This window comes from Pteronotus mesoamericanus, unplaced genomic scaffold (genome assembly GCF_021234165.1).
Source record: "Pteronotus mesoamericanus isolate MK-2021 breed Mesoamerican mustached bat unplaced genomic scaffold, CSHL_Meso_final contig_123, whole genome shotgun sequence".
Classification (NCBI taxonomy): Eukaryota; Metazoa; Chordata; class Mammalia; order Chiroptera; family Mormoopidae; genus Pteronotus; species Pteronotus mesoamericanus.
Window position 1 is genome coordinate 747198 of NW_026555049.1, and position 144179 is coordinate 891376.

The 144179-nt window shown below is 43.5% G+C and overlaps 1 protein-coding gene across 1 annotated transcript; it reads left to right on the forward strand.

The window, feature by feature from the left end:
* The first annotated feature begins 4196 nt into the window (after positions 1-4196).
* Positions 4197-105954, forward strand: TECTA (tectorin alpha). The gene is made up of 23 exons (XM_054587588.1): positions 4197-4260; positions 7376-7509; positions 10029-10316; positions 13881-14018; positions 14345-14510; positions 18008-18420; positions 32049-32619; positions 34596-35188; positions 36482-37055; positions 41573-42174; positions 52714-53275; positions 69768-69967; positions 80695-81078; positions 82986-83272; positions 84783-85078; positions 87427-87537; positions 97190-97392; positions 98562-98725; positions 99163-99411; positions 103344-103506; positions 104567-104654; positions 105178-105294; positions 105854-105954. Exons 1-23 carry the CDS (start codon positions 4197-4199, stop codon positions 105952-105954), a joined length of 6468 nt encoding a protein of 2155 aa, XP_054443563.1.
* Positions 105955-144179: the final 38225 nt, after the last annotated feature.

The following is a 144179-nucleotide window of genomic DNA, read 5'->3' on the forward strand; positions in this document are numbered from 1 at the left end:
TGTCCCTGGCCTGGTTATTGCACCTTAACCCTGACTGTAAGCTTAGCAGTTAGGGGAGGAGATGAGAGCAGCTTCTGAAGGGGGTGGGACTCTTGCCTTATGAGAGAAAAGTCCTCTTGTCTTCCTGATCTGGGATAAATTTCAGCTTTTAATGAGATAAGACATGTCTGAGGGCTCAGAAATCTTGAGAAATTTACAGAGTCAAGATCTTTGGAGACAACTATCCAGATGATGCCATCTCAGACACACACACACACACACACACACACACACACACACACACACGTATGTATGTACATGTGTGTATATGATAAATCTTATACATATAAAATTTTATGTGTATGTATAGACAATGTTTTCCCAATTTGGCCCTGATTTTGGCAGCATAGAGCTGCCTCAGTTGAGCACTTGACACAGTTTTTGTGAGTTCGGCGCACGTCCCCAGAACACTAGCTGCCCGCTGGAGGAGCCCTGCGGTGAGCGTGGGGCCTGGGCTGGGGCCACCCCACAGAGCGTGCCCTCGGCTCCAGGGCTGGGGCCGAGCCAGAGGCACCCACAGCTGCGTGCTGTTGGCTGGCCATGCTGCGCACTGCACTGGTCCAGCTGAGCTCGGAATCTCTTTCACAGAAAAGGTGTAGAAACTTAGGAAAACAAAACAAAACCAATCAGCATATAAGACCCACTCTAGGTTTTTTTTCGGGAATTATATATTTTTGTTTGGTTGGTTGCAGGTATCCTTCCTCCTGCCTAAAGAACAGCCTCAGTTGAGGCCACCTCTACAAAGCAGAGCTTCACGGGTGGCAGCCTTCAGCCACCCTCACGCCACATTTCACCTACACCTCGTCAGAAATCTTGGTTCACTTCACATCTTCAGCAAAATGAGCCCTTCTGCCAACATGTCATACGAAGACATTTTTGTCCAAACTCACAGATACAGAGAACTAGCTGATGGTCACCAGTTGGATGAGGGATTGGGGAATGGGTGAAAGGGATGAAGAAGCACAAATTGCCAGTTATAAATATAGTCACAGGGATGTAACGTATAGCACAGGGAACAGAGTCAGAAATATCATAATAGTATGTGTAGTGTCAGACGGGTACTGGACTTACCAGGTTATCACCTGTAAGATGTATTTATGTCTAATTACTATGTTGTACACCTGAAACTAATATAATATTACATGTCAACTATAACTGAGAATAAATGTTAAAAATAATCTAAAAAATAAAACATAAAAAATGACAAATATAAAGATTTTTGTCACTTCTGTGACCACTGAGCGACCACTGAGTGAACATCTGTAACATGCTGTCGCTGACTGGCTTCCCGGCCTGATCAGCCCAGTCCGCCCCGCGCACCCGGCACGCCTCACGCCTTTGTGCTCGAGGGGATTCGGACCCATTTATGCCACGACCCTATGTGTCTGGTTAGGCCCAGATGGCATTTATCTCAGTAGGAGTCCTGCCTCAAGGAAGATGGAGCGCTTAGTATGGGTCAAACGGCCGAGATACAAATATCCTGGAGAGCATGAAGAAAGGAGACCAAAGCAATTGTTATGCCACTAGCAGTTCTAGAAACAGAACTAACTGCTGCATTGCTTCAAGAGAGCTAGGCTGACTACGGGAATAAAACCTTAACAAAGACTGGCAAGGAAAATGCTTTTTTAGGTGAGACTGGGTTTAATTTTATTTTGATTAGGTACTCAAAAATTAGATTTTCTGTTACATAAATGTGTGCTTTTGGAGGAAAATAACCATTGATATCTGTAAGTAAATATATGTGGAGGATTCATAATACTAGTGGGCAAAACCTAGTGCACTACCATGGGTCTTTAGAAACATATTGAATGATTTATACCCCAAAATTAGTTCCTCAAATACTCTTTTCCATTTTGGGACAACTTGCTCAAAACTGGAATTATGTTATTTTGTACAGTTGACATTTAAGTGTGTGCTCAGACACAAATTCGGAGTAGTTTTGAATTTCCCATTGACTTACATAGGATTTTTTCCTACTACATTGAAATGACTTCTTTTTAAACAACTTTCACTCTATTTTTCTCATTCTTCACAATACCTTTTAACTTATTTGCTTACTGCAAAATGTCATCAGAAGGAGTCTGTCCCTCAGAGGACCCTCCTGGGCACTGGCCGAGGCATCCAGAGCACAGGCTGGTCTTTCCTGGGGAGAGATCATGCCCTGCCCTGCCTACCTCCCCGGCTTTGCTAGAAAGTGCCTGGGACCGCCGCACTACACAGCAGCGGATCCGGGAGGAAAGGGAAGAAATGCAACCTGGACAGGTTTGAGCAAGTTTCTTTAAATACTTCATGCACACCTGTGAAAAAACAGAGTAGAGCCTATCTGTGGCAACAGTTCAAAACCATAGAAACTAAGAAAAGACTTTAGTAGAAAACTAACATTATGTAAATGTTGGAGGCAGCACCTTTGTGTGGAGCTTTAATCCCATGCTGGTGGATGCTAATTCTGTAACATTATACAGTTGCCTTTTTTTTTTGGGTACAAAGGTAGAAGGGGGGTTTTCTTTTGTGTTTTTCAGTGCAAAGTGATTCCGATCAGAAAGGCTCAAGGTTTCAGCTCCAAGTACCTGACATTTCCATCTGAATCTACTGTTTTTAAGGGGTAGGGGGGGAAGGTCTAGTTTTTCAGGAAAAGAACCTCTCTACACAATCCTGAAACTGATCTTTAGATTTACTTTTTCTTAATCAATAGAAAAAAACTTGATTGCAACTCAACACTTATCTCATTCTAGCACAGGACTAACTGAATTTTTGGTTTTAAGAGTAGGGGATTCAGACATCATTTCAGGAATCAGAAATAATTGGCAGCAAGAGGGGGAGAACTGACATGAATTCTTGTTTTGCCTAATTTTTTCCTGGTTTACCAAGATTTGGCTTAATATTTCTGACTCAATTCCTCCAGCCTCTACAGAACAGGTTAGTGACATTTTTCATAACTACAGATATTTAAATGGATTCTCTTACGCGCTCTGAGTCGGTTCCCTAAGGGCTCCAGTCTTCCCGAGCTCGGCGCTCCCTCCCTCCGCGAAAGCCGTGGGATCTCTGCGGATGTCTTAGCACCACTGTCAGCAAAACTAATATTTATTGTGTGCTTGACGCTTCCGTGTGCTCGCTTGACAACGGAAGGTTTATAGACAAACTCTCACAGGGTAGATTCACTGGTTTTTCCACGAAGCTTTGGCTGGAGAACTGCGATAGCTTCGAATCCGGAGAGGACGGTTCTGTGTTTCAGAAGACTGTCGGGAGCCAGCCTCGCGGTCGGCCGGCCTCGCCCTTGGCTCTTGCGCGGGGGATGTGCAGCCGGGAGCCTGCACAGGTGTCTGCCTCTCAGCTGCACGGAGCGGCGCAGACTCGTAACTCTTCTAGCAGAGAGTGAAGCGGCCGGTCCAACTGGTTGTAACTGAAGTGAAAATAAGTTTACTCTGGGGATGTTCCTTAATTAATTTACTGGGACTAATTGCTTGCGTGCTGGGTTCTATTTTTATTGTAATTCGAAGGAGCAACCCTGGCATGTTTAGGTTGTTTTTTTCTTTATTACCAAGGTACCTATCATTCATTTCACTAGGGAAAGTCAGTGGCCAGCTTTATGCTGCCCGTGAATCTGGTAGCACTTCAGGATGGTGGATTTGCTCCACACTATAGAGAAGGTGATGGCAAACTCTAAATTTTCCTACCTGTAAAAATCCATTGTGTTTCAACTGATTTTTATTTGAACCTTTTTGAAAGCTGCTGTGAAATTGGAAGAGCTGGTCTCACAGAGGATGAAGGTCTGTCCTAGAGACACGACTGAGACCTGCATCTTTAGAGCCGAGTCCTCTCTTTCAGTGCTGGAGGAGCTGCAGGTTAGATGGCTTTCTTTGGCTCCTTCCTGTTCTCGTTGAGTCTACATAATTTACTGATCATTTGGATACTCTCATTACACTTCCAAACTGGCTTCTCACAGGAGAGTCTAATTTGTTCATTGGAGTGTTGAGCTTGGGAGGACCTGTCAGCATTCGGGGAATTTCAACCTGACTCAGAACTCTGTTGATGTTTTATGTGAATTTGTTCTGTGATGGTTGTTATATGTCATGGGATTTGCAACTAAACACACCTGGTATTCTATTTACTCTGGCAAGCTGGGGATTTTTTTTTCTTTTTCTTTTTAAAATTCTAGGATGAATTATTCATCATTACTTAGAATTTGGGTCTCTTTCATCTTCGCACTTGTACAGCACCAAGGTGAGTACTACAAAATTTTGTAAAACCCTTGATTAGCATGCTCTTGAATTTATAAAGAGACACTCGTGTTGGAGCCATAATTGTCAGGGCAGGGGTGTGTCTGTCTACAGATACGACAAAAAAAATGTAAATTAAGTTTTGTTGTCAATGGCAAAATACATTAACTTCGAATAATGTTTATTTACATTCCTACTTTTTCTCTTATTAAACTGCGAACACAATTTGTATGTACCAGTTTTGCCCTGTGTTAATGGACTGGGTCTTTAAGAAAATGCAAATTATTTCCATTGAAAGTATACAAGGAAGGCATGTGTGCAGCTCCTGCCTGATGACTGATTCCCATTAAGGCGTTTAACTTGGGGCACAGAGTTGAAAGAATACACTTGTTTTTGCCTGAATCAGGAAATTCCAATGGCATTGATGTTGGTGACGTGTGTGTCAGAGGCCTTTTACAATGGCCAAAAATCTGAAACTGTAAGTGAAATTAAAAAAAAAAAATTGTTCCCCTCAGGGAACAAGCCTTCTTTTTATCTGTGTAGCATTGCCCACAATAGGTGAGAAGCCACATACATTTCTTTCTACTGCTTTTGGATTTTAGAAAAGAAAGGTGGGAAAGTCTACATGGATTTGAAACCTCTATGGCTAAAGTTCTAAAGCATCTTTCTTTGTTTTGTTTATTTGTTTTGTTCACCTGGCACATGACTACAAGTCTGAGAACAGATCTATAAGGCATGCGTACCCCTAATGTTTTTCTGGGATTGGGTACATTTAAGTAGTTGTAGCATGCAAACTACGGTGTGAAACTCCACAGTAATGAAAGAGTCCCGCTGGCTCTAATCTCCCACCCCTGCTCTAAGGTGTTACTTTTTGGTGAAAGAAAACCAAAGTCCAGGGAGCTAGTTATGATTATTATAAAACCCCAGCCTAAAGCTGGCATGGGCAGGGGTATTCTTTCTCTTATATAACTCTGATGGTGTGAAATAGGCCATGCTGTTAATCTTATATTGTTTATAATACTAATGGCTTCCAAGGTAGAAATTACTGTAGTCTAAACCTACTCCTTTTTATTAAGAACCTATATTTTATTGAACAGGTATTTGTTAAGTATTTACAATATTAGATATCTTTATTATTTGTATTCTTCTTAAAATTGAGGAAATTTTAACTGTCCCTTCTTTTCTGTTTCAAATCGTGCACTAGTCAGGCTCACTCGCAAAGAGAAAAGCCTTGCAAGCTCCACTCCCCGGCGGTCGGCACAGGGAGCGCGGCCAGGGGCCCCCTTGCTGACAGGGGCCTGCGGCCTCCTCCAGGCAGACTGGCCCACAGGCCAAGGGTGCCAGTCAACTTTCCCATTGCAATGACTATCATTCAGTGTGTAGAGGAGCCCTCGTTCACACTTGGGCATCCCTTCTAAATAGTTTCTCATGATGGATAAGTCCATGACATGGTTTGGTTTATTATTATTAATTTGAGGAAGTTCATCACCTTTCAAGTTTAATAAGTATAATGCTACAATAGGAATTATAAAGAGACTTTTTGAAAATTCCTACCTTCTAGGCATTTTGAATTTGTAACTTCTGAGTAAATACGAATGTTCAAGAACCCCTTTGGCCTGCAATTGCGACATTAAATGGAGCCAGTCAGCTGCGTGCTCCTGTCGTTAAATTAGCCGCAGCACCTCCTAGAGGTGAGGATTCGGTTGGCATCCCCGAGACTTCCCGGGCCCGGGGAGCAATGCTTGTAGCTAATGGCCAGGCTGGCTCTCCCTGCTTTCCTTTGATGTTAGCCCTTGGAAACAGGTCAGGGCTGCATCCAGGCACGCTACCTCTTGTTTCTTGCTGCAGAAAGAAAGAGCTTGTGCTTGGCCTGGCGTTTCTGGTCACTCCGCGTTCTCTCTCACATGTCTACTCATGAAAAGAATTCTGTCCTGGGCTGGGGCTGGCCAGCCTGTCACCTTATCGCTCAGAGCAGGGGCTCTCCCAGGGAGGGGCCCCCACCTCAGAATGGGGTGTTAGCATCTGGATTGCAGCAACGAGCACCTCAAGAACTGAGGCCAAAAGCCCCCAATGAATTTGCCTCTGCCCCTGAAAAGTAACAATTTAAAAAAAAAAAAGGAAGAAAAGATGACATTCTATTTTCATGCAAGAGAAGCGAAGACAGAGGCAAAGAAAATTTACACCAAAACGTAGATTATTTCATGGAGACCAGTCATCATCAAGGGAAATGTCTAATTTCTGTCGCTCAACTGGGCCACCCACCCCCTGCAGGAGTTTGGAGGAGAAACAAGCCAGGTTTCCACGGGCGCTGGCATAGTCACGTGCTATGAGGGGCGCTGACTGGGTTGGGGGAGCCCCCTGAGCTTCCTCTCCAGAGACTCCTCTGGGTCCTGACCCCCCTGGCCCAGGGCCCCCACTGTCCTTAGTAAACAGGAGCTGGGCAAAGAGCCTTCCTTCTTGCAGGGCTGGGGCCCAGGCGAGGTCACGCGCAGGGCTGGGACTCTGTCAAGGTCACTCGCAGGGCTAGGGCCCAGGCGAGGTCACGCACAGGGCTGGGACTCTGTCAAGGTCACTCACAGGACAGGTACTACAAACTTTCTCCTCCCGTTTTGTCCAGCTGTAGTTTCTTTCCTTCTGGGATCTGGTATCTTCAATTATGCAGCGGAAGGGAAGAGACACCTTTGGGAAAAGACATGATAGTACAATTTTTACGATAGAAAGGAGCTTCCTAGCCACAAACCACCTCGTCTGCACCTTGTCTTCAGATCAGGATCAAGCGCACTGAGCCCTGTGAGACCCAGAGGCTCCGCTTGGTGCTCCGGGAGCTCAGGCACAGGTGATTTCACAGGGTCCCGCCTTACCTGTCTCTCGCCAAAGTGCGTGGAAAAGCAGAAATGAGGCATGAACTGACTTCTCCTAAGAAGTGGCATCAATCGCATTCTCCCTTCCCAGAGGCAGAAGGAAATGCACCTTAGGCTTAGGATAAATGAAAAGGGAGGCTGGCTTGCATTCGGTTTGTAAGACTTACAAAAGAGGCTGGCTTCAGGGGGAGGGAAGGAAGTGGCTTGTCCTGTAGAAGAGGGATCTGCCATCTCTCTAACCACCGTCTCTCTTGACAGTTCAGCCCAGGGAGCTCATGTACCCATTTTGGCAGAATGACACCAAAACCCCTAAAGTAGACGATGGGAGCTCGTCTGAGATCAAGCTGGCCATCCCCATCTTCTTCTTCGGCGTCCCTTACCGCACCGTCTATGTAAGTGGGGGAGCGGTCCCGCTGCCACCCTGCGGCTTTTCCCTTTGTTTGTCATTAAGGAAAAGAGTAAAAAAAAATATATATACCTTCTTCCAAGGCTCCAGGAGTGAAGGAGGATTTATTCGTGGCCCAAATGACAGACTCTGAAATATCATGAACTGCTAGATCTTATGATAAAGGAAGTCAAAGCATATTTAATAGCTAATGCTCATAGCATACAGGACAATAAATTTCTTTTGTGGGTGATTAAACACAGACAGGAAGCAGAGGCCCAGCACCATGAACATTATTTCTGCTACTAGATAAGATAAAAAGATACAGTGAACCACAATAGAGGTAGTATCATTTTTCTTTCCCCTCTAGGAGTGTGAAAAGTTTAAGTATCTGTTATTCTTAGGCTTCCTATCAATTTGAAGCAGAGTCAGCGCATACTAGAAGGATAATCAACTATTACATAAAAGTTGTTTGCTGAATTGGCTGCCCTCGCTGGGTCTGAGATACGCTGCAGGCTCCCACTGTCAAACGTGCATGAAGAAAGGTGCCATTTGCTGTCAATACTCTCCAGGGAACCTGTGTTCTCGTGTTATTTTTTTGGTTCATTGGGTTTGCTGCTAGTTAGACCGTTGCATTTTGAGAAGAAGTTTAACAGCACCTGAACCTGTTTTGCCACAAAGACAAAAAAAATAAATCTGGGACCTCTGTTTTCCCCAACATTTGATTTACAGCTCAGGGCTGAGTCCCATTAGAAAACAGTTTCCTGTTCTGTCATGTAACCACTAGTGCTTGAATCTGCAACATCAGAGTCACCAGGGCACTTAGAAATGTCACTGTTCAGGCCCCACCCTGGACCAGCCGAATCGGACGCTCCGGGAGGGGAAGCCAGGACTCCGTGTTTTATCAAGCCCCCAGGGGATTCTGATGGGCACCCACGCTGGAGAATGGCTGATCTTAACTACAGAATATAAGTGAAACACAACTGAGCCGCCACCAGCTTCCTCCGCGGGTCTCTGTGGTTTAATTGCACCCAGGACTCCGCAGCAGACACATTTATCTGGAACCCTGAGGTGGTTTTTATGCTCTCCTCTCAGGAGAGCTTTCTTTGTCTATAATAGCTGATTGTATATTTCAGAATGAGTTGACCTGATTCTGGAGAGGGGAGGCGTAGAGGATCTCCATTCGGGAAGCCTTAGTCGTACAGATGGCTGGGACGGGTGTATTTAGTTAAGCTCCTTTCTCTTCCATGTGCTATGTGACATGGAGTCTGAGAGTCGGTCCTGTCCTTACAAAAAGAGTGTCTTTAATTTGGGGCAGATTCCTTTGAGGGCAAATTGGTCCCAAGAGTTTCTAGCACTTTGAATGAGTAGTGCAGTCTTTTTCAAGCCACTGTTATTTGCTATTACTTGCAGACTATAGACTCTTAGCATCCTTGTAGCTGGGTCTCCAGCTTCCTTGCCAGGCTCCGCACCCTTTCTTCCAAACCAGGCTGAGAGACCCTTGGCTCAGGTACTGATAGCTGACCTCTGGTTCCACGTTCTTGTCAATATCCATAATATGAATAGTCAATATGAACATAAAAGTTAGAATACATAGAAAAATGACCTCCAAGTTTTCTGTATCAACAAATTGCAAGCATTTCCACAGGTATTTTTGCTGTTGAAGCCACAGGCTGATGCCAGCCATTCCCACCGACACAGAGAGCTGCAGGCTCAGGCAGAGGCAGGTTGCCTACCGGTCCTCTGTCCATGGCGTGTACGTGCTGGCTTCTGTTGCAGTAAGGTTTTATAACTTAACAAGTTTACTAAGCCACTTGCAAACCATGCAAAAATCACCAAGAGATCCAGTAGAGCAGTTGGGATGTCAGCAGCAGCCCTTTAAATGTCTCATCCAGAGCAGGACCTATTTCACCCTCAGATCTCAGTTTGATATGAAGTATTTGATTTTCTGACACTCACCTCTTGTCATGTAATAGAAATCAAGGTCTAATATATAGAGCTCCTCAATTTTTTAATTTAACTTTTCGCTTCCTTGTTTCATTCTCCTGCCTATTTTCTATCTCTGGATCTTCTTTATTAACCCCATTGCCCGGTCAGACACACACACACTCACTCTCAGTCACACAAAAACTCACGAGCTCACACACTTGTGCACACTCTCACACACTCACACACACGCACTCACACAAAAACTCACAAACTGATGCACTTGTGCACAGTCTCACATTCACATACACACATGTAGACACACACAGCTAAGTAGCATTAGGTAAATGTAAACAGAGTTACAATAAAAAACGCGAAACTGAGACTGATTTTAAGAAGTGCAATGGACTAAAAATTGAAAGTAAAGAAAACCAAAGAGTTTGGAAGTAAACAAACCTCCTGGCTGAGCACTGTCTGGGAGTCCTCATTCAGTGCGAGTTGTTTTTATTCACAGGTCTAGGCAAATGCCTGTCTTGGTTTCAGACTCTGAAGTGGCCGCGGCCTCACACGCACCGCGCCCAACCTCTCCTGTTCCTGCAGGTCAACAACAATGGGGTCGTGTCCTTCAACGTGCTGGTGAGCCAGTTCACGCCCGAGTCCTTCCCCCTGACAGACGGCAGGGCCTTCATCGCTCCCTTCTGGGCAGATGTGCACAATGGGATTCGAGGCGAGATCTATTACAGAGAGACCATGGACCCTGTCATCTTGAAAAGAGCCACCAAGGACATCAGGAAGTACTTCAAAGACATGGCAACCTTCTCTGCTACCTGGGTTTTCATTGTGACATGGGAGGAAGTCACGTTTTATGGAGGGAGCAGCACCACACCTGTAATAATTCAAATTTTCTGTTTCCATTTTATATCCTAACATTTAATTATCATCTGTCTTTGCTATTGCAAAGGAGTCTAATTGTTAGAGCTGAGGATCATCCATTTCCTTGAGTTAAACTAATGAGTCTTGCCACCCATTTTTCAGGAAACAGGTGAGATGTGATACTTAAGCAGTGCAGTCAGCCGTAGTATTTCCGAAGATGAGCAACCCCTGTCACTGATCATTGCAAATGGGAAAACAGAACCCTGCTGCAATTTTCTCTCCGTAGGTAGCACCTCTGTTTTGCAGGAGAGGGGTCCAGGCCCTGGGGCCTGATCCAGGCCACGTGGTTAGGGACCCCTCAGGGACCCAAGGTCCGTTTATCTTGCCAGAGGCACAAATGCCTCTCTTCATCAGCTCATTTCCTGTTTTTGCCTTTTTTCACAAAACCTGGTAGGACAAGGAAAATAGGGTGCTGGCTTTGGGCACCGATGACCTGACTCATTTCATTATGTTACAACCTTTTTTATTGTGACCAGGGCTGGCATTCCTATTTGATGCTAATTGGAAAGGGCAGTTAAAACGTTTCATGAATAAAGTTTTAACATCTGCTCCGAAATCCCAAATGAGCAGTCAAATAAAAGTCAAATAAGAAAGATTATCACTGGCATTATATAGCAGACACAATCAACTTTCCACATAAAGGAACAGAACATACTTTTCACAAAAGCCTGCGGCTTGTTCGGGTGACTTTGGCAGTGGAGATTTTTGAAGTAGCAGATGCGTCTTCATCTGTATAATTTCCAATAAGCAAAGACACTCAAGAGCTTGCCCTCTGCTTTCCTAGGGTTATTTCCAATCCCATCTGTTTCCCAATTTCCTTGGCAATGTGTTGGCTGCTTGGGGTGGAACAGAAACTCTGGAGTAGAGACCGAGGTGGGGAGTGCTGGGCTGGAGCTCCCCAGCTGCCACACAGAGAGCACCTGCGTTCAGCACCTCCTGGCCAGAGCGATAGGGTGCACCTGATCGCTGGGAGGTCCCGGAGAGCAGAGACACAGTTTAAGCAGGGGATGCACTGGCTACAAGTAACTTCTCAAGAAGCATCCATCTTCTCTGTCATGTGATAGGTTGCTTACAACTCCCCGGGTGACTTTTTTGTCCTGTAAGCTTCATACTTAACAGCATTAGAATGTAAGATGACAGCAATTGATACATTTTAGGGTCCATGGAGGAAAAAAGAAGAAATGCCCATCAAAAGCTGACCACCAAATTTTAAAAAAAACTCCCATTGACAATAAAAATGGCAAGATAATTTAGACACTTTCTGGTTTGTACTTTGAAGTAAATTTCTGGCCTAGGTGAGAACTCTTTCCCCAGGGATGAATGAGGTAACACCTGGATGCTCAGAGCTCCTTGGAGAACAGCGTAGCACAGTCCTCACAACTGCAGGGGTGTCTATCCGTCCTATCGTGCCGTTGACCCCTCTTCCATCTCTCCAGTATCCCAGGTTCCCCTTCCTCTATAGGAATCCATGTATCATCAGGCCAACTGAACACTGGATGCGAGGGGTCTTTAAGGAGCAAAGGTCTCATGGATGCCCAATAGAAGGGGCAGGGGAAGGGGACAGACTTACTTCAGGGAAGGAAAACTAATATTTATTAAAGGCTCACTATGAGCCCAGCTCTATGATAGGCTATGTTTGCATATCATTTAACCCTCACAGCAATGTTCCACAATAACCACTCTCTCCACTTAATGTGAAGAAACAGGCCCAGAGAGGTTAAATAACTTGCCCAAGAGTCAAGAAAAGAGAGCTGAACCTCAGGGAAGGCAAAGCAGGTTTCAAACAGGTCTCCTAACTCTGAATCCTGACATTTTTCCTCCAGCTATGTTAGAAGTCCTCTGGAGTATAAGAGGGTTCTCTAAGAATTTGAAAACATAGTTTCACAAAAATAGATCTTGGATGAGTCTTAAAACTAATGTCAAAGAGTCAAAGAGAGATCGTGTGTGAGAGAGGGAGTGAGGCTGTGCACGAGGGTCAGGGAGCCTCTGGCGTGCGTGAGGGCAACGGGCTGGTTTTGAGGCAACTTCTGGGGTCAGAAATGGTTGCTCTCAAGACCTGCTTGAACCAAAGATATTTCCAACTTCATTTCAGGGGGGAGTATTCACCTTCTGAAGGAGAGTCCTGGTCTAAAGGAAGATTTAGCTTTAGTCCTCATTTGACCTTGACTTTGTGACTGTCTCTTGACCCTGACCCTGAAGTGACCTTACAACAGTCTTGAGCCGACTGCTCATTCATCTTTGTCCCACTTTCCTTTTCGGTTGAGCAGAGCCACAGCACGGAGGCACACACCCGGGGACTCTATCACAAACACCATCAGCTGTGGCAACCACGGAGCCCAAGGAAGAAGTTCCCATTTACAAAAAGGGCTTTTCTCTCTTTGCACCTTGTCTCCCTCCCTGGGAACCCTAGCATGGGCGATTTGGGGCTTCCAAGATCCTCTACCCAAGTTTGATTACACAGGATAAGGATTTGGGTCTTTCTCTGCGTCTGACAGAATGTTAACCAGGACAGCATCCGGCAGCTGGGGAAATGCAAGGTTTGAGTGGAAAAGGTCAATGCAGCCTCTCCTTTTAACTCTATTTTTATGTTAATTTCCCGGATACATGTGTCCAGGGGTAGGGACCGGCAAAGGAGGATAGTAAGGACAGTGTTTGCTACAGCTCGTTTCCAGGATGGTTTGCAAGGCTTGTTTGAATTTGTGTAACATCTCTGTCCTAAAAGGATGAACGCGGAGGCAGTAGTAAGGACAGCGTGCTCAGAGACTAAGAGCCGCGCTGGGGCTCTGGCTCGACCCCCGCTTTCTGTGGCTGGGTCACTGTGAGAGACAGCGATTTATTCCCCTCGGCTTTCACTGTTTCAAGCTTCATGGGGTTGGCCCCCCAAATTGTCCATCCCTGTGTTGGTCTAAGGTACAGATGAGTGTTGAGAATTTTGCAGATATGAGGTGATGCAATTAGAGGAGCAATTTTTCCCCATAAAGTGCTCTACAAAATTCACTTTCCGACTGCCATTTTAAAAAGGGGAGACATCGCAGTCAGATTATCAGTGTTTTCTGGGAAGTGAGAGACACATCCCGGACCCGCGCGGCAGCCGTCCCTCCGCCTCCCGCTCGCCACCCAGCCTGCTGTGGGGACAGGCGCTCGCAGCCCGGTCCCCGCCTGACGATTTCCCGTACTTTATTACAATGCCGCCACCTATAGGTGCTTGCGCACATCGCAAGCTGAGCCGACCTCTGAAGGTTGTCTGGGGCAAGTCGGAAAGGTGGGAGGGGCGCTACGGGGTCAGCCCCGGGTGACCCTCAGGCCATTCTCCTCTTAGGTGCACCGTCGCACACACCGTGCTTCTCCCACTGGAGGAGAGAGCGCATTCCGGGGGGAGGCCGAGTGTGCGGGCTGGGCGCCAGCAGCTTGCAGGCAAGGCATTGGTGGCGGGGGAGGCAGGTGCAGAGTAGCAGGAGCTGAGGGGGGAGAGGGGCTCCCGGGAGTGCAAGTCTGAGCCCAGCCCTTCCCATCCTGCAGGTGAACACCTTCCAGACCGTCCTGGTGTCTGATGGCTCCTATACATTCACACTCTTCAATTATTATGAAATCAACTGGACCACCGGGACGGCCAGCGGCGGCGATCCCCTGACGGGCCTCGGGGGAGTGATGGCGCAGGTGGGTGCCTCTCGGTCTTACCCTTCTGCACGCAGGCGCGCGGTCGGAAGCAGGGCCCTCTCTGCTTCGGCCTCCCAGTCTACGAGAGGGTGTCCCACCCACAGCCTTTAACCAGGTAGACTGGGAGGCTCGTCCTGTCCGTCTGGGATACCGTGACCTGGGTGTGGCGCGAACCAGGCAGGCCTTCCTCACCTGAAAGCGGGGCCCAGAGCTTCAGGGTCTCTTGCTTTCAGGGGTGCTATATTGTGAAAATGAGGTATTTGGGCAAGTTAACCAATGGGGGTTGTGTTCGTGCTCAAAAGTCCTGTCTTCCTTTTGTGCTCCAGGCAGGATTTAATGGTGGAAACCTCACCAATTTCTTCAGCCTCCCAGGGTCAAGAACCCCAGATATTGTGAATATCCAGGAAACCACAAACGTCAATGTTCCAGGGCGCTGGGCGTTTAAAGTGGACGGGAAAGAAATTGACCCAGCCAATGGCTGCACATCCAGAGGTAAAGTTCCTCTCCTCAATAGCGAAGCAGAGTTGTTCAGTTGGGATCCGCAGGCAGGCTTTTAAGCCCCCAGAGTGGACACATTCTGAGGCCGTATGCTTCTGACGTCTCTCTGCTGCGCTGTGGAAGTCAAGACAGTTTTAGTACGCACATTTATCAGGCCAAGAACTAAAATCCTGCATTCGCCACACTGCGACTTACGAAGTCCTTGCCTGGGGCATGAACACAGTTCCCCGTGTGCAGCAACTAAAAAGGACACGAGGGTCTTGGATGACTTCTCAGCCCAAGGGAGAGAAGGGGGCCCTTCTGCTTAGCATCATCAATGTTGTTGCCATTGCCCTCCTTTGATTTTTTCTTCTCATCTTCACTCCTGCTCTGCCATCTACACTTTGTAGGTAGAGGAGCGGGCGAACTTGGAGTGTCACTTGGTCTATCAGAGTAAGTCGGTATTAGACCATACAAACAGAAAGAAAGAAAATAAAGTGTCAGTCTTTAGGGTAGCTCTGCCTGAAGCCCTCCCAGCAGCAGCAAAGCCTGCAGAAGTCTGGGGGGGATTAGAGACGGCCTCAGGGCTGTGTGTGCAAGACGCAGTTGGACCTCAGCGGCATCCAAAGTTTGGGGTCCTTTCTGACCAATCGAACCTCTTGGATGTGCAAAGCAGCCCAGAGGTTTCACAGGAACAGCCAGGTTTATAGATTCATGGTTCTTATATGTATAAAAGTATTCTGAAAACAGGATTTCTGTTAATATTTCTGCTCCTAGGAGTGGAGGCTAGAATTAGTAAAGCACCCACCCACCCATCCACGTAGCCATCCAGCCATCGCACGTTTCCGAGGACAGCTTGACCCCATGAGGTGCTAGCCATGCTGTTCGGTTTGAAGAAGAAGGCACCCTCGCCCCGCTAGCGCCGCAGTGACAGAGAAGAGTGCCCCAGAAGGTGGGGGGAAGGGGAAGGTTTAGTGCACATTGTGGCAGACATCAGCGCAGGGCGCTGTGGCGGGGCAGAGGACAGCTCAGGGGGAAATGCTTTCAGATCTGTGAAAAAGTTTTGGATTGAGATGAAGATTCCAGAAAGTTCCTTGCCCTCCTTAAATAGAAAGTCCGGCTTGGTGACCTGCAAGTCGCAGCCGCCCCAGGGGTCTCAGGCTTCTCTTTTGGCTCAGCTTCAAGTTGTGTAGAATGCAGAAAAGCCATGTTATACTGGTCCCGAGGCCCCACACTCTGGGCCCCCAGCCCCTGCATTGTGGTCAAGCTCGTGGCACCTCTGCCTTTGCAGTAAGGGAAGGTCATTGTGAAGGGGTCTGCCTGAACATCTTGGCCCTGGAGACTGCAGCCCTCCCCGTTCAGAATAGCAGATGGCTTGGAGCGAGACGTGTTAAACCAGACAGAGGAGCGTCTATCTTCCACGCTCACCAGGATTTCAGATTGAGCCCTCCTCCCTTACACAGTGTGACTACAGCTTCACGCAGGTCTTTGAAAAGTACCAAACCAACACCCCACTTTCTCCCTCCCCTTCACGGCCTGGCCTGGAGATCCGCCCAGCACCTCCCCTCCCCGTTGTCCAAGTGTCGCCGTGCTGACTGGCTGTGGCTGTGCAGCCCACGTGGCCAGAGACAGCCTCTCAGCTGGGTCCTGGGCGGGCATCAGACGCCGTGCTTACGGAAACATTGGTTCGCAGAGCCCTGTGTTGATTAGATGCCATCTGTGTACAGAGTCCCTGCTTTGACTTCATTCTTTTCCTCCTGAGTTATGGGTGTGGGTTGCACACACAGGACCAATTCAATATCCTTGTACAGACTACTGTGCATTTTTATGTGCCCCGGGACATGCGTCAATCTAATGAGACTGGGGCTTGGCCTGGGTGATAGCAGGGGCAGTGCATATGGAGCTGGTTTATTATGTCATCCTTTTGCAAAGAAAATTATCTGAGAGGGTCCACCTTTGGTCCAAACCTCGTCTATTCAGAGGCATTTGCCTCTCATTTATTGGAGCCCGGAAGAGCAGAGACTGGAAATTACACTGAGGAGAGGCCGTTTCACATACGCGGTTGGGACCAGGGCCGAGGTCAAGGGGCCTTTCTCAGTGTTGATGCTTACGCCCTAGTGGGGACGTGAATAAATCTATTACCCCATTTTGGGGCCTTGCGCTCACCAAGTATGAAACCCAGCTGCCTACTGACATACAATTATTCCTGCTGGACAGAGAGAGAAAGGATATGTGGGGCACCCATGCTTTCTGCTGGGGTTCACCTTGCAGCTTTGCACTATTCACTGAGTAGTCAGTTGGATAAAAACATGAGAATCTTTGCAAACTACAGTTTCAAACTATAGCTACTCCTGGTCTATGACATTATTTACATATCTTAATGTTGTGTGTTTGACACTTTCCTTTTCAGAGATTCTCACTTTACGAAGGCCCCTGCCTCTGTTGGTGGGCGCCAGCTTTGTAGAGCACCACGGTGCCCCCCTGAGGCAGGGCTGAGAAAGGAGCGCTGTCCTCATTTACGGGCTTGAGAACCGAGACCACTGGAAACCGAGTCAGTAGTCCCAGCAGTCGGCTGCAGAGCTGTGACCGTTGCCCAGTCCCTCGACGCCGACCCCCAGCCAGGGGCCGTGACCCTGAGGGGCTCCTAGTGCCACGGAGGGTCAATATTAACAACGGGCAGATTTCAAAAATTTGGATGGGGAGGATCATTTATTTAGGGAAATGTCATTAAAGACTGCTTGTCTACCAAATAAATAGTAGTTGAATACTTTAAAAATGAGCACATCACTTAAAACCATGTCCCTGTCTCCACCTCGTGCTCCTTCTGCCAAGAATTTCTGTGCAGCAGATACAGGGAGAAAAGTACAGGGCTTTGCCAGGCCCTAGAGCGAGAGGAAAGACAAGTTGTACAGATGTAAGTTTTGCCTAAGCAGTGTCTTCAGGGTTTGTGACACCTGGAAGGTGCCAAGCCCTTCCTGGAGTCTTCCCAGGAAGACTGGGATTTAAATCTGTACGTCTGATTCCTGGTTCACACTATTGACCTTTTCTACCATACACTGGTCCCCCAACAAATGTTTGTTGAATGAGTAGATGGATGAATGAGTGAACAGTGTTGCTGAGTTCCCTGAGTAGGCCAAGCCTTCTACGGGAACACCCTTCCTCTTATTGCTGAAAGGAAGGCTATTACTCCTGTGTGTCATAGCCTTTCCCATGGATTAAGACAATGTGCCTTTCCTTGAATGAGAGTGTGCTCACCAGCATGGAAAAGATTGTGCCAAGAGCTTAAGCTGGATTCAGACAGACCCGCTTGGAACCCTGACTTCACCACTGAGCTGCTGAGTGATCTTGGATGAATTATTCAAATTCTCCTAAGCCTCAGTTCCTCACTTGCCAAGTGAGGGCAATAATGCTTTGTGAATTAAATAGTGCCGTGCAGGTCAAATGTTTAGCCCAATGCCTGGCATAGAGGTAAGTGCTCAGTAAATGTTGGCTCTAATGTCATTGTTCCCCAGGACAGTTCCTTCGGCGAGGGGAGGTGTTTTGGGAAGACCTGAACTGTACCATCAAGTGCCGCTGTCTGGATTTCAACAATGAGATCTATTGCCAGGAGGCCTCTTGTAGCCCCTACGAAATATGTGACCCCAAAGGGAAGTTCTTCTACTGCACCCCTGTGGAGACCAGCACGTGTGTAGTGTTCGGGGAGCCACACTATCACACTTTCGATGGCTTCCTCTTCCACTTCCAAGGCTCTTGTGCCTACTTGTTGGCCCGGCAGTGTTTGCAGACTTCCAGCCTCCCCTTCTTCAGTGTGGAGGCCAAGAATGAACACCGGGGGGGCTCAGCTGTCTCCTGGGTGAAGGAGCTCTCTGTGGAGGTGAATGGCTACAAGATTCTCATTCCCAAAGGAAGCTACGGAAAAGTCAAGGTGAGACACCCTCTGTTCTTCACAGGGAGACGGAGAAGATATTTGCTCTTTGTACCAAAGAGACACATGGCTCTTCCTACCCTACAAACACCCTGTGAAATTCTCTACTAAGCTAAATTTTATTTAATTATAAGAGCTAACCTAAGCTCCCTCTTTAACATAGCTATCTGCTGTTTATCTTAAAGCACATTTACTTCCTAGTTCCCTCAGAAACACTGGTACACGTGCACACACAGACACACCCAAGTTCAAGCTCAGCAGTAACTGGGAAGAGAGGTAAATGCCGTTTCTCAGGACAGGCTTTGACGAACGATTCGCAGCTCCTGACCGGGTCTGCCCAAGAGCTGCTGCCTTGCTCTCAGGGAAGCCTCCCGGTTGACCGGTGTCTTCTGAGGCACTGCCTGTGCAGGCCCCTGCAGAGAGCTTGGTGATGCTGTGCAGAAGCCTGGGTAGGAAGATCCCCTGAAAGCTCTGCCCAAACTTCCCTTTCACAGATCCCTCACTCCTGTCTGCAACAAGAGAGGAGGGCGTGGCTCTCTGCCTGTTTGTTCAGCACATGCAAATAATCCCTGTCACTGTCCTCCTGGATTTCAAGCAGGAGCATTGGCAAGAGAGAGAGAGCGAAAAACCACTAGTTACTATGTGGAGGCTCCAGTTTTCATAATGAAGACCTATTGCAACCATGTATTTATTCAAGCACTAATTACCAAGACCCCAAAGGGCTGTTTGCTGCAAGCCGTGCAATGCGATGGAGGTCATCACAGAGATTACAGAGCAGAACTGAATCCGATGCAGGGAGTTCTTTTTTAATGTGTTGAAGTTTTAATTGATACAGCATGTTCAACAAAAGGCAGGATCAAGAAGCTAATCCCACTTTTTCTGGTCCTGCCCTTCCTAGGCTTTTGGAGCTAGCCTGTGTCATAGTTAGAAAAGTGAGCTATCACTGCAGTTGCTGTTTGGTTGTTCTCCTTAGGGACAGTTCTATATTTCAAATTGAAGGTAAGAGTTTAGGGACAGAAGTCTGGAGACTTTCCTCTTTAAATTTATATTGTGCTGTCAGGCGTTATCTTTGTAGATAGATGCTAATATTTTCAAGCTAGGAAGATTTTCAGCTTTCCCTTACTTCCTGTATTGTGGGGCGATGTGTATAATATCTGCAGTTGAAAATGAAAGCTTCGTGCTTTATTTCTACTTTCCATTTTGATGAAAATTCATTTTCACTCACAGTCAGACCTTTATTTTTTGAAGGAAAGGGGCACTGAAATTCCTTTTAGGCCTTGCAGTTCTGCTAATTTTGTGTAGCTCTTTTCCATCTTCCAAGTTTAGGGCATCAATTCCTCAATTTTCTATAGCAACAGGGAGAAGTGGATGTGAATATAAATGTATCAGAAAGAAAAGGTTCTGTGACCCCAGCTGCAAGCTAACAATGGTTTCCTTTTCCTTTTGCCAAATGGCTTCCAAGTTTCTCTGAATAAACCTGCTCTTCTTGGGAGGGGGTGGGTGGAGGATGGCAGAGCTCCCACCCAGGGTGAAGTGGGGACAGGGCGAGGGATGGGAAGCAAGAGTCTGATACGCCTGCGAGGCAACTCACTTCTTCAGAAGTGCTGGACCAGGCCTGCACTGGCCTGGAAGGTCCTTGCAAACTAGAAGTTTCCCGTCTCCACACTCCACACGCTGGGCAGAGGAAGTGGGTTCTGCATGGATATTGCCCCCTTTGAGCTGTTATCAAGTAACAAAATAAACAAAACAAGCCAGCTAAAATCCATGTATAATAAACATCACCTTGGAGCCAATACCTGCCAGCTCTCCTCCCTCCCTCCCATAACCCTGGGGGATGGTCTGCTCCCGCGAAAAGTGCGGCAGCCGGCGGGCAGCGATGGGGGAGCAGATTCGCGTCAGAGCTTCTCCGTCCCGCTCCCCATTGCCAGCTGAGAGGTTTATGTTCTCCATTCGAGAAATGGGTGACAGCATCACGGAGGCAGGACTCTGGGGCTGTAGTTTGGCCTCGGCTCCCTCTGCTCCTGGTAGAGAGGGAGCAGGGCCAGCCGAGGGCATAGTGCGGGAGCCGTCCGGCTGGCCCTGCCACCTCCGCCCTGAGCCCTAGTCCTCCCCCTGCGGGCGAGGGCGTTGGCTGGCACACAGAGAGAAGGGGAGCGCAGGGGTGAGATGCATCGACCACAGTTAAGCAAGAGCGGAGGGCTGAGCCTGGGGAATGAAATAAGATTCATGCGTTGGGGTAAGTGCTCTTTGGGAGCTCCGGCCCTGAGCACTGCGCGCGGCAAACACAAGGACCCTGTGATTCGTGACTTAGACAGAGACGTGTGTGAGCGTGAAAGGAGGAGCCACAAATAGTTGCTATACTATTGGGGAAAAAGCTATACATTGGCAAGCCCAGTGCCTATGGTTGGCCTCGGGGTAAGGTCGGGGGAGTGGCACAAGGCCCAGCGCAGGGAAACGAGGGGGACTGTTCCAATATCCAGAGACAGTCTCCCCTGGGTGCCGCTCCAAGGCACAAGGCACGAGCTCAGTAAGAGAAAGGCACTCAGTGATGAATGTGCAGCTGGCCCTCGAGCAGTGTGGGATTAGGGGTGCCGACCCCTGCACAATCAAAAATCCGCGTGTAACTCTTGATTCCCCAAAATGTAACTACCAATAGCCTGCTGTTGACTGGAAGGCTTACCAATAACATTCACACACATTTTATATGTCATATGTATTATATACTGTATTTTTACACTAAAGCAAGCTAGAGAAAAGATTAAGGAAATTATAAGGAAGGAATGGTAAACCTACAGCACTTACTGAAAAAAAATTTAAATATAGGTGGATCCACACAGATCAAACCCGTGCTGTTCAAGGGTCAGCTGTATTTGGAATTAACAATTATACCAACATTGGAGGAGCTTGAACTGTTTACATCTCAGTGCAGGACAGTATGTAGTTATCACCCAGAATTCTGGCTAGTTCACCTTCAACTCCTAGGTAGTTCTTTCTACTTCTAGCTCCCTGTTGTTGGATGGTTCCTTCTTTTTTTTAAATTGAATTTATTGGGGTGATATTGATTAATAAAATTATATAGGTTTTTAGAGTACAGTCCTATAACACATCATCTGAGCATTGCACTGTGTGTTCTCCACACCAAGTCAAGTCTCCTTCCACCGCGATTGATCCCCGGGCCCTTCCTTCTCTGCCTCCCACCACCCACCCCTCCCCTCGGGTCCTCATCCTACTGTTGTCTGCGGCTACGAGGGTTTTTTCTCTTAACCCCTTCACCTTTTCCATGCGGTGCCCCCAACACCCCTCCTCTCAACAGCCGTCAGTCTGTTCTCTGTATCCATGAGTCTGTTTTTATTTTTTTGTTGGTTTATTTTGTTTATGAGGTTTCACATGTAAGTGAAATCATGTGGCATTTGTCTTTTTCTGACTGCTTTATTTCATTTAGTATAATGCTCTCCAGGTCCATCTTTTTTGTTCTTCATGAGTCTTATTAAAGGTTTGTCAATCTTGTTTATCTTTTCTAAGAACCAGCTCTTGGTTTCATTGATCTTTTGTATAGTTTTTTAGTCTCTATGCCATTTATTTCCACTCTGATCTTTATTATTTTCTTCCTTCTACTTATTCTGAATTTTGTTTGTTGTTGTTTTTGTAGTTCTTTTAGATGTAGGGTTAGATTGTTTATTTGAGATTTGTCTTGCTTTCTAAAGTAAGCCTGTAACGCCATGAACCTGCCTCTCAAGGCTGCTTTTGCTGTGTCCCATAAATATTTGGGTTGTTGTATGTTCATTTTCATTTTTTCCAGGTAGTTTTTTATTACTTCTTTGATTTCACTGATAACCCATTCATTATTTAATAACATGCTATTTAGCCTCCATATATTTGAATGTTGTTGAGTGTTTTTACTGAAGTTGGTTTCTAGGTTCATGCCATTGTGATTTGAGAAAATGCTTGATATGATTTAAATCTTCTTGAATTTGTTAAGATTTATTTTGTGTCCTAACATATGGTCTATCTTTGAGAATATTCCACATGTACTTGAAAAAAATGTATATTCTGCTGCTTTGGGTGGAAAGGTTCTATAAATATCAGTTCAATCCAGCTGATACAGTGTGTCATTTAAAGGTGCTGTTTCCTTATTGATTTTTTGTGTGGAAGATCTACCCCCTGATGACAGTGGGTGCTGAAGTCCCTCTCCATGACTGTTTGCTGTCAATCTCTTCCTTAAAGTCCACCAAGAGGGGTTTTTTTGTTTTTGTTTTTTAAATATATGTTTAGTTGCTCCTATATTTGGTGCATAAATGTTTACCAGGGTTACATGCTATTGATGGATTGATACCTTCAGTATTACGTAGTGAACCTCTTGTCTCTTGTTATAGCCTTTGTTTTGAAGTCTGTTGTGTCAAAATCAAGCATTGTTACTCCAGTTTTTTTTTTCTTTCCATTTGTGTGGAGTGTTTTCTCCCATGCCTTTACACTCAGCCTGTTTGAATCTTTCGTTCTGAGGTGGGTCTCTTGTTGAAAGTATGTATATGTCATGTTTTCTTATCCATACAGCTACCCTATGTCTTTTGATTGGAATACTAATCTGTTTACATTTAAGGTTATTATAGACAAGTACTTATTTATTGCCATTATTTTCTTTATACCTATGTTCCTCTCTTTATATATTTATTCTTCTCCTAAAGCAGACCCTTTAACATTTCTTCATTTTTAATTTTTTGGGGGAAACTACTTTTTTTCCACTGTGGCTGCACCAATCTGCCTTCATACCTACAAAGCACAAGGGTTCCCTTTTCTGTACTTTCTCACCAATTTTTGTTGATTTGTTGATTTATTGATGATAGCCATTCTGACAGATGAGATGATATCTTGTTGTGATATTAATTTGCATTTCTCTGATGATTAGTGACAGTGAACATCTTTGCATATATCTACTGGCCATCGGTATATACTCTTTGAAGTAGTGTCTATTCAGGTCCTCTGCCAATTTTTTAATTGTATTGTTTGTTTTTGGTGTTAAAGTTCACACGTTCTTTATAAATTTTGGATATTTACCCCTTATCACATGTGTCATTGATGAATATGTTCTCCCATTCCGTGGGTTGTCTTTTCGTTTTGTTGATGGTTTCCTTTGCTGAGCAAAAGATTTTTAGTTTGATGTAGCTCCATTTGTTTATTTTTTTTGTTTGTTTCCCTCACTTGAGGAGACATATCAGAAAAAATATTGCTATGAGAAATGTCTGAGATTTTACTGCTCATATTTTCTTCTTGGATTTTTATGGTTTTGAGTCTTACATTTAAGTATTTAATACACTTTGAGTTTATACTTGTGTATGGTGTAAGGTGGTCTGGTTTTATTTTTTTGCACAAATATGTCCGTTTCTCCAGCACCACTTATTGAATAGACTGTCTTTACCCCATTGTATATTCTTGCCTCTTTTGTCAAATATTAATTTAACATGAATACATAGGTTTATTTCTAAGCTCTCTATTTTGTTTCATTGAGCTATACATCTATTTTTATGCCAGAACCAAGCTGTTGTGATTACTATGTTCTTGTAGTGTCATTCGATATCAGGTTTTCTCCTACTTTGTTCTTATTTCCCAGAATTATTGTGGCTATTTGGGGTATATTGTGTTTCCAAATAAGTTTTTGGAATATTTGTTCTGGTTCTAGGGAATATGCTGTTGGTATTTTGATAGTAATTGCATTGAATTTATAGATTACTGTGGGTAGTATGACAATTTAATAATGTTAATTCTTCCTATCCATGAACATGGTATATACTTATTTGTATCTTCTTTGGTTTTTTCCTTCTGTTTCTAGGTATTTGTAGTTTCTAGGTATTTTCTTTCTTTTACCCTCACTCAAGGACATTTTTTTTCCCATTACTTTGAGAGAGGAAAGCAGAGAGAGAAACATCAATGCAAGAGAGAAGCATCGATTGGTTGCCTCCTGTACCTGCCCCAACCAGGGTGCCTGGACTGGGGGTCAAAACTGCAACCTACGTATGTGCCCTGACCAGGTATGGAGCCTGCAACCTTTTGGTTACAGGATGATGCTCCAACCAACAAGGGCACACCAGCAAGGGCAATTCTTAAGTATTTCATTTTTTTGATGCAATTTTAAAATGGGATTGTTTTCTTAGCTTCCTTTTCTGATCATTATTGGTGTATAAAAATGAAACTGATTTCTAGGATATTTATTTGTATCTTGCTACTTTACTGAATTCATTGACCAGTTCTCATAGCTTTTTGGTGGACTTTTAGGGTTCTCTATATACGGCATCAGGTCGTCTGCAAATAATGACAGTTTTACTTCTTTCTTTCTGATTTAGATGCCTTTTATTTCTTCCTCTTGTCTGGTTGTTGTGGCTAGGACTTCCAATACTATGTTGAATAAGAGTGGTGAAACCAGACACCCTTGTTTTGTTCAAGATATGAGTTTTTCTCTGTTGAGTATGTTGTTGGTTATGGTTTGTTATATATGGCCTTTGGTGTCGAGGTATGTTCTCTCTATTCCCACTTTGCTGAGAGTTTTTATATTAAATGAAATGCTGGGTTTATCAAATACTTTTTCTGAATCTATTGATGTGATCATATGATTCTTATTTTCATTTTGTTTATGTCGTGTATCACATTAATTGATTTGTGGATATTGGACCAACATTGCACCTCCCCAAAATAAATTCCACTTGGTCATGTTGTATAATCTTTTGAATGTATTGCTGGATCTGGTTTGCTAATATTTTGTTGAGGATTTTGGAATCTATGTTCATCAAGGATATTGGCCTATAATTTTTTTCTTTGTATTGTTATCTGGTTTTGGAATTAGGATAATGCTAACCTTGCAAAATGAGCTTGGGAGCCTACCTTCTTTCACTTTTTTTGGAATAATTTGAGAAGAATAGGTGTCTGTTCTTTGAATGTTTGAAAAAATTTACCTGTAAATCCATCTAGTCCAGAACTTTTGTTTGTTGAGAGTTTTTTGATTAATTATTTATTTAATTTCATTTGTTGCATTCTTTCTATTCAGATTTTCTGATTCTTTTTGATTCAGTTTTAGAAGATTGTGTGTTTGTAGTAATTTGTCTATTTCATTCAGGTTGTTCAGTTTGTTGGCATGTTGTTGTTTGTAATATTTTCTTAAAATTCTTTTAGTGTAGTGTCAGTAATTACTTCCTTTTTTCATTTGTGATTTTATTAATTTGGATCCTTTCTCCTGTTCTCTTGATGAGTCTGCTTATAAGTTTCTCAATCTTGTTTATCTTTTCAAGGAACCAGCTCTTGGTTTCATTGATTTTTTAATTTTTTTAGATTCTATTTTGTTCATTTCTGTTCTAATCTTTATTATTTCCTTTCTTCCACTCATTTTGGGCTTTGTTCTTTTTTATATCCCTTTAAGTGTAAAGTTAGATGTTTATTTGAACTTTTTCTTGCTGCTTGAGATAGGCCTGTATTGCCATGAATTTCCTTCTTACGACTACTTTCCCTGTGTTCCATAGATATTGGGTTGTTGTGTTCTCATTTTCACTTTTTTTCAAAGTATATTTTGGTTTCTTCCTTGACCTCATTTTTAACACATTCATTGTTTAGTAGCATGTTATTTAGCATCCATGTGTTTGTGTTTTTCAGGGTTTTTTTGTTTTGCAACTGATCCTTAGTTTTATACCATTATGGTCAGAGAAGATACTTGATACAATTTCAACCTTCTTAAATTTGTGTCCTAATGTGCACTCTATTCTGGGAAATATTTCTTTTGTACTTGAAAATAATGCATATTCAGCTGCTTTAGGGCAAAGGGATTTGAAGATATCAATTAAATCTATTGATCTAGTTTGTCATTTGAAGCCACTCTTCCCAAGTTGGTTTTTTGTCTGGGTGACCTACCCACTGACGTCAATGGGGTGTTAACATCTCCTGCTGCCACTGCATCGCTGTCAGTCTCTCTCTTCATGACCATTTAGATTTGCTTTATATAATAAATGCTCCTGTGTTGGGTGCATAAGGGTTTACAAAAGACATATTCTCTTATTGGAATGCTCCCTTTATTAATATGCAGTGTCATTTTGTCTCTATTAAAGCATTTGTTTGAAAGTCTACTTTGTCTGATATAAGTATTGTTATCCTTGCTTTTTTAAAATTTCCATTTGCATCAAATGTCTTTTTCCATCCCTCAGCTTTTAGCTTGTGTGTATCTCTTGCTCTGTGGTGAGTTTCCTGTAGACAGCATATACATGGGCCTTGTTTTCTTATCCCTTTGGCTACCCTAAGTATTTAGTTTGGAGCATATATGACCTTTACATTCAATGTGATTATTGATAGATTTGTATTTTTTGCCATTTTAGTGTTTATAACTCTGTTCCTGTGTGTTTGTCTTTTCTTAAAGAAGACCTTTTAACATTTTTTGTAATACTAGCTTGGTAGTGATGAATGTTTTTTAGTTGTTTTTATTTTTTAATCTGGGAAGCCCTTTATTTCTCCTTGAATTTTAAATGATAGCCTTGCTCTGTAGAGTAGTCTTGGCTGTAGGTCCTTGTTTTTGGTCACTTTGGGTATTTCATACCAGTTCCTTCAAGTCTGAAATATTTCTGTTGAGAAATCAGCTGACAGCCTTATGGGACCTCTCTTATAGGTAACTAACTGTGTGTTTGTTCTGCTTTTAAGATTCTCTCTTTGTCATTTTAATTATGATTTAATTAATACTTTTGCAGTTTTAATCGTACTGTGTCTTGGTGTGGGCCTTTTAGAGTCTCTCTTACTTGGAACTCTGCATTTCCCAAGCTTACGTATCTTTTTCATCCACCAGGTTAGGGAAGTTTTTAGTCATTATTTCATTGAATAGGTTCTCTTGCTCTCTCTCTTCTTCTTTGGGTACCTTATGATGCGTATGTTGTTACACTCTCTATTGTCCCAAATACCCTTAACCTACCCTCATTAAAGAATTTTTTTTCTGCTCTAATCAGGTGTTTCCTGCTACCTTGTCTTCCAAATCATTGATTCAATCCTCTGCTTCATCTGACCAACTGTTTATTCCTTCTAGTGCCTTCTTCATTTTAGATATTGTATTCTTTTCTGACTGTTTTTTATTTCTATGCTCTTTCTCATTCTTTAGAAGTTTTCACTAAGTTTATTGAAGTTATCATTAAGTTGCTTGAGAATTCTTATAACCATTGTTTTGAACTCTATATCTGGTAGTTTGCTTGCCTCCATTTTGTTTAGTTCTTTTTCTGGAGATTTCTCCTGTCCTTTCATTTGGGCCATGTTTCTTTGCCTCCCTCTTTTTGTTTGTTCTGTGTATTAGGTAGAGCTGCTATGTCTCCCAGTCTTGGTAAAATGGGCTTATATAGTAGGTGTGTTTGGGACCCAGTTGTACAGCCTTCTTGATCATCTGAGTTTGGTACTTCAGGGATGTAACCTGGATGGGCTATATGAGCCCTCCTTCTGTAATTAAGTCTTGATTGCTATTAGCCTGTTTGTGTGTGGGGTCAACTCTCAGGCTGGCTGACTGTGAAGATTACTCCTGACCACCACGGAGGAGTTGCTTTGTGGTGCTGACTACCCGACATGGAATTTGCCTCAGCAGAGTCTGGTGCCTGTCAAATTCCCTCTTTGGATGTTCTGCCTATGAATCGAATTGGATCCTGCTCTGATGTGATCTGAAGCTGGCCACTGGGTGTGACTGTTCTGGTGCCTTTGGGAAGCACTCTGATGCAGTCAATGTCAGTCACCACCCGTGATTGGCCCTAGGCAATTTGTTTGGAGCTACAAAGTGATCCACAGTTTGTGGCTGTCTTTCTAGGCCTTGGTGTGTGGGGGAACAACCAAGCTGCACATTTAGGTTGGCTTCCACCAGCATCAAGCATGGGGGCAGGCCTGCAAAATCTCAAGGCCCTCTGAGATCCAGCACCACCTGCCTCCACCTGCCTCCACCTGCCTCCACCTGCTGGCTGTCTGTTAGGCTCAGTCACTGAAAGAGCCTCTGGCAGTACTTGAATTGCATGAGGGAGTTTCTCAGTCCTCACCAGGTAGGGGCAAGTGGAGTTCAAATTCAGTTCCAGTGCTGGGTCTGAGGCCTCTCAGCAAAAGTCCCAGGACACACCAAGTCTTGATGTGCACCTGTAGGGTACCCACAGACCATTATGGTGGGGCAAGGTCTCAAGGAGTCATCAAGGGGAGGCCAGCTGAGTTTATCAGGTCCAGACAGTCCAAGATTTGGCACTTTGTAGGGAAAACTCTGCACCAATCACGTGTGCTAGGGAAAAATGATGATCCCCCTCATTGTAGAGCCACAGGACTCAGTCTGCCCCAGGTTCTCCCAGGAGCCCTAGCTCAGCAGGGCGGGGCTGCCAGGAGTGATGAGGGTGGGGCCTCTGGATCTCTAATGAGGGGGAGGCACAGGTCAGGCCTCAGGGCTGGTGGGGGGAGTGGTTTCCACCCCAGAGCCACACAAATCAGTCCATCTTAGATTCTGTGCAGACCTCCTAGGCTGCCCGTGCTCAGCAGGGTGGGGCCATTGGGAGCCTGGAAGGTGGGGCTAGTGGATCTCCCATGAGCGGGAAAGTGGGGGAAATATCCCCCTCCCCAAAACCACAAAACTCAATCACTGACACCCCCTGCATCTGCCCTGACCTCTACACCTTGGCCCAGGCAGCTGACTCCTCAGAAGGGCACAAGCTCTGCAGGGTAGATGTCGGTGGGTCCCGAGGATGGGCTGCTGCCTTCCCCCAGGCTGTCGCTATAAGGAGGAAAGTGCTTCACCCAAGAAAGGTGGCATCTGCAGTGTGGGAGAGGGACTCAGCACAGGGGTCCTGGCAGCTGCCTCTTCAGCTCTCTCTCCAGAGCCACCACCCCCTGTCTCTCCTCACAAGGCTCTAGTCTGCTCTACCAGCCCAGGTTGAGTGGCTGCAAATAATATTTTGTGCTCTGGTGCTCTAAGAAGGTACCTATGTCTCTGTCAGACTCCTGTCTTTCAGTCGTGGACAGGATCCTGATTTTCACAGCCAGATGTTGTGCAGGCACCTCTTCCCGCTCTGGCGCTCTTGCCTTGAGACCCCTCACTCGTCAGTGGGGACCTCTGTAGCGGAGATAGCCCTGCAGAATCTCAGTCACTGCCATGGGAGTGGGGCCAGCCCTTTTCCCATTTCCGCCCTTCCCACCAGTCTCTATGTGGCATCTTTTGTAAATTCTTTGTTATAAGACTTCTGTTCAGCTAGTTTTCAGTTGGTTATTGAGAATGATTGCCCTATATTTTAGTTGTAATTCTAGTTTAGAAGAGGTGAATGTAGCTTTACCTACTTCACGCCATCTTGGATCTCTGGACACTGTATTTTTTTAGCATGTTTTTCTTGTCCACTTTCCTCCTTAAGTCTTAGTAATCTCTAGAGACAGAGAAGCGGCATGTTATCTGCCATGGAAAATCTTGGGACCAATGCTTGGTTAATTGTCTCACTTTCTAGACAATTCAGAAAGTGGGGACATTGACGGCACTAGAGACTCTTGTCCTTCTTGGGTGCCAAAAGTCAGTATGTGTCCAGGGCAGCTTGGAAAGCACATGTGCACTTACGGTCAGTTCCTCTAAGGACTCACCATCCTATCCTAGCCCACAATGGAACATCTACATGTGCTGGGCATGATGAAACTGAAAAAGAAGAAAATTAACACTCTGTTAGAGCCTTATCAAGCCACCTACTCACGTGAGCCAGACTTTTGGGCCTCACTCTTGATTCTTCCCCCACTCTTCACTCTCCACTGCAAAAACTCACCCGGTCCTGAGAATGCCCCAGGAGCATGCCTCTTGCTCTCCGTGTCATTCTGTGTTCAGGCCCTCACCCTCCATCACTCCTGGATTCCAGCAGTAGCTGCCTGGCTTGTCCCTCTGCTTCTAATTTTGACATACTTCAATGAGCCTTTCATGCTGGCCAGAATGGACTTTCTAAAATGGAAACTCGACCGTGTCATTTCCTTTTTAAAAACCTTTCGGGGCCTGCCCTACCAAAGAAAAATCCAAGGTTTTTTTGTTGGTTTGTTTTTGTGGAGTTTTGTTTTGTTTTAAAACACAGCTTTAAGGGCCTTTCTGTGTTCCCAACACAGAAGCACAAACAATTTTCTAAAAAAGGAAGTCAGATCATGATGATCTTTCACTTTAGACACCCTCTTGACTCTTTGTCTTGCTCAGTCAAAGCCAAAGTCTGCACAGTGGCTGAAAGGCTCAGCCTGTTCTGGCTGCCCTTATCACTCTGACATCATCTGCCACTCTCGCTCTCTCTGTCACAGCCACACTGGCTTCCTGAGGTCCCGGCAGTTCCCTGGCGTGCTCCTCCGAGGGCCTGGCTGTCCGCTCTTCCTGAGTCGCTCTCGCCAGATCACAGAATGGTTTGCTTCCTCATCTCAAATGTCCACTTCCCAGTGAAGTCTTCCCTGACTATCCTGTTTGAAATTAGAAACCTCTTTCCTAGTACTTTTTGATCCACATTCTCTGCTTTATTTTTCTGCATAATATTTTCTGACATACTTATATATTTTACCTATTTATTATGTTTGCTGTTGATCTCCTCAACTAAAATAGAAGTTCCATGATGCAGGGATCTCCTCTTGTTGCTAATTCCCAGCTCTTAGAATAATGCTTAATACACAGAAAAGGCTAAATCCATGTTTGTTGAACAAGCAGACCTCATCCCTGTCTCCAGCTTCATCTCTGTCCACCCTTCTCTCTGCAGCCTGGTAACACCCTGATGATTCTCCCACCCTGCTTTTATCTTTTGTCCTGGGATTTCCTGCCCCCTACTTTTCCTTTGGTCACTTCTGTTTACCTTTAGATACACAGATCAGATGTAATTCCCTCTAAGAAGCTTTCTTTGACTTCCTCCGGCTGGATTAAATGCTCATTTACTGTCTTCCCATTACATCGCCTATTAACACACACTTCAGATAAATATAATTTGTGGCCCTCTTCCTCAGCAGATTGAGAGCTCGTGAGAGACTGGCAATTATTATTTTTTGTTCTTTATTTCTCAGCACCTAACATAGTGCTTGGTACCCAGTAGGCGGTCATATTTGTTGTTACTGCATTCAAATGATTCCATGACGTCATTCTGGTATCAGCAAATGAAACACTCAAAAAATAATACCAGGGCAACCTCAATGCTAAATTGTAGGGAACAATTTATAGTATACACTTCAGCTGGGAGGAGGAGTCGGGGAGTGCTAAAGAAAGGCATTAAGAATAGAATGGAATATGTATAACTTAAGCTGGAATTTAAAGAAAAGATTTAGAGGAATAAAGAGGAAAAGCAAGGTAACTTGTCTTTCCAGAGGAGACTTGAAGCTAGCTAGCCCTGGCGCCTCAGGAAGAACTCATAGCCGCCTGCTCCCCAGGGAGCCAGAGTGGTACTAACAACGCACGCCTCTCACAGCTTAAGTAGCACCCAGTACTCAGGCGGCTCACACTGGCCTGATCTTGGGGCTTCCCCAGGCCTCTGCCGTAATAGGAGGGATGCCCACTGAAGCTCAGGCAGTTCGGGGGACCGCTCTCTCTGGAACGCTGCGTTTCTCTGCCTCCTTTTTCTGACATTAGCTGGAACCATTGCCCTGGCACCTGCTCACCTGCCTTTTACTATTGTTGTTGGCAGGTTAATGATCTGGTGGCTTCTTTGCCTGTCACCTTAGACTTGGGGGCAGTGAAAATCTACCAGAGCGGCATGTCTACAGCCGTGGAAACGGATTTTGGGCTCTTAGTGACGTTCGATGGCCAGCACTACGCCTCCATTTCCATCCCAGGCTCCTATATAAACTCCACGTGTGGGCTCTGTGGGAACTACAATAAAAACCCGCTGGACGACTTCCTCCGCCCAGACGGCAGGCCGGCCATGTCTGTCCTGGACCTAGGAGAGAGCTGGCGGGTTTACCACGCTGAGTGGAGGTGTGACTCAGGCTGCGTGGACAACTGCACCCAGTGCGATGTGGCCACTGAGACCCTCTACTTTGGCTCCGACTACTGTGGCTTCCTCAATAAGACCGACGGCCCCCTGTGGGAGTGTGGCACTGTCGTGGACCCCACAGCCTTTGTGCACAGCTGTGTGTACGACCTTTGCAGCGTGAGGGACAATGGGACACTCCTCTGTCAAGCCATCCAGGCCTATGCTCTTGTGTGCCAAGCCCTTGGCATTCCGATTGGAGACTGGCGAGTGCAGACTGGGTGTGGTAAGCTGACATCCCATCCAAACGGACGGCCGCGCCTTTGCAGGGGGGCAGGGAGAGGGTTTCCGAGCTCCTCAGAAATCTCGCTGAGACAAGTTGTCTGACCAAGGTGGTGAGGTTGAAGTATCACAAACTATAAGGAATGAACTATAAAAGGATCTTTACTTGTATCCCCCACCTGCTTTATAGTCAGAAAATAAGAAACCACCGATGAGCAGAAATGGTCTGGAAACAGGAAATGCTTGGCCAGAGGAAGGCCCGGCAGCAGGGTTGCGATCTCAGAGTTGAGCCAGGAGGTGAGGCTTTCAGAGGTGCAGGTGGCTACTTTTGTGGCTGTTGAGTAAAAGCAGACATTGGCCCAGGTAGTCAAGACCAGCCTCTGGCAGAACACTGCACCTCCCGGTGAAACCGGCGACCCCGGCCCCGGCTCGCTCTCCTTCCCTTTCAGCCCCGTTAGGCGCCCGTCTCTTGCTCCGTAGCCCTGACGCGGGCCTGCTGCTGCTGGTGCAGGAAGGGGCTGCAGAGAGGAAGGAGAGCATAGCAGGGAAGAAGCCCGTTTACCTGAAATGCTGAGTGGCTAGGAAAAGCCCAATTGTGTGGGGAAATCCAATTTCTTCTGAAATTGGATTAAGCTTTTTGTATCATTTAGTTATCTCATTATTTTTTCCTTCTGGCCCCCTTAAATCTGCCTTTCTTTTCCTGTTACACAAATTTTTAAAACAAGCAAACACAAAACAGCTACTTGGAATATTATTTCTTTCCTGGTCCTTGGTTTTCTCCATATAAGTAAACAGAAAATTATAACCCATGCATTTGAGGGTGCTATGGAGGTGAGAAGATTTAGAAATTAAAGTCCAAGGCCAGAGGGAGATTTTATTCTGGATGTGTAGGTTGGATTCACATAAATCATCATGCGTCAGATTCAATTCTTTGAGTACTGGTCATGCTACTAAGAGACAGTGTATTTTTTTCTTCTTGCAACTGACCAGCCTCTATTATGTCTGCAGCATCCAAATTCTAATTCAAGGTTAAACAATATGGTTTTTCCTTGATCCTTTTATAACCCAAGAACATCCAAATTGCCTAACTAAATTCTTGCCTATAATGCCTACTTTTTTGCAGTGGTACTGCTTTCCTATCTTCCACATTCTTCTCTCTCTTTCCCTCCTTCCTCCCTTCTTCCTCTCTCTAAAGGTCAGTGGGATGAATCATATTTCATTAAGAGAGCTAGTTTACCAGGCCCTCGAGCCCCTGCCTGTTGTATTCAACCAGATCCAAACATTTAATAGACTCAGATGCTCTTAAAATAAGAATGAACGGTTTCTAAGGCAAGAAGGGATGTCAGAAGGCCTCCAGTTTTAGGTCCAGTCCAGCCTCCTGGAGGAACAGGTGCGCAGTTCTTCTCAGGTAGCCCAGGTTTGTTACTATTTTAACATTTCAGAGAATTCAGTTTTGCAATCTCCTTTGGTCACTCTCAGGTATTTTAAGTACCTGTCTGTTAGAAACTCTATATTTTCACATTATTCTTCTAACATTTACATTTTTCATTTCTGTTACAAGTTGAATTTATTTCCTCCTAAGAATGGGCCATGCCCTTTAAAATCAGAATAATTTATATGTCCATCAGCTGAAGATCTTAAAATACCTTAATGATTGCAGATCACCAAACGATAAATCTATATTGAGTAATCTGTAGTTTAGCTACGTAGCAACCTGAAATTTAATTTTAGTCAAGATGGTCAACTGAGAGTCAAAGTTCACAAGTTACTCGTGCTACTCGGTAGTTACTGGGAAAGCAGCTGAGCTTGCTTCTACAGACACAGCCTCAAGTGTTTGTTCTTCAAAGGAGTGGCTGCTTGGCCCTCCCTCTGGGAGCTAAATGGAAGGCCCTTTTCCTCCCAGCTCCTGTGCATGGTGGCTTCTGGCCATTGGCTTCTGGTCACTGACCTTGTCATGCTCCCTTCTCTCCCTCACATCAGTGTCCACTGTGCAGTGTCCGAGCTTCAGCCACTATTCCGTGTGCACCAGCAGCTGCCCCGACACGTGCTCAGACCTCACAGCCTCCCAGAACTGCGCCACACCGTGCACAGAGGGCTGCGAGTGTAATGAGGGCTTTGTCCTCAGCACCAGCCAGTGCGTCCCACTGCACAAGTGTGGCTGCGACTTTGACGGCCACTACTACGCCATGGGGGAGTTCTTCTGGGCCACAGCGAACTGCACAGTGCAGTGCCTGTGCGAGGAGGGCGGCGATGTGTACTGCTTCAACAAGACCTGCCGGGGCGGGGAGGTGTGCACGGTGGAGGACGGCTACCGCGGCTGCTTCCCCAAGCGGGAGACTGTGTGCCTGGTCAGCCAGAACCAAGTGCTGCACACCTTCGACGGGGCCGCCTATGCCTTCCCTTCCGAGTTCTCCTACACGCTGCTCAAGACCTGCCCTGAGCAGCCAGAGTACTTGGAAATCGACATCAATAAGAAGAAGCCTGATGGAGGGCCTGCCTGGCTTCGAGGTCTTCGGATCCTGGTGGCTGACCAGGAGGTCAAGATAGGAGGAATAGGGGCTTCGGAAGTCAAGGTGAGACTGCGGCTGCCCTTGAGGGTTTCCCATGAGTCACGCGAACGAAGGAGCCGTATTCTTCAGGTTTGCCTTTTTGCCTGTGACCATGACTGGATTCTAGAAAGATGACGATTCCCAAATGGGAACATTATGGTCACCAACAGGTGGAGCCATGGAGTGGGGCTGGAATTTCTCAAATTAGATAGCTATAGAAAAACGACCTCTCCATTGCAGTAAACACTCACAGTGTGTTTACTATGTGCCAAGCACTCTTCTAAGCAGTATCACGTTTAATCCTACTGGTACATATTATTATCCTCATTTTATGGATAAGAAAACTGAGGAACAGAGAGGCTTAGTAACTTCCTCAGGGACACACCACCACCTGTGGGAGTCAAGCCCAGGCAGGCTGGCTCCGGAGTCTGTGTTCTCTACCCTGTACTATACTGACTCTCCTACCTATAATGGGACTCTATATGGGGTGACGCAAAAGGTGCCTGCCATGGTGCCCGTTGTCCCTCTGACCTGCTCTAAAATACCCAAGCTGAGACATCTAGACTCACAGATCATTGGTTCTAGAAGGAATCTTATAAATAATCTAGTGTAACTCCTTGTTTTCACATGGCGATCCCAAAAGGCTACCTTAGGAACGCGGCCTCACAGCTAAGTCACAGGGGAGCTGGGATGACAGAGGGCAGACCTTCCTTTTTCCAGTCTATCATGCATCCTGTAATACCACAAGAAGCTTAATCTAGAAAACAAAAGTCAAAGCAGTGCTGTACAAGGACATGATAAAACACATCCGCACACTGAAGGGGCTGTGTTTTCATTCCTACTGACACACTGGCAGAGATTAGTTCATTAAAAGAATAGGAAGAGATAGATAGGTGGATGGACCGCTAGATAATTAGATATATGCTTTATGCCCCCAAGAGGCTGGGACACAGGCAAAGAAAGATTAAAAAGGAAAGGGAGGAGCCAGAAATGTGGGGAAGAGGGGGCTCTGTCTGTGGAAAGGCATCAGGCAGCAGGAGGAGGCCACACACCATAAGGCAACTCGCTCACATTTCAGTTTTGCTTTAGGTTAGTGTACAGTCTTGTACATATGGAAATAAACAGTAAATGTGTTGAATCAGAGGAGTCTAGAAATAAAAGAACAAAAACAGTTTTTGTCTGTCTGTGTGGTTTCTACAGATGGCCAGCTTCTTGATATTTCTCATAGCGCTAGTACTGGTGCCAAGCCACATCTTCATCCCGTAACCTGGAAAATTTTGTGTAGTTGGAATTGATGATAGTGATTTGATTTTTCAGGTGAATGGTCAGGAAGTGGAATTACCATTTTTCCATCTTTCGGGGAAGCTGGAAATTCATCGAAACAAAAACAGCACGACAGTAGAGTCCAAGGGTATTGTGAGTGTCCAGTATTCAGACACAGGCCTGCTCTACATCCGCCTCTCCACTGCTTACTTTAATTGTACCGGGGGCTTGTGTGGCTTCTTCAATGCTAACGCCAGTGATGAGTTCTGTCTCCCCAATGGCAAGTGCACAGACAACCTGGCTGTGTTCCTGGAAAGCTGGACGACTTTCGAGGAGATCTGCAACGGGGAGTGTGGGGACTTGCTGAAAGCCTGCAACAATGACTCGGAGCTGCTCAAGTTTTATCGCAGCCGCTCCAGGTGTGGAATCATCAACGACCCCTCCAACAGCTCCTTTCTAGAGTGCCATGGGGTGGTCAACGTCACCGCCTACTACCGCACCTGTCTCTTTCGCCTGTGCCAGAGCGGAGGCAACGAGTCGGAGCTCTGCGACTCTGTGGCCCGGTACGCAAGTGCCTGCAAGAACGCTGACGTGGAGGTGGGCCCCTGGCGGACCTATGACTTCTGCCGTAAGTGGGGGCTACATTATAGGGGAGGCCAGCTGGGTGGTGGGGAAGTAGATGAGACACTGGATCTTCTCTCTCAGGACTGCTGTCCTGGCTGCAGTGCAGCTCAAGGACAACGAGATTCCTGGGTGCCCCTTCCCTCGTCTGATGTGACCTCTGGAAGTCTGTTACCCTAAGCCAAACTGTTTCTCACCTACATTTCTGTTTCTAATTGCACAATATCTCTTCATTGTAGAACGAGTAGCCAGCCTTTTGCTTGGTGATTTGATCTAACACATATCATGTCAAAGGTTCCCTTGGTGACTTCCTTTTTGGCAAAGAAGGGTCCAGTTCAGTTTAGTAGAAGGTGATCATTCATGCTCCTTCACGGACTAGAGGTTAACACTGCTCTCTGGGGCAAACTTGACAATGGCTATTAAGAAAATTTCATATTGCTGGCTTTTTATCTTGCCCCCAGCGTATCTGACCCCTCTCAGCAGGGCAGTGGCAGTACTTCATTAATCAGAATCGTTGCTGGGAAGACCTGAGAGGTGACACTCTGGGTTACTTGGGAGGCTCCCAGGAGGTGTGGCTGGGAGGGTGGGGCCTGCCTGGAGCAAGGACGGCCCTCCTGGGCTTCAGCACCCACCCCATTCTCACCAAAAAGGTTGACCCTAAACCAGAACCAGCGTCTCCATTAAGACCACATCCTCTACATTTGTTTATTTCTTCCTACTTAGGTTTGTTTGTCTTTAAAAACTTTTTATTCTGAAATAATTTCGAAGTTACAGAACAGTTGCAAGAACATGTGTACACCCTTTACCCAGTTTAACCTATTGTTATCACTTTGCCGCATACGCTTTTTATTCTCTCCCACTCTCCCTTTGAAAGTAAGTTCTATGCATCGTGCCCCTTGTTGCTAAATACTTTAGTGTGTATTTCCTTAAAATAATGATATTCATTTACAGAATCACAATTAATAAATTTAATATTGATACACTAATTTAACATCCATAGTGCAGCTTTTAAAATTGACTTGGTAACGTCATTTATGGCTTTTTATCTCCTCAATACAGATCCAGTCTAGGACTGCATGTTGCATTTAGTTTTCATGTCTCTCTTGCCTCCTTTAACCTGGATCAGTTCCTTAGCTTTATGTGTCATTCTTGACATTGTTATTTTTAAAGAATACAGCCCCCCTCTTTTAAAAACAGAGTGGCCCTCCACCTGGGTTTGGTATCTTCTCATGACTGGGCTCTGCTGTGCACCCATGGAAGACTTGCCCAGGTGACGTGGGCTTGCCTCGCAGCATGGCACCCTGTGACGGGCACACTCTGTCCATCCTCCTCCTGGGGGGGATAAGCAAACTGATGCCCTGGTCAGATGTTTGCAAATAATAAGCAATATTGCAAATAATAAGCAATATTGTGAGGAGATACTTTAAGACCATACAGGTATCCTGCATGTCATCAAAATCCCCTCATCAGTTTAGTGCCTATTGATAATGTTTGCTTATATCAGCCTGTAGCACGATGATTACAAACTGGTGGTTTTCAGCTACATCGCGCTCTCACTTCTACCAGTCAGCGGAGGCCTTTCTGCGGTGAAGAGAAGCCCTCCCTTCTCTTTGCCCTGCCTGGCTTTCATCCACCCACCTGCTCTCTCTCTGTCTCAGCCATCTCTCTCTCATCAATATGGATACACAGATTTGTAATTGCTTCAATTATTTATATTTCATATTACATTTGTTCATTATGTTAGTGTGAAAATTATTCTACATTTGGTCTGTGGGAATCCCTTCAAGTTTCCTCCTAGGTCCTTTTGGTACATCTCTGTCATAAAAAACATTGCACACTTATCTCTTAACCTCCCCCAGTGCCAGGCAAAAATCAGCCATTACTCCAAGAAGCCCCAATTTCCTTTGGTGAAGAAAGCATTAGAAACCAAGATCTGGGTGAGGCTTAGGTCATCTTGCTTCACCTCTAAGCCCTTTCAACAGAGGCATCTTAGAGTGAAGCACTAACACACACACACACACACACACACACACAATGACACACTTGTCTTTAAATATCTGGTTGCTGAGCTCTGGAAGTCTGAGGTGCACATGGAGTATTCGGTGGCTGTCCTCTCAGAAAAGAGCAGCTGGATGCCCGGTGAACCTGACTGCCCTTGGGAGGGATTAATAGCAGGTGCTGTGGACCGTGACGCTGGGAGTCAGGGAGCACGCTCTTTCCTAGTCACCTACAGGGAGAGAGGTTCCGAGGTTTCCGCTGACCATCACATCCCTTCGGACCTTGTAATGCTCTCCTAAAGCCTCCCTTTTAATCAGCTTCCCTCCTACTCCTGTGTGCTATCTCTAGTTTCTCTAAGGTGACCTCCATTCCCACGCAGCACCCAGCCTTCCAGGGGTAGCTGCTCCACGTGCAGAGTTCCCAAGTGGCCCCACGCCGGGTCCGTTCTGCTTCAGGCCGCGTCCTTGCCCTCCTGTCAGACGAACTCTGGCCCAGCAGGAAGTGCTTGTGCTGCGTGGGACAGTTTGGGGGTGTTGGCTGTGCGGAGTGAGTGCAGCAGGGTGGTAGGGAGACCCTCTTTTCCTGGATGTGATGGCTACCGGGAAGCGTCTCTCACCGCCGCCCTTGGGGCCTGCGGAGCTGGAGGAAGCTGCCGAGAGCATCTCTTATGGAGAGGGCCTGTGGACAGGGGCAGGGATCCCCTGGGAGAAGGGCCAGGGCTCACATCGCAGAAACTCGCCAGGACGTCTCGCCCAGACCTGGGTGTGGTCGGGGGAGAGTAACTGGAACGTGCACACGCGATTCATCCAGTCCCGGGGGACTGAGGGGCTCCTCGGGTCAGCGTCTTACAGAATGGGGATTAGACTGGGCCAGCAGCTGCAACGCAGGAACACAATCTTCTTTGGACTTTGAGAGAGACAACCACAACCTCTGTGTTCAGATAAATTTGACCAGCCCTCTTGTTGGCAGAGCCAGGCTGCTATTAAAATAATTTCACAGAGGCATTTCAGGGGCCAGGGGATATTTATTGCTCACATCTGCATGTCCAAGACTTTCAGACAAATTCAGACAACACAGTAACTCACAAAATGACATGTATTTAAATAAGTCATGTTGTTTGCTATCACTGTAAACTTGCAGTCAGTGTTATAAACATTCATAATTTAGAGACAAATGTGAAAATCCCTCAGTGCAGACGTGTTTAATCGGTGCTGCGCCAGCTTCAGCTCCAGTGTTGTGTGGCGCAGTCTGCGGCCGCGCGGGCCGTCCTTCACCCACAGCGAGAGCGACTGCACGGGCAGCCGGACTGCGGGGCTGGTGCTCGTGGGCAGAGCCATTATTGCCACGCCACTTAACTCTCTGTGCCATCCTTCACGTCCTTGGGCTCTGAGACACTATTAAGGAGTAATAGTGTGCACAAGAGCTTAAAAAAAGTTTTAAAGGCAAGATCTTATTCTCCCAGGAGATGGTGGGGACTTTCTTAGACCTTTAGACCACACAGACTTTTAGGCAGATCTCTTCTGTGCTCCTGGACTTGTTCCTGCCCGTGGCAAATTTTGGGAAGCTAAAATAATAAAGAGAGCAGGAAGATTGCCTGAACTCCATGGTGGGCAGCATGTGCTGTTATTATTTTGTGTGCTGTGCTTTGTGACTCAGAGACTTGATCCATCAAGGACGACTTCTGGGCAGAAGTGCCAGCTAAAATAACATTTGAAGACTGGGTAGGATTTGGCTTTGTGAGGACCATCCAGGTCGGGGAAAGAATGTGAGCAAAGGAGGTAGAGGTACATCCAGGAGGTGGTGAGGAGTTGGAAAAGGGCAGGACACAGCAGATAAAAGAAATGACAGACAAAGGGAAAGATCAATTTGCATAGTAAAAATATCTTCATAAAGGCTATTCATAATAGGAGAAAGTGTGAAGAAGGTAAAGGGGCACTGAGACTCTACTGTGGACTTATATTAGCTTATTGATCCTCAAAACAACTGGATTAGGTAAGTATGGTCCTTATTTCATAAAAGGAGAAACTGAAGCTCAGACATGGTGTCCACAGCATCTGTTCTTACAGGACACCCCCCGGCCATTGTCTTCCAGTCAGGCGGTCCAGGCTCAGACCTCTCTCCAGGACTTAGGAGTGAGGCTAAGTCGCTCGCCTTCGGCTCTCGTGTTTCTGAGCCAGGGAGGACAAGGCTTTCCTCGCGTTCTAGGTCACTGAAAAAAGTTACACTAAATTACCTGGCACAGTGCCTGGCATGTAGCAGGAGCTCCGTATAGGCTCGCAGTCTTGGCGTTTTCTCCACGGGAAGCTGAGTGCACCTGAGGCGCACACGAGTGAGGGGTTTCTTGAGCCTTTGCTGACCCCAGTGAGATGACACGGCATTGGCCGAGCTCACTGTGCTGTCCAATAAGAGTGCACCCAGAACCCCGACATGTGCACAGTCACACACACGCTGCTGATGAGTGCACCCACACTCTGTCTCTGACCTCTGCCCTTTTCTCAAGCCTGTCTTCTCCTTGACCACCCTCAGCTCTGGAGTGCCCGGAGAACAGCCACTTTGAGGAATGCGTGACATGCACGGAGACCTGCGAGACCCTGGCCCTGGGCCCCATCTGTGTGGAGAGCTGCTCTGAGGGGTGTCAGTGTGACGAGGGTTACGCCCTGCAAGGCAGCCAGTGTGTCACCCGAAGTGAGTGTGGCTGCAACTTCGAGGGGCACCAGCTCGCCACCAATGAGACATTCTGGGTGGACTTGGACTGCCAGATCTTCTGCTATTGCAATGGCACAGACAACAGCGTCCACTGCGAGACTGCCCCCTGCAAGGACGATGAGTACTGCATGGAGGAGGGCGGCCTGTACTACTGCCAGGCCCGCATCGACGCCTCCTGCATCGTGTCGGGCTATGGCCACTACCTGACCTTTGATGGCTACCCTTTCGACTTCCAGACCAGCTGCCCACTCATCCTGTGCACCACAGGCACCAGGCCAAGCTCAGACACTTTCCCCAAGTTTATCGTCACAGCCAAGAATGAGGACCGGGACCCGTCGCTGGCCTTGTGGGTCAAGCAGGTGGATGTGACCGTGTTTGGCTACAGCATAGTGATTCACAGGGCCTATAAGCACACTGTGCTGGTGAGTAATCAGAGGCCAGACCCCAGGAAGGGGTTGTGGGGGCAGGAGGACAGGGGTCTTGGGTCAGCAATCCAGACAGCTGCTGAAGCAGGCTGGCACAGAATCTAAGGAAAAGCATAGACAGGATGTTGGAGCAGACAGGCCCCTGGAGATTTTCTGTCTCTGTATCTTACAGGTAAGGAGACTGAGCCTAAGGGAAAAAAGCGATCTTCCCAACTCACAGGCACCAAATTCAGCACCATCCCTAGAAATGGGGGCTTCCACAGTGTTGCAGAGTGCTGGACAGAGCACACACCTGCATAGAAGCCCCAGCTCGGCTACTACTGTATGGCCCTGGGCAGTGGCTCCGACTGTCAGAGAGAACACATGCCCAGAGCAGATTAGGCATCTGAAGGGGCACTGTTGTCGAGTCCACCTCCTTCCTTTGTTTGGGATCAGGATGACATTTGCTTGCTCTGGCCTCTTCCACCCGGTTCCAGCCTTCCTGTTGGCTCTCACAGGATTCAGGAGTTCAAGTCTCACGAGCATTTGGAGAACCCGGGGGCTCTCTGACAGTCTCTGACAGTTTCTCTCCTTACACAGGCCTTGGTTGCCTCCTTCTACCCTTCCCACCTCTTAATTTCCTTGGTCATGAATAAAGGAGCCCATAGGAGCTGAGGACTTCTGTGCATTCCTGGCCAAGTCCAAGGACCTAGACAAGCGGCAGGACCTCCTTGTCCAAAGCCTTGCTCTGAGCATAACTTGGACAAAAACAAGCCAGCCAGCAGCCTCTGGCTTAGCATTTGGGAGAAGCTGATTTTAGGGTATTAGAATTTTTACATCATCCTCACTGGTCTGTGGCACAGTTTATCTCTAAGGGGACTCCCTTTCACCTTATATACATTCTCTTTAAAATTCCAAGCTGTTAATAAAGAGTTCCCTGGGCAACCTCACTGATTTCTTTCCTTCCTTAGGATTTCTCTGAAAAAGACAGGTTTTAAAGCTTCATAAACTGTCCCTTTCACATCAATTGGAAAATATGCCTCCTTAGCATCTAAGGCAGAGGTCTCACTGTGCTCATTCTTCCCTTTCTTGGATATTATACATAAAATCCAGATTGTTTTTCTCTGTGCTTCTTATAACAGTTGGTTATTATATCCATTATTGCATTAATCATACAGTATTTTTTGGTGATGTCCATGTCACTCAATTCTAACTGGGGGCTTCTTGACAGCAGGAACCAAACCTAATTAATCTTTAAGGTAAATGAGTATACGGTGTCCTACATATAATGGCACTCAACAGATTGGTCAGGTGAGGGAATGAGATAACATAATAACACCTTTCTTCCAAGGTTTCTAGGACTCATTTTGCTGCTGGTCACTTTTGCAGCAATCTGGGAGATTAAATTGCCACTGAGGCAAATTACATATATATCAGATACTTTGCTTTCAGCCACATGAGGGTCCCAACAGATGTCTGGGTAGTTTACATTGCCCATTGCAATAGCTTCTCTCTTACCCATTTTCACCATATGTGTAAAACAAACATATCAACCATTTCATCCGTATGGCTTGCCTTTTCTCCTCATTTGATGTACCCCTACTCTTAGATTTATGCATTTATTACATTTAAATTTTTATCTTCCACTTATAGTTTATGTTCAATATTATTTTGTGTTCGTTGCAGGTGTCCAGCACAGTGGTAGACAATGATATACTTACAAAGTGCTCCCCCCATATTTTTAATACCCACCTGGCACCGTGTGTAGTTATTACTATTGTGCTCAGAGCAGATGCTTGATATGATTTCAATCTTCTTAAAGTTATTAAGACTTGTTTTGTGTCCTAACGTGTACTCTATCCTGTAAAATATTCTATGTGCACTTGAGAAGAATGTATATTCTGCTGCTTTGGGGTGAAATACTCTGAAAATATCAAGTAAATCTTTCCGGTCTAGTCTGTCATTTAAGGTTGCTGTTTCCTTGTTGATTTTCTGTCTGGAAAATGTCAATATAGTGTCAAAGTCCCCTGTTATGACTGTATTTCTGTCAATCTCTTCATTTATGTCCATCAAGATTTGCTTTACACACTGGATAGGACAAAAGTAGGTTTACAGTTGTTAGTACATGAAATAGACTATATTCTTGTATTATTATTTATTAATTATTGTATTTTTTCCATAGAAACAGCTTTAAGCCTGCTTTGCCCCCACCCCATATTTAGGTGCTCTTATGTTAGGTGTATAAATGTTGACAACAGTAATATTCTCTAAACGGGGACCCGGTCTGCAACCCAGGCATGTGCCCTGACCAGGAATCAAACAGGCAACTTTTAGGTCTGCGGGACCACATCGAGCTCACTGAGCCACACCAGTCAGGGCTGCAGGTCCTTGCTTTGAATCGCTCTGAATATTTCATGACTATTCTTCTGGCATGAAATGCTTCTGTTGAGAAATCAGCTGACAGTCCTATGAGACCTATATTGTAGGTAACTGTTTTTCTCTTGTGGCTTTTAAGATTCTGTCTTTTCTTTTAACCTTGCCACTTTAATTATGATGTGCCTTGATGTGGGCCTCTCTGGGTTTCTCTTGCTTGGAACTCTCTGTGCTTCCTGGACGTGTATGTCTTTTTCCTTCATCAAGTTAGGGGAATTTTCAGTCATTGTTTCTTTAAATAGATTCTCAGTCCTTTGATCTCTCTCTTCTCATTCTGTTACCCCTATGATAGGGATGTTGCTGTGCTTTATGTTGCTCCAAAAGTGTCTTAAACTAGCCTCATTTAAATTTTTTTTTAATTTTTGCTGCCCTGAGTGTTTTCTACTACCGTGTCACCGATTCAGTCCTCTGCTTCATCTAACCTACTGTTTATTTCTTCTAGTATATTCTTCATTTCTGACTGGTCCTCTTTTATGGTTTCTCTTTCCTTTTTTATGCTATTGAAGTTCTCACTAAGTTCCTTGAGCATCCTTATAACCATTTTTTAAACTGTATGTATCATAGATTGCTTGACTCCATTTCATTTAGTTCTCTTTTTTTTTTTTTGAGATTTTCCTGTTTTTGTTTTGTTTTTTTTTATTTAGGCAATGTTTCTTTGTCTCTGCATTTTAGTGGCTTCACAGTGTTTTTTTCTGTATATTGGGTAGACCTGCTATGTCTCCCAGTCTTGTTAGCATGGCCTTATGTAGTAGGTGTCCTGTGGGATCCAATGGTGCAGTCTCCTTTATCACCTAAGCTGGTGTTTCAGGAATATCCCTTGCATGGGTTGTGTAAGCCCTCCTGTTGTAATTGAATCTTAATTGTTATTGGCCCTTTCATGCATGGGGTCGGCCCTCAGCCTTGTTTACTATGAGGATCAACCCCGACCACAGTATGTAAACTACAGTATGAGTGTTGAACATACAAACCAGAATTTGCCTCAGCAGAGTCTGGTACCTCCCAAGATCTCCTTTTTGATAGGCCACTTATGGAACCAGTTGGATCCTGCTCTGATGTGGTCTGAAGCTCACCACTGGGTGTGCTGGTTCTGGCATCTCTTGGGAGGGACTTTGTTGCAAGTCAATGTCAGACGCTGCCTGTGACTCACCCTGAGCAACTTATTTAGATCTGAAAAGTGATCCACAGTTTGTGGCTGCCTCTGCTGGGCCTGGGTGTGCATGGGAAGGGGGTGAGCTGTGCATCAAGGACAGCTTCCGCCAGCACTGAGCTTGTGGGCAGGACAGCAAATGGCCTAAGTCATTCTGAAATTCGCCTCTTCCTGACTCTGTCTGTGGGTCATCTGTTTTGCTCAGTCACTGTTAGAGCCTGTGGTGATATATGAGCTGCATGAAATAGGTTCTCAGTGAGTCATCAGGTAGTGGTGAATGGTGTTCATTCGCTTGATACAGATTCAAACTCAGTTCCAATGCTGGGTCTGTGGGCCCTCTGCAAAAGTATCAGTGTATATAAAGGTCAGTTGCCAGCAGACCTTGTGGTTGGGCAGGGTCTCAAGGAGTCGTCAGAGTGAAGCCGGTAGAGTTTATGAGGCCCAATGGGACCAAGAGTTGGCCAGGTGAAGCAAAGGTTATGTACCTGTCAGGCATGCGAGGAAAATATGGACCCTGTCTTAGCACAACACAACTCAGTCTGTCCTGAATTCTTCCCAGACTTCCTTGAGAGTTCCATAGCTTGGCAGGGTAGGACCACTGGGAGTGGGAGGGTGGGGCTCCGGGAGGGAGCAACACTGGTCTGGCTCAAAGGAAAGGAGGGAATGGCCTCTGCCCCACTACACAACTCAGTCTCTGACACCCCCTGAGTTCACCCAGACCTCTACACCAGGAGCTGAGGCAGCCAACTTCACAGGGCATGAGCTTGGCTGGGCGGGGTGATGGGGAGTTGGGAGGGTGGGACTGTTGCATTCCCCCAGGCTGATGCCATATGGAGGGCAGTCTTCCACCCAATAAAGTTGGCTTCTGAGGGCAGCATGGAAGAGGAACTCAGCACAAGGACACTGGTAGCTGTCCCTTCAGCTCTCTCACCAGAGCCACAAAACCCAGTCTCTGCTTGCACAACTCTATTTTGCTTCAAGCCACCCTCTGTCTGCTGGAGCCCAGAGTGAGTGGCTGCGAACCATATTGTGTGTGCTGGTCCTTTAAGAGGGTGCCTGGGTTTCTAACAGACTCATGTCTCTCCATGGCAGGCAGAAACCCCACTCATTTCCACAACCAGATATTGTGTGGGCTACTTTTCCCAGCTCTGGTGCTCTGGGATGGGGGGTCTTGAGTAGGGTTGAGACCCTGGGCTCCTGATGGGGGACTTGTGCAGTTGAGCTATCCCTCTAGAGTCTTACCCCGGCATATGTGTGTGGGGCCAACCCTTTTCATTTCTCCACTCTCCCCACCAGTCTTGATGTGGCTTCTTCTGTAAATCTTTGGTTATAAGGCTTCTGTTCAGCTAGTCTTCAGTTGGTTATTCAGGTTCATTGTTTTATATTTTAGTTGTAATTGACCAGGTTGGTCCTGGGAGGAGGTAAGTGTAACTTCCACCTACTCCATTGCCATCTTCTTGTCTCCTAAATGTATACATTTTCATGCAATTCCTTATTGACTAGATATTCGACACTCTTCCACCTCTCTACTTTGCAAGTTTTTTCTTCTTTTGAAATATAATCTGTTCATAGGTCCTGTCCCATCCAATGTATTATGAACTCATGTTTCCTCCTGGTGTTACACGCCTCTTTCATTTAGGTATATAGACACCTGAGGCTACACATGTTCTTTTCTGTCCCAGTTATTTTCATCTGTAGGTCATTGGAACCTCATGGACACTTACTCTGTTCATGCTATCCCTTCTCTCCTTCATGATAGCTATCCTCACTCTCACTGAATGTTTCACTCCCTTTCCTGTTGCTTTAGGAATTTAGGGCCAGTTTACCTTCCAGGCATGTGTCCTGCTCTAATCTCATGCAGTTCATTCATAACCAAAGTCAAAAACCTTGAGGATCACACCTCTAGCTTCCTCCTCCAAAAAAGAGATGGAAAAAAGAGTGTCTAAGTTTCTTAGGGTTGCCCTCACAAAGTATCACAGACTAGGTGGCTTAAAACAACAGAAGCTTATTCTCTTCCAGTTCTTGAAGCTGGAAGCTTGGAATTCAATGGGCTATCAGGGCCCTGCCTCTTCTGATTCCTAGGAAGCCAGCGTCTGCTGGCTGTAGGTGATCCTTGGCTGGTGGCAGCGTAACTCTAGTCTCTGGCCTCCATCTTCACCTGGGCTCCTTCTCTCTGTGTTTTTTTAACAAATCTCTCTCTCTTTTTTTAAAGACACCAGTCATGGAATTTAGAGCCCAGCCTAATCTAATATGATCTTACCTTAACTTGAGTACATTTGCAAAGGCCCTATTTTCAAAGAAGATCACATTTACAGGTACTGCAGATTAAGACTTCAACATATCTTTTGGAGGACACAATTCAACCCACTACAGGGGGTTATTAGAGAATAGTGAGCATCAAGGAGAAGTTGATTAAATGGGCAGGGACACTCCTTGCCAGGGCTCAACTTTCTAAGTCACCCAGTTGTCCTATGTGAGCAATCTGGGAACAGAGCATATAGACAAGAAGACCAAGTTCAGGATGCACTGAAGGATGCATTGAAGGATGCATTTTCTTTTGGAGCCTGCGGGATACATTGAACATTTAATATTTACTTTGAGTTACTACTATGCATTGTAAGATCTGCTTGTTCAATGATTCCCATTTATTTTTCCCATGATATTATGATTAGTCACGCTCTCTGCCTCAGAGAAGAGTAATGGCCACCGTAATGACAGTGTGCACTGAAGCACCAGGCAAAATGGTGTGGAGCCCTGGGCCGCTGCCGTGCTGCTCGGGGTGGAGATGACATGGAAGGGGTTCTTTGGAACACAGCACCCTTCTATGACTCTGACCTTTCTCTGCATTCTCTGCAGTGAGCAGTAGTGCAGGACATGGTAAAATATATTAAGCCAAGAAAAAACTATAAATAAAACCAAACAGGGGTATGCGGGTGAGCCACCCCAGAGGCCCTGGAGCAGCCCCCATCTCCGCTGTGCACAGCTGGAGATCAGCAGAGATGTCCTCTCAGCTGCGTCCGTCATGGTCCAGCCGAGGGGAAGGTTTTGAGGACACTCACAGCCAGTGACTCTGTCACTGATTGACAAACCTATAGCCACCAGAGAAGAGTGAGGTTTTCTGCATCACTCTAGCTCTAATTAGTTTAATGAGCTCATGTTGATGCCTTTTCTGTGCCAAGCTCTGCTGATAAAGAATAATATTAATAATAATTAACACAGCTTTTGTCCTCAGGGGATCCAGGGGGTGAGGGGGAGAGACAGGTGTGTTCTCAGGAAAGGTGGACGGCAGGCGCAGTGCTGCAAACGTGAAGAGTCTTGGGAGCATGGAGAAGGGGCTGTCTGAGTCACTAGGGGCTTCCGGAGGTGCTTTCTGGAAAAGATGACCCAGACCTGATCCCTGACAGAGTTCATTAGCCCGGCCAAGGGTGACGTAATGGCTTTCTGGGGAAAAGAAGCACCAATGAAGACCCAGAGTGGAGCAAAGTGTGGGATGTGAGGAAACATCAGACAGCTGAACAGGCCCGAGAAGCAAAGTAGGGCTAGTAGCTTAAAGGAACAGTCTCCATTAAAAATCTAATATGGAGTCTTATTTCCAATATTTACATATTTGAGATAAATTTTCCCACACTCATCCCCACGCCCGCTCCCCTTCCGTCTCTGTTCCTTCCTTCTCGGCCCATCAGGCTCTGCTTCTATACCAGTCCTGCCTTTCTCTGCCCCTTTCCCCTCTGCTCCCTCATTCTCTCCATTCTTGTCATGCACAGGCGGAGCAGGGACAGCAGGAAAAAGGTGGCATTCACGGGGCTTCAGAGGGTGCCTCTTTCTCAGGGTTCTTCTGGGCAATGACAGAATCTACAGGTCCCTAGCATTGATCCCATTATATTGTCTCCCTAAAGTGTTGCCTCTTGCCTGACACCCAGTAGGCAAGAACATAGAAAGGAAAACAGGAGAAGCCAGCACTGGGAGCCTTTGGGTGCAAAGCTCATGTGAGTCTTTGAGGCGGTGGAGGTCCCATGGCCTGTGCCCCCCTCAGTGACCTCCCACCTTTCTTTGCTGTGTTTGCACACAACCTGAGTCACTCTGTCCTGGGCCTCCCACTGAGACAGTGTGCTCACCAGGTATGACCTCCCGTCTGCATCCCCCTCCTGAATGCTGTCACTGGATGAGCCTCATAGTCCTCTTCACCTCCTGCCTTCTGGGCAGCCTGCCTTTCTGTCATCTCCTCTCCCTGCTGTGTTTTTAACCTATAGCCACACTCATTCTAACAAACCTTAACCCCAGTTCCACACTAGCTTCCATCCAGTGTCTCCACCCCTTTCTACCTGAACTCCTGGCAAAGGACAAGTCTGCTTCCATACGTCCTGTTTTCTGTTTAACTTCTGCAATCAGACTCTGGCCTCATCACTCTACTGAAGTTCTCTTATTAAGGTCACTGATGACTCCTCGATTTTTTTCCAGAATGAATGGGTCTTTGCCAGGTTTTAACTCATGGGCCTCTCTGGCATTTGTGACAGTGCATAGGAGGCCCCCCATGATCCAACCCCTTGCCACGTCTCCACCTTCATCTCCCACCGCTCCCAAGGCCACATTTTATGCCCCAGTAGCATTAAACTGCTGCAATTCTTCATATTCATCAGGGTTTTTTTCCTTGTCTTTTTGCCCTTTTCTTGGGACCCTCTTGTTTTTGCTTTTATTCCTCCTTGACTGTCCAACACCTGCTCATATTTTAGAATCACGTATAGGCATCATTTTCCGCAGGCACCTTCATTCTGTCCCCAGGTTGAGCCCAGTGCCTATGCATCTATCTCTATTGTCTCATTGATTAGAGGGCGTTATTATTATCTGTTTATGTACTTGTCTCTCCACAGGCCTGTGAGCTTTATTCTAGCATTTAGTACAGTGTCAGGCACACAGTAGTGTCAAATTGATGTTTACTGGATGGGTGAATGAATTTTGCCTGAGTGAAGAAAAATTGTCACAGAGGAGGAGCTAGCTGGGTGAAATTTGAAGGGTGAATGTTTCCCCATAGAGAGGGGGACAAGGGGAAGTACCTCATTGCCATTTTAGGTCAGGTTCCTTAGAAACAGAGTCTGAGATGGGTAATCTTGGGAAAGCAAAGGAAACCCTAGGGGAAGAGAGTTCAGCAAGGACGTGATCTGAGCTGGAGACCAACTTCGACCTGCGCCACCAGGAGCTCTGGCTCATGACCTATACACAGAGCTGGTCTCCTGTGTTGGTCAGTCAATGCCTCTAGGATGGGGAGAGGTGATTGGAGTGGGCTTGTGTTGGGGTGGGTTGGTTCATAACCTCCCGATTCGAGTGCCTCGCATGGACCCAAGGCCAGCTGTAGTTATCATCAGCCTATAGTCACAGTGGCTGCAGGTGGGGTCCCAGGCAGGACACAGAAAGCACTGCCACTTTGGCCGCAGAGGAAATGGCACTCGGGGAACTGCGAAGCATTGGATCTTGCTGGGGCTGCAGAGGTAAGTGGATTGGGGCTGAGAGGTGGAGGGCAGCTCCAGGAGAACCTGTGAGATACATGAAGAGAGAGGGCATTAAGTATGGCGTTAACTGCTTTCCACTGCACTAAGGAGTGTTGGGGTGGATCAGCGAGTGAATGGGGGAGAGGAGAAATGCCAGACCAGGGAGACCAGTTAGGAGACCATTCAGTATTCAAGGTGAAAGGCGATGAGAGACTGAACTAAAGCAGTGCAGCAGGGACGGGGGAGGGGTGTCAGGTAGGAGGGTGATTAAGCCGTCAAGGCGGGAGGCATTTCTGGCCAGAGAGCAATCTCAAAACACCCCATGGGAGCAGCATGTACTTCTCCCACTGGGAGAAGCCATCTCTGTTTTCTGTCATGCACTCACCTAACAAAAGATATAGGATTTGGCTCATCTGAATCAAAATAATTCAGGGGAGTGAAGTTCTGGAGTTTTATATTAAGGAAGTTTTACATTTCTGCATTTAAGAGTGTATGGGAGGAAAAGGGGAAATAAGGAACATCCATAATAGTGTCGACAATAAAAATTTTTTTAAAAAAGAAAAAATAGTATATGGGAGGAAACATGAGTCAAGTGCCCTCTCTGAGTAAGGTATGTGCTGGCTGCCTGGTAGGTAGCCAGGGGCGGGTGGATATTAGGATCAATAAAGTATGGATCCTGCTCTCAAATTGCTCATAGTCTTGTAGGGGAGCTAGAAATGTAAACAACCAACCATTCTATAAGGCAGATTGACATGCATGCTTCAATAGCAGTGCACATATGCTTGATCTTGCCTGAAGGTGGAGAAGAATACAAGAGAAATATAAATAACACGTTCTGGTTGTCCAGATGAAGGAGGATTAATTCTGACCATAGGCTCAAATGATCTTTCTTAATAGGAGATACGACATTTGAGCAGGGACTGGAGGATGAGAGGAATGTTGATGGGTGAGGAATGGCATTCTAGGCAGAGGGACCAGCAAATAAAGTAATTCTTCAGCAAAAAAGGTTGGGTGTGTGTATATCTATATCTATATCATCATCTATCTATCTATATATCTATCTATACCTATATCTATTTATCTATCTATCTATACCAAAGGAATTAAGAAATTGGGGCTTGCCTAAAATAATTCCACAGTAGAGCTGGAAATAGAAACACAAGCATTCCAGGTTTGGGTATTTCAGTCTAACCGTTCACTGAATTATTATTACTCTCTCATTTCATTGGAGGAAACAGTTTGAGCTCCAGAGGAAGATAATGCCGTGTAAACAGAAGTCTCTGAAATAAATAGGTAAATTAGTGTACAAAGGATAGTTATTTAAGCCTGTTCAAATCCTAATGTAGTAGTTGACTGACATGAACAAGTCTTAATACAAAGATCTATTCCACCTGTTTAAATGAGCCTTGGGACGACCTCCCTAAAAACTAATCATTAGGAGCAGACCTGGGAGGTCTCTGGAATTTCTCTACTTCAACCCTCTTTCTCTTGCAGGTCAACAACGAACGGCTGTATCTACCCCTGAAATTGGGACAAGGCAAGATAAATATATTTTCCTTTGGCTTCCATGTAGTGGTGGAAACTGATTTTGGCCTGAAGGTTGTGTACGACTGGAAGACCTTCCTGTCAATCACAGTCCCGCGGAACATGCAGAACAGCACCTACGGCTTATGCGGCCGCTATAATGGCAACCCGGATGATGATCTAGAGATGCCTATGGGTCTGCTTGCATCCAGTATCAATGAGTTTGGGCAGAGCTGGGTGAAGAGGGACACCTTCTGCCAGGTCGGCTGTGGGGACCGCTGCCCTACCTGTGCCAAGGTGGAAGGTTTCTCAAAGGTGCAGCAGTTGTGCAGCATGATCCCCAACCAGAACGCTGGCTTCACCAAGTGTCACAGCAAAGTCAATCCCACCTTCTTCTACAAGAACTGCCTGTTTGACTCTTGCATCGACGGGGGCGCGGTGCAGACAGCCTGCAGCTGGCTGCAGAACTACGCCAGCACCTGCCAGACTCAGGGAATCGCGGTGACCGGCTGGAGGAATTACACGGCGTGCTGTGAGTCCCTCCCCTTATCGCGCCTTGTGTTCCTGATTGTGTCCTGGTTGGCGGGAGCAGGTCAGCCCCCCATCCTCACAGGCACCCGAGAAAATGGAGTAGAGCAGTATAAGGACATGCACTTTGTTGTCTGAAACAACATGTGTAATCTCCCAGAGCCTCCATTTCTTTATCCATGCAGTCGAGTTAATACCACTTATTTCATGTGTTGCTCTAAAGGTGAAATAAGATCATTTATTACCCTTTTAAAAAATTGTATTTTAATTTTTAAAATAATATTTTATTTTCCAATTACAGTTGATGTACAATATTATATTAGTTTCAGGTATGCAACAAAGTGTTTACACATTTATATAACTTACAAAGTGATCATCCTGATAAGCACCCATTTGACATCATACTAATTATCACACTGGTATTCAGTCTCCCCCCTGTGCTGGACTTTGCATCCCTGTGACCATTTTGTAACTGCCAACTTGTGCTTCTTAATACCTTCTCATTTTTCATCTGACCCTACATGCCCCTTCCCATCTGGCGACCATCAAAATGTTCTCTATTTCTATGAATTTGTTTCTGTTCTGTTTGCCCATTTATTTTGTTTTTTAGATTCCACATATAAGTGAAATCGTATGGTACTTGTCTTCCTCTCTCATTTATTTCACCCAGCGTAATACCCTCAAGGTCCATCCATGCTGTTGCAGATGGCAAGATTTCACTCTTTTCTACAGCAGAAACATATTCCATTGTATGCATGTCCTCTTCTTTATCCACTCATCTATTTATGGACACTTAGGTTGCTTCCATATCTTGGCTACTGTAAATAATGCTGCAATGAACATACAGAGGCATATGCCTTCTTCAATTAGTGTTTTCCATGTCTTTGGATAAATATCCAGAAAAGAAATTGCCAGGGCCCATTTTTTGTCTCTTGCTATAGATTTTCCTTTAAAGTCTGTTTTGTCTGATGTATTTCCATCCCAGCTTTTTTGTTCATTTGTTTGTTTCCATTTGCATGAAATATCTTTTACCATTTCTTTAACTTCAGTCTGTGTGTGTCTTTCAATCTGAAGTGAGACTACTGGAGACAGCATATATATGGGTGTTGTTTTCTTACTCATTCAGCCATCCTGTGTTTTTTTTATTGAAGCATTTAATCTTTATATTTAAAGTGATTGTTTATAGATATGTAGTTATTGCCATTTTATTATTCATATTTTTAATATTTTTCTCTTCTTAAAGAAGTCCCTTTAACATTTCTTGTAATCCTGATTTGGTATTGATGAACTCTTAGATTCCTCTTGTCTGGGAAGCTCTTTATCTGTCCTTTAATTCTAAATGATAGCTTCACTGGGTACAATAACCTTGGTTGTGGGTCCTTGCTTTTTATGACTTTGAATATTTCATGCCAGTCCCTTTTGACCTGCAAAGTTTCTGTTGAGAAATTAGCTAACAGTCTTAAGGGGGCTCCCTTGCAGGTAACTAACTGCTTTCCTCTTGCTGCTTTTAAGGTTCTCTTTTTGTATTTACCCTTTGGCATTTTAATTATGATATGTCTTGGTGTGGCCCCTTTGTGTCCATCTTGTTTGGGACCCTTTGTGCTTCCTGGGCTTCTGTGTCTATTTTGTTCCTCAGATTAGGGAAGATTTTCATCATTATTTCTTCAAATAGGTTTACAATTTCTTTTTCTCTTCTCTTTCTGGCACCTCCATCACGTGAACGTGAGTACACATCATGTTGTACCAGAGACCCCTTAAACCATCCTCATCTTGTTTGATTCTCTTTTCTTTTTGCTATTCTGATTAGATTTTTCTGCTACCTTATCTTCCAAATTGCTGATCCTCTTTTCCATCTAATCTACTGCCTATTCCTCCTTATGTATTCTCCATTTCAGTTATTGTACTCTTCATTTATGACAGGTTCTTTTTTTATGTTTTCTATCTCCATTTTAATGTTTTTATCTCTTTGTCATTGAAGTTTTCACTGAGATTATTGAGCATCCTTACAACTATTGTTTTGAACTCTGCATCTAGTAGCTTGCTTGTCTCCTTTTTTAAAGTTCTTTCTCTGGAGCTTTGTTCTGTTCTATCATTTGGGGAATGCTTCTATGTCTCCTCATTTTGGTAGCCTTCCTGTATTTGTATCTATATATTAGGTATAGCTGCTATATCTACTGTTGTCAGGGTGGCATTATGTAGTAGGTGGCCTATGGAGCCCAGTGGCACAGCCTCACTGATCACCTGAGCTGGGTGTTTCCGATATCCTCCTGGTGTGTGTTGTATGTGCCCTCCCGCTGTAATTGATGCTTTGATTGTTGCTGGCTGATTGCTCAGGATCACTGTGACGACTGGCCGTGACTACAGCAGGACCTGACCCTATGGAGCATGACTCACTTTAACAAGGTCCTGGGGCCTTCCCTATCTATGGGTGTGTTGGTCATGGATGTATTTAGGTGGTGCTCTGGCACGGTCGGAAGCTGGGGACCAGGTATATTCATTCAAATGTCTTTAGCCAGGTTGATGGAGACTCAGATATGGTGCCCCCCTGTGTGTGCAACTTGGTGGGGAAGGGCTCAGCAAAAGAACAATGGCTTCTTCTAGGACTTCTGTCTGGGAGAAAACTGCTCCTTCAGCTCCTGCCCTGATTCCAGACAATTCAGCTGCTCCCTCTATGTCCCTGGCACCTCTCGAGCTGGTGCCCAGTGCTGAGGCCCAGGGGGAGTGCGTCCCTCAGTGAGCGAGTCTATGTGTGTGCTCTTCAAGAGGACTGCCTGGGACTCCAGAAGCCCTCCATCTCACTCAGCCACGATCCCTGCTGGTTTTCACAGCCAGAAGTTACAGGGACTTCTCTTCTCGGTACTGGAACCCTGGGCGGGGGGCCTGGTATGGGACTGGGACTTCTTGCTCCTCAGAGGGCACCTCCAAAGCTGAGATAGCCCTCCTTATTCTTATCTGCCACATGTGGCTGTGGCACAAGGCCATTCCACCTCTCCACCCCTCCTACCAGTCTTGATGTGGCTTCTGTATATCCTTAGTTACAGGACATCAGGCAGCTCTCAATGATAGCTACTCTCTAGTTTAGTTGTAATTTTGATGTGGTTGTGAGAGGAGGCAGTGCAGCATTTACCTATGCTGCCATCTTGACCCAATCATTTATGTAAAAAAGCAGAACACTGTACATGGCATATGGACTTAGCAAGTACACGTTAAAATTCTAACAAAGGCTTAATAGGGGAATAGAAAAAATATATAATAAAGATTAAATTTAAAAAAAGGAAAAAGTCCTAAAATAGGGAACGAGTCGGTTAGTAGGTTAGTTAGTTAATTCTATAACCTGTAATTTATAGGCTTTCTCTAAGTGTGTTTATTCTATTTGATTCAGATATGTCATGTATCAGACTTTGTGCTTATGAAACATAGCAAAGTGTTAAGAGCATCAGAAACAGAATTGGAGCCCCTGGATTCTAGCCTTCCTCTGTCCTTAAGGGTTAGTGTAACCTTGGAGCATTTCACTTTTCCTCCCTGGTTCTTAGTTTCCCCCCTGATAATGCTGTGATAATGATGTTGTCTGTACCTTTTATGCTACAAAAACATCTGGAGGATAAAATTAGGTAGTTGAAAGCACAGCAGCACTTTCTACACATGCAAGTGTTATTCTTTTTATACTAATGGCTTGCTCTGAGCCAGTCCCAGTGCTAAATACCTCATCAACATTATCTCATTTATTCTCTTCAATAACCTAATTAGTTGAGGAGAACCTGAAACTCAGGAGTGTTTTAACTTGCCTAAAGTTATACAATCTCAGTGGCAAAGTCTGAATTTGACCTTCTAACCCCAAAACTTATGCTCTCAACCCATACGTTATACTGATGTACTATGTACTGAAATAATTTGCTTACATTTAGAACATCACAACAGGAAAAATCTAGGAGGAGAAACCACTATTGGTCTTGGTTGGTCTGCCTTTGTGTATTTTCCCATCTCAACCTCATTAGCTACAGCAAATTTCTTTTTTAGACCTAACTGTATGAAAAGACTACAAATTGATGCTGAATGGATTGAACTCTAAATAAATGATCCAGCAGAGACCCTAGAGAATAAATTCCCTTTGCATTCTGGAAAAAGGGGATTTGGATGACAAACCAGAAACAGCATTGTAGTTTAATGCTCATGCAGTTAATTTACATTCCACATAATTGGAGTTATGTAGCTTGTGAGAGGAAATAGAGAGACGAGGAGAAAAGGAGCTAATACACTTTCATGCAGACTCAGCCCCTAAGTAGTGGGTGGAGTAAGGGTGCCAGTAGGAGTAACCATCCAGACTAATTGGCCTCTGGTGACTTCAGTAAAATAGATGTACCTATAAAAAATGTAAGGTCTGTATAAATCCACAGAGCTATCCTGGATTCATCAGGGTTAGCACAGGTGGCCAGAGAGCTTGTCTTTCTGCAAATCATAAAACCAAGTTGTGAACCCAAGGGCCTTGAAATGGTACATGATGGGGAAAGAGTTTTAAGAAGGACACTGTCCCTGCTTCCTCCTGAGGCCTCTGCCAAGGAGTCCCCTCTTCTCCTGCAGCCATGACATGGTGGCTGATTTGCTCTCTAGGATCTCGGATTGGCAGCAGAACATAGTGTATGCTCAAACCATTGTTTTTAGATGCAGTGAGCAGGGATATCAGAGGGGAGAATTGTTTGTAGGAGGGCAAATGCCAGGAACTCTCATCTTAGATATGAATCCCAATTTTTGGCATTCTTAAGAAGGAAAAGGAATAGAGTTAGCAAGTCTCTATAAGATTACCTTTGAAGATGAAAGTTTCCCTACCCCTACAGAGCTTGGACCCAGAGGGCTAAAAATAGTGCAAGATGAGGAAAAAGTTTTAGAAAGGGTGGCTTTTCATAAAGGATATGAAGACCATTTTCTTGTTCTTCAGCTCCTTTAACAACAACTGTTTTCTCTCCCTCCTTTGAGGTTTTGTCCAGACACCATTTGCCTCCTCTGTACATGGTACAGGAGAGCTGGATCCCAGGCATGCAGTGCAGAGTCTGTCCTGACTCATTCTCAGCCTTGGACCCCACCCCGGCCTCCCCAACTTACTTTCCAGTACTCATCACAAGAGGGCTGGACCTTCCCCTACCTTGGCATTTTAGGACAGGGGGAAAGATCCAAAAGAGAGCACCTGAGGTGATGTTGGCAGCGACTGGCAAAAAGAACTGCTAAAGTAAGAGAAAAAAATAACATTTAAAGATGGTAAGTGGGTGAGGATGGGGGTGGACACATTTGGATGCAGCTTAGTTTTCCATCTTGAAGTTCAGAAGCAGAGAAAAATCTGTGGGAGACTAAGTCCCAACTCAGCCATTCAATCTGAGAGATTGGTGAACAAAGTCTGTGAATACAGTCATTGGTAAATATATTTGATATGATTTTAAAAACTGAGAAGTAAAGGTGGAATTAATACCCCTTCCCTCCCCTCATTCTACTAAAAATTAATCCAATCCAACATTTCACAGGTTGAGATATGAGAAATGGTGCTTTCAGGAGAAAAAGGGTTAGGCCAGAATTGCCCATTAAACTTATAATTCATTAGTAATAAGGTAGAATGCTGGTGTTCTGTAATATTTCAATGCTATTAGCAGTTCCTATAAGTGACATAATTTATTACTCAATTATCTTATTTGTATATGCATTGGGAAATTTCTTAACCCAAGTTGAATAAATAGGCTTAGAGTGGGAAAGGAAGGTAAATCATCTTAATTACTAACCTCTCCTTAATATTATTCAGTTGAGTCTATCATTCTTTCAGTTCCTTAAGATGGAGAACTTAATGTAGTAGAGAGTGAAAGTATGGAAATAAAAAAAAATAGTAAGTGCATAATAGTCACTTAGCTCTGACTATGTGCCAGGCACTATTCTAAGTGCTGTATACATCCTCACTGCTCACAGCAACCCTAAAAAGTGTACTATTAATAGTTCCATTTCCTAACGGAGGAACCCAAAGCTCAGAGAATTTAAGTAGCTTTCCTAAGGAAAAAGCAGCTCCAGAGTCACTGCCCGCCCCGAGTGCAAGGCTGCCTCTCTGACCCTGGCCAGGCTAAAAGGCCCTAGGGAACTGGGGACCCCTGGTGCTGTAGCAGATGGGCAGCTCTTTAAAGATGGGTATGGAAGTCACTGGGAGAATTAAATATGATGATGTTTCATAAACAAGGCCACCAGTTCCTGATACCTGGTCAGTGGTCAGTTGAGGTTGACTATCATTATCATTTTTCCTGTTTGCAGAAGCAACTTTTGCTACTTCAAAGTCCTGGGTCCAGTGTCTGGTAATTAGAGGTTTTTCTACTACATCCAATAAGCTTTTATTGAATAACCCAACAAAATTCCTGTGACAACTACTACAATAGCTGCTACTATAAAAGCAGAAGCTATTGTTGAAGCACCAGACACTGTACTAGGAGGTTTACAAAACTGGACCTCATTTTGTCTTAACAACTATTTTATTAGGGAGCTATTATGCCAATTTTACAGATGAGGAAAAGAAATTTAGAGAGGATAAGTAACCTATCCAAGGTGGCACTTATAATTGGTGGCAGAGGCAGGGCTCAAACCAGGTCAAGTATGACTCCAAAGCCCCAGTTCATTCTCATACTACATTGCTCTTCAGGGACTCCATGCATCCTGCTCACCTGGGAACGAAGTCTAAGTCAGTCCACTGGCCATGGAAAGAAACACATCGGTGACTGTGGTAGAAATCCAGGTGTAGAGCGATCATCACTTGCAGGTTTCATTACTTCATTTGGGTTGAAAAAAATCAGTATTAGTATTATAAAGTTTGTCTTCAAAAATCAACATTTATTAACCGCCTGCCATGTTCTTTTTTGGTTGCCATGGGAGAATAAGAAGTATAAAATATGAAGTTTATTATCTAGTTGGGGAAATAGGACCAGCATACTTAAAACAATAATGGACATCTTTAAATCAGTAGCATATCCTCTGCAACATTAAACTGTATTGTAGAGTTTCAGTAATGGAAAAAGTAAATACTGGAACATGAACAGAAAGACCAACTAGTAGAAATATAAGAAGTACAGAAATAACCCCAAACGCTAAGGAGAAATTAGTATATGAGTGGGGGGGGGAGCCCAGAATTTATTTTTAAAAATTGTGTATTTACTCTTACATGTTTAAATTTCAGTCACCTTCAAAGTATTCTCCATTTGATGCAATAAACCTATTGAGATTTTTTTTACCACTGCTCAAAACAGTTTTTGAACTCATTGATTCTGATGCCTTTTAGTGGTTCTACCATTTTTGTTTTACCACTTCCACATTGGCAAAACTTTTCCCATTGAAGACTTTTTTCATCTGGGAAAACAAACAAACAAAAAAAGTCAATCAGGGTGAGAGCAAGTGAATAGAGAATGTGGAACTTGGGGGTCATGCCATTTTTTTATCAAAAACTGCTGAACACTCAGCACAGTGTGGACAGGTGCACTTGTAAATCACCCATCATGAAATGGGCAAATGCATCGAAAGAGCCTTCAAAAAAATTCACTAGTAGTGGATCCAAGATGGTGGAAGACTAAGTAGAAGCTACATTAACCTCTTCCCAGGACCAATATGGAATAACAATAAAATTGTAGAGAAATCATCATATATAACCAACTGAACACTAGCTGGAGAAAGCCTAATAACCATGGAGAGACAAAAGAAACCACTTCACCACATCATGACTGGTAGGGAGCAAAGAGGAAGCATGAGAAGGCTGGCTAGTTTCTCATGGGCAGCAGCTAAAGTTCCACAGCAATATTTCAATGGCCAGGGGGTTCCCATGAGAAGTGTGAGGTCTTAACCCCAAGTTGGGTTCTCCAACCTACAACACCAGAGCCAGAAAGGAACCCAGATAGAATCAAGCTCTGAAAAACAGCAGGGTTTCTGCCTACCAGGGAGAGATGGCTGGAGACACAAAGAGCCTCTTAAAAAGCCAACAGACAAAATTTTGTTTGCAGCAACTTACCCTGAGCTCCAGCAGATAGAGAGCAGAGTGGACTAGAGACACTTAAGGGAGCCTGGGGCTGGTGGCCCTGGGGAGAGAGCTGAAGAAACAGCCATTAGGATCCCTGTGCTGAGTCATTCCCCAAACTGCAGAAGCCATCTCTCTCAGGCAGAGCACTCCTCTCTGAATGACATCCAGCCTGAGAGGAAACAATACCCACTCCCTCAGGAATGCACTGCCTCACCCTGTGGTGCCTACACCAGGCTGCGGATTACAGCTTGATTATATTAACAACTGATTGAATGGTTGGTTATTTTAAGAGCTAAGACAGAAAATACAAAGCAGCAGCAAAAAATGGGAAGACAAAGAAACAGACCTCAAATGAAAAAAACAAGAGAAGAACTAGATGAAATTGAGGCAAGCAATATATCATATAAAGAGTTTAGAGGAATGATTATAAGGATTCTCAACAGCATGAAAAAGGACATAGAAACCATAAAAAAGGACCAGTCAGAAAAAAGAACGCAATATCTGAAATAAATAATACACTGGAAGGAATAAAAAACAGGTTAGATGAAGAAAAGAATCAAGTTGGTGATTTGGAAGACACGGTAGAAAAAAATGCCCAGGCGGAGCAGCAAAAAGGAAAAACAATCTTTAAAAAATGAATAGAGCTTATGAAACATCTTGGAGAACATGAAGCATGGCAACATCCATATCATGGGAATACCAGAAGGAGAAGGGAGGGAGCAAGGGATCAAGAACTTATCTGAAGAAATAATGACCAAAATCTTCCCTAATCCAGTGAAGGAATAAGACACACAAGTCCAGGCAGCTCAGAGAGTCCCAAACAAGTTGGACCCAAAGAGGCCTACATTGAGACACATCATAATTGAAGTGATAAGCCTTAAAGACAAGGAGAGAATCCTAAAAACTGCAAGAGAAAAGCAGTTAGTTACATACAAGGGAGCAAAAATTAGGCTGGCATCTGATTACTCAACAGAACATTTGAGACCAGAAGGGAATGTTTTGAAATATTCAAGGTGATGAAAAGCAAGGATTTAAAACGAAGTCTACTTAACCCAGCAAGGCTATCATTCAAAATCAAAGGATAAATAAGGAGCTTCCCAGGCAAGGAAAAACTAAAGGAGTTTTTTAACACTAAACCAGTACCTCAACAAATGTTAAAGGGCTTGCTTGAAGAAGAAGAAAAAGAAGAAGAAGGAGGAGGAAAAGGAGGGGGAAGGGATGGGAATGGCATGGGGAGGGGGTGGGGGAAGGGGACGACAAGAAGAAGAGGAAAAGAAAAAACAGAGGAAAATAGTCTAACAATAAAATGGCACTAAATATTATCTATCAGTAATCACTTTAAATGTAAATGGCTTAATGCGCCAACCAAAAGACAGAGGGTAGCTGAATGGATAAGAAAACAAGACCCATGTATATGCTACCTCCAAGAGACCCCTCTCAGATCGAAAGATACACACAGACTAAAACTAAAGGGTTAGAAAGAGATATTTCATGCAAATGGAAAAGAAGAAAAGCTGGCGTAGCAGTACTTATATCCAACAAAATAGACTTTAAAATCAAGGCTATAGTAAGAGACAAAAAAGGACACTACATAATGATAAAGGGAATGATATAACAGGAGGATATGACCCTATAAGCATTTACTCACCCAAAATGGGAGCACCCAAATATGTGAAGCAATTCTTTATGGACATAAAGGGGGAGATTGACAGAAATAGTGTCATAGTTGGGAATTTTAACTCCCATGACTTCAATGGGTAGACCTTCCAGACAGAAAATCAGCAAAGAGACAGCAGCCTTAAAAAACACATTGGATCAAATGGATTTCATTGATATCTTCAGAGCATTGCATCCCAAAGCAGCAGAATACACATACTTTTCATGTGCATGTGGAACATTTTCTAGGATAGACCACGTGTTAGGGCACAAAACAAGTCTCAATAAATTTAAGAAGATTGAAAGCATATCAAGCATCTTCTCTGACCACAATGGGAGGAAGCTAGAAATCAATCACAAGAACACTGAAAAACACAAAATTTCTCCGCTAAAAAACAAGTTAATAAACAAGCTAATTAACAAGTTAATAAACAATGAGTGGGTTAACAATGAGCTCAAGGAAGAAGTCAAAAGATACCTTGAAACAAATGAAAATGAGGACACAACAATCCAAAATCTGTGGGGCACTGGGAAAGCAATCCTAAGTGGGGGGTGGGGAGGCGGCCAACAAGAAAAAACTCAAATAAAAGCTCTAACATCACACTTAAAGGAACTTGAAAAAGAACAATGAATAAAGCCCAAAGTGAGTAGAAGGAAGGAAATAATAAAGATTAGAGCAGAAATAAACAAAATACAGTCTAAAAAATGATACAGAATATCAATGAATCCAAAAGCTTGTTCTTTGACGAGATAAACAAGATTGACAAACTTTTAACCAGATTCATCAAGAAAAAAAGAGAGAAGACCCACATAAGTAAAGTCAGAAATAAAGAGGAGACGTAACAACTGACACCAAAAATATAAAGGATTGTAAGAAAATATAATGAACAACTATATGCCAACAAACTGGACAACCTGGACAAAATGAATAAATTCTTAGAAATGTACAGACTTCCAGAGATAAATCAAGAAGAATCAGAGAATCTGAATACACAGATTACACTTAGTGAAATTAAAGCAGAAATTTAAAACAAAACAAAACAACTCCCAACCAACAAAAGCCCTGGACTGGATGGCTTCACAGGTGAATATTACCAAACATTCCGAGAAGTGATACCTCTCCTTCTCAAACTATTCCAGAATATTTAAAGGAGGTCTGCCTCCCAAACTCATTTTATGAGTCCAGTATTATCCTAATTCCAAAACTGGATAAAGACGCTGCAAAGAAAGAAAATTATAAGCCAATGTCCCTGAAGAACATTCATTCTAAAATCTTCAACAAAATACTAGCAAACCAAATACAGCAGTGCACCAAAGAGATCATACACCATGATCGAGTGGGATTTATTCCATGAATGCAAAGTTGGCACAACATTCTCAAATCAACAAATGTGGTTCATCATATAAACAAAATGAAGGATAAAAACCACATGACCATACCAATAGATGCAGAAAAAGCATTTGAATAAAATCCGGCACAAATTTAGGATAAAAATGCTCAGCAAAGTGGGAGCATAGGGAACATACCTAAATATAATAAAGGCCTTATATAACAAACCCACTGCCAGTATTATATTCAATGGGCAAAAACTACAAGCAAATCAGTTGCATTTTCTGTTCTATGCCAATAACAAACTAACAGAAAGGGAAATTAAGAAAACAATTCCATTCATGATCACTTCAAAAAGAATAAAATACACAGGAATAAGCCTAACCCGGAATGTAGAAGACTTGTACTAGAATATTATAAGACAATGAAGAAAGAAATTGAAGAAAATACAAATAAGTGGAAGCACATTCTGGGTTTGTGGATAGGAAGTAGTAACATCATTAAAATGTCCATACTATCCAAAGCAATCCATAGGTTCAACACATTTCTTATCAATGTTCCAATGACTTATTTCCCAGAACTAGAACAAATATTTCAAAAATTTATATGGAAACACAAAGAGTCCCACATAACAACAGTGATCCTGAGAAAGAAGAACAAAGTTTGAGAAATCACACTACTTAATATCAAACTACACTATAAGGCCATAGTGATCAAAACAACCTGGCACTGACATAATAACAGACACACAGATCAATGGAACAGAATAAGGAGCCCAGAAATAAAGCCATATTTTTATAGTCAATTATATTCAACAGAGGAAGCAAGGACATACGATGCGCAGAAGATAGGTTTTTCAATAAATAGTGTTGGGAAAATTGGACAGATCCATGCAGAAAAATGAAACTAGACTACCTTCCTACACCATACACAATAAATCAAAATGGATCAAAGACTTAAATGTTAGACCTGAAATCATAAAAATCATAGAAGAAAACATAGACAGCAAAATCTTGGACATTGTTGTAGCAATATTTTATTTGATATATCTCCCCAGGCATGGAAGGCAAAAGAAAATATAAACAAATATGACTTCATTAAACTGAAAAGCTATTTGCACAGGAAGAGAAATCATGAATAAAATAAAAAGACAACCCACAGGATGGGAAAAACATGTTTGCTGATACATCTGATAAGGGGTTAATATCCAAAATTTATAAAGAACTTACAAAACTCAACATCAACAAAACACCCAATTAAAAAATTGGCAAAGGGCCTGAATAGACACTTCTCCAAAGAGGTAACACAAAGCGCAAATAGATATATGAAAAGATCCTAAGCATCACTAATCATCAGAGAAATGCAAATTAAAACCACTATGAGATACCATCTCATACCTGTCAGAATGGCCGTCGTCCATAAATCAACAAATGACAAGCGGTGGCGAGGATGTTGAGAAAGGGAGACCCTTTTCCACTGTTGGTGGGAATGCAGGTTTGTTCAGCCACTGTGGAAAGCAGTGTGGAGATACCTCAAAAAATTAAAAATGGATCTGCCTTTTGACCCAGCCATCCTATTTCTGGGAATATATCTGAAGGAACTCAAAACATTAATGTTCTTTAAAGAACATAAGCACCCCTATGTTCATCGCAGCGTTATTAACCATCACCAAGATATGGAAGCAGCCCAAATGTCCATCAGTAGATAAGTGGATAAAACAACTAGGGGCATTTACACAATGGAATACTACTTAGCTATAAAAAAAGAAGAAAATTTTATCCTTTGCAACAGTATGGAAGGACCTGGAGAACATTAAGTGAAATAAGCCAATCAGCGATAGACAAATACCATACGATTTCACTCTTATCTGGAATCTAATGAACAAAGTGAACTAACAAGGAAAATGGGGACAGACTCCTAGATGGAGAGTAGGCTGACAGATAGAGGGGGTGGCATGAGAGGGTGGAGGGACTGAGGAAAAAGGCAAAAGGACTCATGAACATGGACAACAATGTGGTGATTGCTGAGAGGACAGGTGCATCAGGGGACTAAATGGTATTGGAAAAAAATACAAGATTAAATTTAAGAAATTTACTGAAGCCAAATACAGCCTCTCACAACAATGCCAGGAAGTGCACTGATGGAGATGGGTCCCTAGAACACTCACTCGGCAGGCGAAGCCTGTACTACAAGGGGCCCGCCCTCCAGAAGATAATTCCAGTGTTTTGGGTCTCCCCTCATATGGTAAAGTGGCTTCCAAATCACTCGTGAAAAACAGCTAAATTTCTACTTCACTCCTCACTCCAAAATAAAATCCAGAAAGAACCTAGATTGAACAAAAAAAAAATTTTTTTTATGTTATAAAAGTACTAGAAAAAAAAAACTAAGAAGTTTTTGGTTGCTTGATTTTTGTTTGGTTTGGGTTGGCAATCTTCCCTTTCTAAGGAAAATATCCAAAGCCATACAGAAAGCCTGGTAAGTTTGACTACTTTAAAACTTTAAATTTCTACATGGCAAAAACATAAGAAAAACAATCAAACAAATTCTTCAACTAAAGCAAAGTCAAAAGACAAATGAAAAATATTTCATAACAAATGACAGACCAATGTCTGTTTTTAATTTATAAAGACATTTTGCAATTTAGTAAGACAAAATGTGCAAAGGACATCACAAGGCAGTTAACAGAAAAAGGACATACAAATGGATTATAAACAAATGAAAAGATGATGAACCTCAAAGACTGTGAACTGAATAAGGATATAGCAGATAAGCATTTTTTGTTATGGTAAGATATACATAACGTAACTTACTATTTGAACCATTTTTAAGTGTTCAGTTCAGTGGTACCATCAGTGGCATCATCCACTGAACTGTGGAGGTTCCCGCACGCTGGGCGCCCGCCGCCGCCACCCGTCCCCAGAGTCTCCATCTTGAGAAACCGGAACTCCACGCCTAGCAAACAACAGTGCTTCATCCCCAACACCCCGTGACCACTGTTCTAATTTCTGTCTGTATGAACTTGTCCACGTTAGATACTTCATGTAAGTGGAATTATATAGTATTTGTCTTTTTATGGGTGGCTTATTTCACTGAACATAATGTCCTCAAAGTGCATCCATGTTGTAGTATATTGCAGGGTATCCTTCCTTTTTTAAAGCTGAATAATATTCTATTGCATGTAAATACCACATTTTGCTTATCCATTCATTCATCAATGGATACTAGGGCTGCTTCTACATTTTAGCTATTGTGAATGATGCTGCTATGAACATGGCTGGGTAAATATCTGTCTATTTTTCAAATGTTTTGAGTATATACCTAGACATGGAATTATTGGATCGAGGAACTGCCTTAGTGTTTTCCATAGCAGCTGAATCATTTTACTTTTCATCAATGGTGAACAAGGGTTCTAATTTCTTCACATCCTTGCCATTTCCTTGCTTTTTGATAGTTTCCATTCTAATGGGTATAAGGCCTTGTTGTAGTTTTGATTTGCATTTTTCTGATCATTAGTAATATGGAGCATATTTTCCTGTGCTTATTGGTCATTCATATATCTTCTTTGAAGAAATGTCTATTCAAGTCCTTTGCCCATTCTTAAATCAGACTGTTTGTTTTTTTATTGTTGAGCCTTAGGGGTTCTTTATATATTCTGGATTATAATCCCTTATAGTGGCAGCATTTAACTATGGGGGACTCTGGCCCACGAAGTTCCCTGATTTGCCGCAAATGAAGAAATGAGTCGTTTCAGACACCATTTGCCTGTCAAGGAAAGGGGAAGGTGATTCTCTCTAAAGGAGAATGTCCCAAGCCCCTGTGCTCAATGGCTTTTATTGAGAGGGTTACAAGTGGGGGACAGGTAGCAAGAATGTATAGGTAATCTAATTACATAAGTAATTTAAGTTTACAGAGAGAATAGGTAATGTTTAAAGAAGACAATGGCAGGAACACATAGAATTGCTTGGGTCTGAGATGAGCCAACATTATGGCACCAGGTGGGATTTGGATCAGGGTCCCACGAGTTCGGTAAATTTCTTTCCCAGCCTTGAGCTGATTATCTGGTATAAGATTAACAGAGCTTGAGGGAGAAACAAAGCATGCTTAAGGAGTGTAATTTACTTCTAGACCTGACTTCCCTCAGAGGCCCTTGGTGTTACTATTGGGTCCAGCCTATCAACCGCATTACCAGTGTTCTAGCCAAGTCTTACGGGTCCTGCCCCAGGCCCCAGCTTGCACAGGACTACAGTCCCCGATACCACTCAAAGTGGCCCCCTACAGTTAACCTTTCATATTTCCAAGAATCAGAAAGTTTGATGATAGAGTTGCATGTATCAAGAATTTTAATTTGACCCAGTAATTCCTTTAAGGAATTTATTGTACAAATTCACTTATTAATGAGGGCAAAGATACGTACAGGGATGTTCACTGTAGCATCATCATAAGCACATAAAATATATCACATAGCAGTGCAAAAACAATAATTCAAGGCTAAATGGTATTGAGTAGAAATTTTCACAGGTTAGTAGGTGTGCTTTTTATATATATCCATTAAAATAAATTTCTATAAACCTTTTAAGCAAAACTGCCTTTCGCAATCAGCTGACGGTTACTGAACTCTCATCCGCTAAGCACACAGACTCACTTAATCCTTCCCAGCATGTCAGGAGCTGGGTGTTGTGGGCACCTGCATTTGACAAATTAAGGAGCTGAGACTCAGAGAAGCTAAGTAACTGGCTGTGGTCTCTTACATCTGGCTTCAGAGCCCACGCTCCTCGCCAGACCCTAACTGCTTTTCATAAGCATGTGCATGCATTTGAATCCCATAGAACATAGTTGACATGGGTCTGTCTACACACCCTCAGACACACACACACACACACACACACACACACACACACACACAGAGGACACATTGCCTTCTGGGAAATCAAGGGGCTCAGAGGGCTACCATTCATACACTACTGGCTAGAAAAAGGTTTTGTGGGAGTTCTGAGATGAAGGTAAGTTGTTAACATTAGTATAAGGGTGGGACCTTCATGAATAAGTTGGGACTCCACCTGGGACTTGAAGACTGGGGAGTCTGAATAGGCTGAGACGATGAAGAAAGGCATGAATAAGGGAGAACAATGTGAGTGAGGACCTACAGTCAGGAGTGAATGTGAGTGCCTAGCTGAAGCCAAGACACATATTGGGAGGTGGCTTAAGGTAGCAGGTTAGAGGACCTCAAAACAGGCTAAAGACAGGACAAAGATCATGTGAGGAACCTCCAGTTCCCCTCATCTGCTCTTTGGTCCATGATTTAAGCAATAATAACTCAGAGGCTCTCCATAAGCAGAGAGGGAGGTAATCGGGACAGGTGGTAAAGCTTGCTCTGCCCCCGCCCCCATCACACACACCTCCCCCCACCGCCCCCTGGCGGCTGAGCGTGGCCTCAGGAGACTGCTTACAGTTCTTGCGACTGAACGAGTTTTGACTTGTCTCCTGTTCCAGCCGTCACCTGTCCTCCAAACAGCCATTACGAGAGCTGCGTGAGTGTCTGCCAGCCTCGCTGTGCTGCCATCCGCCTGAAGAGTGACTGCAACCACTACTGTGTGGAGGGCTGCCAGTGTGACACAGGCTACGTCCTCAACGGCAAGAGCTGCATCCTGCCCCACAGCTGCGGCTGCTACTCAGATGGCAAATATTACGAGGTAGGTAGGGGAGCTCAGCCCTGCCTGTTCCTCCTTGCCAGTCACCAGAGTCCTCTCCCACTCCAAGAGGCTGACCACACTGGACCAATTTTCCCACTTTATGAGGAAGCTAAGGGCGCTTACTTGCAGGGAGGTGGAAGGACACAGAGGTTCAGAGCAGGCCCCCAGAAGCTCCGGCTCACTGAGCGCTGGACTTGGAAATGCAGGTGGGCCTCTCGTTCCTCGTTCCTCTGCCGCGCAGCAAGGTCTGCAGCACCCCGCCTGCCCTTCTGCCCTTCTCCCCACATTTGTCTCTCTCGGCCGTGCCTGTGTCTAAGCCCTTCGTATTACCTTTCCTGTCGGTCTTAGCTTGAAAGCCTCTGCCATGGCTCTTTTTTTGGGAACAGGGTAGCTGTGAATCTGACATTTGTAGCTGCCTAAGCTGAGGACATTTTTAAACGGGAAATACGAGCTTGAGGCTTGGGGGCTATTGAAGCTCTGTGGGAGCAAGTGAAAACGTGAGCCATCTGTCACTCTGGTACTGTCCCCAGAGGTTTCTATATGGACTGCTTAACGCTATGCTCCCACAACCTGCCCTATGCTTCTCTGTATATAGTGGCTTAAATATCGAGCTGATGAAGATGTCCTTCGTAGATATCACTTCGTAAAACATATTAGCTCACTAAATTGATTTTGCACTTTATAAATTTTATTTATTTATTCATCCATTCATTCATTCACTTTGACTTTAAATACTTTTTTATTTTTCAATTACAGTTGACATACACTATTATATTAATTTTGGGTTTACAACCCCCTGATCAGATATTATATAGCTCACTAACTCATCATCCCAATAAATCTCGTACCCGTCTGACACCACGCACAGTTATTACAATATTAGTGACTATACTCCCTATGCTGCACTTTACATCCTGTGAATATTCTGTAACTACCAATTTGTACTTCTTTATCGCTTAACCCTTTTCATCCATCCACCCATGCGCCCTGCCATTTGGCAACCAAAGATTTTGATATCTTTATATTTCTGTGTCTGTTTCTGTTCTGCTTGTTCACTTATTATGTTTTTGTAGGTTCACTTGTTGGTAGATATGTATTTATTGCCATTTTATTATTCATATTTTTATCTTCTTTTTCTTCTTCCTCTTAAAAAAACACTTTAAAATTTCCTGTAGCACTGGTTAGCTTTTTATTGTCTAGGAAGTCCTTTATCTGTCCTTTGATTCTGAATGATAGCTTTGCTGGGTAGAGTAGTCTTGGTTGTAAGTACTTGCTTTTCCTCACTGAATATTTCTTGCCACTCCCTTCTGGCCCACAAGCTTTCTGTTGAGAAATCAGCTGACAGTCTTATGGGAACCCTCTTGTGGATAACTAATTCTTTGTCCTTAACATATGGCAGTATAATTAAGATGTGTCTTGGTGTGGGCCTCTTTGAGTTCATCTTGTTTGGGATTCTTTGTGCTTCCTGGACGTGTATGTTTATTTCTTACACCAGGTGAGGGGAGTTTTCAGTCATTCTTTTTTTCGCAAAGGTTTTCCATTTCTTGCTCTCCCTCTTCCCCTTCCCACCCTCCTATGACTTGAATGTTGGTGTGCCTGAAGTTGTCCCAGGGGCTCCTTAAACTATCTTCATTTTTGGGGGATTTTTTTTCTTTCTACTGTTCTTACTGGGTGTTTTCTGCTTCTTTGTCTTCCAAATCTCTGATTGGATACTCTGCTTTGTCTACTCTACTGTTGATTCTCTGTAATGCATTCTTCATTTCTGACTGGTACATTTTATGTTTCCTATCTCTTTTTTGAGGTTATCACTAAGTTTATGTACTCTTCCCCTCAGTTCATTAAACATCCTTATAACCAGTGAACCTAGTAGATTGGTTGTTTTCATTTTGTTGAGTTCTTTTCTTTTTTCTTCTGGTCTTTCATGTGAGACAGTTACTTTGTCTCCTTGTTCTGGCTGCCTCCCTTGTTTGTTCCTATGTATTACATAGATCTACTACGTCTTCAGTCTTGGTAGAATAGCCTTATGTAATAGGAGTCTTTTAGGATATAGTGGCAGAGCCTCTCTGATCACACAAGCAGGGAACTCCAGGTGCACCCCTCCCCGTGGGCTGTGTACACTTTCCTGTTGTAGTTGAGTCTTGATTGCTGTTGGCATGTCCCACGAGTGATGTACCCCCAGGTCAATTGGCTGCCAGGACTGGCTGTGACCATTGGCCATCTTGGAGGATCAGCTGTGCAGAGGTCCACTCCCAGAGCAGGACATGGCTCTAGTGTACTCTGAGTGTGTCCATTGAGTGTGTCTTTTGTGGAGGTGGTTAGGTGGTGGTGCTTCAACATCATTTAAAGCTTCCCACTGGGTGTGCTGGCTCTGGAGCCTCCTGGGAAGTATAGGCCAGGGTCAGACACCACCTGTGCTCTGCCCAGAGCCAATCAGCATGAACAACAGAGTGATCTGTAGATGGCTGCTACTTGTGCTGGGCTTGGAGGTTCCCGGAAGATGTCAAACTATGAACCACGGCTGGGCCAGCTACTGCTAGTGCTGGGACTGGGACCACTTACCAAGCGATACATGGCATGTGAGGTTAGATGCTGCTTGTTTGAAAGAATTTAGGAAAGTGTGAAGCAAGAGCCAAAGCAAACCATTCATATGGAAAAGCCACTGGAAACAGCTTGGGTGGGCCTGCAAGTTAGGTGGGACGGGATCTCAGGGAACCACCAGGGAAGGACGAACAGTGTTAGCCAGTTGATGGAGACTCACATAAGACACCTGCCTGCTGACTCTGTTGGGGGAGGGTTCAGCATAGGAACAGTGGCCTCTACTAACACCTCTGTTTAGGAGAAAGCTGTCCCTCCAACTCTTGCCCTGATGCCAGAAAATTCCATTACTACCCATATGTCCCTGGCACTTTCTGCGCTGCTACCCCAGTGCTGGAGCTCAGGGAGTGCGTCTTAATAAGTTTCTGTGTGGGCCCTTTAAGAGGAACTGCCTGGGACTCCAGAGCCCTCTGTTTCACTCAGCCACCATCTCCACAGGTTTTAACACCCAGAAGTTACAGAGACTTCTCTTCCTGGCACTACAACCCAAGGGGTGGGTGGCCTGGGGTGGAGCTGGGACTCCTCACTTTTGTGGTGGTACCTTGGAGCTGAGGTAGCCCTCCCGATTCTTATCTGCCACACTTGGGTGGGGGACCAGCCCATTCTGCCTCCTCATCCATCCTACCAGTCTCGCTGTGGCTTCTTCTCTGTGTCCTTAGTTAGAACACTTCTGTTCAACTAGATTTTAGGCAGTTATGAATGATGGTTTTCTATAGTTTAGTTGTAATTTTGATGTGGTTGAGGGAAGATACAAGTACTGCATTTACCTGTACTGCCATCTTCACCCATGCAAATTCTTCATGTGCCATTATTCTCAGTGAAGAAGGCCTTGCCTGGAGGAGGTTCTGTCTTAAGCCTACTCTCTCTTTAAACAACATCAGTACCTCATATTAGCAAGCAGACAGTTAACAACAGCAAACACTGAGGATCTGCTTTTTGCAGATCACTGTGCTAGTGGTACTTTTGGGGGTGGTAAAGCATGTTCCCTGCCTGGAAGAATTTAAAAATTTATTCTGGAGAGGAAAAATAATGCATTTTAAAGAACAAAAAGACATTTACAAAATAACATAACAAGTTAAAAATAATACCCAACAGAATTAATCAATTTTAAATGAAAAAAATAGCAGCATTAAAAAACTGAATGGAAATGCCTGACTTGGAAATACACTGGGCAAAAATGAATATTATCTCCTTTTTGTAAAGATACATTGACAAGTTCAAGAATGACTAAGTTGACTTTACTTTGAAATTAAGTAAAAGATGATATATGTTGAAATTATTCTCAATTTCACTCTTAGTGGGAACTTTCCTTAAATGTAATAGTAGAAAGGCAGGAGAAAGTAGAGTTAAATATTGGAACTAACGAAAGAAAACCTCTTGGAAAAGGTGGGTTTTGAAGTTAGCTCTTAGAAATATTGATAATTTGAAAGGAAAGACAGAATATGTGGGGCAGGTAATAATATTCCATAATAAACCCCATTTCCTCACCACCTGGGAAGAGAAATAGTGAGGCTCCAATATGAAAAAACACTCTCCTCGCCTCTGCTCTCCTGTCTTGGGGCCCACCGACATGCAGCTATCTAGCCAGTGTGTCAGCCGCCCCTCCACAGAGATCCCAGGTGTCCAGGAGCAAAACTTGGTTTGGTCCTGGCTAAAGCATGGCTTGTGGGTAACACTGAACAGCATGTGTCATTTCTCTGAACTTCAGTTGCTCTGTCTGTGAAATGCAACTAATAATACCTACTCAGTGATATTATCGTATAAATAATCCATGCCAGGTGTCTTTCCTAGTACACAGCATGTAGTAGTTCAATAATTGGTTAGCTGTTATTATTGTTATTCTCCTGAGAAGCATTTTGTAAATAAAATATCCAGGTGTGTTAATGAAATGACACAGATGAAAGCCCTTGGAACTCTAATAAAAGGCACATTACAGCTCTTGGTAGCCATTAGTACTATAAACGCTACTGTCTGCTTATCACCAGGAAGCCAGTGGGTTTTAACAGTAGCATATATTTGCTAACTTTCCAAACAACAATCCATATGTATTTGCCACAATTCAAAGAAACTTGGGGGCTTTTTTATACAACAAATTTCTTCGTAAATAGAGAGCACATCTACCCATTAGCATGAAGGATAATCACCCAGCTGTTGTTGTGTCTAATTAAGTAAAGAAAACAGTATGGGGGCCAGTCACATCACTATGGGGCAAGTTTCATGATCAAGTTCTCCTGTGGGATGAGTTATGTACCCTTTATTGTATCTGCATACATCAGGCTATTTTTCCTTCTCTCCCATGCAATGTCTGACTTCTTATCAGAAAGCACGCAGACTATCCACTCAATTATGCTGCGAATCTGAGGCTGCCGACCTCCAGAATATTGTACAGGTCTGGAAGGAGCGAAGATTTGGTTCCAGGAACTACTTCACTTTGAGGATTAAAGTCATCAGCAGTGGGACGTTGAAGCATGTTAGATTAAGGAAAAGTATCTTGGAAGATCTCATCTTGTATCTGTTTACCCTTAAATCTGAGTCCTATCTGTAGTTAATATCCAGGATTTTAATAAGTATATAGTTAAAGCAGAAAACAGTGACCAGAAAGAAGCATAGGCGTACTTCTGCAATTAAAATATCTCTGAATAGCACTGTTTTGATAAATTGAGTTAGTGAGCTGAGTGCGCAGTCTCTCTGTCATAGTCTGCTGGATGGGACCGCACCCCACTTGGACAATCATGAGCAATTTCTAACAGTTCCCTGGAATTTTTAGTCTAAAAAAAGTGCAAGATGAAGAGCACTGACACTACCAAATAAAGTTGTACCTATGGAATATTGCTTGTTTAGGGAAGAGTACAAAATAAAAACTGTCACCTACTGTAGATAACCTTTGTGGTAGGTATTTTTTTATATACCGTGATATAAATCCTTGTCACATAGCACATTTAATTTCATCGTAACAACTGCCCTACAAGATATTTTTGTAAATTTAAAAAGAAAATTAATTATGGCTGACATTCAATATTATGTTACTTTCATATGCGTGGCATAGTGCTTAAACATTTATATAATGTACAAGGTGATTTCTCAATGTTTCTCACCCACCTGATACCACATATAGATATTACAATATTTTTTACTACATTCCTTATGCTGTACTTTACACCCCTGTGACTATTTTGTAAATGCCAATTTGTATTTGTGAATCCTTTAACCTTTTTCACCCTGCCCTACAACAACCTTTCCCTCTGGCAACCATCACTTTGCTCTCTATGAGTTTTTTTCCCTGCTTTCTTTGTTTGCTGATTTTTTTTTTTAGCTTCCACATAATATGTGAAATCGCATGGTAATTGTCTTCCTCTGTCTGACACATTTCACTTAGCATAATACCCTCTAAGTCCACCCATGCTGTCACAGTAAGATTTCATTCTTGTTCATGGGTGAGCAATATTCCATTGTATGTACGTAGAGCCAGTCTTTTATTCCCTCATCTACTGACGAGCACTTGGGTTGCTTCTATATCCTGGCTACTGTAAATAACATTGCAGTGAACATAAGGGTGCACATATTGAATATTCTGGAGTAGTTTGAAGGGGATAGGTGGTAGTTCTCTTTTGAATGTTTGGTAAAATTCACCTGTGAAGATACCTGGAGCAGGACTTTTGTTTCTTGGTAGTTTTTTAAAAAAATTACTGCTTCAACTTCATTAGTTGTACTTGGCTGTTCAGATTTTCTCCTTCTTCTTTATTCTGTTTTGGAAGATTGTATGGTTACAGAAATTCATCCATTTCTTCTAGATTGTCCAATTTGTTGGCATATAGCTCTTCATAATATTTTCTTACAGTCCTTTGTAGGTCTGTGTTTTCAGTTGTTGCTTCTCCTCTTTGATTTATATTATTTATTTGGGTCCTCTTTTTTTCCTGAAGAGTCTGGTTAGAAGTTTGATCTTTTGTTTATCTTTTCAAAAACCAGGTCTGGGTTTCATTGACCTTTTGTATCATTTCTTTACACTCTATTTTGTTTATTTTTGTTCTGGTATTTATAATTTCCTTCCTTCAGCTAACTCTGAGCTTTTTTTGTTCTTCTTTCCCTATTTCCTTTTGGCTTTAAGTTTAGATTTTTTATTTGAAATTTTTCTTCCTCCTTGAGGTGGGCCTCTAATGCTCGAATTTCCCTCTTAGAACTCCTTTCACTGTGTCCAATAAATTTTGAATTGTTTTGTTTCCATTTTCATTTGTCTCAAGGTATCTTTTAATTTCTTCCTTGACCTCATTGTTAACCCATTCCTGGTTTAATAACATGTTACTTAGTCCCCGTGTATTTGCCTTTTCCAGGGTTTTTTCCATCATTGATTTCTAATTTCATACCACTTTGGGTAGAGAAAATGCTTGATATGAGTTCAATCTTCTCAAATTTATGTATTGTGGCCTAACTTGTAGTTTATTCTGGAAAATATTTTATGTACACTTGAAAAAATGTATAATCTGCTGCTTTGGACTAAACTGTCCTAAACATTTCAATTAAATGCATCTGGTCTAATGTGCCATTTAAGGCCTTCGTTTCCTTGTCAGTCCTCTGGACGACCTGCCCACTGATGTCATGGGGGTGTTGAAGTCTCCTACGGCGGCTGTGTGACTGTCAGCTCTCTCCCTCATGTCCATCATTATCTGCTTTATGGATTTTGGCAAACCTATACTGAGCATGCGATGTTTACCAAAATTATATCCTTTTGTTTTATTGATCCTTATCATTAAGAAATGTCTTCCATTGTCTCTCGCTAAACTTTTAAAGTGTATTTTGTCTGATACAAGTATTGCTATCCCAGCATTTTTTTGTTGTTGTGTACATTTGCATGAAATATGTTTTTCATATCTTTACTTCCAGGCTGTTTGGGGTTTCCAATCCGAAGTGGGTCTCTGTAGACATCATATGTTCGGGTCTTGTATTGTTATCCGTTCAACCGCCCATTGTCTTTGATTAGAGAGTTTAGTCCATTTCATTTAAAGTAATTATCAATAGCTGTGGTTATTACCAGTTTATAAAATGTTTTATGATTTTTTTTGTTGTTCTTTGTTCTTTTCTTATGCTCTTGTGCTCTTTCTCTTTTATGTTGATGACTTTCTGTTGTGTTGTATTTGGTTATTTTCTCTTTATTCCTTGTATATCTTCTGTAGATATTTGGCTTGTGGTTACCTGTGCTTCATATATACCAAGTTATGTTTATAGCCATCTATTTTAACCAAATGGTTGCTTATGCTTCAACACATTCTGAAATTAATACCCATTTTACTCACCTGCATGTTTATATTTTTATGATTATTACTTCCTTTTGTGTGTGTGTGTCTCTATGTATCTTTTAATTTACTGTTGTAATTACACATGATCTTCTTAGTTCTGCCTTCTACCCCCTGTACTAGCTTTATAGTTGGTTGATTTGCTGCTTTTAATATGTTTACCCTTGTCAGTAAGAATTTGTTCTTTGCAATATTTCTTAATCATATTTTTTATCCTTCTTCTTATAAAAGTCCCTTTAACATTTATTGTAAAACTGTTTTGGTGGTGATGCACTCCTTTCACTTTTTCTGGTCTGGAAAGTTCTTTATCTCTCTATCAACTCTAAATCATAGCCTTTCCGGGTGGGGTAAAATTGGATGTGAGTCTGCTTTTCATCACGTTCAACATTTTCTGCCAGTCCCTTCTGGCCTACGAAGTTTCTGTTGAGATATCAGTTGATAGTCTTATTGTAGCCCCTTGTAGGTAAGTAACTGCTTTTCCCTTGCTCCTTTTAAGAGTCTCTCTTTGTTTTTAACATTTAGCATTTTAATTATATGTCTCTTGCTGTAGGCCCCTTTGGGTTCATCTTGTTTTGCATTTTCTGCACTTTCTGGACTTGTATAATACCTCCATGATGCAAATGTCCTAGAGGTTGCTTAAACTATCCTCATTTTTTTAATTCTTCTTTTTTATTGTTCTTCTACTTAGTGTTTCCACTTGCTTATCATTTAGATCACTGGTTTGATCCTCCACTTCTTCTATAATCTACTGTTCATTCCATTTAATGTATTCTTATTTTCTGTTATATTATTTCTGATGGGGGTTTTTTATGGTTCCTATTTTTTTTTTTTTACAAGTTTCACTAAGTACATCTACTTTTTTTCTAAGTTCATTGAGCATCCTTATAACCAGTGTTTTGAACTTACCTGTATCTGGTAATTTGCTTGCCTCCATTTCATTTAGTTCTTTTTCTGGAGTTTTGTACTGTTTTTACATTTGGGACATTTACCTCCCTGTATTTGTTTCTGCACATCAGGTAAATTTGCTTCATCTTCCAGTCTTGGCAGAATGTCCTTATGTAGCAGTTTTCTTGTGGGGCCCAATGGTGCAAGTCCCTGACCTGGCTGTTCCATGGTGTTCCTTGGGCGGGTTGTATGTGCTTTCCTTGTAGTTGACCATTGGTTGCTGTTGGACCATCATTGGGTGGGATTAACCCTACAGCTGACCTGCTGTGAGGACTGGCCATGACTACACTAGATAAGCTATTGTGTGGGATTCACCTTAGCAGGGTTCTGGTTCCTGTTAAGCCCACACTTTGGGTGTGTCATTGGTTGAGCAATTGGGTGGTACTGTGATATGGTCTGAAACTGGCCACTGGTGTGTTGGTCCTGGAGCAGCCTTGCAGTGGGGTAGAGTCTCAGGGAATTACCAGGGTGTGGTAAACTAGTCAGGTTAATGGAGACTCAGTTTTGATACCTCCCTAAACTTGCCAGCTATTTGGTGGTGGGGGGCGGTTAACAAAGGAACAATGGCATCTACAGGTACTTTAGTCCCAGAGAGAGTTGCCCCTCCAGCCCTTGCCCTTGACTGGAAGCGGGGCAATTCATTTCTTCCCTGCACGTCCCTCATGTTTTTCAAGCTGCTGTCCCTTCACTAGAGCTCAGGGTGAGTTTTTCTTGAGAAAGTGAGTCTGTGCTCTGCTCCGGCCCTTTAACAGAAATGCCTGGGACTCCAGTAGACCTCTGTCCCACCCAGATGGAGTCCTAGCTGGTTTCCACAGCCAGATGTTATGAGGGCTCCTCTTTCTGGCAGTGGTGCTCTGAGCTGAAGAGCCCAGTGTGGGGCTGGGGACCCTGGCTCCTCAGGGGGCACCCCCAGCTGAGAGATCCCCACTGATTTGAAATCACCACATGGTGGGGGACCAGCCCTTTCCATGTCTGTGTCCCTCCTCCCAGTCTCAACATGGCTCTTCTTTAGAGTCTTAGCTATAGGACTTCTATTGAGCTAGTCTTCAAGTGTTTCTCAAAGATGGTTGTTCTATAACTTAGATGTAATTTTGGTGTAGTCAGTGGAAATGGTGAGCAAGCACAGCATTTACCTACTCTTCCAGTCTTCTGGACTAGAATTAGGAACTGCCCTGCAAGACGTTGTTATCTTCAATTTAAGGGTAGGAAGTGTGTGGTCTGGGGGTCAGGAGTGCTCCTCGAGGTGGCACAGGGGCGCATGCCCGGGCTGGACTGATGGTCAGTTGGCCTGACCCCAAAGCTTTACTTTCACAGACTGTCACTATTTTCTTTAGATCTTTCACTTCAGAGCACTTAGAAATGGAGGTACTTGTGATAGAAATAAATTAGAAGTAACCTAGCTACAAGAAAAAAAGTTTGTGAAGTATTGAGTATTGTGAAATGTTGAAATCGTTCACCATAAAGAAAGTTATCGCTTTCTTTTTACATATTTAAGATTTGAAAAGACAGTTGTTTCATTATTCTTGAATGAATTTAAATGTCATTCTTGAAGTAGAACTGGTATTTGTAAGAATAAATTTTTACCAAATATATTTCTTTTTCACCTAGTTCCTTTAACATGTAGGTTGGCTATGCGTAGTTGTATAATCCAGCTGTAAGGATTCCCAAATTTTTTTTTGAAACCAATAAACACTGAATTGCATACTGTTTAGCATCTGAGTTATATGGAACTAATGTAACATTTGACTTAAAGCAGCCTTCCTAGTACTCCCTGTTTCAAATTTCATTCCCATTAAAGAAAGCCTAGCCCAGCCAGCAAAGGGTCCGAACAGACTGGGCTTTGGGGTCTCCAACCCTGCCTATAACCTGACCTCAGTGCAAATGGCGCCTCTCTTTCAGCCCAAGCAGCTGTTCTGGAACAGTGACTGCACCCGGCGCTGCCGCTGTTTCCGGCGCAACCTGATCCAGTGCGACCCGCGCCAGTGCAAGTCAGACGAAGAGTGCGCCCTGCGGAACGGGGTGCGTGGCTGCTTCAGCACCAGGACCTCCTACTGTCTGGCGGCTGGCGGCGGCGTCTTCCGCACCTTCGATGGCGCCTTCCTCCGCTTCCCAGCGAACTGTGCCTTCGTGCTCTCCACCATCTGCCAGAAACTGCCTGACATCTCCTTCCAGCTCATCATTAACTTCGACAAGTGGTCGTCCCCCAACCTCACTATCATTTCGCCCATCTATTTCTACATCAATGAGGAACAGATTCTCATCAACGACCGGAACACTGTCAAGGTGACAAGCCTGTCGTTGATTCTTAAGAAACGTGCCTGGGAACGAGGCATGGCCAGGGGACTGTTTATTGTGGCTCTCCAAGATAACCAAGTTTGAGGATAATAGGTTGTTGCTTTCTATGTACCATGCACAGATGACCAGATTTTAAAGAATGAAAGTATAAAGATTCTACAAGTGTAAGAATGGGTCCCATATAGGCCTTTGCTGACAGTTCCAACAGCTTGAAGAAAGGTACAGTGTCTCAGGACCATAATGATAGCATAGGTGCTAATAGAACTTTAGGTGGTAAAATGGTAGATAAGACAGGCTTTACTCTGGATTAATTTCCAAAAAGCATCTCATTTGTTTTTAAGAACCTTTAAAATTAGTTTTGGCTCTGCCCACCTGTACCAAGACATGCTCTTTTAGCTCTGCTATCTTTTCTAGAAGGTGAAAGAAGGCAAGCATTTGCCTAAAAACCAACAACAACAACAACAACAAAACTACCCAAATAAAACCCGATGGAGCATCCTCCACTCTTAGAGGGTCCCATGATGACACGTCAAAGAAAGAAAACAGAGGCTTAGTATGTGGATTTCTCACAGGCTGACTTTTCCCTTGGAGAATTGCCTGGTTTCTTACAAATCTTAGAAATGTATATACATAAATAAATGAATCTCCACCCACCCCCATCCTGACTTGAAGTCCTCCCACCTCCCCCATTTAAGAAGGTAACATGCTCTGAACTACTGACAGGGCCTCCTAGCCTCTCAGTTAAACAAGGCTGCTCCCAGTGGGCAAACCTGAAGGGTGAACTCAGACCTTGACGCCCTGAGTAGAACTACAGAGGGAGAGAGAGAGCCAGGACATACACATTAACATTTTTTTGGTAATTCAGTGTTATTGTGTGCATTTGCTTTCCATCACTAGCTCATTGAGTTTATCTTTATTTGAGCTGTCATCAAACACCTCAGTATCCATCAAATAGCTTAGGCAAAAGATAACAGTGTTTTTCAAGCTTAAAAGAAAGAGTTTGAATTATAATACTGGTTTTTAACTTCAGTGAAAGCTTCCACTATTTTTGACATCCCCATTTCTTTTGCAAATTGGCCCACATAGACACAACTGTTCTGGTCCAGAATCCAGGAGCTAGAAAATGAAAATGACCACCTAATGCAGCAAAATTGCCATTGTTGCTGAATAAAATACCCTAATCTACCAAAATAGTAGAGTCATATTTTTTAAAAGGCCTCTGGTTTTTTAAGAAATAAGCTTTACTAATAACCTGTGGGTGAAAAAAATTTATTTTGTAAGTATAAGAGGAGCATGTTCTGTTCTGTCCTAAGGGCTAAGAAAAGAAACTGTTATAAAGCAGGAAAATGATGAATGCAGAAAATACTATGCCTATAGGATCTCTGGGGTGGACCTTCTGTTTGAATGTTATGAGCAAAAAAAAAAAAACCAACAAATAAACATAGCAATAATCTTCAGATTCATTTCAACCATGTTAGATTCTCCTTAGCATGAGATCAGATTTCATTTTCAGTAATTGGGTTATGCTTGGTAAAGTTTTATACAAAAAAACAGCCTGTGGGTTATAGTTTTCTAATGTTTTCTTTCCTCTCTCCTTAATATTTTGCTTCTTTTAGGGGAACTGTAAACAGTAGATGAGAGTGTCCTTGAACTCTGGAGCAGTGGTCAGCAAACTACAAGATTTGATCAAATTTACTTGCTGACTGTTTTAGTAAATAAAACTTTATTGGAATGCAGCCTCACTCATTTAGTGACATAATATCTATGGGCTGCTTTCCAGCCATGAGATTAGAGTTGAGTAGCAATAAAAATCATAAAATATTTACTCTGGCCCTCTACAGGAAATGTTTGCCAACCTCTGTGTAAGAGCCATTTACTTTTATTTTCTTCAATAGGTGAATGGCACACAAGTGAATGTTCCGTTTATAACCGGGCTGGCCACCAGAATCTACAGCAGTGAGGGCTTCCTGGTGATTGACACCAGCCCTGACATCCAGATACACTACAATGGTTTCAACGTCATAAAAATCAGCATCAGTGAGCGGCTGCAGAACAAAGTGTGTGGCCTCTGTGGCAACTTCAATGGGGACTTAACTGATGATTATGTGACCTTGAGGGGAAAGCCAGTGGTGAGCAGTGTGGTGCTGGCCCAGAGCTGGAAAACCAATGGCATGCAGAAGAGGTGAGAATTCTAGCCCCTAGACTCAGTGGCCCAAATCCTCCCACATCCATGGGAGGCATTCCCTAAACAATGCACTTTCCATAGCATCATTTTCTCTCCTGCAGAGAGCTGAGCCAAATGTCTATGGCGTTTCATGATACAAAGAGACACTTCGAAGGGTTCAGTGATTTCTTGAATGTCAGAGGAAGGAACTGGTCTTAGGTAGCGTAGCTCTAAATTTTCATGTGGCTCAACTTTCGGCTAGACAGCAGAGCGAAACGGGGGGCTCTGCCCAGGCTTAACACTGAGCCCTCCTCAGCTGTGCGCCGCGGTGGAGCGCCCCTGCTGCAGTAAGATTCAGAGAGACCCAGGAGAAAAGGGGCTGCCCCTTCTCCCCCAGTGCTGCCTCTAACTCTGTGTTTGTGACTCCTACCAGAAGGCTTGGTTGTGGTTGTGCAGACAGAAGTTGGTGGGAGTCAAAAAAGCCTTTTTTGACCCAGAAGCCACCAAAGTCATATCAGGCCCCTAACTGTCCAAATTAGAATGAACGCTATGAGTTCCTTAAAAGGTGTTTAATGTAGGGACTCTCTGGGCTGCTAAATTATAGTCATGCCTTTCTGGATCTACAGATATGCTTCTCTTTCCCAGCATTTTTTGTTTGTTTGTGCAATGGCTGAATTCTCTTGTGTTCCAACATGCCAGTATAAGCTAAGTATGGAAATGAAGCTTCATACCCTTGTTGACCCTTCTGCAGGTAATCTGAAATAGTCCTGTGAACTACAGAGCCCAGGCCTGGAAAGAACCTTGTGCAACATCACATCCAATCTCTTTCTTGCCTGGGTGAAATGGAGGCTGGAGCAGAATGATGACCGTGGGGAGGCCCTCTGGGGCCAGGAGCAGATTTCAGGACTCTTAATTTGATGCTTTCCCTGAAATGTCACTTACTCAGCCCACAGTTAGAAAAATGACAATTTTGGACGTTTAAGCTATTCTGCGGGCTTCCAAAGACAAGCAAGTTTCAGTTCATCCTGAAGGAATTATGACTCTGTTTAAGCTTCCTTTTCTTTCCTTTCTTCCTTTCTTCTATAAACGATTTCAGCCTGACATCAATTTTCTTGTGAAGGTTTTGCTTTTGGCCTCTGATAGCTAAACTGGAATGGGTTTAGAGCCTATGGACTTCCTTCCCAATCTTTAATTCTACCCAATGTCATTACTAGTATAGTAATAATTATTATTACCATTATTTGTTATAGCAATACCTGTTAATGATTATTGTATCATTTATATCGGTCAATTATATTAAAGGCTAATGGTTATTATGCCAGTATCTACCTTTTGTCTGATACTCGGCTACCAAGTCATTATTTTATTTTATGCTCACTCATCCCAGTGATATTAACAATAGAAATCACCTAACTTTCCTAAGGTTGTGAAGGCAGTTGACTTCTGGGTTAGCAAAGGAGATAACAGGTGTGGTCTTCCCTTCCACTGAGACCTCAGAGATTGTTTTTGCTTCACTGATTCTGACTAGACTTCTTGCCCCCAGCTGCAACGAGCTGCAGTTCTCCCAGTACGCCGCCACGTGTGATAACGTGCACATCCAGAAGATGCAGGGCGATGGCTATTGCCTGAAACTCACGGATATGAAGGGCTTCTTCCAGCCCTGCTATGGGCTACTTGACCCCCTCCCCTTCTACGAATCCTGCTACCTGGACGGCTGCTACAACCACAAGAAGTTCCAGCTGTGTGGCTCCCTGGCTGCCTACGGAGAGTCCTGTCGTTCCTTTGGGATCCTCAGCACTGAATGGATTGAGAAGGAGAATTGCTGTAAGAGAATTATTTTATTTCTGCAGGTTATTTTCTAAGTTAAAAGAACAGTGGTGCGGGTTGCATTGCTTTCTCTCCTTGGGCTAGCTCGTCTTCACTGCTCTGCTTCCAGGGTTGGGAAGCTGAGAACTGTGGGCTGCAGAAGAGGTCTGATGAGGGTGGGTTCACAGAAACCCATGCACCGGCAGCCCCGCCCGGTGATGGAATTTAGGGACCAGCTGGGGGAGCTGTGGTGCTCTGAGGTGGATGAGCAGTTTAGTAACTGATGAGAGAGAGGGACAACATGTGCGACCCCCAATTGATTTCAGCTCCCAAACTCAGCTCCTTGCCTGCTCAGAGCTCCCATCAGAAAGGAAGGGCATGTGGCAAATGGCAAGTGGAATTGGAATTGAGCTGGCTGTATCTGCCTGGGCTGAACAAAAGCTGTGGTTGGATTTATAAAGGGATTATCTATATTAAATTAGTGACAAAATAAATGTCTATTTTTTTCTGTACTAAGAATATTATTTGTTGTGTATATCCATTATTCTATTTGCTCACTTTCTTACTATTTTAATCAAATACATGGAGCAAATATGTATATAAACCTGTAAATTTGTTGCATACATATATGTGTGTCCGTATACATAGGCGATCACTCTGTCCCACTAGTATAGCATGATGCCATGTCCAACAGAACATATGCATGTGCTGTGACACATACCACCAACCCGATGTGTATAGAGGTGCCACCATGAAAAGCAGTCCATTCCAAGGTTGCGCGTGTACATCAGGAAATTTGAAGATTAAACCTGATCAAGTACAATATTAGAATACAGTTAATTCAGAACCTGAAAACAATGTAGTTAATCAAAATATGCATTCAGTGATTTCAGAATCTCTTAAAATTACTAGTCTTCTGGAAATCAACAGAAATGCTTTGTTTGGTAACTTTAATAGGTCGTGTCAACAAGCAATACTTTAAATAATTTTAAAAGTAACCATTTTAAGCATTAAAAATTGGCTGAAATTTTTTTAAAAACATTAGTTTTTAATTTTAACCTCAAAAACTCCTTCTGCTTAAGGGCATATCTTAGTTGCCAGTTGACAGACGGACCACCATATTTGTAACTGAGGTCTTTTTCTTCCTGTGGGCTGTTGCCTCCATGCCTTCTTTCTGCTATGCTCTTGGTGGTTTTCCTATTGCATTAATTAAGCATGACACCCACTGAGGGCCTCCTATGTGCTTAGCATTGCAGGAGGAACTGGGATACTGGCAAATGTAAGGGTCTTTATAAAAAGAAGACCTTTAAAAAATGTATTTAAGTGATGCTGATGGCGTTCCTTCAGTCTTCCTTCCAAATTAAACCACAGCAATGTTAAGCCATCACCACACTCCCAGCTCTCAATTCGTTCCTCAGCAGGGGGCATGGCAGCCGGGCCAGGAGAGGCATCTGGAGCTGCAGGGCAGCCCGCTCTTTTGTTTGACTTTTAAGCTCATGCTGGGATTAAACAGTTGTGGTTTTTGTAGTTCTCACCATTGTTTACCATGACGAATAGAAAAAGTATTACATCCACAAAGGGAGAGAGATTCTTTAAATAAGTGAGTGTCTCAAAGAGATGGCCTCATTTAGTGGTTTCAGACTGATCTTGAAGGTGGTCTGTGGACTTCTCTGCTACAGAAATACTGTTCATTATGTGATAATGAGGACAGTTCACATACATTTATATTTTACTTATAAGTTTACCCTTTTGGCAAAACACTACATTAATCTAAGTAAATGCTTGTGAGTTGTATGTAGGTTTTTGTTTTATCTATTATTATAAAATTAAGTAGAAATTTATGAGGAAGGTGAACCATGGATCAAAAAGACTAGGAAGTCGTGGTTTAAGGGACCTTACTGGCCCTAAAATTTTCTCGCTTGACAAATATTGTGGAGCACCTGCTCCGAGGTGCAAAGGCGTGAAGGGACAGCCCTGTGTCACAGGGCAGTGAGTGCAGCAGCCGCGGTGCGTCGGGTGAGTCAGGACGATCGATGTATTCCGTCTTCACCACTTGGCTCGGCTTGTGTGGGACGCGGGCGAGTCAGAGCTGTGAAACGGGGGTCACAATGCTCGGCTCACAGAGAATTGGGGAGGGTGGGGCCGACCATACAACTAGAGCATGAAGCAGGGCCAGGCCCATGGCAAGGTCCCAGTTACCAGCTATTGTCATTATTTACTAGAAGGTTGCCCTGTATGTTCATTTGTGACTGCTATCTGACCATCACCAGTTCCATTAAAGTGGCAAATCCAGGGTGTAACCACATCCTCCTGGGTGTTGGTGTGAAAATCAACTTGTGCATGTTTCTGTTTGTTTTCCTTTTTAGCAGGAGTGGTTGAAGATCCCTGTGTGGGGGCAGACTGTCCCAACCGGACCTGCGAGCTGGACAATGGAGGGGAGCTGTGCGGGTGCATTGAGCCACCCCCCTATGGAAACAGTGAGTAACACCTGCCACCCCACCCTCTGCCACCCAGAGAGGCCCGATGGGAGAGGCCCGCAGCCACGTGGGAATGCTACAGGACTGCAGCGCTTATGCCCAGCATTGTAGGTTAGAAACCCAAATAGCAAAGCTTTAATAATCATTTAAACAGAACAAGGAAGCAATCTGACTGCTTCAAAGTAGGTCAGTGTTTATTTACTCATAGCCACATCCTTTTCTGCAACAAATTACAACACAAAGTTTGTACATGAATGTAATCAGCCAGTTTCATCTGAGGCCACATTCAGCATTAGAGAGGTCCAAACTGATCTTTGAATACTTACAGGGCAATGCGGGGTTGGGGGGCGGGGTTTGATGAAAACATGAAAGAATCAGGGCAAGAGTGCTGGTTCCTTTAAGACTTGTTTAGACATTGGATCCAAGGCGATGGAGGAGTACATGGAAGCTACATTAACCTCCTCCCAGGGCCAATCTGGAATTACCACTAAATTATAGAGAAATCATCCAGAATAACCAACTGAACACTAGCTGGAGAGGAACCTTATAACCAAGGACAGACAGAGGAAACCATTTCACTGTAAAATGTTTGGTAGGGACTGCAGAGATGCAAGAGGGCTGGCTGGGCTGCCATGGGCAGCAGCTAAAGTGCTGGGGGGACATTTCAGTGGCCCAGTGGTTCTCCCTGAGAAATGTGGGGTCTGAACTTCAAGTTGGGTTCCCCAGCCTCTAGCACCAGAGCTGGAAAGGAACCCAGATAATACCCAGCTGTGAAGAGCAGCAGGGTTCCTGACTGCCAAGAAGAGATGGATGGAGACTCACAGAGCCCCTTAAAGGGCCAAAGAACAAAATTTCATTTGCAGCCACTTACCTTGGGCTCTGGCAAAGGGAGAGCAGAGTGGAATAAAGATACTTGAGAGTCTAGGGCAAGTGGCTCTGCAAAGAGAACTGAAGGGTCAGCCACCACAGTCCCTGTGCTGTCATTCCCCAGATTGCAGAAGCGACCTCTCTCAGGTAGGGCACTCCTCTCTGAATGGCATCAGCCTGAGAGGAAGCAATAGCCCTACCCACAGGAATTACTCTGCCCCACCCTGTGGTGCTTAAGCCAGTCTACTGACTACAGATTGATTAGATTAACAACTGATCAGTTAAATGGCTGATTAGTTTAACAAATAAGGTGGAAAATAAAAAGAAACAGCTAAAATGGAAAGAAAGAAACAGACCCCAGATAAAAGAACAAGTGAATTTTCCAGAAGAACTAGATGAAATATAGGCAAGGAATTTATCAGAGACTTTAGAATAATGATTATAAGGATACTCAACAGCCTGCAAAAAGACATAGAAACCATAAAAAAGAATGAGTCAGAAATAAAGAATGCAATATCTGAAATGAATAATACACTGGAAGGAATAAAGTCTAGGTTAGATGAAGCAGAGAATCAAATCAATGTTTTGGAAGATGAAAGTGAAAAAAAAATGCTCAGGCAGAGCAGGAAAAAGGAAAAATAATTCTTTTTAAATGCAGAGAGCTTAAGAAACATTTTGGACAACATGAAGTGTAACAACATCCACATCACGGGAATACCAGAAGAAGAGGAGAGTGAGCAAGAGATCAAGAACTTATTTGAAGAAATAATGAGCAAATATTTCCCTAATCTGGTAAAGGAAAAAAACACATGAGTCTGGGCAGCTCAGAGACTCCCAAACAGTTTGGAACCAAAGAATTCTACACTGAGACTCATCATACTTAAAGTGACAGGCCTTACAGAGGAGAAGAGAATGCTAAAAGCTGCAGGAGAAAAGCAGAGAGTTACTTACAAGGGAGCACCAATTAGACTGTCATATGATTGCACAAGAGAAACATTTCAGACCAGAGAGAGTGATGTCAAATATTCAAGGTGATGAAAAGCAAGGATTTAAAACAAAGACTACTTAACCCAGCAAGGCTATCATTCAAAATCAAAGGAGAAATAAAGAGCTTCCCAGACAAGAAAAAACTAGTTTGTTAACACCAAACCAGTACTCCAATGAATGTTAAAGGGCTTGCTTTAAGGAGGAGGAGGAGGAGGAGGAGGAGAAGAAGAGAAAGAAAAAAAAAAAGAGGAAAACAGTCTAACAATAAAATGGCACTAAATATTAATCTATCAATAATCACTTTAAATGTAAATGGCTTAATGCTCCAACCAAAAGACAGAGGGTAGCTGAATGGATAAGAAAACAAGACCCATGTATATGCTACCTCCAAGAGACCCCTCTCAGATCGAAAGATACACACAGACTAAAACTAAAGGGTTAGAAAGAGATATTTCATGCAAATGGAAAAGAAGAAAAGCTGGCGTAGCAGTACTTATATCCAACAAAATAGACTTTAAAATCAAGGCTATAGTAAGAGACAAAAAAGGACACTACATAATGATAAAGGGAATGATATAACAGGAGGATATGACCCTATAAGCATTTACTCACCCAAAATGGGAGCACCCAAATATGTGAAGCAATTCTTTATGGACATAAAGGGAGAGACTGACAGAAATACAGTCATAGTTGGGAATTTTAACTCCCATGACTTCAATGGGTAGACCTTCCAGACAGAAAATCAGCAAAGAGACAGCAGCCTTAAAAAACACATTGGATCAAATGGATTTCATTGATATCTTCAGAGCATTGCATCCCAAAGCAGCAGAATACACATACTTTTTGTAAGCACATGGAACAATTTTCTAGGATAGACCACGTGTTAGGGCACAAAACAAGTCCCAATAAATTTAAGAAGATTGAAAGCATATCAAGCATCTTCTCTGACCACAATGGGAGGAAGCTAGAAATCAATCACAAGAACACTGAAAAACACAAAATTTCTTCGCTAAATAACAAGTTAATAAACAAGCTAATTAACAAGTTAATAAACAATGAGTGGGTTAACAATGAGCTCAAGGAAGAAATCGAAAGAGACATTGAAAAAAATGAAGATGAGGACATAACAATCCAAAATTTGTAGGACACTGGGAAAGCAATTCTAAGAGGGAAACTCATAGCATTACAGGCCTATCTAAAAAAGAAAAAGAAAAAAGAAAAGAAAAAACTCAAACTCAAATAAAAGATTTAACATCACACTTAAAGGAACTTGAAAAAGAACAATGAATAAAGCCCAAAGTGAGTAGAAGGAAGGAAATAATAAAGATTAGAGCAGAAATAAACCAAATACTGTCTAAAAAACTGATAAAGAATATCAGTGAATCCAAGAGCTTGTTCTTTGACGAGATAACCAAGATTGACAAACTTTTAACCAGATTCATCAAGAAAAAAAGAAAAAAGACCCACATAAGTCAGAAATAGGAGAAATAACAACTGACACCAAAAATACAAAGGACTGTAAAAAAATATAATGAATAACTATATGCCAACAAACTGGATAACCTGAATGATATGGTTGAATTACTAGAAATATACAATCTTCCAAAAATAAATCAGGAAGAATCAGAGAATCTAAGTAGATGATTATACCTAATGAATTGAATCAGTAATCAAAAACTCCCAACAAACAAGAACCTTGGACTGGATGGCTTCACAGGTGAATTTTACCAAACATTCTTAGAAGAACTAACACCTCTCCTTCTCAAACCCTTTGATAAAACTCAAGAAGAGGGGATGCTCCCAAACTCATTTTATGAAGATGGCATTATCCTGATTTCAAAACCAGGTAAAGACACTACAAAGAAAGAAAATCATAGGCCAATATCCCTAATGAATATAGGTGCTAAAATCCTCACCAAAATATTAGCAAACTAAATATGGAGATGCATCAAGGAGATCTTACACCATGATCAATTGTGATTTATTCTGGGAATGCGAGGTTGGTTCAACATTTGCAAATCTATAAATTCACCACATAAACAAAATGAAGATAAAAACCACATAATTTTATCAATAGATACAGAAAGAGCTTTTGATAAAATCCAGCACCCATTTATGATAAAAACTCTCAGCTAAGTGGGAGCAGAGCAAATATACCTAAACATAATAGAGGCCATATATGACAAACACACTGCCAGCATCATACTTAATGGGAAAAAACTACAAGCAGTCCTCTTAAGATCATGAATAAGACAGGGATGTCTACACTAACATTTTATTCAACATAGTACTACAAGTCCTAGTTATAGCAATCAGACAACAAGGAGAAATAAAAGACATCCAAATTGGAAAGGAAGAAGTAAAACTGTCTTTATTTGCAGATGACATGATACTATACATAGAAAACCCCAAAGAGTCCACCAAGAAACTACTAGATCTGCTAAATGAATCCAGCAAAGTAGCAGGATACAAAGCTAATATCAAGAAATCAGTTGCATTTTTGTATGCCAAAAACAAACTAACAGAAAAGGAAATTAAGAAAACCATCCACTCATGATCACTTAAAAAAGAATAAAATACCTAGGAATAAACTTAACCATTGATGTAAATGACCTGTACTCAGAAAATTTTAAGACACTCAAGAAAGAAATTGAAGAAGATACAAATAAGTGGAGGCACATACAATGCTCATGGATAGGAAGAATTAATATCACTAAAATGTCCATATTGCCCAAAGCAATCTATAGATTCAACACATTTCCTATCAAGATTCCAAAGACGTATTTCACAGAACTAGGACAAATATTTCAAAAATTTATATGGAACCACAAAAGACCCCACATAGCAACAGTGATCCTGAGAAAGAATAACAAAGTTGGAAAACTCACACTACCTAATATCAAACTGTACTACAAATCCACAGTAATCAAAACAGCCTGGTACTGGTATAATAACAGACACATAGATCAATCGAACAGAATAGAGAGCCCAGAAATAACCCCATACCTTTATACTCAATTAATATATAACAGAGGAAGCAAGCACATACAATGAGCTAAAGATAGTTTATTCAATAAATGGTGTTGTGAAAATTGGACAGATACATGCAGAAAAATGAAACTAGACTACCTTCCTACACCACACACAAGAATAAATCAAAATGGATCAAAGACTTATATATTGGAGCAGAAACCATAAAAATCCTAGAAGAAAATATAGGCAACAAAATCTCAGACATTGCTTGTAGAAATGTTTTATCAGATATATCTCCACAGACAAGGGAAACAAAAGAAAAAAACAAGTGGGACTATATCAAACTAAAAAGTCTTTTCACAGCAAAGGAAATAATCAACAAAATAAAGAGACAACCCACAGAATGGGAGAACATATTTGCCGATACATCCAATAAGGGATTAATATCCAAAATTTATAAAGTAGTTACAAAACAACATCAACAAAATACCCAATTAAAAAAATTGGCAAAGGACCTGAATAGACACCTCTCTAAAGAGGTAACACTGATAGCAAATAGATATATGAAAACATACTCAGCCTTACTAATCATCAGAGAAATGCAAATTAAAGCCACAATGAGATACCATCTCACACCTATCAGAATAGCTATCATCCATAAGTCAACAAATAAGTGCTGATAGATGTGGAGAAAGGGGGACTCTTTGCACTATTCGTGGGAATGCAGAAAGCAGTGTGGAGATACCTCAAAAAATTAAAAATGGATGTGCCTTTTGACCCAAAAATCCCACTTCTGGGATTATATCCAAAGGAACCCACAACACTAATTCAAAAAAAATAAGCACCCCTATGTTCATTGCAGTACTATTTACAATCACCAAGATACGGAAGCAGCCCAAGTATCCATCAATAGATGAGTGGAGAAAACAACTATGGGACATATACACAATGGAATTCTACTCAGCCATAGAAAAGAAGAAAATTTTACCTTTGCAACAGTGTGGATGGACTTGGAGAACATTATGCTAAGTGAAATGAGCCAGTAAGAGAAAGATAAATGCCACATGATTCCATTCATATGTAGAATCTAATGAACAAACTGAACTAACAAGCAAAACAGAGACAGACTCATAGGTGGAGAGCAGATGATAACTAGTTGGCTGGGGGATTAGGGAGTGGAGGGATCAAGCCAAAAAGGAAGAAGACTCATGGATGTGGACAACAGGGTGGTGATTGCGGGGTAAGGTGGGTGTAAGGGGACTAAATCGTAATGGAAAATAATCACTAATGGAAGATTAAATTAAAAAATTAAATAAAGTCTACCATTTATTAGCTATTTGTCTTGGGAAAATTATTTAATATATTTAAGTCTAAGTTTGCTGTGAAATGGGGCAATAATAGCAAGGACCCAATTTTTAGTAAAATGGAGGTGAGAATAACATTGACTTCATAGAAGTACTGTGAGAAGTAAATGAGAAAATACATGTAAGGTGCTTAGCACAACTGGCATATGTTTTTTAAAGGTAAATGTAGTGTTTAAAAGAGGATAGAAAATGGCAACGTAGACAGACATGGCTCACTTCTTTGCACAACCACATCAAAATTACAACTAAATGATAGAACATCCATAACTCAGGACCTTCAGAAATGAAGCTGAATGGAAGTCTAACAATTATGGAATTAAAGAAACCACATCCATCCAGACTGGTAGGAGAGGTGCACCCATGGAACAGACTGGTCACTCACCCACATGTGGTGGATAAAAATTCAGGAGGGACATCTTGGGAGTTGAGGAGTCTCAGCCCCACCCCAGACCCTGCCAGCCCAGGGTTCCAGTGCCAGGAATAGAAGTCCCCACAACTTCTGGCTGCAAAAACCAGCATGGACTGAGGTGGTGGAAGAAACTTCTAGAGCCACAAGCAGTTCCTCTTAAAGAACCCACACATGTTCTCACCTACTCAGACTCCCTCCAAGTTCCAGTGCCGGGGCGGCAGCTTAAAGGGCACCGGTGGCTCACAGGGAGAGGCTGAAGTGCCTGGTATCAGGGCGAGCAGAGGCCTTTGTCCCGTTTCTGGATCCTCCCCCCACAGAGCCACGGAGGCTGCAGGCTGGTGCTGTATTTGAGACTCCATCAGCCAGGCTAACACTGTTAGACCTGCCTTAGAGATCCTCAGACACTCTCCCGCATCCAACTTATGGGCCCACCCAAGCTGCTTTTCTATATGAATGGCTGCCTCATAACTTTCTAAATCCTATCAAACAAGCAACAGCTGGCCTCAGTGAGCTCTAAGCTGGGCACTAGCAGCAGCCAACTTAGTTTTATAGTTTGGTTTGGCCTGGAAATCTCCCAGCCCAGCACAAGTGGCAGCCTTCTGAGATTGCTTTACAGCCCAGGAAGGGCGGCCCCAGGCAAAACACAGGTGGGGGCTGACCTTGGCTTGCACCACCAGGAAAATTCCAGGGCCAGTGCATACAGTGGACAGCTACAGACCACGTCAGAGCACTGCCACCCTGTGCCTGCACAGAGGGCAGAGGTTGGTGGTCAGTGGTCACAACCAATCCTTGCAGCTGACTGGCTTGGGTAAATCACTCCAGTGGTCTGCAAACAGCAACCAAGCCTCAACTACAAGAGGAGGGTGCACTCAGCCCACACAATGGGTGCACCTAGAGTACCCAGCTTGGGTGATAGGGAAGGCTGTGCCACTGGACCCTACAGGATACCTAATACATTAGGTCATGCTACCAAGACAAAGAAACGTGGCCCAAATGAAAGAACATATCAAAACTCCAGAAACAGAGCTAAACAAAATGGAGATAAGCAATCTATCGGATGCAGAGTTCAAGACACTGCTTATAAGGATGCTCAAGGAACTTAGTGAGGACCTCAGCAGCATAAAAAAGATCCAGTCAGAAACTAAAGATTCACTAATTGAAATAAAGAACAATTTACAGAGAAACAACAGTAGAGTGGATGAAACTGAGAATCAAATCGATGATTTGGAACATAAAGAAGCAAAAAACTACCAATCAGAACAAGAAGACGAAAAAAGAATTTAAAAAAATGAGGGTAGTATAAGTAGCCTCCGGGTCAGCATCAAGAGGTCCAACATTCGCATCATAGGGTTGACAGAAAGAGAAGAGAAAGAGCAAGTATTTGGAAATCTATTTGAAAAAATAATGAAAGAAAACCTCCATAATTTGGCAAAGGAAATAGACATGCAAGTCCAGGAAGCAGAGAGAGACCCAATCAAGTTTGACCCAAAGAGAACTACACCAAGACACATCATGATTAAAATGCCAAAGTTAAAGATAAAGCAAGAACCTTACAAGCAGCAAGAGAACATACAAAGGAGTTTGCATAAGACTGTCAGCTGATTTCTCAAAGGAAACTTTGCAGGCAAGAAGTGTCCATAGTGATGAAAAGCCAGGACCTACACCAGGATCACTCTACCCAGCAGAGCTCTCATTTAGAAGGGAAGGGCAGATGAAGTGCTTCCCAGATAAGGTAAAACTACAGGAGTTCATCATCACCAAACCGTTATTACATGAAATGTCAAAGGGATTTATCTAAGAAAAAGAACATATAAAACCATAAATGGTAAAATGACAACAAACTCACAACTATCAACAACTGAATCTAAAAAATAAAAATATAAGCAAACAACCAGAACAGGAACAGACTCATAAGTATGGGGATCATTTGAAGGGTTATCAGCTGGGAGGGAGAAGGGGGAGAAAAGAAGAAATAGTACAGGGATCAAGAAGCATAACTGGTAGGAACAAAATAGACAGGGGAGTGTTAAGAATAGTGTAGGAAATTGAAAAGTCAAAGAACTTACCGGTATATGCATGACCCATGGACATGAACTAAGGGAGGAGTAATTGCTAGAGGGAAGAGGGTACCAGGCAGCAGGGGCAAAAGGAAAAAGATTGGGACAACTGTAACAGTATAATCAATAAAATATACTTAAAAAAATAAATGAATAAAAATAAAAGATGATAAACTCTAGAGCAACAATTTGCTTAGGAAAAAAAAAAAAGACTTGTTTAAAAGCCAGCTTTATCAGGCCCCAGTTTTAGGAGACTCCTGAAGAAGCACCTGAAATGTTTGAAACAAACAGTAACCCACTAGGACTCCGGGTCCTGTTCCCAACCACTGTCCCCTTAGTGGGAGCACACCCGTGGCGCCGCGTCAGGGGCTGCTTTGCCCTCAGCTCCTCACCCTTGCCCGAACCAAGGAACTCAGGTCGCATGTGCTGAATCTAACATTATTAGTCGGCAAAAGCCTAATTGACCAGAAGTCTCCATAGGAGGAGAGAGCCAGCATGTGCTGTTCCAGTGCTTCCCCTAAGCAGATGAACAGCTTGTGTTCATGTACTCACAGAGAATGTCAATTGGTGTATCATTGTGTGAAAAGACAAGAGGTCTTAGTGCTCACCGGGGAACAAGCTGGGTTTTGGGTGGTCTGGCCAGTGCTGCTCTCACATGGGGAGGGGATCCTGAGTCAAGTCACAATGAGCCAGATGCAGTATGTAGCTTATAGAAAAGTAATGACCACCAAACTGGGGGAAAAGTCTTGGGTTTATGAAGAAAAGACAGTTTATTAGTATTTACGTCTTTACAAAAGGCTCTACAATGCCCCAGTTATTGCTTTGAATGAATTCATATCCTCATTTGGTTTGATTAAAGCTTAGTCAGAAATGCCACGGCCTTCATGCAGGTTATTAGCCTTTTCTAAGGGAAACTGTAACAGATGCCACACCTTGACCTCTGCAGCAAGAGCGGCTCCCACTCACATGACTTCCATAATCACTGTTTCCCGCAGACTCTCATGACATTATTGATGCCGAGGTGACCTGCAAGGCGTCCCAGATGGAAGTGTCCATATCTAAGTGCAAACTTTTCCAGCTTGGCTTTGAGAGAGAGGGTGTGAGGATCAATGACAGACAGTGCACGGGCATTGAAGGGGAAGATTTTATCTCTTTTCAGATCAACAACACCAAGGGGAATTGCGGAAACATTGTACAGGTGAGAAACTGAAGCAAGAAAGCACCTGGCAGAGGTAGCAACTGTCCAGGTGTTTGCACATTGATTGTCCTTCAAGCCAGCTTCAGGGTGGTCCAATTAGAAATATCTCCATGGAAAACAGCAAAAGACATGCACAAAATGAAAGACATTAAGGAGAATGATTATTTAGTGCTACATGGTTGACGGAATGGAAAGAGCACAGCAGGTGACAAGCTTCTTTCCTTGGTTTGCTCTGCCTGCTGTCATCCTTTGCTGGGCATGATCACAAAATTTTGTTACCTCTCTTACCCTTATTGTTCTTCCAGGTAAATACAGCTGCATTTAGCTATTTCAGGAGATAAGGGTGTCCCAGATATCATTTAAGAGAAAAACAGCAAGGTCCCAACTTTTGGTGTCAGATTATCCAATTTATAGGCTAGCAAAGCCTCTTGCTTCTTTTCTTCATGTTTCTTCCTGATGTGTGTTTGTGTGTGTTTTGTTAACTTTTTATTAACACATATCAGGGAGTAAAAGGCACAAGAAGGTGCTTGTGGGCACACCTGGTAAAAGATTTGTTAGAGAAGAGATTTTGAAATAAGAACATTAAGAATTAAGAAGAAGACTTGCAACCCTAGCTCTCATGTCTCAGTGGATCGAGCACCAGCCTGTGGACTGAAAGGTCACCACTTCAATTCCCGGTCAGGGCACATGCCTGGGTTATAGGCCAGGTCTTTGGTTGGGGACGTGTGAGAGGCAACCGATCTATGTTTCTCTTGCACATGTTTCTCTCTGTGTCTTTCTTCCTCCTTTCCCTTCTCTCAAAATAAAAAAATAAATAAAGCAAAATCTTTTTTAAAAATAAAATAAGAAGACTTGTATTAGCTTGTGAAGGTAGTCCTTCCTCCTGTCCCCTCCTTGGGTTCCCGGATGTACCTGGGGGCTGGCTGTAGTTAGAATTCACGAAGTCACCCTCTGTGGGCATCTGAGGTTATCAGATTGAAAGGTGCCATCTATTGTAATACATGTTTTGGGGCGGGGGAAACACTGAGGCAGGCTCTGTACTGACTGCACTAGCCTCTGAGGTATGTATGAAATGAAGCCCTTTCTCCACTTTCAGGGCATGGATTTGAAATGCAAGCCACGCCCTCACTCCCAGAGTTAATGATATCTGACCTCCCTTTGCTCTGCAGTCCAATGGCACTCATATCATGTATAAGAACACAATCTGGATAGAAAGTGCCAACAATACTGGCAACATCATCACCAGGGACCGGACAATCAATGTGGAATTCTCGTGTGCTTATGAGCTGGACATCAAGATCTCCTTGGACTCTGTTGTGAAGCCCATGCTCAGGTAGAGACTGTGCAGGCTTGTGCCCATTGCCGTGTCTTTGCGTTGGCAGAGTCAGGTGGCATGCTTTTACTTTTGAAGCACTGGGAAAAAGTAACTCATATATTCTGCCTCTTATTTTCTTCCTTAAACTAGCACTGTTCAATGAAACTTTCTATAATGATAGAAATGTTCTGATTCTGTACTATTGAATACAATTGCTATATATGGCAGTTGAGCACAGAAATGTGGCTAGGGTTGCTGAGGAATTGAAATTTTAATTTAATTTGGTTTAAATTGCCACCTGTGGCTAGTGGGTAGCATTTTGGACAGTGCAACCTTAGACTTTGCTACTCTCTACTTTGCCTTCCTTCTTCATTTTCAGCTTGAAAAAAACAGCAGGTGATTGAATAAATGTAATTGTTTGAGGTTCTCTACCTCATGATTTTTTTCCCTTTTAGTGTCATTAACTTGACAGTTCCAACCCAAGAAGGCAGCTTCACCACCAAGATGGCACTCTACAAAAATGCCTCCTACAAACATCCTTATCGCCAGGGTGAAGTGGTGTTGACAACTCGAGACGTGCTGTATGTGGGGGTCTTTGTGGTTGGAGCTGATGCCACACATTTGATCCTGACCCTGAACAAATGCTATGCAACACCCTCCCGTGACAGCAATGATAAACTTCGCTACTTCATCATTGAAGAAGGGTGCGTAGCCTCTAACTAAGGATGGTCTCGGAGCCTTTGGGGTAATGTTAGCCTACATCCTTTTATAAAGATGGAAATAGGAACTAATATTTGTTGACTACCTACAGGGCCAGCATTTTGCGTCCACATACTATCAAATTATTACTACAACCTATGAGGTAGATATTAGCAGCTTCATATTATAGAAGAGAAGGCTTAGGCTTAGTGAGAACAAGCAACTTGCTCAAAGTCATACCGCAGTTTTGAGGTAGATCCTTAAATCCATATGGCATTAACTACAAATGTATCCTCAATGTCATCTAAGAGAGGATTCTATCCTGCCTACTTTAAATTTCAATTTGAGAGAAATGTGGATCGTCTGCAAATGAAAGAAAGTAATGAGAATAACTAAAGGTGACCAGGACATCTGTTACAATTTTGAAAGGATTAGAATAATAACCTATAAAATAAAAGTTTCTTTTTGGTCACCACTCTATGACCAGCACCTGGTATATTTTCTGACAGTGGTTATGAAACAAAATTTATTGAATGAATGAAAAAGAAAAGGCTGTAAATCAAACAACAATAATGATAGTTTATTTTTTAAAAACACTGGTTGTGTCAAGCAATGATAATTCTTTTAAAAGCTTTATTGTATACATATTTATATGAAATAAAATATACTTGTTTTAAGTATAAAATGAAATTATTTTTAATAAATTTACAAGAGGAGTGCAACATCCCCATAATCTAATTGTATAACATTTCCATCACCCTAATACAATAATTCTTAAAGCAGATGACTGATCAGATTTTTTTTTCCCTGTTAACTGTGGTAGAGACCAATTCCAAGTAGCTTATGCAAAAAACAAGGTGGTTAACAGTATCAAAAACAAGCCACAGGAGTGGATGTAGCCTCAGAGGTGATTGGATTCAAGGGGCCAGATGCTGTCAAAATTCTCCCTCCTTAGCTCGGTCCCTTGTTTTTGTCTCTGTTTCTCCCTGTCTCCGATCAACCTTGTTAGACACTGGCAATCCTGGACTCGTGTTCTCATGGCATTGGAACTACAAAGGAGTGAGCATTCCTTTGAACCCACTTCCGGAGCTCCTGGGGAGTGGCCCAGTTCACATCTCTCTCTCAGATCCTGGCTTCTCCTTTGTTTGGAGGGGACACACGTGAAATTGCCTGGTGTTGAGAAGGACGAAGTTCTCCTCCACCCTCTTAGGGTCCTTGACTGAGACTGAAAATTAAACAGAGGCAGAGTAACAGAAGAAAAGCATCCAGATTTATTTAATACAAGTTTTACATGACACTGGAGTCTTCATAGGGAAATTAAAACCCAGAGAAAGGGTTAAAGCTGAGTGCTTTATGCTAGGTTAGATGAAGAGTGGGCGTTCATGGAGCAGTTATGATAAGGTCAGAGTATGACATGGTTGTAGCGAACTGGGGAAACTTGCCAAGCCTCTTTGTTCAGGGTCTCCTCTGGGTCCCTTTGTCTTTGGAGATGAGGATGCTCCTTTCCTCAGGGTACAGGGGGACATCTCTCTCATGAAGGTTTTATGACCTCTTTCAGGTGAAAAGGGCCAGGGAGAAAGTCAGGATGACCTTCCTGCTTCTGCCATTGACTCAAACTCATTCACCTTAAAATAGTCAACGTGCCAAGGTGTGTCCTGGGTTGGCACTGTGTGGTGGTCAGGAAGTGCTGTATCTACTGCAATTAGTTTTAAGGTTGGAAATGGTTCCTCAAAAGAAGGATGTGGTCTGGGTGGACAAGCATTAAATAACTACTTTTTGTAGATGAAACAGGCTTAAAGAGGTTAGGTGTACAGCTAATCCAAGGCTACGCAATCAGCAAGAGGAAGGATCCTGCAGGTTTCCAGACCTGCTGACTGCCAGACTAGCCGGGTGTAGCTTGTGGCGTGGGTTGCTGAGGCATACTGTGGAATTCTCAGCAAAGATAGCACGAAGGCATTTGACTTTCTGAACTGGCTTTTAGCTTCTTCAGGGGCAAAGGGAAGGACTTGGTGACTTACGGTGTCTTGCAGGCCTACTGTTCAGGCTAACATCACAACTCTCCTTTTCTCAATTTGCCTTCCCTCCCCTGTCATAGTCCTTTCCCAAAGCTAAGATCTGAGTCACTATCAAGTGCAAACCCAGGCGATATGGCTTGTGCCTCCTTTGAAGGTCGCTGTAGCATTGAGCATTTTAAAAATAGTCGTTAATAGACTCGACCCCAATAGGGAGAGAGAACAAGTGAGTATGTTCACAAATCTTAGCTTCCTCTGGGGTCTGAATAAAGATCTTCAAATTAAACTGTTATTGGGTATAAAGTGATTTTTGTCTTGTGGGAGAATTTTAATTCATGAGTCCTTTTGACCTTGGAGAGGTTTTTTTTCCTGTGAACTAGCAGCAAGAGTGATGCTCAATTCTGAATAAATGAGCAGCAAAAGAGGCCCGGGGACATGCAAGTCATGTCTCTTTCCTCTTCATGTGCCTACACAGAGTAAAGGACAGTTTTTCCTCTAAGAGTGGACAAAAGATTCTAGTGTTTGGCTTGTTTGCTCACACTAAGGCCGCTTGTCTCTGACCACCTGGGCCCCTTCCTTCTACTCCATATTTTCCTGGTATCTAAACCTCAAGTAATCTCTCTGGTAGTTGGGAGTCTGGTTAAGAGGGAAGGGCTTGAAGATCAACGGCTGTGAATATTTTAGAATCTTTGAGCCAATTTAGAGTATTCAAATGAGTAACAAAGACAACAAACAGTATGGCAAGTTTTTGTTTCAAAGCATTGGAGACTATTGCCTTGCAGACTAATTACTAAACTTAATATGTGTGGGAATGATGAAGGATTATTTCAATTTATAATTTTCCTATTAACTAAGCTGTTTAATTCTGCGGGGCAGGGGAAGGAAACATATGAAAAAGTCACCCTTTTATTTCATCATTTGGAAGAACGTCTTCTCTCTCATGAGCCACCCCTGGCCATGGCAGCACAGTTCATTCACTCACAAACGTGAGCCTTCAACAACGATTCACCATGACCCCCAGTGTGTGGGGGCAGAGTGAGGGCTGTGGTTTCATTCGTGCACTCTCAGGGCTCACCAGGGTGCTGTTGACAACTCCAGGTAAAACCTGTTGTTCCTGCCTGGTCAGGGCAGGGCTAAGGGATACCTATAAGGGCAGGGGAGCCATAGTGTTGGAGAAAGAGCCGGAGTCGTGCATGTGAAGAACTGCAGAAAGACCTTCGGGTGTGGGGGGAACATTATGTGAAAAGACCCTGGGGCGTGAAAGATTGGTAGTTTTGGGGAACTCTAAGTAGGGGAGGCAAGACATCTGTGCCTGCGGGGGGGCTGCAGCTGTCATTGCCTATTGGCTCAATGCCACAAGGGGGAGGAGGAGCTGAGAGAAGAGACAGCCACCTACTTCAAGGCAATGCTTCAGCTCATCCTTGACAGCTCTTTCTTTTCCTGCAGCCCCCACCCAGCTCAATATGTGGGACGATTTCCCATAGGGTTTGAATCAGGTGATCCTCCCAAAATTGATAATTAACTGAAGAAGTATAGAAGTAATCTTCTTGTGTCTGTTAAACTGATATCTGTAACACACAGCATTATGAGGGAACAGAACAAGAAACTGAAAAAACTGAAGCTTAGGGAAATTGAGTTCTGTCCCCTTAGTCAATGTGTTTTTAATCGCAGTTAGGGCTCTAATTGGAGGTGCTGTTTGCTGCCTTTAAAACAAACTAGGGGGAAGATGGGGGCATCCGTAATAGTGTCAATAACAATATAAAAATTTTAAAAAAGAAAACAAACTATGTAAATACGGAGTGGTCATAAATGATAAACCTACACAGTCCGGCGATCACTTTCAAATGCAAAGGCATTTTTACCACTTACAGTGGTTTCATATGAAATATGAAAGTAAGAAGCAAAGGTATTTTCTTTCTGAACAGGTGTCAGAACATTAAAGATAACACTATTGGCATCGAGGAGAACGGCGTCTCCCTGACCTGCCGCTTTCACGTCACAGTCTTCAAGTTCATTGGGGATTATGATGAAGTTCATCTTCACTGCGCAGTGTCACTCTGCGACTCAGAAAAGTACTCCTGTAAAATAGTAAGTGAGAATGTGAGAAGTAAATGCTCAGCAGTATTGCGCGCCGCCCTGGCTTTCAGCATGGGAACCCCCAGGGCCAGCGTCTCGCAGCACCTGGAAGTGGCTGAACTGGAATCGTCCGCAGGTGCTTCAAAGCGGCAGTCATCTTTGGTGGGACAATAAAAGAGAGAACAGTGGAATGATGCCAACTTACTCCTTTATTTCCAAAATGTCAATCTCTCATTGGTGTAATGCTAGGTTAGAGTTTCTCAAACCTCAGCATCATTGACATTTTGGACCACATCATTCTTTGTGTGGAGACTGCCCTGTGCATTGTAGACATTTAGCAGCTTCCCTGGACTCTACTCACTACATGCCAGTGGTACCGCCCCCTGCCCAGGTTGCAACACCCAGAAATGTCTCCTGACATTGCTAGTTATCCCCTGGGAAGCAAAAGCGGTCCATTTGAGAACTTTGCACTAGAGTCTCAAGGAGCCAGGTCACCTCAATCTGAAGTGACAGTGCCAAGCTCCACTCTGCTATAGCAGCCAACTCCTGGGCTCAGGATGTTCTTTGGGCAGGGATTGCTCTACAGCTCATCTGGAGCCATGCCAGGGCCTGCGGCTCTGGAGGGGCTGGCGGGATGAGGTGACAAACCAATCCTCTCTTCGGTGCCAGGGGTACATCCCCACCACATGTGGTTAATGTCACTAAGATTTTATTGCACTGGCCCCTAACTTTTAACATTCCAGCTTTCTACGTAACCCATGTTTGCAAGATTTAGGTGTGAATTAAAGTCAGAGCTATTTACACAAGCTGCTTGCACGCATTCTGCCTGATGGTTCCCAGGAAGGCAGCTTTTGAATCTAATTCCGGTGTGGAGAACATATTTAATTCTCTTCAACACAAAGCCTAGAGTCCCAGTGGGCTCAGTGATCAACAAGGCAATGGTTCTAATTAATCTGAACAGTGACAGAGCTGGAGGCTGGAACCACTGCTTCTTTGGAGGTGGAAACAAGGTTAAAAAAAAAGATATCAGCTTAACTCTGTGAAATTTTCCCACTGGTGTTCTGTCTTTCAGACTTGTCCACAAAATTCCAGGATTGCCACAGATTATGCTAAAGAACCGAAAGAACAGATCATTTCAGTGGGACCTATTAGGAGAAAAAGTACGTATGTTTCCTAAACACACTATAAATTATTAAAACAATGGGTTTGAAGGCTTGGGGGAAACTCTTGCCTGTGTTTCACCTCTAATGTGAACCTGGTGAGTAAAGAGGTTGAAGATAGTAGTTTGGGGAAACCGCCCACTTCCACAATGACTACTTTTTCTTGACTCTTAACAACTCACGATCAGCCCTGGCTGGTGTGGCTCAGTGGATTGAGCACTGGCCTACAAAACAAAGGGCTGCCAGTTTGATCCCCGGTCAGGGCACAGGCCTGGGTTGTGGGCCAGGTCGCCAGTAGGGGGCGCATGAGAGGCAACCACACATTGTTGTCTCCCTCTTTTTTCCTCTTCCCTTCCCCTCTCTCTAAAAATAAATAAATAAAATCTTTAAAAAAAAAAAGACAAAACCCTCACAATCACATTGGGCTTCTCTTTTTCCTCTCCTCTCTCTCAAGCCTTGCCCTTAGACATGAGTCAAAGAGGCGAACTGTGCGCAGTTGCTTTGACTCGCTGCTGTTTTTTAGGGCTGGACTGGTGCGAGGACAACGGCGGGTGTGAGCAGATTTGCACGAGCCGGGTAGACGGGCCCCTGTGCAGCTGTGTGACGGGAACGCTGCAGGAGGACGGCAAGAGCTGCAGAGGTAGACGCGCACCCCGTCCGGGGCAGGCGCCGAGGCCCGAGGAGCCCTCCTTCCTGGGGGGGGGGTTCGAGGCTGAAGCCCCGTCACTCCGCTGCTGACCTATAAAAACCCAGAAATTAAGATTAGGAAAACTCCTAAGAAATTTTACTACCATTTTATTGTTGCTGTTGTTGTTTTTAACCTTTGGGCCCCTGCTCTTTTATCTAAAAGATGCAGGTGATTTTAAAAAAAAATAAGTTATCCAACTACACAAGGACCAAATATTGGCTTTAAATCTGGCCGCCAAGCCTGCTTGGGCTGTGGTTGGGATTGCGATGTCTGATTCAGCAAACAAGCATGCCTGCGGCAGCCTTACCTCGGGGCTCCCCGGCACCCACTGGGTTAGCTAGCAGCAGTTTTCTGAAGGTTGGGCTAATTCTGCTTCCTTGCAGCCATTTGGATAAAGTGGGTTCTTGATGATGTAATGTCCTTTATTTAGCTGAGAACTGCACAAAGGCCTGATCTTTATCAAGCAGGTATGTTTTCCCATAGGACTTACTATGTTCCTTTCTGTTCACAGCCTCTAATTCTTCCACTGAACTTCAAGTTTGGACGCTCCTTCTCGTCATGACCCAGATTTCATTATGGCATTTTGTGTATAAATCAGTCATGACCTCATAATTAACTCAAGGTTGCTATATAAAGTACTGTAATTTACTTTTTTCAACTCCCTGTAGGATAAAAGGTGTGTGCCCTTAAGTCAAAACACATTTGAAAGTGACCAGATGCCACTGGTCAGCACGATGCCACCTGCCTCACATGGTCAGAGATTCGGAAATGGGTGAAATTCCACGCTCCTCTTTCAAAGTACGGCAGGGCTTCTAAAGCCAGTTGTGGAAAGCATATATCTTGCCTAAAATTTTCAAACAGCTGTCACTAGAAATTTTGATTCACATAAATAACCAGTAAAGAAAAAAATTCTGGTTAGAAAAGCCTGACTGGAAATCCGATCAGAGAAACCTGTCAACCAGCATTGTTCCTGGATCATAGTTTTACAAAGAGGGGACCTGAGGAACAATACTGAGAAGCGATGGCTGGGAGGCTCCGCTCCCTCTCAGGAAGCTTTCAGAAGTTCGGAGCGTCTGATCTATGACATGCATGTGTTGCTCCCTTCTCTTTACAATGACCTCCTCCCTGACCCTCGTGTCCTTCAGCCTTGCCATGGCAGCCTGGTCACTGGGTGTATTGTTTGCAGACCATGGGAACCCCACCTCCCCCATTTTATTCCCTCAGACCCAAATGCTTCTCCTTTACAAATCAACCAAATAATTTTTAATGTGTTTTATGCTTAAATAAACTTTGTGTTCAAGTATTCTCATTACTTGGTGGCTGAAATCATTCTTACTGATGCTAAGCCTTGCATACTGAGTAGCATGTTCTGATTTAAGAAAGCAACCAGGAGCGACCACAATGGGACCAGGCCCCACTGCTGGCCAGATTTTGAATGCACCACTGAATGCTCTTGTCCTGGATTAAAAAAGGAACAAAACAAAACAACACTTTTATCCTTCCCCCAATGACCACGATGTTAGCTGTGGGTTTCTCATACATGTCATTTATTAGGTTGAAGCATGGTCCTTCTATTTCCACTGTGCTCAACATTTGTTTGTTTGTTTATTTTTTTAATCACAAATGGGTGCTGGATTTTGTCAAATACCCTTTCTGCATTTATTGATGTAATCATATGATTTTTTTATCCTTCACTTTGTTTATATGGTTTTGTCACATTAATTGATTTGCAGATACTTTACCAACCTTGCATCCCAGAAGTAAATCCCAGCTGATCATGGTATATGATCTTTTTCAATGTATTGCTGAATTCAGTTGCTAATATTTTTTTAAGGGGACATTAATGTTCAACAAAGATATTGGCCTATAATTTTTCTTTGTAAAGTCTCTATCTGGTTTGGGAATCAAGCTGGTTTCATAAGACAAGCTTGCGAGCCTCCCATTCTCTTGACTTTATTTTGAATATAGTTTGAAAAAGGTAGGTGGTCATTCTTCTTTGAATGATTAGTAAAATTCACCTGCGACACCATCCCATTCAAGGCATTTATGTGAGTTTTTTCAATACCAATTCAACTTTGTCAATAATCATTAGTCTGTCCAGATTTTCTGTTTCTGATTCAATCTTAGGAATTTTATGCTTCTAGAAACGTATCCATTTCTTTCAGATTGTCCAGTGTGCTGGCATGTAATTGTTTGTAGTCGTTTCTTATAATCTTTTGTATTTCTGTCATGTCCATTATGATTCCTCCTTATTCATTTTTGATTACATATATTCAGGTCCTCTCTTCTTTTTCTTGATAAGTCTAGTGAAAGGTTTATTAATGTTTTTATATAATCAAAGAACCAGCTCAGTTTTATTGATTTGTTGATTTTATAGACTTTTGTTACATATATTTTAACTCTGATATTTATTACTTTCTAATTCTACTCCCTTTGGGCTTTGTTTTTCATTCTTTTTCTAGTTCCTTTAAGCATATTGTTAATTTTGTTATTTGAAATTTTTATTGTTTCTTGATGTTGTCCTGTATTTTTGCTCTGTTCCATAGATTTTGGGTTGTTTTATTTTCATTTGTTTCAAGGTATCTTTTGATTTCTCCTATAATCTCATTTTTAATCCATTCATTGTTTACTATCATGTTGTTTGGCCTCTATGTGTTTGTGTGTTTTTCAGTTTTTTTCCTTGAAATTGATTTTTAAAATTTTTATAGAAAATTTGGGATGACATTAGTTAACTAGTAACAGTATACAAGTTTCAGCTGTACAATTCCATTATACACCATCTGTATAATGTATTGTGTGTTCACCACCCAAAGTCAACTCTCCTTCCATCACCATTTATCCTTCCTTTACTCTCTTCTACCCACCCACCCCCAGCTACTTTCCTTCTGGTAATCACCATATTATTGTCTGAGTCTATATGTTTTTTAAAATTTAATCTTTTCAACTTTTTAAATGAGCCCCCAACCCTCCTTCCCTCAACAGCTGTCACTTTGTTCTCTGTATTTATGGGTCTATTTCCATGTTGTTTGTTTATTTTGCTCATTAGATTCCACATGTAAGTGAAATCACATGGCACTTGTTTTTCTCTGAATGGCTTATTTCACTTAGCACACTGCTCCCCAGGTCCTTCCACACTGTGGCAAAATCACATGGGCACTTGGGCTGCTTTCAAATCTACGCTATTGTAAATAATGTTGTCATGAATATAGGAGTACAAATATTCTTTTGAATTAGTGTTGCAGGTTTCTTCAGAAATATTCCCACAACTGGAATTATTGGGTCATAGGAAGTCTCATTTTTAATTTTTTGAGGTAACTCCATACTGCTTTCCACAGTGGTTCCACCAACTTGTATTCCCACCAACAGTGCACTAGGGTTTCCCTTTCTCCACATCCTCACCAACACTTGTTTATTTATTCACAATAGCCATTTTAACAGGTGTGAAGTGGTATCTTATTGTGGTTTTAATCTGTGTTTCCAAGATGATTAGTGTCATTGAGCATCTTTTCATATGTCTATTGGCCATCGGTATGTCCTGTTCATCTGAAGCGTCTATTCAGGTCTTTTGCCAATTTTTTTAATTGGATTGTTTGTTTCTTTGGTGTTGAGTTGTGTAAGTTTTTTATAAATTTTGGATTATTAACCCCTTATCAGATGTACCATTGGTGAGTATGTTCTCCTGTTCAGTTGGTTGTCTTTTAATTTTGTTGATGGTTTCTTTTGCTGTGCAGAAGCTTTTTAGTTAAATGTAGTGCCATTAGTTTATTTTTTTCTTGTTTCCTTTGCCCAAGGAGGTATATCAGGAAAGATATTTCTATGAGAAATTTTTTGCCTCCTTTTTCAAAGATTAATTGACCATAAAGATGTGGGTCTATTCCTAGGCTTCCTATTTGTTCCATTGATCTATGTGTCTGTTTTTATGCCAGTACCATGCTATTTTGATTACTATGGCCTTGTAGTATTGGTTGATATCAGTTAGCATGATTCTTCCAGTTTTATTCTTTCTCAGGGTAGCAGTACCTATTCAGAGTCCTTTGTGGTTCCATGTAAATTTTTAGAATATTTGTCCCAGTTCTGTGAAATATGACCTTGGTATTTTTTTAATCCTCGGCTTAGGACATTTTTTAATTGCTTTTAGAGTAAGAGGAGGGGAGGGAGGGAAGGAGAGAGGGGGAAACATCAATCAGCTGCCTCCTGTATGCACCCCGACTAGGGATTGTACATGCCCAGACAGAGGATCACATGCACCCAGAATGGGGACTGAACCCACAGCTTAGGTATGTGCCCTGACTGGGAATCAAACCCATAACCTTTCAGCTATAGCTTGAAGCTCTAAACAACTTTGTTCCCTGCCCTATAGTGTAGGATGGTAATGTTAGTCAATCCATCATGTTTAATCTTCCAGACCTGTTGTTCTATAGACACTTAGCCACATCTGACTGCTGAGCACTTGGCATGTGGTTAGTGCAACTGAGGAATTAAGACACACGAGCCAGGGCATACCTATGTGAGGGGAGCACCCCATCCTGCAGAGTCCCCCTCAGCCACCACGGATAAGGAAATAAATTATTCCAGACACTCTCAGTATGCCAGGAAAAGGGGGTGGTGATTCCCTCTAGTGGAGAATGCCCCAAGCCCTTCTCTTGAAATGGCTTTTATTGAGAATGATATGCACAGGAGTATACAGCATGCATGCAAAGCTTATGGATCAATGCCTAAAGGCTAAGTTTATAGAAAACATATAGAGATCATAGATAACAATTGAAGGAACACAGAGATTTGCCTCAGGTCAGACAGGGTGGCACTCACTCAGCCCTGAAACCTGGGAAACTGATCTCATCCTATGCTCGGACCCCAAACATCAGTATTCATTAACTTGAGGGTGTTCTTAGCAAAGTAAGTTTCATAGGGTTTAATGCATTCTTTTTCCAGGCTTAATTGCCCTCAGGAACCGCCTGATCCAGATCAAGGCTGTACCTGCCTCTAGTATTGTTTCAAGCCAGAGTCAGGTGGGTGGAGCAGAGCAGCCAAGAGATAAGGAGATTTCTTTCAGATAGAATGAGGACTCCAGCCATGACAGAGCCGAAGGGTGAGGGACTTTTCCCCCTTCTCCGTTTCCCTCAAGTCCTTCCCTGATGGCCCCTATGCAACTGTGCCTGTCTTAGGTTGCCCCTGCCATTGAGGGGTCTTACTCGTCATTGACTCACCAGCCATCCTCCAAGGCCAAGCAGGGTGATGTGAGGAGACAGGTTTTGTCTCCTCAATGGCCTATTTTCCCAAGGCCTCCTTGCTCAGTTCCAGCCTCAGGGCCCCCTTGCCTGTCAGCAAGGCTACAGTGCCTGAAACCAGGCAGGATGGTTGCCAACACCCTTGCTATCTTGATAGGAATTGCATTGAATCTATAGATTGCTTTAGGTAGTACAGACATGTTAACTCTTCCTATCCATGAACACTGTTAATGTTTCCACTTATTTGTATCATTTTCAATTCCTTTCTTCAATGTCTTATAATTTTCTGAGTATAGGTCTTTTACATACTTGGTTAAATTTATTCCTGGGTATTTTTTTTTCTTGTAAATTTAATGGTTTCCATCTCTGATAGGTCATTATTGACTTCTGGATATCTATTTTGTATCCTGCTACTTTACTGGATTCATTGATCTGTCCTAGTAGTTTTCTAATGGAATCTTTAGGGTTCTCTATAGACAGTATTAGGTCCTCTGCAACTCATGACAGTTTTACTTTGTCTTTTCCATTTTGAATGCTTTTTAATTCTTCTTCTCTCATTACTGTGCCTAGGGCTTCCAGTACTATGTTGAATAAGAGTGGTGAAAGCAGACATCCCTGTCTTGGTCCTAATCTTAAAAGAAACACTTAGTTTTTGCCCTTTCAGCATGACGTAAGTTTGTCATATATAGCCTGCATTATATTGAGGTATATTCTCTATTCCTACTATGCTAAGAGTTCTTATCATAAGTGGGAGCTGGATTTTATCAAATGCTTTTTCTTCATCTGATCATATGATCATGTAATTTTTATCTGTCATTTGCAATTTGTTTATATGGCACATCACACTTATTGATTTGTGGATATTGTACCAACCTTGCATCCCTGGAATACATTACACTTGATCATTGCATGTTGTCTTTTTAATGTATTGCTAGATCAGGTTTGCTAATATTTTGTTGATAATTTTAACATCTATGTTCATCAGGAATATTGACCTATTTTTTTTGTAGTCTCTTTATCTGATTTTGGAATTAAGATAATGCTGGCCTCATAAAATGAGCTTGGATGTCTTCCTTCCTGTTAGTAACAGTTTGGGAAGAATTGGTGTTAGTTCCTTGAATGTTTGGTAAAACTCACCTGTAAAGCCATTCACTTCAGGACTTTTGTTTGTTGTGAGTTTTTTGATTACTGCTTCAACTTAATTTGTTGTAATTGTCCTATTCAGATTTCCTAATTATTCCTCATTCAGTTTTGGAAGATTATGTTTCTAGATATCTTTCTGCTTTCTTCAGATTGTCCAATTTGTTGGCATATGGCTATTTGTAATGTTTTCCTACTGTCATTTTTACTTATGTGAAGTCACTTGTTGCTTCTCCTTTTTCATGCCTTACTTTATTTATTTGGGTCCTCTCTCTTTTTAACTTTATGAGTCTAGATAAAGTTTTGTCAATTTTGCTTATCTTTTCAAAGAATATCTCTAGGTTTCACTGATTTTTGTATTTTTTTATATTTTGTTTTATTTATTCCTGCTCAAAAATTTATTATTTCCTTTCTTGTACTCATTTTGGGGTTTGTTTGTTGTTCTTTTTCTAGTTCTTAAATGTAAAGTTAAACTGTTTATTTGTGTTTTTTTCTTGTTTTCTGAGGTAGGCCTGTAATGCTATGAAATTTTTCTCTTAAAACTGCTTTTGCTGTGTCCCATTGATTTTAGAGTTGTGTTGTTATTTTATTTTTTTAAATTATTTTTTATTGATTATGCTATTCATCTCAAGTTTTTCCCCTGTGTCCCCCTCCACCCAGCACCCCCCACTCCCTCAGGCAATCCTCACATCGTTGTTTACATCCATGGATCATGTGTATAATTTATTTGGCTACTCCACTTCCTGCACTGTACTTTACATCCCATGGATGTTCTGTAACTGCCTATTTGTACTTTTTAATCCCCTCACCTCTTCACCCATTCCCCGACATCCCCCTCCCATCTGGCAACCATCAAAATACTCTCTGCATCCATTATTCTGTCTCTGTTCTTCTTGCTTGCTTAGTTTGTTTTTAGATTCAATTGTTGATAGGTATGTATTTATTGCCATTTTATTGTTCATAGTTTTGATCTTCTTTTTCTTAAATAGGTCTATTTAATATTTCATATAATAGTGGTTTGGTGATGGTGAACTCCTTTAGATTTTTCTTGTCAGGGAAGCACTTTATCTGCCTTTCAATTCTAAATGATAGCTTTGCTGGGTATAGCAATCTTTGCTGTAGGTCCCTGCTTTTCATGACTTTGAGCATTTCTTGCCAATTCCTTCCAGCCTGCAAAATTTCTTTCAGAAAATCAGCTGACAGTCTAATGGAGATGCCCCTGTAGGTAACTAACTGCTTTTCTCTTGCTGCACTTAAGATTCTCTCTTTATCTTTAACCTTAACATTTTAATTATGATGTGTCTTGATGTGGGCCTCTTTGCATCCATCCTGTACTTCCTGGACTTGGATATCTATTTCCTTCACCAAATTAAGGAAGTTTTCTTTCATTATTTTTTCAAATAGATTTCCAATTTCATGCTCTTTCTCTTCTCCTTCTGGCACCCCTGTGATGAGAATGTTGAACCTCTTGATGCTGTCCCAGAGGCTGCTTTACTATCCTCATTTCTTTGGATTCATTTTTCTTCTTGTTGTTCTGATTAGTTGTTTTATGCTTCCTTATGTTCCAAATCATTGACTTAATTCTTAGGTTTATACCCTCTGCTGTTGTTTCCCTGTACATTGTTATTTATTTCAACTAGTGTCTCCTATGTTTTTGAATGGATCTTTTTTATGCTTCTGAGGTCCTCACTAAGTTCCTTGAGTATCCTTATAATCAGCATTTTAAACTCTGCATCCGATAGATTACTTATCTCCATTTTGTTTAGCTCTGTTTTTTGAGTTCTGTTCTATTCTTTCATTTGGACCATGATTCTTTGTCTCCTCATGTGGGCAGCCTCCCTCTGTTTGTTTCTACATACTAGGTAGAGCTGCTTTGACTCTGTGTCTTGGTAGTGTGCCCTAATGTAGTAGGTGTCCTGTAGGTTCTGGCAGCACAGCCTTCCCTATCATCCAAGCTGGTACTCGAGCTGTGCCCTACGTGTGGGCTGAGTACATGCTCCTCCTTCAGTTGAGCTGTGGTTGCTGTTGGCCGGCTAGTCAGCTTCAAGGACTGGCTGTAATCAGTGACCACCAACCCCTGCCCTCCATGGAGGATCAGCTGTGCAGGGTCAGGGTGGTAGTGCTCTGATGTGGTCTCCAGTTGTCCACTGGGTGCACAGGCTCTGGGATTTCCCAGGTGGGGCAGGCCAAGGTCAGCCCCCTCTGTGTTCTGGCTGGGGCCACCCTGCATGAACTGTAAAGCAACCTGAGATGTCTGCTACTTGTGTTTGGCTTGCATATTTCCAGGCAAAGCCAAACTGAATCTAGGCTGGCTGCTGCTAGTGCCAGGCCTGGGGCCACTTAGAAAGAGATATGGGGGTGGGGGTTCACTGAGGTTAACTGTTGTTTATTTGAGGGTATTTAGGAAGTTGTGAAGCATGAGCCAAGATCAGCCATTCATATGGAAAAGTCTCTGTTAACAGCTTAAGTGGTCCTGTAATTTGGGTGTGGTGGAGTCTCAGGGGATCTCTAGGATGGGGCTAACAGTGTTAGACAGTTGATGGAGTCTCAGATATGACACCAGCCTACTGGCTCTGCAGCTCCATTGGGGGAAGGCTCAGAAAGGGACAATGGCCTCTGCCTGTTTTTCTGTCTGAGAGGAAACTGTCCCCTAGCTCTCTCCTTGAAGCCAGACATTTCAGTTCCTCTCTGTATGCCACTTGTCCCTTTCAAGCTGCTACCCCAGTGCTGGAGCTCAGAGGGGTCAAATCTGAGTAAATTCGTCTGTGGGTTCTTTAAGGGGAACTACTTGACACTACAGAGGTTTCTTCCACTGACTCAATCCCTACTGGTTTTTGCAGCCAGAAGTCATGGAGACTTATCTTCCTGTCACTGAAACCATGGGCTGGGGGTCTTGGTGTGGACTGAGACTCCTTGCTTCTGAGATATCCTTCCTGAATATTCATCCACTACATATGGGTGTGGGACCAGCCTGTTCTGTCTCTTTGCCCCTCCTTCCAGCCTGGATGGATGTGTTTCCTTTAATTCCATACTTGTCAGACTTCATTCAACTTGATTTCTGATGGTTCTGAGTGATGGTTGTTCTATAGTTTCATTGTAATTTTGATGTGGTTGTGCAAGGATGCAAGACATGTTTACCTATGCTGCCATCTTCCATGGTTTTGTTTTCTTTTGTTTCAAGTTATCTTTCGATTTCTTCATTAATCACACCATTTACCCATTCATTGTTTAGTAACATGGTATTTAGCTTCCTTGTGTTTGTGTGTTTTACTGTTTTTTTCCCTTGGGATTATTTTTAGTGCATAACATTGTGGTTAGAGAAAAACTTAATACGATTTCAATCTTTTTAAATATATTGAGACCTGTTTTGTGTCCTATCATGTGGCCTATCCTGGAAAATTTTCCATGTGCACTTGGAAAGAATGTATGTTCTGCATCTTTTCATTGAAATACTCTGAAGATATTAACAAATCCATCTGATATAGTGTATCATTTAAGGCTGTTCTTTCCTTGTTGATTTTCTGTCTAGAAGATCTATCTGTTGATGTCAATGTAGTGTTAAAATCCCCTACTTATGACTGTATTACTGCTGATTTCTCCCTTTATGTCCATAAAGATTTACTCTATATTTAGGTGCTCCTATGTTGGGTGCATAAATGTTTACAAGGGTTATATCCTGTTGTTGGATTGATCTCTTTAGCATTATCTAATGTCCTTCTTTGTCTCTTGTTATGGCCTTTGTTTTGAAGTCTATTTTGTCTGATATAAGATTTGATTGCTACCTTAAGCTTTTTTAAATTTCCATTTGCATGAAATATCTTTTTTCATCCCTTTCTTTTGGTTTTTATGTATCATTCATTCTGATGTAGGTCTCTTGTAGAAATCACATACACACACACATACACACAGATCTTGTTTTCATATCCATTCTGCTACCCTATGTCTTTTGATGGAGAATTTAAGCAATTTCCACTTAAAATGGTAATTAGCAAGTATACATTCATTGCCATTTTATTCTGTATAACTATGTTTCTTTCTCCTCCTCCTCCTCCTCCTTCTTGACCCTTTTAACATTTCTTGTAATACTGGTTTGATGTTAATAAACTCCCCCCCAACCCTCACTTTTTTTTTGTCTGGGAAGCTCTTTATTTCTCCTTCAATTTTTCAATGACAGCCTTTCTGGGTTAGGTAGTCTTGGCAGGTTCTTGCAGGTTCTTGATTTTAATCACTTTAAATATTTTATGCCCACCCCTTCTAGCCTGAAATGTTTCTGTTGAGAAATCAGCTGACAGTCTCATGGAAGCTTCCTTATAGGTAACTTTTCTCTTGCTGCTGTTTCTCTCTCTTTGTCTTTAACCTTTATATTTTAATTATGATGTGCCTTGGTGTAGGCTTTTAGAGTCATCTTTTTTTGAGACTTTATGGGCTTCCTGAACTTGTGAATCTTTTTCTTTCACCATGTAAGAAAATGTTCAGTCATTATTTCTACAAATAGGTTCTTGGCCCTTGCTGTTTCTCTTCTCCTTCTGGTACCCCTTTGATGTGATGTTGTTATACTTCATATTGTCCCAAAGTTTTCTTAAACTGTCCTCACTTTTTAAATTATTTTTTTCTGCTCTAATTAGATGTTTTCTCCTACCTTATCTTCCAAATTGCTGATTCGATCCTCTGCTTCATCCAAAGTACTGTTTATTTCTTCCACTTCATCCAAAGTACCGTTTATTCCTTCCGGTATATTCATTTCAGATATTGTACTATTAATTTCTGGTTGGTTCTGTTTCATGGTCTCTATGTTCTTTATTATGCTTGCTATATCTTTTTTGAAGTTCTAAGTTCCTTAAGCATTCTTATAATCATTTTCTGGAACTCTGTTTCTTGTCAATTACTTGCCTCCATTTCATTTAGCTCTTTTTCTGAAGATTTCTCCTCTTTGCTCTTTTGAGGAATGTTTTTTGTGGGGGTTTTTTTTGTCTCCTAATTTTGATGGTCTCTTTGTGTTTCTATTATGACTCTCAGTCTTGGTATGGTGGTTTAGGCAGTATGTGTCCTGTGGGATCTGGTGGTGCGGTCCCATTGATCATCTGAGCTGGGTGTTCCAGGAATATACCTTGTGAGGATTTAGTGTGTCCTCCTGTTGTAATTGAGTGTTGATTGTTATTGGCTCATCGTGCATGAAGTTAACCCTTATACTGACTGACTGTTGGGATCAATGCTGACCATGGTATAGGAGCTGCTATGCAGGTGCTCAACCACACAAAGTAAAATTCCCCTCAGCAGTGTCTGATGCCTGCCAAGATCTCCTTTGGATATGCCACTTGTGAAGCTAATTGGATTCTGCTCTGATGTTGGCTCAACCTGGCGACTAAATGTATTGGTTTGGGGGCATCTTTGGAGGGACTTTGGTGCTGGCCAATGTCAAGAACTGCTCGTGACTGGCTCTGGGCAACCTGTGTGGAGCTAAAAAGTAATCCACATTTTGTGACTACCTCTGCTGTACCTGGGTCTATGTGGGAAGGATCAAGTTGTGCAGCAAGGCCAGCTTTTACAACCACTGGCCCAGGACCTGGTCAGCAAATACCCAAGGCAACCTAAGAACTGTCTCCACCTGCCTCCACCTGCTAGCTGCCTGTTAGGTTCAATCACTGAAAGAGTCTCCGGTGATACTCAAGTTGCATGATAGGTACTTAGGGAGTCATCAGGTAGTGGTGAGTGGTGTTCACCAAATTGGTACAAGTTCAAGGACAGTGCCCATGCTGGGTCTTAGGCCACTCAGCAAAAGTTTTAGGGTACACCAAGACCAGCTTCCACACACTGAGTGCCCACACACCTTTGTTATGGGGCAAGGTTTTAAGGAGTCATCAGATGAGGCCAGCAGATTTTATCAGGCCAAAAGATACCAAGATTTCATCGTGTGAAGGGAGGGCTCTGCACTGGCTGTGTGTGCAAAGGAGAAATTGCTTCCATGGTAGAGTCACACAACTCAGTCTGTCCAAGATTTTGCAGGGAACCTAAGCTTGACAGGGTGGTGCCACCAGGAGTCAGGACAATGGTTCTAGTGGATATCCTATGAGGGAGAGGTGACAGTCAGGGGTCAAGGAAGCAAGGAGTAGTGGCCCGTGCCCCAAAGGCACACAAGTGAGTCTGTCCTGGATGCTGCCCAAACCTTGGGAGGGTAGGGCTGCTGGAGCCCTGAGGGTGGAGCTAGTGGATCTCCAGAAGGAAAGACACCAGTCAGGTTCATGGGAAAGCAGCAGAATGGCCTCTGCCCTAAAGCCCCACCACTCATTCACTGACACCCCCGGAGTCTCCCCAGACCTCTACACCCAGGCCCAGCTGACTCTTCAAAGGCCATGAGCTCCACAGAGTGAGTCACCAAGTGTCCACCATAGGGTGGAGCTGTTGCAGTTCCCCAGGCTGACGCCATAAGGAGTGCTCCAACAAGGAAAAATAGCACCTGTGACGTGAGAGAGGGACTCAGCATAGGGGTCCTGGTGGCAGACCCTTCAGCTCTCTCCACAGAGCCACAAACTGCATGCAGTCTCCCTCCTCAAACTACCATAATCCACTCCACCCTCATTCTGCTGGAGCACAGGTACAGTGGCTGTGAATGAGATTTTGTGTGTTGGCCTTTAAGAAGGTGCTTACATCTCTAGCAGACACTTGCCTCTCCCCACAAACAGAATCTCCACAGATTTTCACAGCCAGGTGTTATGTGGGCATTTTTCCCCAGCTCTGGCGCTCTGGGAAACCTGGGCTGGGGGCACCTGGCAAGGGGCCGAGGCCCCATGTTCCTCAGAGGGAACTTTCGCAGCTAAGGTATCTCTCCAGACCCTAGCCACTGTCCATCTGAGCAGGGTCATCCCTTTTTGCATCTCTGCCCTTCCCACCAGTCTTGATGTGGCTTCTTCTATAAATCCTTGGTTATAATATTCCTGTTCCACTAGCCTTCCATTCATTACTCAGGTTGATTATTCTATATTTTAGCTGTAACTCCAGGCTGGACTGAGGAGGACGTGAGTGAAACACCCTCCTATGTCACTGCCATCTGGGACCCCCATGCTCTGGTCACTGGTTTCTAGTACCAGATATTTGTGGTTGAAGAAGATTCTTGATATAACTGCAGTCTTATTAACACTGTGTAGGTCACAGCTGATCTGAGAGATATAAACAAACTTTTTTCTTAAATATTGTTACATATATTGGGTGCATATGTTCAAGACTATGACTAGCTACAAGTTTGTTCATGACTAACGTTAAGCCATAATGTGAAGCTGTCAGTTTGATTATAACACATATATCATAGCATGTGTGATATTCAATAGTAAACTGTATCTGAGAGATACCCCGAACTCTGAAGGCAGTGTTGGTGTAGTTGTTTTTTCCCCCACAAACATTAAAGTCAGTGTTGTGGGGTTGTTTTTTTTTTTTCATTTACCATTGAAAATAGCTGGAAAAGATATAAAGATTCAATAGTCCAAGAGATGTTGAAGAACTCCAGCAAATGCTACTTGAGTCTGATGCTGAGAATGAGAAAGCCACATGTGAAAATAAGAGATTTAGAAGATGATTATGTGGAAGTTCATCCAGAAGATTCAGATACTGAGAAAGATATTTCTGGTGAAGAAAGTGAGGATGAATTAGACATGAATGAAGAGTATTTTTTTTTGAAAAGATAAAGAATCAAAATGAAGAGAAAAAATCCAGTAAGAAGACAAATTAGAAAACAGCAACTGAATATTTTGTGTCAATTTTTATTAGTTTGGCCAAATGCAAAAAATGACAAGATGGAACTTGAATCTTTGCATTGCTTTATTACAAATGATATTTTACATCTAATCTTATTATACACAAATAAATACATCAAATCTATCTTGAGCCAGTTTTCAAAAGAAAGAGATGCTAAATGAATAGACAAAACCAAATTGAAAGCAATTTTAGGCCTGTTATATCTAGCTGATTTACATCACAGCAATCAACTAATTGTACAGTATTTATGGGCTACAGATTGTAGTGGGATTGAACTTTTTAGATTTATGATATTTTTATGGAGATTTAGATTTATTCATAATTGTATCAGGTCTGATGACAAACTTACCCACTTAGAAGGTGTGAAAGTGGACAAATTTGCAGCTGTGAAACATTTTCTCAGCATTTACAGAAAAATGGAAATTATGTTGATCTATGGCACAGAATCTAACAATAGACAAAATGTTAACTGGATTTAGAGGTAAATGTGGTTTTAGGCAATATATTCCATCTAAGCCCAGTAAATATGGTATAATAATTTTTGCTTTGGTGGATTCAAAAGTATTTTACACAGGAAATCTTGAAATATATGCTGGTAAACAGCTTGAAGGTCTTTACTTGATTAGTAATAAACCAATAAACATAATCAAGAGACCTGAAGAATCCATTTGCTCATCAGAATGTAACATTACAAGAGACAACTGGTTCACTGATATAAATCTTATCTCCAACTCGAAAAAGAAGTGATTTTCTTGAATGTAGGTACTGTTAATAAGAATAAACCCCAACTATGGCCTGAATTTGTCTTCTAAAAACAGACCCAAAAAATCCAACTTATTTGCTTTTGGTGCAGATTACACACTTGTATTTCATAGGACCAAAAAAGGGGGGGAAAGTAATATTAATTTCAAGTATGCATTCATTGACACCATAAATGATAGGTATATATAATGTGGTCAGGAACACCAGAAGGTGGCCTATGGATATATGAAGTCTGTCCAGAAAGTATATAACAACGTACTATGAAAAAGAGACATTTATTGAAGAAGATGCAAGATACAAGAAACATTGTACATGGGACAATAACACCTCAGTCCCCTTCAAAGTAGGGGCTTTGGGACCTCTCACAGTTCTCCCAGTCACTATCTGCCACCCCGTCGTATTTTCCTGAATCTCATTGATGGTCTGCAATCTCTTCCCTTTCAAAAGTGATTTTAGTTTTGGGAAAAAGCAGAAGTTTCAGGGCACCAAATCTGGGTTGTAGTGGGGCTGAGTCACCTGGGTGATTTGATGTTTTGACAAAAACAAGAACAGAAAACAAAAAAAACCTCTGCACCAGATGTGATGCATGAGCACGCATGTGGTTGTGATGAAGCAGCCAATCACCAATTGCCCATAGTTGCAGCCTTCTGAATCATCGGAATAGTTTCTGCTGAAGAATGTTCAAGCTTAACACAAAATTTGATGAAGATTTGTTGCTCTACTTGCTCAGTCATTTTGAATGTGACGACAGTACACATGTTCACTCAATGGCATCTACCACCCCCACTGACTATTACAGTGCAGTCAGTGTTCAGGTATGTACATTCCAGTCCACTCTCCCTGGCTACCAGGTTACATGGATGTCACACAAACTGTTCTCATTGTATTAACAATGGTTGGACTTTTTCCAGACAGACCTCATAAATGCTCAGGCTATTCATATGTTATTCATATGTGAAGATAAGGTGCAGAATATTTATTAGAAACCTAGTAACTTGGCAGCTGGGGGTGGAGAGGACACATGGCAAGGTGTTGGCTGGTGGATGGGCAGTCTCACATTTGCATACAGATAAACCAGGAGGAGCAACTGGGGAGAGAGAGAGAATTTGCAACAGCGTTGCCACATCAGAAAATAAAGCCTCAAAACCTTTGGTTGTGAAAACCTGTGGGGGTAGTGGTGGAAGGAGAAACTCCCAGTCTCACAGGAGAGTCCATTGGAGGGGCTCACAGGGTCCCAGAATGTGCACAAGCCACCTACCCAGGAATCAGTACCAGGGAAGCACTTCGAAAGGCACAATTCACTTGTGGGTAGTGGGGGAAGTGACTGAAAGTGGGGCAAGAGCCAAGCAAGTAGCATTTTTCCCTCTCTGACCCCTCCCTACATACAGCACCACAACACAGTGAAGTGGGTTGCCCCACCCTGGCAAATACCTAAAGCTCCACCCCTTACAACCTTACGGGAGCCAAGACAAAGAATTACGGCCCAAATGAAAGAACAGACCAAACTCCATCAAAAGAACTGAGCAACGAAGAGAAAGCCAACCTATGACATGCAGAGTTCAAAACATGTAATCAGGATGCTCAAAGAAATGATTGAGTATGGACACAAAACAAAGGAAGAAGTGAAGGCTACACAAAGTGAAATAAAGAAAAATATACAGGAAAGCAGCAGTGAAGGGAAGGAAACTGGGGCTCAAATCAACAATTTAGAACAAAAGGAAGGAATAAACATTCAACTGGAACAGAACAAAGAAACAAGAATTCAAAAAAAAAATGAGGAGAGGTTTAGGAACCTCTGGGACAACTTTAAATGTTCCAACAGCTGAATGATAGGGATGCCAGAAGGGAAAGAGGAAGAGCAAGAAATTGAAAACATATTTGAAAAAATAATGAAAGAGAACTTCCCCAAAATGGTGGTGGAAATAGACATACAAGTCCAGGAAGCTCAGAGTCCCAAACAGGCTGGACCCAAAAAGGAACACACCAAGACACATCATAATTAAAATTCCCAAGATTAAAGATAAGGATAGAATCTTAAAAGCAGCAAGAGAGAATAAGATAGTTATCTACAAAGGAGTTCCCATAAGGCTATCAGATGATTTCTTAAAAGAAGGGGCTGGAAGGAAGTATTCAGAGTCATGAAAAGCAAGGACCTACATCCAAGATTACTCTATCCAGTGAAGCTATCATTCAGAATAGAAGGGCATATAAAATGCTTCCCAGACAAACATCTTCCAAATAAAATAACAAGAAAAAAATCCTGGAAAAGATCTAAAGAAAATAAAGGCAAGCAGTCTACAAAACAGTTCAAAAACAATGGTTATAAGGATGTTCAAGAAACTTAGTGAGAGCTTTAACAAAGAGATGCTATGCCTAAAAAAGGCATAGAAACCATAAGGAAGAATGAGTCAGAAAAAGTAAAGTTAAAGGACTTCATCATCACCAAGCCATTATTATATGAAATGTTAAAGGGGCTTATCTAAGAAAAAGAAGATCAAAGCTATGAACATTAAAGTGAAAAAAAACTCACTACTATCAAAAACTGAACCTAAAAAAAAAACAACTAAGCAAACAATTAGAACAGGAACGGAATCACAGAAATGGAGATCCCATGAAGGGTTATCAGTGGAGAGGAGCAGTGGGAGAGAATGGGGGAAAAGGTACAGGGAATAAGAAGTATAATTGATAGATACAAAATAAGAGGAGGTTAAGAATAGTATAGGAAATGGAGAGGCTAAAGAACTTATATGCATGACCCATGGACATGAACTAAGTTGGGGGGTCACTGTTGGAGGGAATGGGGGTGCCAGGCAGAGGGAGATAAAGGGGAGAAAAATGGGACAACTGTAATAGAATATACTTTTTAAAGATACATTTATTTATTTATTTATGTTTGGAGAGCAGGAAAGGGAGGGAGAAAGAGAGAGAGAGAAACGTCAATGTGTGGTTGCTTCTCATGTGTCCCCAACTGGGGACCTGGCCCACAACCCAGGTATATGTCCTGACTGGGAATCAAACCAGTGACCCTTTGGATCACAGGCCGGCACTCAGTCCACTGAGCCACAGCAGTCAGGGCAGTAAAATATATTTCAAAAAAAAAACAAAACAAAAACAGAGAAACCTTGTAACTCAGTGTCAGAACAAGAAAGGTGTTCAGAAATCTCTACAAATGTGCATAAGCCTTTACATGTGAAACTTCATCAATTTCCAACACAAATTGAAGGAAATCCTAATGACAACGTATATACAGCTCCCTTGACAAACCAAAAAAAAAAAAGAGAGAAAGAGATGTGTTAGGTTCTATGAACCCAAAACAAGTCACTTATCAAAATATTTTTGCAAGTGTTGTGAAAAGTATGTATGCTTTGAGCATAACCATATTGTTTGCAATGACTGTTAAAAGCATTTTGCAAAGCCAGCTATTGAAGATTCTGATTAATTAATGTTAAAGGCTTTTTTTGGTTGTAATTTTTAGCACTATCCATGTTTCCATTATTTAATAAGAAAATTTTTTATTCTCTATGAATGTATCTCTTGTATAAACATGACGTACACTGTAATTTTTTTGACCACGACCTCTGCAGAGTTATATTTATTGTCACTCTTTATATGGCCTAACATGTGATCTATCCTGGAAAATGCTCCCTGTGCCCTTGAAAAGAATATATATTCTGTTGTTATGGGGTAAAATGCTCTAAAAATACCAATTAAATATATCTAATTTAATGTGTAAGTTCAGGCCACTGTATCCTTATTGGTTTTCTGTCTGGAAAACAGAATTGACATCCACTGATGTCAATTCAGTTTAAAATCTCTAGTATTACTGTGTTATTGTCAATTTATCCTTTTAAGTCCATCAATATCTGTTTTATATATGTTGGTACTCCTATGTTTGGTAAATCAATGTGTACAAGTGTTATATCATCTTGCTAAATTGATGCCTTTATCATTATGAAATGTTCATCTTTGTCTCTTATAATAGCTTTTTTAAAAAGTATACTTTATATAAATATTGGTATACCAGCTTTTTTTCTTTGTTATTTGCATAAAATCACTTTTTTAATCTTTACTTTTAGTCTGTGTGTGTCTCTTGAGCTGAAGTGGGTCTCTTATAGACAGCATAGGTATGAGTCTTGTTTTTTTATTCATTAACCTACCCTATGCCTTTTGATTGGATGATTTAATCCATTTACATTTTGAGAAATTAATGATGGGTACATTCTTATTGACATTTTATTATTCGTATTCATGTTCTATTTTTCTTCTTTTTCTTAAAGAAACCCCTTTAATATTTATTGTAATATTGGTTTAGTGGTGATGGTCTTTTCCAGCTTTTTCATGTCCAGAACTTTCTTATTTCTCCTTCACTTTTTCAATGATAGCCTTGCCAGGTAGAGTAGTCTTGATTGTATGTCCTTTCTTTTCATCTCTTTAAAAATTTGCTTCCGATCATTTTGGCCTGCAAATTTTCTGTTGAGAAACCAAATGACAGTCTCATGGGAGCTCCCTTTTAGGTAGCTAATCGCCTTTCTCTTGCTGCTTTCAAGAATTTCTTTTTGTCTTTAACCTTTGCCACTTTAATTATGATGTGTCTTGGTGTGTGCTTCTTTGGCTTTATCTTCTTTGAGCCTCTTTATGCTTTCTGGGCCTGTGTGTCTATTTTCTTTACTACAAGAAGGGAGTTTTCAGTCATTTTTTCAAATAGGTTCTCAGTTCCTTGCTCTCTGTCTCTTCCTTCGGTATCCCTATGATACAAATGTTGTTACTCTTTAATTTGTCCCAGAGGTCCCTTTAACTGTTCTTATTTTTTTGTTGTTGTTGTTTTGATTGTTTTCTGTTACCTATTCTTCAAAATAACTCATCCAGTCCTCTGTTTCATCTAATCTGTTGTCGATTCCTTCTACTGTATTCTTCATTTTCAATGAGTATATCCTTAATTTCTGACTCATTCTTCCTTATGGTTTCTGTGTCCTTTTTTAGGCATAGCATCTCTTTGTTAAAGCTCTCACTAAGTTTCTTGAACATCCTTATAACCATTGTTTTGAACTCTGTTTTGTAGATTGCTTGCCTTTATATTCTTTAGATCTTTTCCAGGATTTTTTTTCTTGTTCTTTTATTTGGAAGATGTTTGTCTCCTCATTTTGGTTGCTTCTCTGCATATGCTTTTTTGTACTAGGTTGATCTGCTACATCTCCCAGTCTTGGCTGAGTGGTCTTATGTTATAGGTTACTGTGGGGCACAATTGTGCGGTCTCTCTGATTACCTGAGCCTGTTGCTCCAAGAGCACCCTTTGTGTGGATAGTGTGTGCCCTCCTGTTGCAGTTGAGTCTTGATTGCTGTAGGTATGCTTGTGGGTCAGAACGACTCTCAGGCTGACTAGCTATAAGGACTGGCCATGAACGCATTGTACCAGCTGCTGTGTTTTGCCCCATGGACTCTGGTGGCTGTCCAGATACCCTTTGCGTGTGTGACCTGTGTAGTGCTGTTTTGGTCTGAAACTGCCCACCAGGTGATTTGGGTTTGGGGACTCTTAAGAGGACCTTCTGTGAGGCGAAGATCAGCCACTGCCAATGACTGGCCTTGATAAGAGCTACAGTTATCTGTGGCTGGCAGCTGCTTGTGCTGGACCTGGAGGCGCATAAAAGAGGCCTTGTGATGCATCCATGCCAGCTGCCACCACTGTGTTTTAATGGCAAAACTTGAGAGCAGGCCTGGGGCAGCTCAGCCAAATGCACAGCGCACCCTGAGGCACGCCATTGCTTTCTGGCTTCCTATAATGCTCAGCCACTAAAGAGGCTAAGGCAGCACATCATTTTGGGGAAAAGGCCTCAGGGAGTCGCCAGGGTGGGGCAAGTGGTGTTTACCAGGGTAATGCAGATTTAGATTTGGCACCAGTGCTGAAACTGGGTCCGTTTTGCAAAAGGCGCAGGTCACACTGAGGCCAGCAGCCACCCACTTGGGGCCTGTGAAAGTTTGAGAGCTTTTAAAGAGAGACTGCACTGTGGGCCAAGACTTGCTTCCTGCCACCAAAATAGCCTCTCATAGCGCACAGCTTGGGTGGGGTGGGGTGTCAGAGAGTCATCAGTGTGAAGCGAGTAGGTTTCACCATGCTAAATAAAATTTAGATTTGTCTGTGTGGGAGGAGGCTTCAACGCAGGAAAGATAGTGTCTGCCTGCCAGCTGTGCGGGCGAGGGCTCAACCCAGGGACAGCAGTGGCTGTCCTTCCAGCCCTTGCCCTGAAGCCCCCTGGCTATGTTTCTCCTTGTACGTCTTTTGTGCCTTTCAAGCCACTGTCCCTTCACCTGAGCCGAGCGTAGATGCCTGCAAGCAATTAAGTAGATGCACAGACTCTTCAAGAGGACACGCCTGGGTTTCCAGCAGCCTCCTGCTCCGCCTGAATAGGCGGAGTCCTGCTGATTTTCACAGGCACATGCAGTGGTGTTCTGGGCTGGGGCGCCTGGTGCGGGCGGGGACCCCTCGCTCCTCGGGGGGAACCACTGCCGCTGCGGCAGCCCTCTGGGTTCTCGGCAGCCGAGTGTGGGCACGGGCAGCCATTCGGTGCCTCTGGCCATCCCACTAGTCTCCGTACGCAGATTGCTTTATGTCCTTAGTTACGGAACTTCTGTCCAGCTCGTCGTCACGTGGGTCTCTGGGTTCATCACTCCATAATTTAGTTGGAATTTTGGGGTGGCCGTGGGAGGGAGCGAGCACAGTGTCCATCTGCTCTGCCATTCTGTGCGGACTCCCCATTCAGTGAACTAATGGTCACTGAGGTTATTTTCATATCTTGACCATTATAAATAATGCTGCAATGAGCATGCACGTGCAGGTACCCTTTTGAGTTAGCGTTTTCATTTCCTTTAGATAAATACCCAGGAGTGAAATTGCTGTGTCGTACGGCAATTCTGCTTGTAGTTTTTTGAGAAACGCCCACACTGTCGCTCGCAGTGACTGCCCATTAGGTCTCACCCGCAGTGGATGAGGGTCCCATTTCTCCACATCCCGACAAACACTTGCTCTTTCTGAGACTTTATTACCTTTTGATGCAGGAAACTCAACACAAGGCTTTGGGTTTCACCTCGGCAAGGAGAGAATGCGGGGAATCACATTCCAAGAGACACATATCACTTCTGTTGCCATTTCATTTGCCAAAGCAAGTTGCACAGCTGTAGCTAACTCTCAGAGAGCAGAGGACCCTGAGCTCCCCACGAGCCCGGGCGTGAAAAGAACTGGGAATCTGTGGCGGCCCTGGCCGCACCGCCTTCAAGCCAGCCACTCCCGTCTGTGTGGCAGAGGGACACACTCACAGAAAGAAAAACAGACTCCTCCGCTGACGGTCTTCGAGGCGGAACTGGAAAAGGAGTCTCCTTCTTTAACAACTCTTTCTGAAACAAATTGTTCAGTCACTAAATCTTTACTCTGTCTCAAATGAGAACATTAAGCTTCTTTCAAAATATTCTTATGTTTTAATATGACACTATGCAAATGCAAACAACATGATAGTATATACTTAGGTAAATCCAGAACATTTTTTTCTGTCACTCAAAAAATTTTGCCTCAAGGAAAGAGGGGGCACGCACCCTTAGAAAAAGTTAAAAAGGAAATTAATTGGAAATCTTACTAACTTGGTATTTGATAGCAAAAGAAGCTATACCTTGGGATCTGGTATTCTGACAATTGGGAATTCTAAAATTATTTTCTTAATTTATTTTTAGAAGTAGTTATATGCTCTACTCAAAATTTTAATGGCAAAACTTGAGAGCAGTAACTGTTTCACACTATCTAATATTCTAGCTATTTGACATTTAGTGAGAGATTGAAGCCTAAGAAAGTATTTTTCAACCAAAGGAACTAATTATCAAAAGATGAAAACCATGCAGGTTTAGGCTAATAGAGACTCGCTTTGTCACCAGTTCAGAACTAATTAAACGCGTGCCCCCATCCCAGCACCCCCACCCCCACCCCCGCCTCTCCCTTAGAGCTCAGCACGTCACTGCAGTTTGGTCCTGGTCAGGGGACAGGACCGCCCCTTTTAGGGCCCTGATGCACAACCCAATAAAAAAGAAAAATCTAACAGCACCCTCTAGTGTCCTTTTTTATTTTTGCATGAAATCCAAATGTGTATTGAAGCACACCAATCAAAATGTGCAGATTACCAGAATGGAGCTTTAGAGAATACATCCAATGCCAAGAGCATTTTCTGAAGAACAGTGTGATAATTTAATGCATGCAATAAGCATCATTCCAAGAAAATGCCAGCACTTGGCATCCCATGCAAATTTTGTCTTTAATATCTATTTTGCTAACATGTTGCCAAAAATAGCTGTTGAAAAAAATTAAGTATTTCTTCAAAATGTTGAGAAATAATCTCATTTAAAAAAACCCATGAACTATTTAGCAGTCTTTCTTTCATCCAGCAGCATGTGATTTACTTTCACATGCATTAAATCTCAGCAGCCGTAACTGGTCTAACAGAAGGCTCTGTTTGAGATGGTTTAATTATGTTTGCTGAAACAAACTCTCATATAAGATATCTCCATGACAGAGGGACATATTTCTGTGCCTATAGATAAAATTAAACTCGAAGGGCTCGTGGTTCATGAAGAACTTGATAATCAATTTCTATTTGCTAAGGAAACAAATGGAGGAAGCCTGTGCATTGTACACTTTGTTGTGTGTTTCTGTTGGCATGCGACCTCTGGATCAGCTACTGTTTTATTTGCTGGCATAGCACACTGAGTTGAAAGAATCATTGTAAAAGAGGTTCAGTGACGTGTCCAAAGTCGCTTGAGAGGCTGCCCATGGGTTTCCCAGGCTCCTCTGCAGAGCAAGTTTCCTGCCTGTCTCCTCCCTGGGCCATTAGACATGATGTCTTGGTGTGTCAGCCCTGCTCACTGAACCATTTAGAAATAGTTTCAAAAGTTTTAAAAAAGGAACCCTAAGTAGTTAACCCTAAAGAGTAGAGTTTTTCAGTCAACCGAAGAATTAAAACTAATTTTTTGGAACCACAGTTTCTGTCACAGGGACAGAAGATATGGGAATAAATTACTGGCTTTGAGCTGTATTTTGAAAGAAGAACCTATAAAATTAGGTGATATATTGGATTTGAAGATAAAGGTAGGAATTTAAAATGTTTCTGATTTGTACAACTAGATGGATTGATGATGTCCTTTACTGAAATGGAAAGTTTTAGTGAGATACAGTTTCAGGGAAAAAAGTCAAGTGTTCACTTTTGTACATGTTAAGCATGAGATGCCTGTAAGAGACCCAGATAAGGGTGTCAAGTAGGCAGTAAGATATATGACAGGAGATCATTGAACCAGTGTGGCGTGGCGATAAACCACACAAATGAACCACATAAACTTAGAAAGCCTTTTAAGCTTAAGACAAAATTTAGCGTGTGAGAATAGACGGGCCCTCAGTCTCAAGAGGACTAAGAATCTACAGGGTCAAAATTTAGAAGTTAGGAAAGGAGGGAAAAATTACTAAAGGAAACTGAGTAATAGCCAGAAGCAGCCAAGAACAAGTGTGATTGATACTGAAGAAAGAGTATTTCAAGCAGGACAGAGTGCAGTGCAAGATCTTACCAAGTTATTTAATATTTTTGAGAACCTATAAAATCTATAAAATAGGGATAATACTATTTATCCCTATGGTTGTTCAACATATTAAGTGAAATGACAAATATGTCACTTAACACAGGACTCTGTACATGAGTATACAGCAGGGTTTTTTTAATCTTTGCTATCCCAATATCACCAATTATTGCCATATTGTAGAATTGCAGAAGAGAAATCTAAGAGAATTGTATTTATAAGAATGCCAGTTCAACTGGTTTTTAATATTACTCTTGCCTTCTGACATTATAAACTACTAAAAAAGTATAAGGATAAATATCATTGAGAGAGAATAGCATTAATTACTTAAAAAACTGTTACACTTTCCACCACTTCCTATTAATATTTGGCAGTCCAGTAGCATATGAGTGGTTTTGTTTTGTTTTCAGTTAATTTTATCTGTAATCTGAGGAGTGATCAAACAAGCAAAGTTATTAACATATAAAAATACTAGCCTACATACATATAAATATCTCTTATGGGACTATTCTCCAAGAACCTTGCTGTTGTTTCTGAATGATGAAGTGCTGTTTAGGAAAGAAAATTATCAAGCACACAGAATTTTAAAAAAAACATGAAAAAATTAAAAATTATTAAAAACAGTGAATGATTAATTTAAAAAGCAGCTTTCATTTATTAAAATTCTATAAACACACATTAATTCTATAATAATTATATGAGCACACACATTCAGACCCATTATTAATGCACTTGGATATTTTTGGTAAATATTATCAGCAGGTAGAAATATAAGATTTAAATTTGCTCTTAACTAGCATTTACAAATAGAAAGTTATTTTCAAAATAGTGTTCTTCATTAAGTTTTACTAAGACCAGTTGGACTGGTAATAATTATATTAGCCTATGAAAATTCAACCCATAAAAAGTTAAATATTAAAATAAATTTCTAAGCTCATGGAAAAAAACCTAAGAGAAATAGGAAAAGGGCCCCTCCTCCACTGTTCTCCAAATAGGACACTTGGAAATTTCCCCTGTAATTAACAAGATATATCCCAATCCTTTTGTGATTCAATGGAGACTGCCTTACAAGCAAAAATAATAAGTAATTATCTATAAAACAGCTTATTATTTTGTTAGTATTTACCCAAAGAATATAGAATTAGTGCATAAATACCCATGAAAGAGAAAGAGAAACATCCATGAAAAACTGTAATATGAATTGGATACTTGAGCCCTAAGTCCGGTTACTACGTTAGAGGACGCGTGAACTTGAGCCGACCGAGACACTAAGGTCCTTCCAACTACTTATTTTTCTCCTCCCACCTATGTTCTTATGCTCCCTTCCTTCCCTTGCTCTCACTGTGTTCCACAAATTCTACAAGGCAACAACAAAAACATATAAACAACCAAAAAATCCATTATTTAGAAATAGGTAGGAAAAAAGGTAAGAATATAAAATAACATGAAAAATTAGATGCCACTAATTTTGTTCTAAGATTTCTAGCAAACAATGGAAAACTAAATCCAAGTAGAATCTATAGTAAGAAAACAAACTGCTTAAAAATAACTGGTAAATGAAATAGAAAAAAATAGGTATAATCATTTAGTAACTCCTACCAATGATTCACTTCTTCAGTCGGGATCTACACCATGGGAGGTACTTTTTGTCAGCTATGGCAACCATTTAAACTAAATATGAAAATGAACTAAGAACCAGACCTTATTTGTTTTGCCTGTTTGATGTATGTATGAAATACTGTTGTCCAATATTACAAGAGAATTTTACTTAGAAAAAAAAAGAACCAGATGTTCACACTGGTGTACTATAAAGAGTTGTGGTCAAGATGACAGAGTAGGGAAATGCTGTGCTCACCTCCTTCCATGACCACATCAAATATACAACTACATTGTAAAACAGTCAACTTGGAACATCTGAAGATTAGCTGAATAGAGTTTTATAGCTAAGGATATAAACACAAGGTCATGTTGAGACTGGTAGGAGGAGTAGAGATGCAAAACAGGGTGGACCCACATGTACATGTGGCAGTTAAGAATTGGGAGATATCTCAGCTGCAGAGGTCCCTCCTAAGGAGCGAGGGGTCACAGCCCCATACCAGGCTCCCCAGCCCGGAGCATCAGTGCTGGGAAGAAGAGCCCCACTGCATGTGGCTGTGAAAATCAGCAGGGACTCTGTCCATCCACCTGAGGTGGAAGGTTGCTGAAAACTGCAGCATTCGTTTAAAGGGACCCTTCACAGATTCATTTGCAGTCACTCACCCTGGGCTCTGGAGGTTGAATGGCAGCTCAGGAGGCACGGTAGACTCACAGGGAGAAGCTGAGTTGTATGGCTTCAGGGCAAGGGCTGGAGGGACAGCCACCATTGTCCCTGTGTTGAGCCCTCTCCTACATAACCAGAAGGTGGGTGCAATCATTCCTGTGTTGAGCTGTACCCCAACACAATCAAAATTGAATCTGCAATTGCCTGGTAAACACCAGTCACTCTACCCTGATGACTCCCTGAGACTCCATTCCACCCAAGCTGTGTTCCACCAGAGGCTCTTTTGGCAGCAAGAAGCTGGGTGTGTGCTGTGCTCCAGTCTTCCTTAAAAACTCACTTAAAAAAGCCACTTTTTGCAGCTGGCTGTTGTCTCTGTACATTTTGGGCTCTGGTACTGTAGGCTGGGGATTCCTGCTTGTGGTCTAGACCCCGCTCTTCTCAGGGAGATCCAACTGGCCATTTAAATAGCCTTCTGGCGCTGCTGCCCAGCCAGCCCTCTGGAGTCTCCACTTCACTCTTTATCAGTCAGGTTGTGCTAAAGCTGACTCTTCTGTCTGTCTGAGGTTATAAGGCTTCCCTCTCATGCTTGTTCAGTTGTTTGTTCCAGGTGATTTCTTCACAATTCAGAGGTAATTCTAGATTGGTTCTGGGAGGAGGTCAGTGTGACTTCCACTCACTCCTCCTCCATCTTGCCCAATCTATTTTTTAAATTCTTATCAAAGAAAACTTCTTGAGTTCATTTTCTGGAAGTTTAAAGCTTTCTTTTTTCTATATAAATCTATCTCAGAGTAGTAGTTATATACTAAGACTCAAGGAACAGTTCTACCACTAGTCAGAAAATGGCTACCAAAAGCTGAGAATCCATAGAATTAAAAACAGTCCTGGAAAATATGGAATACATTCAGTATTTAGGTCTCAGTTTAACTGATTTAAATGCAGGCTTCAGGGCACGCTGGGTAGAAATACCTGAGGGGGTCATCTAGCGTGAGGTGGCAGAGATACACGCTGTTCACCGGCTGGTTCTGGCACCTGCTGCTCGCCCTCCCACCCTGTCCTCGGTCCCTGCTTTACTGATGGCATTCACCCCCTTGTACAACCCCTTTGCCCCCACCTGCCGAGGTGCTCTGGCTCTGTTGTGGGTTCAGCTTCAAGGTTTCTACTCAGTGTACAAAGCCAAAGGGAGAGAGCAAAAGCTGAGCGGAAGCTCTTTGTTTTCAAGCTGAGCGAACAGGTCTGCTTCTGAGTCCTGATGTAGACACTGGGGTCCCAAGCAAAGGCCACTGTTACAGTGAAGATGTAGGTGAGGTGCTGAGGTTAAAGGAATCAGCTCAGTTCCCTTCCCTGTGTGTGTGTGTTGTGTCAGTTTCTCAGATAACAGGGAGAGGTATCAGTTTGGGAGGACTTCTCCAATTTCTGCCCCAGAGGACCTCGCCAATGCTTTAGGATGCTCTCTAGAATTTGTGGGTAATATTTGAATACACTTTGATCCTTTATTTTCTTCTTTTCAACTACTTCTTCTGCACAGTCCAGTCCTGTAGAAGGAGAAAAGCTTGCAATTCTGGAATTTAACGTATCTTTCTTTGATTGACTATCACCTTTCAAACATGTGCTTCCCCCTGAACTCCTCCAAAAAAATATAAAAAGATAAAGAAACTTGTCATCAAATTGTTGATTTAAGAAAGTAGTTCATGTTTTGTCTAATCATAAGTTTGTAAATTCGTGATTTAATATATATTTTAAAAATAACTGCATGGTTTCATTTTCATGTTTCTCATCCTGGGCAGATATGTGAGTCGACATTGGGGAGCAGCGAAAAGTGCACAGAATAGAGTATCGAATGCCACTTTCTTGTTCATTTCAGACTTCTCTTTGATGATTGTTTCCAGAGGGAAAGGCACTCTTCAGATCCTACTCTGACAACCTCCCAGGCCCAGAGGCTATTTTTCTGTCTTTTGGGCGGATATGGATCCTTTGGATGTACTTCCAGACAAGAATCCCCAAGCAGGGACAAGCCACGTTTTCTTCTTCCGCCTGATCCAGGTGTTCTAGGCTGTGATCGGGTGACGGAGCAGTTGACAGAGGAGGGTGTGGTTCTGTGCACATGGCTGTGTTCTGTTGCGAACGTTGGAAGATCTGCTGGAGTATCCGATGGTGGAAACAGGTGCATTGTGTCCTCTGCACTTGGGGATAGTCTGTCTTTTCCACGGAAATTTCAAGTCGTTTCTGTCATGTAGGCATGACTGAGGGAGGATAATTCTCCTCTGTCTCCAAAGATTAAAGATTCTCCGGTTGTCTCGGCTATGGCTCCAAAGTACAGCCCCTCCAAGGGAGCAGGGAGCAATGGAGCAGGGTGTCACTCCTGCCTCCAGTCAGGGATAGATCTGAGCCAATGAGAATTCCTGTAATTCAGGGTATGGCCACCAGGGGGCGTCGCGAATTCCATTGATGACTAGTTTCCTTCCCTGGTTCCGTGAAAGTGAGATTGTCCCGCTGGCCACAAGAGGGCGGGCTGGTGGCCTTTTTCGACACTGGCATTTGCGAATGCAGACATGAGAGCTGTGGTTTGCAATGTGTTGGGTCTCAGGGCAGACACAGCGTCACCTCGTGGCCCCACCGAGCAACTTGGAGCTGCTGCAATAGTGAGCAAAACACCTTCCTCTAGTGGCCCCGACTGCTGAACCCTGAGCTCTACACGGGGCACTTGCCTTAGGAACCGACCACAGAATCTCGCCCTTTCTGCACTTTCCCTGAGTCTTCACCTTTACTTTTGCACAAAAACTCTAACGAAGCCATTTCCTCAAAGGATCCATTTGCTGAGGGCATTGAAGCTGGGAATTAGAGGATGTTTGGTCTTTTCTACACACACGGGGTAGCTTCTGCCCCAGATACCCAAGGATTCAGAGACGGGAGTGAGGAAAGGATGGGGCGGGCCTGGACCATATTGGGGACGCTGTGGAAGTAGGTTGGGGTGTGGCCATCAGGGGCCCCAAGCCCAGGAAGAGACTCTCCTCTGTACAGGTTTTTGAACTTTTATGGTGAATTTTTCAAAGTGACAACGGTACGCCAGTGGAGTAAAGTAAAGAAACACTCAAGAGTGGGATTACTGAGAGAGCGTTTCCTGCCCTGGCTGGCGTAGCTCCGCGGAATTGGCGCCCGGCCTGCAAACCAGAAAGGTGGCAGGTGCGAGTCCAGGTCAGGGCACACGCCTGGGTTGCAGACCAGGTCCTGGGATTGGGGAGAGCAAAGGCAACTGATAAATGTTTTTCTCCCACCCTTTCTCTAAAATATAAAAAATAAAATAGTTTTTAAAAATGCATTTCCTTAAACTTTCCCCCCCACTTTTTAGAGCTTACTTTTATTATTTATTTAAAGAAGCACATTTACAGAATATATTAAAATATATTGGGACTCTGACCAGTTTACAGTAGCAAGAGGTGGTTGCTTACAGAGAAGGTGGATGAGACGATGCATACCCAGCAGACACCTTACCTTAGAATTGAAAGATTAAACTGGTCCCGTAGGGATAGCCTCAAGATCGTGAAGAGGGATGAAACTTTAACATGCTGAAGAAATTAACCTCCCAGGAGGCCTGCTGAGGGGACTTAGGACTCTCTCTAGTCCATGCATATTCTTTAAAAAAAAAAATCATGTTTATTCTATTACAGTTGTCTCTGTTTTCCCCCTTTGTTCTCCTCCACCCATCCCACCCCGCCCGCCACTCCACTCCCCCAGTCAATTCCCACTCTATGTTCCATGTGCAGGGTCATTCATACATGTTTTTTGTCTAGTCCCTTCCCCTTCTTTCCACCATTGTCCTCCTTCCCCATCCCCTCTGGTTACTCTCAGTCTGCTCCATGTTTCCATGCCTGTGGTTTATTTTGTTCATTAGTTTATTTTGTTGAATAGATTCCACTTATAGGTGAGATGATATGGCATTTGTCTTTCACCGACTGGCTTATTTCACTTGCATAATATTCTCCAGTTCCATCCATGTTGTCACAAAAGGGAGGAGTTCCTTCTTTCTTTTTTTTTTAAATGCAGATTGATTTTATTAATTTGTTTTTTAAATGTCAAAACGCATTATAAAATATTCACAAATTTAAATCTATTATACAGTCTCAGCAATTAAAACAACATGACACCAGCACAGAGATAATCAAGTAGATCATTGAAATAAAATTAGCATTCTAGAAACAAAGACATATATATGTGTCTAACAATGGAATATATGATTAAACTGATATTTCATATCAATGGGGAAAATAAGGCTTATTCAGCAAATGAGGTGCATGGAACACTATTACTTGAAATAAAACATATCTAGAGCCCTATTCCACACATTATACCAAAAAAAAAAAAAATACAGGTGAGTTAAAAATCAATGTGTAAAATCTAAGGAGTTTAAGGAGAAAATACAAAATAATATTTTTCTTACCCTGAAGTAAAATATTCAAACCCAGAAGCACTAAAGTGAACTATTGACAATATGACTATGTTAAACATTTAAGACTATAAAGTAATATGCCTGTAAAAAAAAGTTAAAGGACAAGTAATAGAATAGGAAAGCATTTGCAACACATCTAGGAAAGGATTAATGGTTTTGGTTCTTGTTTTATTTCCTTAGGGAAGAAATTCTACAAACATTTAATCAAAAAATTGATATAGATACCAAAAAGTCATTTAAAGCTTTTTGAAGACAATAGAAATAGGTAAGAAATATACAAAAACAAGTTTCATTTCAACAAATAATAAACAATTAAAATAACATCATTGTTACAATAAGATTAGTAAGTATTAAAAATAGTGGTAATATCAAGTATTGGTGAATGTGAAAGGAACTGGGTACACATAGGCTCTTTTTCTTCATCTTCTGAGAGCAGTCCCTTTAGCTATTTTGTAATGCTGGTATGGCAGAGGTGTATTCTTTTCACCTTCTTTTATCTGGGAAACTCCTTATTTTGCCTTCCATTTTAATTGAGAGCCTTGCTGGGTAGAGCAGTCCTAGTTGCAGGTCTTTCCTTCTCATGACTTGGAATATTTCTTGCCATTCCCTTCTGGCTTGTGGTGATTCTGTTGAGAAGTCAGCCGCTACCCATACCAGGGCCCCCTTATATGTTACTACCTGTTTCTCCCTTGCTGCCTTTAGGATTCTCTGTCTTTGATATTTGCCATTTTAATGATGATGTGTCTTGGAGTGGGCCTCATTGGGTTCCTCTTGAATGGGACCCTCTGTGCTTCCTGAACTTGTGTGACTTTTTCTCTCCTCCAATAGGGAAGTTTTCCATCATTACTTTTTCAAACAGGTTCTCTATCCCTTGCTCCTCTTTTTCTCCTTCTGGTGTCCCTATTACATGGACATTAGTACGTTTCAGGTTGTCCTGCACTTCCCTAAGTGCTTCTTCATTCTTTTGAGTCTCTTTTCATTTTCTTGCTCTTTCTGGGAGCTTTTTGCTACCTTATCCTCCAGCTAGCTCATTCATTCCTCTGCTTCATCTAGCCTGCTTTTGATTCCTTCTACTGTATTTTTCAATTCAGAAATGGTATCCTTCATTTACTCTTCCTCTTGTTTCTGGTTTCTATGTCCCCTTCCATGCTGATATAGTTTGCAGTAAGTTCCTCGTAGTTTCCCTGTAGTTTTTTGTAGTTCTCTCTGAGCTCACTGAGCTCATCGAGCTTCCTTAGAACCATTGCTTTGAACTCAATACCTGATAGTTTACTTGTCTCTATTTCACTTAGTACTCTTTCTGGGGACTCCTGCTTTCTTTTCACTTGGGTGTTGTTTCTTTTTCTTTCCATTATTTGTGAGACTTTTCTTTTTTCCCTCTGCTTTTTCAATTGATCTGTCTTGCTTTCCTGAGTTTGTGGTATGAACTTCTATGGGAGGAATCCACTGTTTTTTTTTTTCCTTTGTGGATCTGCCTCTGATGATGTCAGATGTTGCCTACATCTGACCTTAGGCAGTCTGTTCGATACTTCCAGGAATCTAATGTCTGTGGCTGTCTCCTTCAGTTGTTTCTAATCCCTCCGCACTCAGCAGTCCAGCTTACAGACTCCACAGGGTGGAGAAGAGGTGGTGGGGGTGGGGTTATTAGGACCTCTCAGGCTGCTGCCATTTAGGGGCGTGGTCTCTGCCTCATTAAGAGGGCTGCTGCTGCATGGGGGCAGACAGCACTGGATCCCACCAGTTACTCTCTATTCTCTACACTAAGCCTCCCTCCCCAGTCTATGCTCAGGTGTCTCTAGCCCGCTTTGCCCCCACCTTTGCCAGAGATCAGGGTAAGTGGCTGCAAATAAAAATTTATTCATTGGACCTTTAAATGGCTCTTTTCACCTCCAGCCTCTTGTCTGCAGCAGAGAGCACCCTGCCGCCTTTCATAGCTGGCTGTTATCTTTACTTTTTGGGCCCTGGTGCTGTAGACTGGAGATCCCTGATTCAGGGATCTTAAAAGAAGAATTTTGAGGATCTTCTGAGGGGGATCCAACTGGCCGATTCCACATCCCTCTGGTGCTGCCTCCCGCGGGCGCCCCACCCACCTTCTCGAGTCTCTACCGCACTCCTTACCAGTTAGATTGCGCTAAAGCCAATTCTTCTGTCTGTCCGAGGTTATAAGGTTCCTCTCTCGCTATTGTTCAGTTGTTTGTTCCTGGTGATTTTGCCACAGTTTAGTTGTAATTACAGGTTGGTCCTGGGAGGGGGTCAGTGTCCCTTCCACTCACTCATCTGCAATCTTGATTTCTAAGCTTTTTAAAATATTAATATATTTTAATATTAAATATAAACATCAACTATAAAATTTTAAATATATTTCAACATTGAAAAGTCATTTTAATATCAATATAAAACTTAAATATTTTAATTTTTAACATTCAGACTTTTGAAACAGCATGTATTAAACTTCTACTTTATTTAAACTGTATTCTATTTGTACCAATACAGGAATTAAGGTAATGTTAATTTTTTGGCTACAATGGAACGAACACATTAGTAATTTCAAGATTATTTGCTTTTAATGGACAGTATTGCCACATTGGACACTTTGTCATGACTCCATGACAATACTGAATAATTTTTCTTTAACTTCGCATTACTGCAATGTCTTCACAGGACCCCACCTGTGGGTGCCAGATACAAGGCACAAAGCAGACCCACTGCCTGCTGCCAGAGCTCCTTCCAGGCTGGTGGGGGTTGGTAATTGAGCCCTCAGTTAAAGTCAGGCTCGTGCGGACGACACTAGCGGGGGATCCCAGGAGCATGTAAGTCTTGCAGGGTCAGGGAAAGCTTCCAGGGCAAGCCGCTGCTAAGCTGGCCTCCCCAGGATCTGTTGGGTTTAGGCAGGTGGGTGCATGGTAGCCCTTTTGGGGCATGTAAAGGGCAGGTACCCTAGGGCAGCAGCTAGAATACAGGCCTCCTGTTGGGAGACGTGACTGAGTCGAGACGTACATATGGAGTCATCAGCACAGACATGACACTGGGAACCATGTGGGAGGTTGAGGCTGTATGTGCAGACGGGACGAAGTGTGGCGCCTGGCTTAGGATTTTGAGGAACCTCAACATTCCCTCAGATGAGAGGGGTCAACAAAGGAAAGAGGGAGGAGGAACGGAGAAGCAGAAGGTGGTGAGGACAGAGAGGCCGGGTGGAGGTGAGGCTGCAGTGGAGGGTGCGGCCAGTGTCGGATGCTCCTGAAATGCCACCACGGCCGCCGGACGGTCGTCTCTGGCCTGGGTGTGGCGTGGCTTGCTGTAAATGGCCCCAGCAGTGCAGGACAGAGAGCAGGGAGGCTGAAGGCAGCTCGCCGTGAGCGGAGAGATGAGCTGCATGTGAAGAACGGGGGCCAGATACGGCAGAGAACGTTCAGGAAGTGTAGGTGTGGGCAAATGCAACGTGCCACCTGGGCTCCACTCTTGGGTACAGCGGATCCTCCTCCTGGCCACACAGGCCAGGCCTCAGGTGAGCACAGCACCGGGCGCTGCCCACACCCCCGTCCCATCATTGATGGAGAAACACAGAGGTTTTCTGAAGCGCCTGGTGCCCAGCAGGCAGACAGCGTTGGAGAAGGAGAGAGGACCCTCCAGCAGAGGGGTGATGCAGACACCTCTCCCCCAGCCTTGGGCTCCCCGGCCCCTGCACCCTGCCTTTGCTTGGAGAGGCCCCAGAGGGCCGGCAGCATGCCCTGCATGGCCCACTGAACACAGTCGCAAGCTATGTATGCCGGCTCTCCTTTCTTTGGAAGTGTCACCTCTCAACCCCATGGCAGAGTCCGCATGAGGGCAGAGGCCCAGAGACAAAGTCCCTTGTCACCCGAGGACGCCGGGCAAACTATGGCTGTGCAAAACCTGGACGCGAGACCAGGTTCAGGCCTGGGCGCTCAGGAGACAATGCTGCGGCCTGGATTTCCAGCCCCCGTGTGTGTCCCGAGTCCTCGCACAGCTCCCCTCAGTGAAGACTCTGCTCAGGACCCTCCCACAGGACCCTCAGGCAGCTGCAGGCCAGTTGCAGGGTCAGTCGTCCAGCTTTCCCCTAAAGCATAGGCTCCAGGCAACACACCTATGGAACTTGCTTCTGGAAGCTGATGAGCTCTCGAGCCCCTCCACACAGAGTGTGGTCCGAGACCCAGCAGCGTGGGTATCACGCGGGGCCAGCTGGCCGTGCAGACTCTCAGGCCCCACCGCAGACTCACAGCATCGGAACCTGCCCTCAGCAGGGGCCCAGGTGACTCGCGGGCACCACAGTTGGAGGGACAAGGGTGTCTTCAGCCACGACACTCGGGTGGGAAATGAACGGCGGGTGGTGCGCGTGCCCACCGAGCCTCCGGGTGCTGGGATCTGGGAATTCGGGGGACAGGATCTGCCTCATGACGCTCCGCCTCAGAGCGAGCTCTGGGAGTGGCCCCAGCTCCTCTAGAGGTGGGGCCAGAGCCGGGGCTGGGACCAGGCGCCCTGTCAGGCAGCCCTGGGGTGGGAAGAGCTCAGAGGGAGCCTTGCAGAGAGGGGAGCAGGCAGCGGTGGCACTGGTGGGTGGAGACAAGCACCTGGACGCTGGCTTCAGGGCAGGGGTGGGGGATGGGCGAGGGCGCGCCTCTGCTTCCCCTGCCCTCACCTGCTGCACCACCGGCGCCCAGTGCGGGGCGGGCAGTGAGCAGAACCCAGGCCTGCAGAGTCTGGGGGCATCTCAGCAGGTGACTGGGGGCGGGCATTACCCACTCCCGACAGCAGGGGGCAGCAAGGTCCCCACTCCCGGCCGCAGGAGGAGCAAGAAGACAGGCTGCAGAGACCCACCCGCTGTTCGCTGGGCCCGACGCAGCCGGGCCAGGGCGGAGCTGGGTCGGGCTTCCCCTGCGGGGCTCAGGAAGAGCTTCAGGGGGAGCAGCCTGGTGTGGAAACAAGGCTGCCGGGAGCCCCTCCTCAAAGCCCTGGGCACCCTGGCGTGGCAGGCCCTGGGTCTCCCTGCATCCAGCCGCACTCCTGTCCCCACAGCCCTCTTGTCCCAATGGGCTCTCTCAGCGTTTGCAGAGTGACCGAGCGATCGGACAAAGGGGCCAGGGCCCCCGACCCGCAGAGGAGCCTCAGGCACTGGGTGCTGCCGCCCCCTGGTGGCCGTGGCCGGGAGGCCGTCCCGGGCTGGGCTGGCTGCACCCCTCAGGTCGCCGGGAGCCGGTTTCTGAGCCGCTGGGGCCTGCGTTACGCAGGAGCTGCCTGTCCCGCCCACCTGACAGGTGGGGAGACCGAGCCTGCGGGAGCATCGCACTCTTCGCGAGCCGCCCAGGCTCCGGAGTCTGGGCTGGGTTGCTGGCGCCCTGGACTCGGAGGCCTTGTCAACAGCGCAGGCAACTAAATTTGAATTTCAGATGGACAAGGACTCTTTCCGGATCCACGTGTCTCAGGCGGTATTTTCTGTCTGACGGGCTGTCCCCGGCCGCCCTGCCTGTCAAGCCGTGGCGCTGAGCCTCCACGGCCCCGGGCAGGTCAGGAGCTGGAGGGGCAGCGCCCAGGCCGCCCCCAGGGCCGGGGCACGCGGCCCCCTGGTGGAGCCGCCCCTCGTGCCCGAAGACTGTGTGCCTCAGTACAGCTCCGGCCTCTGAGCCCCGCCGTTTGGGGGCCCTTGCCCCCCAACGCTCCGCTGTCACCGCCAGGACCACCGCGGAGGAAGGTCATCTCGACACAGGTGCCACCTCAGCAGCCCCTGTGGCCAGCGGCGCAGGCTGCCCGTCATGACCTGACGCCCCTGTGTCCCTGGGGCTGTCCCTGGAAACCCCCAACGGAACTGGAGGGGCGTGGCTGCGGGGGGTGGTCTGGCAGCGGGCCAGCGGGCCGGGGGGCTTCGGGAGGGGGCCGTCCCACGCACCGCCCGACCCCCTGCAGGCCTGCGGCCACGCGCACGCGGCCCGCGAGCTGCCCCCACTTCCAACGGCCGCAGCTCCCGGTCCCCCAGGAAGGAATGAACGGAAACTCAACCTGGAGGGGAGAAGTTCACCAGGATTGTCACAACCCTGGGAAGGGGGTCCCCCAGCCACATCGGGGAGCAACACCAGGCGGAACTGGCCACCGGACTGGCATGTGGGGATGGCGACGCAGGACAAGAGGCACGTCCTCGGGTGACCTGCCTGCAGTCGGACGCTCTCCCGCCGTGAGGCGGCTCACGGTGTGGCAGCTGCATCTCTGAACGAAAAATTCACACCTGGGTTTTGAGAAAAAAAGGTAAGATTTTTTATATTGGTGATTTATTTGTTTGGGATGTCCTAATGAGGTGGAAGGAATCATATGTATTTACAGGCTAATGAGTCAGTTTTATTACAAAAATGAAATTGTATGAAATCGGAGAAGAGCCCTTCACCTCTGAACTCCTTCAACGCGCCTGCGCCGCCTGCTCCCCTGGGGCCTCGCTGCGCCTGGGCCTCGGGGGCGGGGCCTCGCAGGCCCGTTTCCGGCGCCGAGAGGGGCTGAGAGGCAGGCAGGCGAGCTGGAGCGGCGCTGTGCTTGGGGAGAGGCACGGGCTTAGGCGCTGCGACTGGGTGATAGGGACGGAAGATCCTGGTTGTCTATCGCGGGCCTAACACATGGCCTCAGACGGAGCGGCCCACGCCACGAGGTGTGGCATCCATCGCAGGAGCTGTGGGTCCGGGAGGCCCCTTCCCCTGCTCAGGCGGTGCCGGCAGAAGCCGCTCCTTTCGGGACAGCTGCCTCCCTTGTCCCTGCCAGAGCCACTCCTGGATTCCAGGCACCCCGAAAACCTTGGCCCGTGGCCCCTCCATCCAGCCTCAGCTGGTTACCTTGGCCCCCCTGGGTCACCAGGGACGGTTCCCCTCCATGACCTGTCTCACCATTGTGACCTGTCCTAGCTCTGTGACCTGTGCAGGGAGATACCCCCCAATGGTGGGTTGGGACCTCGGCAGTCACTGCCCCACAGGGTCAGGGAAGGGCTCCCCAAGATCTTAGCACACTCAAACTCAGACTTGGCTGTGGAGACACGGCTGGCCACGTGGACAACTGGGGAAGCCTCCCCTAAAGGGACAGCAAGTGCCCCCAGGGCAGGGACAGCCTGCTGACTGGGGGACAGGGCCGGGCGGGTGGGTGGATTAGGGGCCCTCGGATGGGCTGAAAATGCTATCACAACCGTGAAGGCTTGTAGGCACGAGAATGCTAGCATTTTATTTTTATTATTTAAGATCACACTGTGATTTGACAATTGAAATCGTATTTGAGATGTGTCCTGAGAGCACAGGTAGGATTTAGAGAGATGGGGACGGTGAGACAAGGGCTTCAGGGATGACTATCTGGGCGCATGGCTGGAGAGAGGTGACGTGAAGACCAGAGACCAGAGACCAGAGTGCACACCGGGAAGAGACCTGTGAGTGACAGACAGGGCAGGGGAACAGAAGACCCTCCATGGAAGGGACAGGGAAGGGTGGGTAGAGGTCTCTCCATGGAGGGGGCAGGGCAGTGGGCCTAGGGGGCCCTCAATGAGTGGGGTAGGATAGGGATGACAGGGGACCCTTTTATGGATGGGGAATGCAGGGGATGAGGGACAGGTGCCAGGAGATACTGTCCCATCCATGGAGGGTCCCCTGTTCCCCCTCCTCTGCCCCTTCCCAGTCTTCCGTTCCCC

Bases quoted from the DNA above. Each gene is read 5' to 3' on its own strand.
- TECTA (XM_054587588.1), top strand. From the start codon at position 4,197: ATGAATTATTCATCATTACTTAGAATTTGGGTCTCTTTCATCTTCGCA. The intron at 14,019-14,344 runs GTGGGTGCCTCT...TTTGTGCTCCAG, and splicing joins TCGGGGGAGTGATGGCGCAG to GCAGGATTTAATGGTGGAAA. The intron at 83,273-84,782 runs GTGAGAATTCTA...GATTCTGACTAG, and splicing joins ACCAATGGCATGCAGAAGAG to ACTTCTTGCCCCCAGCTGCA.